The 144,179-nt window shown below is 37.7% G+C and overlaps 2 protein-coding genes and 1 long non-coding RNA gene across 3 annotated transcripts; 1 reads left to right on the forward strand and 2 right to left on the reverse strand.

Annotated features, from left to right (window-relative positions):
* Window positions 1-40,434: 40,434 nt before the first annotated feature.
* LOC145803157 (uncharacterized) lies at window positions 40,435-45,489 on the reverse strand. The gene is made up of 2 exons (XR_014345274.1): window positions 45,229-45,489; window positions 40,435-40,674 (listed from the first exon to the last, which is right to left on the reverse strand). It is a non-coding gene; the product is annotated as an uncharacterized LOC145803157 (long non-coding RNA).
* A 997-nt stretch (window positions 45,490-46,486) lies between these two features.
* Window positions 46,487-47,994, reverse strand: LOC145802419 (uncharacterized). Its single transcript, XM_082895131.1, has 5 exons — window positions 47,538-47,994; window positions 47,284-47,376; window positions 47,175-47,228; window positions 46,889-47,048; window positions 46,487-46,814 (listed from the first exon to the last, which is right to left on the reverse strand). Exons 1-5 carry the CDS (start codon window positions 47,992-47,994, stop codon window positions 46,487-46,489), a joined length of 1,092 nt encoding a protein of 363 aa, XP_082751257.1.
* Window positions 47,995-48,944: 950 nt separating this feature from the next.
* LOC114311851 (mraW methylase family protein) lies at window positions 48,945-87,496 on the forward strand. Its single transcript, XM_028258018.2, has 5 exons — window positions 48,945-49,557; window positions 77,213-77,464; window positions 77,911-77,979; window positions 85,746-85,938; window positions 86,782-87,496. The coding sequence occupies exons 1-5, from the start codon at window positions 49,114-49,116 to the stop codon at window positions 87,216-87,218; spliced, it is 1,395 nt and encodes a 464-aa protein (XP_028113819.2). The 5' UTR covers window positions 48,945-49,113; the 3' UTR covers window positions 87,219-87,496.
* Window positions 87,497-144,179: the final 56,683 nt, after the last annotated feature.

The following is a 144,179-nucleotide window of genomic DNA, read 5'->3' on the forward strand; positions in this document are numbered from 1 at the left end:
ACTACCTACGGGATCCTTTCCATGTAATAGAGCCTACTCGTGTAGTGCTGAGCGATGACTACACTTACGAGGAACGACCTATACAGATTGTAAACAGACGGATCAAGAAACTGAGAAACAAAGCGATCCCACTGGTGAAAGTCGACTGGCAAAACCACGGTGGCATGTATGCCACTTGGGAAAAGGAAGATGACATGGCCAAAAGATATCCTGAACTGTTTCCATTGAATCCTGTTTTCTTCCAGAACGAAGGTAACTCGAGTTTAGAGGACTAAACTCTTTATAAGGAGGGGAGACTGTAATAACCCTCACCACTGCTTACCGATAAACACTGATTACCGTTAAACTGAACTGATCATGACTGATAACTGAACTGATTAAAGTACTGAATTGAACTGACTGACTGAAAACTGGAATTGAATTGACTGAGTGTGTATGTTAATTTGTATTCTATTTGTTTGATTGATTATTTGATCTGTTCACATTTTATGTTTAAACTGCTAATTGAAGGCCTTATCGGTCGCCGAACCGGGAATTGATTGATGTTTTATGATCCTCATAATTAATGTGAATTTATGGTGTATCTACCTGAAAACTGATTAGGTATGACTAAAATAGATTAAATATTGATCAATTGCATAAGTTTGACTTAATTACCAAACTAGCCTTAGTGGCCACTCAATATATAACATCTTGGAGCCTCATTGTACTCACACGTACACATTCCATCAGCTCATCCCTTAGACTCAACCGACCAAGTAGAGAGAGAGAGAAAGAATTGAGTTGATCTTGGATTCATCTTGAAGAATTGCTTGGTAATTGAAGTATTGGTTTCATAAATGAGCTCCTAGTCTTGCATTGGAGACCTAAGGTAGAGTAATTACCCTCTTGTTTATCTTGTTCTTGTATGATTCATGTCAAAATTGAAGATTGAGCCATGGATTAGTTCTAGCATGTTGACATAGAGCATAATTCATGCATGCATGTTTGAATTGTTGAGTTGTGAGTTGATTTCATGGCAAAAAGGTACATGCATGTCCATAACTTTGTGATGGTCCATGTTTTCAACTTGTTTTTGGATCAATTGGCTCCTTAGAGCATCAAATTGAAGCTTTGAATTGATTTGAATTCATGCATGTTTGCATGTTCATATTGTGCATGATATTGGTTTGAAATTGGGTCTGAATTAAACACCCTTGGGCTCTGATTTCTCAAATTGAGCTTTGAACCATGTTATTCTATGTGTTTATAAAGGTTTTCCAGAAAAATGGGCCCAAGAGGATTGGTTTTGATGCATTTGAACCTGGTTTTGGCTTGGAGGTGCAATCTGGAATTCCCAGATTTTGCACTTCCGCTCGAGCGGGGAAATTGGCGCTCAAGCGTGGAATCCGAGCATCCAGTATTTTCTCTGCACTATTTTACAGTCCGCTCGAGCGGAGGATTGGGCGCTCGAGCGGAGGCATGTGTCTCACGATCGAGCGGTCATCGAGCGTCCGTCGAGCAGAGATTTCACCCATCCAGTACTTTTACAGTACTCTCGAGCGGGAAAGTTGACGCTCGAGCGTGTACCTTTGTTGCATGACCGCTCGAGCGGGTAAACCTGCGCTCGAGCGGGACTCTGTTTTTCTGAAACTTTTGAAATTTCTTTTTGAGAACATCTTTGCATTCTCATCCCATTCTAGGCATTCTTAGGCCTAGTTTAAGACATCTTACTGGGGATATAGATGTAGAACACACCGAGGCATTAGGGATTAAGTTATTATCTTTCCCAGCTGTGTAGCTTAGTGTGTTCAATCTGTTAACTGTGTATGGTTGGCGACTGGGGAGACACGCTCTAGCATACTGTAGCCCAGAACTCTGTGAGTAACGATTGTGTAAAGATATGTTCACAAATGATTATCTTCTGAACAACTAAACTGTACTGTTTTCTGAACTGATTTACTGTTAACTGAATGAATGTACGTCCTATATTCTGAACTGTATTGTGGCATCCTTAGCACCTACTGCTTACTGTTACTGTGACAGAATTCTCTGTCGGTTCCCTTGTTGGAACCACTACTGTTTACTGACTGATGGCCATCATTACTGTTCGGTCTTTTAAGACCTACTACTTACTGTACTGTTATGCTACTGGGTGTACCACATATGACTGTACTGACTGAACAACTGAAATACTGTTTAATCGAACTGTTTTCATACTGTAAGGACATTCATTCTTAACCTCTTTACGCATTATGTTATTCACTGGGCTTTAGCTCACTGCTCATATATATATGTAGGTGTACAGGCACCAGACTGCGGCTAGGAGCGTCAGGGTTACTCCAGTTTTGTCAAGCCAGCCTATATGCCTCACTGCGAGGTTCCGAGCCTATCGTGTTAAGGCTTAGGGGTGTTTTACAATTCCCCCTTCTGTACTGTCTTACTGTTTGTATAGATCGAATGTTTACTGTACTGTTATGCAGGGATTGAGTCCCCAATCTGAATGATTGTAAATAGTGTGTATACTGTTCTGTACTGTTTATGTATAAATGTATGAGAAGTCTTTTTGCATACAGACTGTCACAGCTCATTGGACATTGTTCATTTACTGTTTTGGCTTCCGCCAGGCCCTGTACTCTGTATTACTGTATTACTGTTCTGCAGGCCTTCGGTAATCTTGGATTACTGGCCGGTTACGGTGCTAAACCCATAGGGCCGGGTTTGGGTCGTGACAATAAGTAATTTACATATGATTTAAGAAAGGAGTAGTCCTACTGTAATTAGGCAATCTGTGCAGAATAAAAAAGGATAGAAAAGCAAAGCTACAAAGAGATTATTTCTAAAATATCTTTTTTTTCGGATACTACTCTCAGATCAAAAGCAAGAAGTTTGTCACTGACAACAGTTGTCAAGAAAAAAATTTCATAAAAACTGTACAAATATGAATGTGGGTAAACCTAATTGCAAAGCATGATCAAGAATCCAATCAGGCATAGAACAAAAGAATTAATTAATGCACCGACAAAGCAATCTTAATCCAAAAATGATCAAAGAGACACACACAAGATAATTCTTGAGTTCTGGAAATTTTCACTTTGAAAGTCTTCATAAAAATAAAAAAATAAAAAAACTAATTTAGTTATCTACCTAAAAAAATAAAAAAAACTAATTTAGTTATCTTTAGTTATCTATCTGATTAATTTAGTTATCTTTAGTTATCTATGGCTATTATTTGTGTCAGCACCAGCGAGAAGATTGTAGTGTTATGCATAATAGGCCAATACTTTCCCCCACTTTCATACATTGTGACGTATATATTGAGAATTTGAAAGGTATATTTGCAGCTTACATCACAAATTGAAAATAAATTCTTCAGAGGAACACAAAAAAATGGACACAATTTTTTTATTAAAAAAGAAAGAAAGAAATGAAAAGGGTTCAGAAACCTAGAATTATTTGGAACGTTTGGAAAAATAGTGAGCCTCTCATAACATATATAACAATAATAAATAAGATGAATACATAAAACATTCATGTTGCAAGTTCCAAATAAATGGCAATAAATAAAGCTTTATTGGATAGAATATGCTCTCTTATTTGTATGAAATCTCTACTTTCTCTAAGTTGTTCAACAAAACTCAGCTGCCAGACTGAAGGTTAGTCTGGAGAACGGTCAGAACTATGTGTGCGGCACCCCCATTCCCTAATGCTGAATTTTGTTAGGTCCCCTACATTAGCACACAAAACTAAAGAAGTGACAAACCTACTTTCATATGAAAGTTAATTTTTGTTGAAACTTATACAAAGATGAACAAAAAATCTCGCTTCTTACTTGCCAAATAAATAAATAAATAATAATCACTTCATAATACATCTCTAATCTAAGAAAAATGGGGGCAGGGGGAAATCAACCATAAAAATATTGAAGATTTACAGAAAAGGTAGTTAAAGACTAAATATACCAAGTACCTGCTTGTGTTTGACCAAAGTTGCCAAACCCAAAAGAACCTGTTGTCTGAGCAGGTTGAACAGACTGGAAAGGTGTTGAAAGTGAGGGCTGAAGAAGAGAAGAAATTAAATCCATATCGACAAAAGAATATAGAGGTCTCAAAAACTAAAACATGAAGAAATCAGATTCTTAAGAACAAATAACAATGAGATGCCTATAAATTATAATGTAACAATATCATACATGTTCAGGCAAGTGTCACTATACAGCTTAATGTAAGAAGTTTCCTTTGCATGGAGATTAACAATTTTCATCTATGAAGTACACGGTACAATTTAAATGTGAAGAAGCCCATTAAACTGAACAAAATATGTTAAGTTGAAAGTTATTACAAAACAGAAAGGCACAAAAGATGCAATTCAAACGAATTATACATACAAGTACTATGAAAGACCAATGCCTTTCAGGTTTAATTTTTCCCAGGAGTGTTTGTTTCCTGAGAAATTGTTGGGGAATTGGTTGCCAACATGGGGGAATGGTTTGTTGGGGATTGCTTGACAAATAACTCATAGTTGCAAGGTTTGTAGAAAAGGCTTGCCAACCAAGTCTCATTCTAGATCTGGCTAAACAGCACAAATAATAAAGAACAATGAAATTGAAGACTAACCAATCGAGGCTACATACAGTACCAAAATGAGAACTTTGAGTAATTATGAAACCTTAAAATACGTGCCTTCAACCTAGCTGCAACATTACCAGTGATCTATCAGTTTCGTGGCCCGGGGATGGACTAAAAAGAAAAGACCTCAGTTGATAATGGGTGATGGTTCAAAACATGGGATCAAGGGATTAGAGATTTTTCTATTGCTTGGCAAAAAATAAACTATATATTTATATATAATAAACTATGGTTCAAAATATATTTTGTGGTTAGCAAATCTGAACTATATAATAAACTATGGTTCACATATGATATGTCTTCTTTTGCATGTGCCTAACGAAGAACATCAGAGATTTGTCAAGCATGTTCATTTGTAAAGGGCATAGCATGTGTCCTTGTCATTAGAATGGAACTCAAAGATCCAAATTCTATCCTAATTTGCATGTGAAATGAATTTCTAGATAAATGCAAATTTATGTTTAATATATATGGAAATGAAAGCTTAATCAAGAATGATAATAAATTATGAGTATAAGGAGATCTGAATTATAAGTGACAAAATCTCAAATAACAAGTAAAGAATAATTAGAAATCAAAAGGACACTGATGGATGAAAAGGGATCAACTACTTGCATAACCCTACAAATTGAACAGAGCATTCTGAAAAATACAGATTGGCCAACTCAATTGATTCAACTTCTAAGGAAGCAATCAAGATTTTTGAAGTGCTCCTAAAACATGAAGACAACACTAAATAGGTTACCCTATCTTATATAATTAAAAAAAATAAAAAATTTCTGAGAAGGACTTACAATTCCAATAAGGTTCTCAAGGCAGAGCACAACAGAACTTTTAGCTGCAGTAGAGCAGACTGCTAATTTTTTACCCTATAACCATCAGCCGAAAGGCAAATATGATAACAGAGGGAAGCATAGACAAGCAGGGTTCTTCATGTATGAAAAAGGACATGGAATTTGACAACTTTGGAAAGAATAAGTAGTCTTATAACCTAATTAAATGTGGATAACAGATGCAAATTCAACAAAAAACTTAAGAACCGTGACAAAGTGATAATTGCATTTATAAGGTAAAATGTTCATCTTTTAGCATCCTTGGCCTCATCCATCAATCTCAATACTCCAGGTCTGGGCTCCACCTGCCCATTAACTCAAATCCATTTTCTTCACAATCACTCATCTAGAATTATCACCCACATAAATGAACTAACAAGTAATGATAAACAAAGAATACAAAAATTTGTACTTACAGTCCCAGATCTGATAATTTCTTTGTATCTTTTAGTCTTCCAATCCTACAGATAGACAACTCTAAAACAATCAATACAACCAACTAATTAATGATACAGATTATAAATCTTTTCAATCCCACGAAATTAGCACAAAGATCATGCACTAGTATAGAAACTCAAAAGGTATGGAACCTTTTCTTACAATCTGCTAGGTTGCTTAAAAATATACAATGGGGGAAAAACCATATGAACGATTTGCATCGTAAATGTCCCTTGATTTGCTCTCTAGAAACAAAAACTCAACTAAAGTTTAGGAAGGAAGGTTATTTGGATAAGTAATCTCCATTTATAAAATAAATAAATAAATAAATAAATAAAAATAAAAATAAATCATGGAAGCTTTCTTGTTTTCCAATTTCCTCAGTATTTTCTCGGCAGCCAAACGCATGCCTAATTCTCAGTATTTTTTCAGTATTTTCAATTTCCCCAGTTTTTATTTGCACATCTAAAAGGGGAACCAAATTGATAAATGGTTATATATAATATTTATATACATACATCCAATTTCCTCACTATATATTTATATATAATATTTATACATATATAATATTAATATACATCCACCCATACATATTTATTTATACATGCATCCTGTAGACTAAAAGTTTGTCATCCATAGTTATCCTGATCTATTTCATTTTAAGTGTCCAAGAGAGGAAGACCAACCTTCAGACAGCGCTGATCTTGCACAACCTGTTTAGCACGGGCTCTAACCTCATCTGGATCAATCAGTATGAGATCTAGAGAGAGACAGAGAGAGACGGTGGAGCTCGTTACCTCGCCGGTGCAGATGACGGTGGCGACGGAGCATCAAAATCGCTCTGAATCTTGAAATCGATCTGAATCTTCGAAAACACTCTGAACAGCCGATTGATATCGATCTGAATCTTCGAAATCGCTTTGAAATCACTCTGAACAGCCGATTGATCTTTCAAGAGACGAAGCTTCTTCGTAGAGTTATCTCCTCCATCTTCTTCGTCACTAAGAGAGAGAGAGAACGAGATATCTGTGTATAAGATAAGAGAGAGGTGTGCGTGTAAGAGAGAGAGGGCTCAGATTAAAAAATAAGGGTTTCAGAAAAGGGGCGCGTGTATCTACCGCATTTAGAGGCACTTTTAGACTCCTTTAAATAAAAAACGGTGTCGTTTTGGTTAAAAAAGTATGCGACGGTTATAAAACGCTGTTAAAAATTAGAAAAAGTGACGTTTAATTGAACGCCGCTAATTGAACGCCGCTAAATCCCTCATTTCCTATAGTGCTTACTGTGTGTGCTGTTTTTTGACCAAACTGCCAAACAGGTACTCAGCTGGAGAACACTGGCAGAATAGATTGCTCTCGAATGACCTGTAACAGAAAGAAAAAGACTCCGGCGATGGTTCGTCCAACCGGGGGCACTCCGACGATCAAGTCAGTTATCTTTTAAAGATAGCAAAAGTGCTTAATTCACTATTTAGAATACAAAAAGCGTTCCTTAGACCCACGAGGGTGCCTTACTTTTATAACCAACACTGACCTGATTCATGTAGAAGCCTAGCTTCAATGGACTCTGACTCAATGCCTATCCAGGACTCTCAAATAGATAAAGATAAATGCCCTAAGAGCTTTATCCTTATCCTAGCTGAAGTCCTCCCTCATTCTAAGACTTTTGTAACTTATCCGCTCATCTCAAATTCTGGTTTCTCTGCAGATAACCTTAGCCTAGCCGAGATTACCTCGGCGTCAAGTCAAGGACACGTGGCACCTCGGTGCCACCTTGGCTACGTGTTGCTATCCAAAAAATATGTCTCCACAACTGCCCCCTAGGTTTTATTACCTCGGCATCCTGAGGTGATGGAACCTATATCATTTGAACCTATAGCACGTCGGCTAAACTTTCTCTATCATTCACTGCCGAGATTATCACACATCGGCTTCCATATGATAAACACTTCTGTGTGTTCGCATCAACGTTTTAGAACCAAGAACCAAGTTTGTTCATTTTATCTAGCCGAGATCGTCCTCCTAGCCGAGATTGTCGCTTTATTAAATCAAGAACTCCAAGAGTTTTCACATGCGTATGAGCTATAACGCACTGTATTTCAACTGTTTTTGCCACGCGTCCTTTCCATATCGATCCGTACCTGACACACGCCATTAAGTCGCGCGTCACATTTGCGCGCACCACCTAACAGACACGTCGTCCAAGGCGCATTCATTGTGGTTTGCCGCCCTTTCATGTTTTTGACAAAATTCCTTCCCTCTCTCCTCGCCGTTTCACTTTTGCATCTTCGTTTTTGTTCAAACTTTCTCTCTCCATTTTCTCTCCCAAATCCTCAATTTTTTGTTCTTGAAGCTTTCTGCAACTACTTCACTCTTTTCCTCCGGCGAGGCTTTCGACGTTCTGCCACTCGTACCACCTGCGTTCAACTCCGACGTACCTCACATCGGCTCCATTTTCTTCGGTGAATTACTATTTCCCCCCTCTCTAGTTTTTCATACTCTGTTGCCTCTGTTTACTTGCTATGACGAACACATATATGTTCTTCAGTCTCTGTCTGTAATTTAAACCTTCATCACTCGCATGTTTGAGCACGTTCTGTCTTGCAATTTTTTGTGTTTGTCCAATTTAGTTCTTGATTCTTGACCTTTATGTACAAATTGCACACATACTCGCTCAACTTTGCCACTGTTCTTGGCCTTGCATACCTGCACTAACTTATTCAGTGTTCTTTGAATTCTTGCTCGTTTTCTTGAGTCTGAATCATGTTCCTACTTCTATTTTCTTGCTATTTTCTTCCAGATTCTTTCCTTCAATCCTTGTGTCCGTAGTCTTAGGTTTGGGACTTGTTCTAGTACTTACAAACTTTAGGAAAAATTGAAACAAATCCCCTTTAGATCCTCAAAAACCCCTGCCCCAGCATTCGTTTTAGGTTTTGCCAAGGTCCTTAAAACCCTAACAAACCACTTCCTTTCACAATCCAACACTTTCCCCTTAAGCCGACGTCATAGGTATGTGGAGGTGGAAGGTAGACACTTTAATTAAGCTAGAATATTTCAGGTAGGAGTTTGTCATCCCTGTTGATGTCCACCTCAGGTTGGTTGGGGAGGAGGACTCCATCATACCCAAGGACGACTCCATGCCCTTTCCAGTCGTAGCCTTCGTAGAGTGTGGACTTAGGCTTCCCCTCGATATTCTCTTCTGAGAAGTTCTTCACTATTACAAATTGAACCCAATGCAGCTAGCCATTAACTCTTACCGAGTTATCAATGGTATAATTGCCTTAGCCAAAAGAGAGAATGCTAGGATTACCCTTGCCGACATCCAATACTGCTACACCATGTGTGGCCTTAAGTCAGAAAAAGGCTATATTTACTACCTTAAGCCGAGGTCAACAGAATACAAACTCATTGCTGACCTCCCTGATTCCAACAAGGGTGCCGAGGACGATTATTTCATCGTCTCGGGCAACTGGGAGTTCCTTCCAAATGACGATCTCCACCTCTACCCTTTAAGCCGTACATTGTTTAGAGAGAGAGATGGTAAGAGCCAAGTGTTACTTTTACTTGCTTTCAAGTCTTTTTTACTTGGATATTTTTGTATGTTCTAACGTCTTTGGTTTTGTTTTGCAGTTCTTCCTCAGCCCCCAAAGGACTTTCACAAAAACTTCTTTCCCAGTAAAGATTTTAAGAAGTTGCTGGACTTGCCTGTTAATCAGTGCAAGGCTTCTTTGATGCTCAACTTTATCCCGACGTACAAATCTGTACTTCTCGATGTTCCAAGAAAAAGGAAAAGCAAGTCTCTTCCATCAGCAGCAACTCCTCAAGCCGAATCATCAAGGCTTGACCAAGGATCAACATCTGGTCCTATGGAACAACCATCAACCTTTGCTCCACAACTAATCCCACCTTCTCAATGCCAACACCGGCGTCGAGCTCCATTGTTCGCACCGGCAGGTAGGGCTCGAAGCCGAAGACGCCTAAGTGTCAAGGCGTCCTCTTACAATCCAGCCAACCCCCCAATAGCTCTACCAACAATCCGCCTTGGCACTAGAGTTACCGTTGCCATCTCTTCCGATGAAATGGGTCGCAAGAAGGCAGTTATTGATGATCTTCTGGTTGATATCCCAAACGTCATCGCCGTCTAATCTCCATTTTCCCAATCTCAACCCAAACCAAAACCAAAGAGGCTAAATAAAGCCCAACCCAAGGCAACAGTGACTCAGATTGACACTGAGGATACCTTGCCAATTTCAAAACTGACCGAGGGCGAGAAGACCTCCTCTGTCACCGAGAAGAGGCCCACTGAGGCCGAACTATCTGAATCCACTAAGTCAAAGAGGCCGAGGTCAGATTCTGCGGCCACCTCGATTTTTCTCAAATCTGATGCCCCCTGTGCCCCCTCAATCATAATTGAGGACAAGCCAGTCAGAGCTGGTGACAGCGCCGATGATATCGAAGTCGGTGTTGCCCGCTCTACTGCCTTACTCCTTCCTAAAGACCTTGACCGCAACGCCGAGGTCAATGAATATGAAAATTTCGTTATGATGTTGCAGCACTCCATAAAAGTAAGCCCCTAACACTTGGTATTTTTCATCCTCTGCTTTTCCATACTTAGAGAATTTTTTACTAACTTTTGTTTTATCCATTTCTTCTAAGCGATCCAGCACGCCCACTCCTTCGCGATGCAAGCTTTTGACATCAAGAAGGAGTTGGTCAACAAGACCAAGGAGGTTGTAAACTTGCTAAAAACCGTTAATAAGGCCAAGGCCAAGATGAAGACTTTGATGGATCAGGCCAAGGCAGCAAAACAAGCCCAAGAAGAGGCCGAGGAGACGGCGAGCACTGCTGAGGCCATTGCTGAGGTACATCAGGCCAAGGCAAAGACCATCGAGGTCATTGCTGCCTTAGCCACAAAGGACGCCGAGATCAAGGCGATAGATGAGAAAGAATGCACCGAGAGGGGAGCCGAGATCTGTGAGGACTACAAGAAGCAAGTGAAACAAGCATGCAACAAGGGTTTCACCCTTAGTTGGATGGCTGCCTTAAAGGAGTTGGCTGTCCCCGAGGACTCTCCTCTCAAGAATGCCAGCAATCTCGTCCTACCATTCTCTTCCTCTCCAAGCCAGTCTAAGGACGAAGCTGAGTCCGAGGATCAGGCTGAGGCCGAGAAGAAAAAAGAAACTGCTGGGGCCAAGTCCCTAACTCTGAATGAGCAAGTCTTGGACTTGACTAAAGATGAGGAGGATGTGGTCTCAAAAGATGTTACCCCTGAGAAGACAACATCTGACGCGCCTATCGTCGAGAAGAGCATCGACCAGACTCTTCAAGAGATCGATGTCGAGCTCGCGGCTGAGAAGGCTGCCGAGAAGAGGTCTCAGATGTCTTCTGAGCCCCACACCGATCCAGCTAATGAAGTCGAATAGTCTAATCTTGAAGCTTTTCCTCTCTACTTAAAACTTTTCTTTTTTGACCAATGTTTAGCTCTTCTTTGGCCGATGCGTCTTTTTGTAATCTAAACAATTTTTCTTCAATGTCAGGCCGAAGTGCCTTCTTTCCTTATCTGAATGCATTCTCTAATTTGTTCTTTCAATGTGATTATAAGTTTGTATATTTTCTTTTACTTGTCTTGTATGATTCCATACTTAGAATATTTTGCATCTCTTTCAAAGTACACCTTAACTGTGTAATCTCTTCAGGGTAAAATACCTCGGATATACTTATTTACTTGTGTATCTGGGCCTTGGCTTAACACTTGAAAACATTTTGTAGAAAATATTTTCACAAGTGTTTACCTTGGTACTTCACGTTTTGTTAACAAGACTTCGATCTTCCATGGTAATCTCGGCAAGTTCGTAGAACATAACCTTGTTTTAACTTGTAAATTTTCTTTAAAATTTCAACAAGTGTTAAACCAATGACCTCGGCTTAACTTCAACTTGTAAATTTTTCTTAAAATTTCAACGAGTGTTAAACCAACTTTAGCATGTAAATTCCAACTTCCAAGCATTATTTTCCAACTCTTTGCCCCCTAATGTGAACTTAAGTTTTCACTTTTGTTCACATTAAGTATGTACCTATGATCTTGTCGCCGAGATCTGATTCGAACAGAGACTGGCCGAGGTTGTCAACCTCGGTCTCTGTTGATCCAACTGATATGTATTTAGTGTCATTCAAAGTTTTTATTCTGTTGACACAGCAAATCTAGGTTAATTCAACTTAGTTCAACTTGATTATATGCAAGTGTAATTCAACTCTGCCATATTAGAAGTTTAAGTTAATCGTCATGTTTCAATCAGAAACATCGCCAATTTAGTTCAACTCTATTATATGCAAGTATAATTCAACTCTGCCATATAATAAGTGTAAGTTATTCGTCATGTTGCAATCAGAAACATCTCTAAATGACCGGTTAATCCTTTTACACAAGTTTTGAAATCAAAAAATCGAGCTAAATTTTATTAATTAGTTCAGCTAATAACAAAAAAACTTAAAAACAAAAGGAAATCTTAATGATAGAAAAAATTCAGGTTGCAAGTATTCCAAGGTCTTAGCAATTCTTTGCCTTCATTGTCTTCAAGCCGATATGCCCCATTGCCCAAGACCGAGATGATTCTCTAAGGTCCCTCCCAGTTTGGGCCAAGCTTGCCCTCTCCGGGATCCTTCTTGTTGCCGACAACCTTTCTCAGGATGAGGTCCCTAACTTGGAACTCCCGTGGGTTGACCTTTTTGTTGTAAGCCTTGGCAAGTTGCTGCTGGTATGCCCCCAACGGAATTGCTGCTTTCTCCCTTTTTTCTTCCAATAAGTCCAGATCTCGGGCTAAAAATGCATCATTAGTTCCATTCTCTACTCTCTGGGTTTTGATCGCTAGGATGCTGACCTCCAGTGGAATTACCGCCTCTGTGCCATAAGCCATGGCAAATGGGGATTCCCCAGTTGATCTTCTCGGCGTAGTCTAGTATGCCCAGAGTACACTGGGCAACTCATCCACCCACTTTCCCTTTGCTGCTTCTAGCCTCTTTTTGATCCCATCCAAGATAACTTTGTTGGATGTTTCTGCTTGTCCATTGCTTTGAGGGAAACTTGGAGTGGAATAGTAGTTCTTGATCTTGTATTTTGCACAAAAGCTCTTGATTAGCTTACTGTCAAACTGCGTTCCATTGTCTGCTATTATTGCTCTTGGGATCCCAAATTTGGTGATAATGTTCTTCCATATGAAGTTCTTTACGTCAATGTCCCGAATCTTTGCAAGGGGTTCAGCTTCAACCCACTTGGTGAAGTAATCTCTTGCTACTAGTAGAAACTTCCTTTGTCCAGTTGCTTGAGGCAGTTGTCCAACAAGATCCATGCCCCATTGAGCAAATGGCCAAGGGTTGGACACTGGGTTCAAATCTGCTGCTGGTTGGTGTATCAAAGGTGCAAACCTCTGACACTTCTCACATTTTCTGACATAGGCTTCAACATCTTTCTGCATATAGGGCCACTAGTACCCCTAAGTAATGGCCCTATGGGCAAGTGACCTGCCCCTAGTGTGGCTTCCATATACTCCTTCATATATCTCATACAAGAAGTCTTCAGCTTGTGAAAGATGTACACACCTTAAAAAGGGACCAGTAAAAGATCTTCTATAGAGATGCCCCTTTGCTGTCAGACTGAATCTTGCCGACTTCAGTCTGATCTTGTGTGTTTCTTTATGATCATCTGGCGGCTTTCCCTCTTTAAGGAATACTATTATTGCATCCATCCAGCTTGGTCCCATTTCCACATACATTGCTTCATGCTCTGTGTTTAGTGGTTTTGCACTAGAACCTGGCAAGTAGTCAACCATTATTGTCCTTGCCTCTCCTGGTTTCATTGCACTAGCCAGGTTGGCCAAGGCATCAGCATGGCTGTTATTATCTCGTCCGACTTGCTGTAGTTGGCAATTTTGAAACAATGTCATCAGTCTACCCACCTTCGTTACATAGGCCATCATCCTTTCATCTCGGGCTATAAATTTGACTGTTGCCTGGTTGACGATGTACTGGGAGTCACAGAAGACCATTACCTCGTTGGCTTCCATTACTGCTGCCAACTTTAATCCTGCGATTAGTGCTTCGTACTCTGCTTCGTTGTTTAAGGCCTTAAACCCCAAATGAATGGATTGTTCCAACATCTGCCCATCCGGTGATATTAGCACTACCCTTGCCCTCGTTCCTTGTCGGTTTGAACTTCTATTAACAAACAGGCAGAAGGAGTCGCCGACGTAAATACTGTAGGGCCTGAGTTTCTCTTTTTTCCTCTGTTCAGCTATCCCCAACTGGGTTTCTCCTTGTTCACTTGGGCATCGGTACCTCGGCTCAACGGAGCCCGGTTTATGATGGCGCCTGGTGTGAACTCGGCCACGAAGTCGACCAAACCTTGGCCTTTGATTGCTGTTCTGGGTTTGAATTCCAAGTCATATTGGCCTAACACCACTACCCATTTGGGTATCCTGCCTGTCAAATCCTCTTGCTATAACAGGGACTTCTGTCACGACCCAAACCCGTCCCTATGGGTTTAACACCGTAACCGGCCAGTAATCCGTGATTACCGAAGGCCTGCTTAACAGTAATGCCAGTAATACAGAGTAAATGGGCTGGCAGAAGCTAAAACAGTAAATAAAAGATGTCCAATGAGCTGTGACAACCTGAATGCAAAAAGACTTTTATGAACAAGTCACATTCGTAACCAAAACACATTTACATATCAGATATACGTACATACAGGTTAGGGATTCAATCCCTATGCCATAACTATACGGTAGGAGTCCATAACATCTATTACAAAACAGAAACAGAAGGGTGAATCCGAACACCCCAAAACAGCCGTAGCTTGAACAGACTTGGAACCTCGAGGCGAGGCACAAAGGTTGGCTTAACAAAACAAGAGCTAACCCGATGCTCCTAGCTCCGATCTGGTGCCTGGACACCTACATATATATATATAAACAGTGAGCTAAAGCCCAGTGAATAACAGTTATGTAAAGAGGTTAAGAATGAATGTCCTTTCAGTAATTAAACAGTCATATCAGTCACTTAGAAACCATAGTAGTTATATGTGGTGCATCCCATAGCAAAACAGTACAGTAGGTCTTAACAGACCGAACAGTCAGTTGATGGCCATTATAACAGTAACAGTAGTGGTTCCAAACATGGGAACCAACAGAGATCTCTGTGCCAGTAGCAGTAACAGTACAGTAACAGTAAATTGCTATGGATGCCACAAATATAGTTTACAAATAGGACAAACATTCATTCATTAAACAATAACGTTTCAGTAAGCAGAACAGTTGATCATTCAGAAAATAATCATAATTGAACATATCTTTACAACATGGTTACTCACAGAGCACTGGGCTATAAGCAACTAGTGGGCGTCCTCGGGTGCCAACCCTACACAATTACAAAACGAACACACACTAAGTTACACACTCGGGAATCAACAACTTAGTCCCTATCTTGACTCGGTGTGGTTCTACATCAATATCCTCATTAAGATGCCTTAAACATGGCCTAGGAATACCTAGGATGGAAAGAGGATGCAAAGATGCACTTTAAAACACTGGCCACGCTCGAGCGTGACTTTTACGCTCGAGCGGATATACAGACAAAGGAGCTCCGCTCGAGCGTAACTTCCTACACTCGAGCGGACTGCAAACTTCATGAAAAGTACTGGATGAATGCAATTCACGCTCGACGGACGCTCGACCCCCGCTCGAGCGTGAGACTCAGGTCCTTGCTCGAGCGTGAACTTTCTCACTCAAGCGGACTGTAAAACACGTGAACTTTTGGGCATATGCATTTCACGCTCGAGCGTGACTTTCCACGCTCGGGCGGAAGTGCATGTACTCAGAGTGCACGCTCGAGCGTGAAGTCCTATGCTCGAGCGTGGGTCCAAAATCTAGATTGAACCTCAAGTATGAAATTCAACTTTTAAAGCCTCAAATTTGATCCCCTTGGGCTAATTTTCTAGAAAACTCTTGGAAACTCATAATATAACATGTTTTTGAAGATCATTTGTAAAATCAAGCCCAAAGGTAAGCTAATTGAACACAAAAATTAAGTGTAAGCACGAAGAACATTGCAAGATCATACATGCATGAGTTCTCATGAACTCTAGTGTTTAAAAACAAGATCAAATGAAATGTTGAGCTCAAAATCATGATGAATTCATGGACCATAACAAAAATATGAACTTGCATGTGGAAATTCTCATGAAACAACTCCAAAATTCAAGAATATGCACATGCATGCAAGGATTAACTCTCAATTCAACATTTTAAACCAATTCTTGACTTAGATCACTAATTTACCATGAACCATGCCAGAAACAACTTAAATTCACAATTAAGAAGATGAATTCTCTACCTTATTCCTTGAATTCAAGATGTGGAAGCTCAAATATGCAAATTCCCTTCAATTCCTCTAAGTTTCAAGCCAATCTAGGTGAACTCAACTTCTTTCCTCTCACTCTCCTCTCACCCACGGTTTGGTCTTCAAAAGATGAGCAAATGATATGAAACTAAGCTCTAAACAATGTTTAACAAAGTGGCCCACTACAATGGCAAGAAGGTAATAAACTCAAACTATTGTAATTTAACATCATCTAATCTAATTTAATCATTCCAAATCAGATTTTAATTAAACCTACCATAAAATCACATAAATTCTAATTAGCATAAAACACTAATCAGTTTCTGATTCGGCCGCCGATAAGGCCTTCAATTTGCAGTTCAAAATTAAAACATGAACAGATTCATTCAGAAATCAAACAGATAGAAATGCATTTAAAACGATACACTCCTACAATCAATTTAAGATTTCATTCTAATCAGTTACTTATCATTCTCAGTTACAGTTTAGCCTTAATCAGAGGTGAGGGTTGTCACAACTTCAAAGAGTGTTCAGTTAACACCACAATCTTGTAGGCTTGAAAGTAGTGATTTAGCTTCTTAGAGGCCATTACTAAAGCCAGTGTCAACTTCTCCAAGGACAGGTATCTGGTCTCTACATCTGCTAGGGTTTTATTTACGTAGTAAACTACCTTCTATTCTCCCTTATCTTCCCTGATTATTACTGCACTTACTGCATGCTCTGAGACCGCCAAGTATAAGAATAGTTCTTTTCCAGGTACTGGATTTGAGAGAACTGGAGCTGTGGTCAAGTATTTTTTCAAGTCGGCCAAGGTGACTTTGCACTCCTCTGTCCATATGAAATCTGTGGCTTTCTTTACTAGACTGAAGAAAGGTTTGCATTTATCAGAACTTCTGCATATGAATCTGTTTAGGGCTGCAGCCTTTCCAGTCAACATTTACACTTCCTTTGCCGACGTTGGGCTCTCTAACTCCAGAATGGCCTTGATTTGATCCGGGCTTGCCTTAATGCCCTTTTTGGTGACCAAGTGTCCTAGGAATTTCCCTGACCCAACTCCAAATGCACACTTCGATGCATTGAGTCGGAGCTGAAATGTCCTTAGGATGTCAAAGACTATCTTTAGGTCAGCCAGATGATCTTCAGGTTCCTTGGTCTTTATGACCATGTCATCAATGTATACCTCCACAGTTTTGCCAATTAGATGTCTGAACATCTTAGTCACCAATCTTTGATAAGTTGCTCCTGTATATTACAACCCAAAAGGCATCACTTTGTAGTAATACAGCCCTTGTGGGTGATAAATGCAATCTTCTCCTCATCTGGGGGGTACATAGCTATCTGATGGTACCTCCTGTAAGCGTCCAGGAAGCTTATCCTTCCATGCCCTAAAGTGGCATCCACCAATTGGTCAATCTTGGGCAGTGGAAAACTGTCTTTGGGACAAGCCTTGTTCAGGCTGGTGAAGTCCACGTAGACCCTCCACTTTCCGTTCTTTTTCTTTTCAACCACCGTGTTTGATAACCATGTCGGGTAATTTACCTCTCGAATGGCTCTGGCCTCTAGAATTTTATCCATTTTCTCTTCTAGTGCCTCAACATGCATCAACGTCGGCCTTCTCGCTCGCTGGATGACAGGTTTAGCTGACCTGTCCACATTCAGTCTATGGAAAATGACCTCGGGGTCAATGCTAGGCATCTCGTATAGTGTCCAAGCAAACACCTCAAGGTTTGCTCTCAAGAATGCCTCTAGTTCATTTTCTTCCACCTCGGCCAAGCCTGAGTTGAGAAGGAAGAAGCGATCTTCATCCCCTTGCTGGACTAAGATCTTCTTCAGGGCTTCCTCACTTTTTTAGACTGGTTCTTTGCCGACGTCCTCAAAGACCTCCATGTCTTCACCTTCAATCTCTGATGCTTCTGCTTTTCATATGTTGCAGGTGGATTTCATTGCTGCTATGGAGCAATTCTTTGCCTACACTTGATCCTCTCTAACCTCCTCAATTCCATGCTCTGTTGGGAATCGCAACATCTGGTGCAATATTGAGGGAACAACCCCCATTGTATGCAGTCATGGCCTTCCCAAGATAGCATTGTAAGAGGAAGGAGTGTCAATTATTGTGAACTCAATTTTTACCTTTTTGGTGCCAGCCTGCATCTCCAAACTTATCGTCCCCAGGGGCCATGTCCGCATTCCATTGAACCTGACCATTGGATTGCTCCAGATCATCTTGATGAAGGCCAAGCTCCTTGTAACATCTGACATACATGATGTTATAAGAGCTGCCCTGGTCGATCCGAATTAGCTTTACCTGGCATTCTCCAATCTGGAGGGATATTACTAAGGTATCGTTGTGTGGATGCTGCACTATCTCCAGGTCATCTTCAGTAAAGGACACCACTAGTCCCTGACACTCGTCTGCCCTAGGTCTCTTCTGCCTAACCTGATACACACATTGCAGGTGTTTTACCTTCTGAGTTTCCCCCAGTATCTCGTTTGCATTCACCTTCGAGTGAATCACATTGATCACTCGAGGTCCGCCTGCCTGTGGTTGTGGCGCTAGCAGGGGTGGTGCTGCTGGTGCCTGAGGCAGTCTCGCTTGCTCTTCCCTTGTCTTGGCCTCATCTATCAAGTCTCTTAAATGACCCTGTCTTACCAGGTCTTCCAGATGTGCCTTTAGGGCCCTGCACCCTTGAGTTAGATGCCCATCCTCATTGTGGTAGACACAATGTTTCCCCAGACTTCTTCCCATAAATTCACCAAGAAGATTTTCTGGTGCTCTGTAATAGGGCTGATTTCGAATTCTTTCAAAGACTTTGTAGACCGGAATTCGAAATACGGTTGTGATTGCCTGTGCAGCCCTAAGTCCTATTTCTGGTTTATTGTATCCACCATTACCTCGGCCTCGCTTCGGCGAACCGTTTTTCTTTTCTTGTTTCGATGCCTTTGTCCCCGGCGTATCCACCTCGGCCCTGACATACTTTTCTATCCTGGCCATAAGTTCCTCCATACTTTTTGGCAATGTCTTTGCCAGTGATTTTCGCAGTAGGCAATCATCTTTCAAGCCGTTCTTAAAAGACACGATCGCCACTTCTTGGTTGCATCCTAGTATCCAGTTGAACACCTCATAATACCTTTTGGCATAGGCCCTGAGGCTTTCATCCTCACTAATTCTCAGAGCCATCAGGGCGTCCACCCTTAATGGCTGTAGTTTGTTTGTCACAAATCTAGCCATGAACATCTCGGCTAGGCCTTCCCAGCTTTTCACAATTCCTTTCGGCAACTTGTGAAACTAGTTTGATGCGATCTCCCCAAAGGATGAGGGGAGCACCTTGCAGAGCAACGGTTCGTTCCCGGTATATATCTGGAATTTGACGTGAAAGTTAGGGTCAGACTTACCGTCGTATATCTAGAATCTCGGCATATTAAACCTCTTCGAGGCTTTAAACTTGTCTAGTTCTACCGAGAATGTTGTTCTCGGCTTGACCGGTGAGGTTACCTCGGCATCTTGTCGCTTTCTCTAGAGGTAATTCCTCAGATCCTCCTTAGTCCGTCCAAGAGCTCGGCTATCAATGGATTTCAGCCTTTTTGGCACGCCACTCCCGGTGTCGTTATGAGTCCTCTTGGACCTTTCTCCGTTAGTTGCGTCGAAACAGAGTTCTTTCCCCTGAACATGCCGATGTTCTTTGGGGTTAGCCTCTTTGGTACGATGCGTCCTCCGAGAATCTCCCTTCATTGACTCTCCTCGCCTGACCTCCCTTGAAGGCCGGTGAGAGTGTTCCTTGGTCCTCGTGTGTTGGGGGACTACAGGGACTGTTTTCTGCCCTCCCTTCTGGGCATTATTCTTGGCCACTAGAATCAGCGTATCTTGTAACGGGAATGGTGGCTGCATGACGATGTTTTGCATCATGAAAAAGTTGACGACCAATTGCAGGTCCGCTAATTTGTTCGCCATTCCCTTCATCTCGCTGTCCCTCCGCAGGCATCTATCTTTTCATTCCTGGAGGTCGTCCTCGCTATAATACCCGCCTCGGTCTGACTTCTTTGGTATGTCGCCCACCTTGCCTATGTCTTTCTCCCTGGGATTCAGATCCCGAGTTTTTTCGTTACAGTTATCCTCCTCCGTGTTAGGGTCAATGTGCTTACCACTCCCAGTAGGGATGTCATCCCCAACCTTTTCTTTATGTCCGTCGTTAGCCATCTATTCTCCTTTCGTTCCCACAGACGGCGCCAAATTATGTGTGCTGTTTTTTGACCACACTGCCAAATAGGTACTCAGCTGGAGAACACTGACAAAATAGATTGTGCCCGAACGACCTGTAACAGAAAGGAAAAGACTTTGGCGGTGGTTCGTCCACCCAGGGGCACTCCGACGATCAAGTCAGTTATCTCTCAAAGATAGTAAAAGTGCTTAATTCACTATTCAGAATACAAAAAGCATACCTTAGACCCACGAGGGTGCCTTACTTTTATAACTAACACTGACCTGATTCCTGTAGAAGCCTAGCTTCAATGGACTCTGACTCAATGCCTATCCAGGACTCTCAAATAGATAAAGATAAATTCCCTAAGAGCTTTATCCTTATCCTGGCTGAAGTCCTCCCTCATTCTAAGACACTTGTAACTTATCCGCTCATCTCGGATTCTGATTTCTCCGCAGATAACCTCGGCCTAGCCAAGATTACCTCGGCGTCAAGTTAAGGACATATGGCACCTCGGCTGGCACTTTGGTGCCACCTTGGCCACGTGTTGCTATCCAAAAAATATGTCCCAACTTACAAAAATAATATTTAAGTAGACAAGTGGACTAAAAACAATCAAGCGGCAGATTTGTTATTTGGAAACAAACCTTTGCCTTCTATGCAAAACTAGTGTAAAATTTGTGCTATGTACAAGCAAGTAATAAAATATGATATATAATATTAAATATGTTAAAAATTAATTAAATATTATGATATTAATTTATATAGTTATTTAAATAATAGATTTGAGTAATTTTACTATATTTATATAGATATGTAAGACTAATTAATTTTTTTGAAATACACTCAATCCAAGAAACTCAATTGAAAAGGAAGAGCAAGGGCGAAATTCTATGAATATAAAAAAAAAAAAAAAAAAAGAAGAAGAAGAAAAAGTTTTTAAGATGAAGGTAGAAAGAGAAAATTAGATAAATCTTCCAAAAAAGAATAAACTCAACTAAAAATCAAAAGCGAGAGTAGATTCTGTAAATATAAGATAAAGATTAAAAAAATCAAGTCTCAATTTGAGGATGAACTATAAGAATATAGAAAGAGAAAATTAAATAAATTTTAAAAAAACGAGGTAGAGAGAAATTCAGTAAATATCAAATGAAGAATGAAAAAAAGAAATCAAGTTGAAATTTAAAAATAAAATAAGATAAACCTGAAAAAAAAATATAACTCTAATAATAGAAAAACAGCAGAAGAGGGTAGTAGTTTAACAATTGGATACGAGTGAATTGTCATTTATAGTTTTTTAAAATTTGTATAAAAAGAAAAATTAAAAAAAAAACTTCAAAAATAAAAACTGATGTGTAGTAAGTTAAAAATTAGATAAGAGTTAAAAACACTTATAGTTTTTCAAAAGTTAAATTTTGTGTAGTTAAAAAAATAAGCATTTATGATATCTTATTATACAAATTTTAACTCTGTTTTGTGTTTACTATTAATAATTTTTAACAATTTTTGTATTCTAAAGCTACTTAATTAAAATAATAAAAAAAAATGAACGGATAACCTTTTTATTTCTTAATTTTGTTTTGTGTCAATAACCTATAAATTTCAAAGGATTTGTATTCTGAAACTACTAAAAATATAAAAAATAAAAGTATCACTTTTCTTTTGAAAATCTTAGTGAGTTTCGTTTTAATTTTGTTTTGTATTAGTAACCTATAAATTTTAGTAATTTTTATATTCTGAAACTACTAAATAAAAAATAAAAAAATATCATTTTTCTTTTTAAAATCTTAGTTAATTTTATTTTTACTTTGTGTTAAGAGCCTACAAAATGGCCTTGAGAGTGCTATGCAGGAGTATAAATAAATAATCATAAAATAATTTTAAAATTAAATAATAATATAAAATTTATCTAAAATGATTTATAACCAATTAAATTTTATTCATTTTTATCAGAATTACATAGAAATGACTTGTATATTTATGTCAACGTAACCTTCACCAAATCATTAAAAATTGTCTTGATCTATACCTAACTTGTGAATCATTTGACTTATTTATTTATTAAATTGATAAATAAATATCTATAAGTATTTTTTTTATTTTTTAAATAAGAAATATGAACATATTTTATGCATATCTATTAAAAATTTTGAACTAAGGTAAAAAATTATATATTTATATTAATACTATGAAATACACAGTTACATATATTCATATATTAAAAAATTATCCACGATAGAGCCACCCTAAAATATATGTCATATTTTAGCTTTGATCTTACACTTAATCTAAAAAATTAACAATTAATTAGTAAAAATATTTGGTAATAATAAATTTAAACATAATGTATAATTATATAATAATTTATCGATTTGTGGCTAGTATGACTAATTTAGAGGTTCCAATATTGGATTAAACATTCAATGGGCCAATTTTTGGGCTCGTTTTGATGTTTCAAATCGTTGACATTTTAGAATTTGTTGAGTACATCATCCATACAAAAAATCAAGCCGATCAGATAACGAAAATCATGTGTTTGGATTAATTTTATTTTTTCACCGTTTATTTTTTCATACAAAAGTGATAAAAACAAATGGTTGTTGTTATCTGATCGACTTGATTTTTTACATGGATGATGTACTCGACGAATTCTAAAATATGAATGGTTCATATTATTAAAATGAGGTTTGAAAATGGGCTCACAAGGCCAACATCACCTCTCCAGTTCGATGGAAGACTGGAGAGAAGCCCAGGCCATGTTAAAAATTAATAATGTTTAAATTTTAAGTTAATGAATTAAATATTTTCCATATTTGTATGGGTATGGCTTCTGTCCAGTCCGGGATCGGACTGAACCATGCTGTTGGGCTCGTGGGGGCCACTACGGGTCCCGTTTTGATAAACTGAACCGTTCAAAGTGTAGAACTCGTCGGGTACTATATGGTTGGAAAAAATCACGTTGATCGGATATCGATAGCTATATGATCAAATCAGTTTCGTATTAAAAAAATTGGACGGTGAACAAATTAACGGTTGACAAAAAACTATTTTGATCACATAGCTATCGATATCCGATCAATGTGATTTTTCTAGGCATATAGTATTCGACGATTTCTACACATTGAACGATTTAGATTATCAAAACGGGACCCATGGTGAACTCCCACAGGCCCAACAGCACAATCCAGTTCGATCCCGGACTGGACAGAAGCCATACCCTATTTGTATATATGAATGAATCAAAATCATGCATTAGCGCAATCTTAGGGAAGCAAGAAAATAAATTTGGTATGGTAAACATAAATTAAATAATTTGAAATGATAATTTTGGTGGCATAATTTAAGGGTTTAATATAAAACTCTGTGAATTTAATTATGAACTAATTAAAATCCAACACATAATGACAATATTTTCATTATTAAAAAAAATTGAGTTGAGAGTTTGAATCTTAGAAAAACCCTATTAACGTTTATTATGTATGAAAATAATAAGATTTGATATTTACGTTGAGTAGTAATAGCAATGGTGAGAGGAAAAAAAAATGTTACGAAATTTTAATTATATAAATTATTTATGCTTGATGGTGAATAATTTAAAATATTTTAATAGAAAATATTTTATGATGAAATATTTTTGAGTATGTGAATTATTAATTTTTTTTAATTGAAAAACTCCTTTTTTGAGTGTGTGATTATTAATTATTTTTTCTTAATTGGAAAACTCCTTCATTTTTTGATGGTAGGAACAAAAAATACACATTTTGTTTGAAAAAAAGAAGTGTTAGTATGTGATTTATTAATTATTATTTTTAATTAAAAATCAAGAAATTTAAATTTAGCACTTACAATTGTTTTAGTTTTACTTACTAAAAATATAATTTTGCTTATATATGCTTCGTTTGGGAAGTTATGTTAGTTTTTTGGCTATTTTAGCTTGTGATAAAAAGTTCGCTTGGGTTAATTTTTTTGACTTTTATGAGAAAAAAATTAAAATGATTATGATTTGAATATAACATTTTGTCTTATTGACTTTAATCTATTTTATCTTTTTGTCACTAATTTAACCATAAAGCCAATCCAACTCACATCCCATAATATATAAATATATAGACAGATAGATTAGACTGCATGGTCTTCCTCTTCTATTATATAGATTAATTGAGAATGGCTTTCCTCTAGTCCTTCACCGGGCTGGAGAGTAATGTTGAATCTATGAGGGCCTATTACGAGTTCCGTTTCGAAAATTCGAATCGTTCAATGTGTAGAACTCGTCGAGTATTATATTCCCGTAAAAAATTACGTTGATTGGATATCGATAACTATATGATCAAATCAGTTTTGTATGAAAAAAAAAATGGACGGTGAAAAATAAACGGCTGACAAAAATCTGATTTGATCACATAGTTATCGATATCCGATTAACATAATTTTTTATAAACATATAATATTTAACGAGTTCTACACATAGTTCGATGAAAGATTAGAAGGAAGTCATTCCCTTATTAATTACTCATGTGAATGGTAAAATTTGATGTTTTCACGACAAAATATGTTACAAATTTAAGATAAGGAGGGTCTTTGATTGCAACATAATAAACAATAAATTAAATCTTCTTGTTAACAGCCAGTACAGTAGCATTTGGCTACATTCATTTCATAAATATGAATTCAGGCCTCTGAATTGAAGGGTGTCGATTTACCTGTACAATCAGAATTCCACTAGCGTGTATCTATTTTATATTTTATTTTTATAAGTTATATGGTATTGATTATACTGTGGTTATGAGCTATAATGATGTTAAAATTATGAAAAAATTAATGTCATGACTCATTACGACTATAGGTAATATTAATCATAAATAATCAAAAAACAAGCTATGGTCATGACCCATTGATTTAGTGATCTAGCTCAGTAGGTAGCAAATTTTTATCATTAGAACTTCAATCATTAAAATCTAAAGGGGTTTTGTCTGGTGTCCAACGTTTGGCTCGAAAAATGAAAGTTGGATTAATAGTTCGGTAGGACTGATAATTTCTCACATTTGAGATAATTCAATCCCATAAAGGAGGGATGATGGGAGAGAATGGAGGAGATGGGGGGTTAGTGCGAGACAGAAAGAGCTGGATTGAGCAGAACTACGAATTTGGTTTTTAAATAATGAAAATGACCCAAGTGTATAACATATATCTCCTTCATTTTTTTTATTTTTTTTTTCATGCAACGATATAAAACAAATAAAATAATAATAATAATATATTTTTATTTTTTAGTGAACAACTTTCACATTTCTTTACAATTTTTTTAGTTTTTATATACACTTATATTTGTGAAGAAACATGAAAGAAGTTCATCAATTTTTTTTTTTAAATGGAAATATATTATTATTATTATTATTATTATTATTTATGGAGATGTATTTTCTGAATACCAACACGTGGCATGATGACACCGACGTGTCAACCGAGGTGCCACGTATCGTGGTAGTTATGCCGAGGTTATCTTTGGCGAGGCCGATGTGATCTCCGAAGATATCGGAATCCGAGATAAGCGGATAAATGGATAAGGGGCAAGAGTCCTAGAGTAAAGAGAAGACTTTGCTAAGGATAAGGATAAAACTCTTAGGGAGTTTATCTTTATCTCTTGAAGAGTCCAAAGTCAGTATTGAATTGGAGTCCATAGAAGTCAAGCTTCTAGTAGGACTTGGATTGAGTAAACTACAAAAGAGAGGCACCCCCGTGGGTCTAAGGTACGCAGTTTTATGCTTAAGCTTGTGAGTTTAGCACTTGATTATCTTTGAGAGATATACTGACTTGATCGTCAGAGTGCCCCCGGGTGGAAGAGCCACCGCCGGAGCCTTTTCTTTCTGTTGCAGGTTTGCTAAAGCCATCTATTTTGCCGGTGCTCTCCAGCTGATTACTAGACGGGCAGTGTGGTCAGATTTTCACCCACACAATTTGGCGCCGTCTGTGGGAAACTTAGAAGAATAGATGGCCAGTAACGGACAGAGGGAAAACATTAGGGGCGACACTCCTGCTGGGAGTGGCAGACCAATTGACCTTGATGTTGAAGGAGACAACCACAGTACAGAAAATCATGACCAAGGCCACGGAGAAAAAGATGTCGGCCAGGAGGGTGACGCTTCGAAGAAGACAGACCAAAGTAAGTATTATAATGAAAATAACCTTCAGGTATGGAGGGATAGGTGCCTACGGAGAGATGAAGAGGTAAAAAACTTGGCAAACAAGTTGGCAGACCTACAGTCAGTGGTCAACTTCATGATGCAAAACAATGTTATGCAGCCACCATACCCGCTGCAAGATACGCCGATGCCAACAATTAATACCCAGAAGGGAGGAAGGAAAGCAATCCTCGAAGCCCCTCAGCACACCAGGAGTGGAAGGCACTCTTATCGACCTTCCAGGGAAGTCGGACGAGAGGAGCCGAGGCAAGAAGAGTCCCGAAGGACACATCACATGAAGGATCCAGGGCCCAAAGAACATCGGCATGTTCAAGGGCAAGCACTCTGCTTTGACACAACCCATGGAAAAAGATCGAAACGGGCCCACCACGAGGCCGAAAGTAGTGTGCCAAAAAGATTGAAGTCCAGAGATAGCCGAGCTCCAGGTAGGAGTAAAGAAGACTTGAGGGATTACCTCAAAAGGAGGCAGCAGAATGTTGAAGTCGAGGTGACTTCCCCAGTTAAGCCGAGGACGCCATTCTCGGTGGAACTCGACAAATTTGAAGCGCTAAAGAGATTCAGTATGCCGAGGTTCCAAATTTATGATGATAAGTCAGATCCCAACTTTCATGTTGGACTATACCTGAATTCAATGGCATTATATAGTGGGAACGAGCCGTTGCTCTGCAAAGTATTCCCCTCATCCTTTGGGGAAATTGCATCCGATTGGTTCCATAAACTACTGAAGGGAAGCGTAAAGACGTGGGAAGGCCTGGCCGAGATGTTTGTGGCTAGGTTTGTGACGAACAAACTACAGCCCTTGAGGGTCGACGCCCTGATGGCTTTAAGAATCACCAAGGAAGAAGGCCTTAAGGCCTACGCGAAGAGGTACTACGAGGTGTTCAATCGAATACCCGAATGCAACCAAGAAGTGGCGGTCGTGTCTTTCAAGAACGGCCTGAAAGATGACTGCCCACTACGGAAGTCTTTGGCAAAAACATTACCAAAAAGCATGGAGGAACTCATGGCAAGAATCGAAAAGTACGCCAGAGCTGAGAAAGATACGTCGGGAAACAAAGAGATGAAGCAGGAGAAGGGAAACGGCTCGCCGAAGCGAGGCCGAGGTAACAACGGGCCGACCAAACAAGAAACAGAATTGAAGGGTAAACAGGCAGTGACGACGGTGTTCCGAATCCCTATCCATAAAATCCTGGATCAAATACGAAATCAACCATATTTCAGGGCACCGGCAAGAGCACCAGGGAAATTTATGGGAAGAAACGTTGGTAGGCGCTGTGCTTACCACAATGAAGAAGGACACCCAACTCAGGGTTGCAGAGCCTTAAAAGCACACTTAGAAGACCTAGTAAGGCAAGGCCATCTGAGGGACCTTGTTGATGAGGGCAGGACAAGAGAAGAACAGGCAAGATTGCCTCAAGCACCTGCAGCTCCGCCTCTCCCAGCACAACAACCACAGGCCGAAGGACCACGGGTGGTTAATGTCATTCACTCAAAAGTGAACAAAAACGACATTCGTGGAGAAACCCAAAGAGTAAAACACCTGCAGCACGTGAACCAGGTCGGACACAAAAGACCTCGGCCTGAAGAATGCCAAGGACCGATGATAACCTTCACTGAAGCCGACCTAGAGATAGTCCAGCATCCGCATAATGATGCCTTGGTAGTATCCCTCCAGGTTGGGGATTGCCAAGTAAAACGCATCCTAATAGATCAAGGCAGCTCTTGTGACATCATGTACGTTAGATGTTACAAGGAGCTGGGCCTTCATTCTGACGACCTGGAACAATCCAGCAACCCTATGGTCGGCTTCAATGGAACGCCGACATGGCCACTGGGCGCAGCAAGCGTTGAAGTACAAGCTGGTACTAAGAAGATCAAAACAGAATTTATGGTGATTGACACACCCTCGCCATATAACATCATCTTGGGAAGACCATGGTTGCATGCAATGGGGGCAGTTCCCTCAACATTGCATCAACTACTACGGTTCCCAACAGAGCAAGGGATTGAAGAAGTCAGAGGAGATCAACTGCAGGCAAAAAGTTGCTCCATGGCAGCAATGAAGTCTACTTGCAGCATTCGAGAGCCAAAAGAGGCAGAGATTGAAGACGAGGACATGGAGGTCCTAGATGATGTCTGCAAGGAGCCAATCGAAAAGAGTGAAAAGACACTAAAGAAAATCCTTGTCCAGAAGGGCGACGAAGAACGCTTATTTCTTCTCGGCTCAAGCTTAGCCGAAGAAGAGGAAAGAGAACTGGAAGATTTTTTGAGAGCCAACATTGAGGTGTTCGCCTGGACACCTTACGAAATGCCTGGCATTGGCCCCGAGGTCACTTGCCACAGACTGAATGTCGACAGGTCGGCAAAACCTGTGATTCAACGAGCCAGAAGACCGACGTTGATGCACGTCAAAGCAGTAGAAGAAGAGGTAGACAGACTTCTGGAGGCCAGGGCCATCTGTGAAGTTCACTACCCGACATAGCTGCCCAACACAGTAGTAGTGAAGAAGAAGAACGGCAAATGGAGGGTCTGTGTAGACTTTACCAGCCTCAACAAAGCCTGCCCTAAAGACAGCTTTTCTCTGCCCAAGATTGACCAGCTAGTAGATGCAACTTCAGGGCATGAAAGGATGAGTTTTTTTTATGCATACAGGGGGTACCATCAGATTGCCATGTACCCTCCAGACGAGGAGAAGACCGCGTTCATCACCCCTAAAGGCCTGTACTGTTACAAGGTAATGCCTTTCAGGTAGAAAAACGCAGGAGCAACTTACCAAAGGTTAGTAACAAAGATGTTCAAGTACCTGATTGGCAAAACGGTAGAAGTCTACATCGATGACATGGTCGTGAAGACCAAGGAATCTAAGGGTCATCTTGTCGACCTAAAAGAGGTCTTTGATATACTCAAAACATACCGGCTCCGACTCAACGCATCAAAGTGCGTGTTTGGAGTTGGATCAGGTAAGTTTTTAGGGTATCTAGTAACAAGAAAGGGCATTGAGGCCAGCCCAGACCAAATCAAGGCCATCATAGAGCTGAAGAGCCCGACGTCGGCAAAACAGGTTCAGATTCTTACTAGAAAGGCCGCAGCCCTAAACAGATTCATCAGTAGAAGCTCAGATAAGTGCAGACCCTTCTTCAACTTGGTGGAAAAAGCCACAGACTTTCTGTGGACAGAAGAATGCGAAGCCGCTTTGACCGACCTGAAGAAGTACTTGACCACAACTCCGGTTCTTTCCAATCCAGAACCAGGGGAAGAACTGTTTTTGTACTTGTCAATTTCAGAACACGCAGTCAGTGCAATACTAATCCGAGAAGAAAAAGGGGAGCAAAAGGCTGTTTACTATGTAAGCAAAACCTTGGCCGACGCAGAAACTAGGTATCTACCACTGGAGAAATTAATGCTAGCCTTAGTAATGGCTTCAAAGAAGTTGAACCATTACTTTCAGGAGCATAAAATTGTGGTCCTAACAGAGCACCCATTGAAGTCCTTAATGCAACAAGGAGACTTAACATGAAGGATAGCAAGATGGGCAGTAGCCCTGGGCCAGTATGACCTGGAGTTTAGGCCGAGAACAGCAATAAAAGGCCAGGTTTTGGCCGACTTCGTGGCAGAATTCACGCCTGACACCATCGAACATTGGGCTCCGTTGAGCCAAGATGAGCATTGTCCCAGCAAGCAAGGAGAATCCCAGCCTAGGGCAAAAGAGCAAAGGAAGGAAAAACTCAGACCCTGCAGCATCTACATCGGTGACTCATTCAGACTGTTCGTCGATGGAAGTTCGAACCAACAAGGAGCGGGGGTAGGAGTACTGCTGATATCTCCAGATGGAGAAATAATAGAACATTCCATCCGTTTGGGGTTCAAGGCCTCAAACAATGAAGCGGAATACGAAGCATTAATTGCAGGGCTAAAACTGGCAGCAGCAGCAGAAGCAGATGAGGTAATTGTTTTTTGTGATTCACAACTTATTGTTAACCAGTCAACAGGAGAATTTGCAGCCAGAGACGAGAGGATGTCGGCATATGCAAAAGAGGTCATCAGATTGGTAGCCCTATTTCAGAACTGCCGACTACTCCAAGTTAGCCAAGATGACAACACCCACGCCGACGCGTTGGCTAACCTGGCAAGTTCAATGCAGACTGGAAAAACAAGAACAATTATGATCGACTATATGTCGGGCCCGAGCATAGAACCAGAGAGCACAGAGCAGCAAGTAATGTGTGTGGACATGGGGCCAAGCTGGATGGATGCAATTGTTGCATTCCTGAAAGAAGAAGAGCTTATCTCCTCCCTCTGCTACCACTCTACAAACCGCATCAACATCTCGGGCTGACCAAGGGTCAACCACTGATCCAGCCGATCAACCATCAACTTCTGCCCCATACTTAATCCCAATACCAGAAAGAAAACGTCGGCGACGTCTTGTCAAAACTGCTGAGATGAGTCGCCCGAAGCCTGTTGCTGTAGATCTCTTAGCCGACCTTCCTGCCGACGTTGATGTTGTTCCGTCTCAATCCATGCCCCCACCAAAGCCAAAAAGAACAAAAAGGGCTCAGCCAAAGGCCAAAGTGACTCAGGTTGAATCTGAGGACACTTTGCCTATTTCCAAACTGGCTGAGAGTAAGAAGACTTCTTCTGCTCCTGCAAAAAGGTCTGCTGAAACCCCACACTCTGAGTCCACACAGTCAAAGAAGCCAAGGTCGGCCTCAGCTACTACCTCGGGGTCCAAGAAACCGGATGTCCCTTGGGCTCCCAAAATTACTTTGGAAGACAGGCCAATTATGTCCAGTGAAAGTGCCGATGACATAAATGTCGGTGTTGCCCTTAGCACGGCGTTGTTTCACCCCTTTAGGATTAATTAAGCCCATAATGATAAATTAGGATTTTTTCCCCACTCTCAACGAACATGCCCAGCTCCTTCTCAATTAACCGAAACACTCTCAACGAACATGCCCAGCTCCTTCTCAATTAACCGAAACACCCGCAACTCATCCTATTCAAACTCCTAAAATCCAAACCCCAAACCCTTATCATGCTTTTTGTAAAATTTCTTAACAAACTTGTTTTTAAAAATTACCACATGTACATCTATACCGAGGTATTGAAAAGGAGCAAAGAAATTCGTACCTCTTGAAGCGAAGATGAGATAACCCAAAAATCACCAGTGACGAAACGATGATTCGCTCAGATTAAACGGAAGCCCTCACCAAGCTTTACGTTTTACTCCAAAGTACTATGGTAGTGAAATCAATGGATTAAGGGGTATGAGCGGGTTTTAAGCAAGAACTAAAGAGAGAGAGAGAGTGTGTGTGTGTGTGAAGAAATTAGGTTTAGAAATATTTTAGAGAGAGGGAGAATATGAAAAAGTGACAAAAAAAACCCTCCTCCCCGATCTGATATACGCACAGACTGCTCGACTGACCAAAACACCGCTCGAGCGTCAAACACAAATAAGTGAGATTGTTCGAGCAACCAAAACATTGTTCAAGTGTACAATGACCCCCTCCTAGAAGTTTTGTAGATTGCAAAATACTATTCGAGCACAGGAAAGACCGTTCAAGTGAACCTGAAGAAAACATACATGATTTGCTTTGAATACCAACATGTTCCCAATACAACCTACCACTCCAAACTCAACAATAACAAGACAAGAAGGAGCATAGACAATGATAAAGAGTATCAGATCCCGGATCCACGAACATGAAAGGATTGGGTCTAACCCAAGCCATTATAATTTTTTATTTTATTATTTTAGCTAATTGTCAAACATGGTGCAAAGTATACTTCATGAGTCTGATAATTTTTCTTAGATTTTTTTGAGGTAATTCACAAATATATCCCGTGAAATTTATTTAAAATACGTATTCTCTTACATGGTTCTAGAAATTACACATTGCCCCTTAAAGTTTCTAATTTCATAACAAATAACTCATTTTATTAATAAATCATCAAGTCAATTAACAATTTTTGATGATGTCAATAATTTATTTTAATTAGTGATTCAAATAATTTTATTATTTTATAGGAGAACAGTTCAAAATTTTTGTATTTTCAATTAATTCTGTTAAATAAAATATTCTGATAAGAAATATTTATAATTTTTTAAACTACAAAAACTAGTCTATATTTTTAATAAACCTAAAAAAATGTATTTATAATTTTTTTTATATTTTTATATTTTTTTAATTGATAAAAGAACAATTACAATCAATACCTCCACAAATAGCGACAACTACTGGACCAAATGCTTTATTGATAATTTTCCCTAGTTAAAGTGGATGGGCTAGTGGTTATCCTGCAAAATATTGTTTAATGTGCTAAAAATATAAATTTTTGTAATTAAATTTTAAATTTTATAATTCGTTTTCAAAATAGATCTATTCCGTTATAGTTAGTGTATATATATATATATATATATTAACCTCTAATTAAATATCAAAATAAAAATGAGTGTGAAAATTATTTAAAATATGAAATTTATTATAAATTAATAGTTATACATGTAAAAAAATATTATATAAAATTAATTTATGTTATATATAAAAAGCATTATATAAATTAATATTATATATTATATAAAGATTAAAATATTTTTCAATCAATCAATTCTTAAAATTGCTCAAACCATAATTAACAATTCACCTACCCCCACCAATCTACGATTGTATTTATAATGAGTGGTGCTATTAGCACCAACAAGAATTAATTTGGACCCTCTATTTCTTTGAACCCCCATTTATAATTTTTGGAACCCTAAAAATTTCTTTACACCCCTCAAATAATACCAAAATTATCCTTAAACATTACACCCAATTGAATGGACACCCCCACACCCAAAAAAAAAAAAAAAAAAAAAAAAAAAAAAAAAAAAAACATCTGCTTCAAAAAAACCCCTAACAAAACCTCATCCTTTTCAAATCCACGAACAAGAAGAAGAAGTGTAACTCTGACTCTGGTATGCTCTGCCTGTCTCTGTCTCTATCTCTGTCTCTATCTCTGTCTCTCTCTCTCTCTCTCTCTCTCTCTCTCTCGCTCCCTCCCTCTCATCCTATTGTGGCCAGAATAAAAATATGGTTTGTAATCCCTAAGGAATCTAATAAAGATTAGGTTTGATTTGCAAGATGAAGGGTCATCAAGGATAAAAAGACGAAGTAAGAGAGGAAAAGAAAATAGAGAAATCCGATTGTGGCCAGAATAAAAATATGGTTTGTAACCCCTAAGGAATCTAATAAAGATTAGGTTTGATTTGCAAGATGAAGGTCATCAAGGACAAAAAGACGAAGTAAGAGAGGAAAAAAAAATAGAGAAATGTAGGTTTCTTGCCCAACTATTATGTCAACCTATTTATCTAGACCTCAATTTTTGTGTATCCAGGTTTCTTGCCCCAACTCTTATTTAAATATCTATACTCTTATCAAATTTTGTACCATTTTGTGCAGTTTACATATGAACTATCAATATTTGTATTCTGTATTTTCTGAATTTTGTTGTGTAACATAAGCATTAATCATTAAAATTCATTGAAAAATATTATATATAATATATATGTATTGATATTCTAGTAAGTGAAATGATATCCGTAACAATAACGCATTATTTTACATGACAAATTAGGTGTCAATGCTTTACATCTAGGATCAATTATTACAAAATTAAGATATAGAAAATAAATGAGGGATAATCATTTGAGATGGTTTGACAAAATGCAATAGAGATCAAACAATGCGCCTGTTAAAAATTCAGGTTTGAGAGTGCCAAAAGACAAAGGGGTAGGTTGAGAAGGACATAGGTTGAGTTGGTTCCAAAAAAAATTATTAACTTAAACTTGACTGAAGATATGGTTTTTAAAAGAAAAAATTAGAGAAAAATTATACAATAAGTAAACCCTAAATAATTGGGTGTCAAGTCAGACATGTTGTGAATTTCATTCCATTGTACATGTTTGAGGAACATTAATTTTAGATTTAGCATACAACTATAACATATATAAGGAGCCCAATAAGAATGGTACGCTATTTTATTCTCTTTCATTTCTCTCTTCTCACTCTCTGCCTCTCATCTCTGCTCCTTATTACATGAGAATCTAACAAGAAATTGGAACTAAGGCTTCTTGAGTTAAGATTTATGTGAAATTCATTTGAAATTGCACTGACAGCTTCTGTTTTTTATGTTTATGAGCTTGGGATATTCTGTTTTTTTTTAAGTCAGGGATGACACATAGTTGAGTAACGTGATTTGGAAAACTTGAATTTTAGAGACCAAAAGAAGAAAAAGAATCATATGACCTAACTTGCTTTTGATCATATACACAGCTACATAGCACTGTATGACCACAAACAAGCTAACTTTCTTTTCATATACAACGTGTCTGTTGTTGCATATAATCATATTATTTCTTTTCATTTTTTCCTTCCCTAATAACTATGTTTTCATTTTTTTTTTAATTACTATACTTGTCTTACGTTGTAAACTATTGTGTCTTCCAAATGATGTAGCTAACTTATGGACATTAACAATACAACTCGAAAGCGGCAAACGACATCTTTGAGGCGTAACACAACCCAAGTACCTCAAAATGTCAGTCGGAAACGCCGTGCTCGTAATATTCAAGTTGACGAATTTGATGGTGCTGAACCCATTGTCAATGATATTGGTGGTAATGAAGAGCAAACAAACATTCCTGCCGTTGACCACCACACGGACATTCCTGATGTTGACCATCCCACAGACATGCCTGGTTCAAGTGAAGAGCTTGCTACATCTTTTCCCGGGGGACCAATTGATCCTTCAATTCTGAAAAATTTTAGTTGTCATGTAGCAGCCAAAATTTGGAATAATGAGGTATAACTTACAAACTGTTGTCTTATTTTAATCATTTCAATAAAAAAAAATCGAGAGATACATGACACCGTTGTGATATGCAATGATGCAAGAATGAGATTTGTTGAGATGCTTGAACCATGGCTCTAAGGTTGTCGATTGGTCTTTAACATCGGAAGCAGTTGACAACTCTAAATTTGTGGACATTATTAAACATTCGGGATTGCATTCTTTAACTAGTTGCTTATACAAATTTGTGAACAAGTTAGTTGTATCTGCCTTTGTTGAAAGATGGCAACCTGAGACTAATAGTTTCCACATGCCATTTGGTGAGATGTCCGTGTCATTAGATGGTGTAAGTACCATATTAGGAATTCCTGTGACTAGTACATCTGTTTTAACTAATACGTTATCACGGGATGAAGCTGCAAAGGTGTTGGTTAAGTCATTGGGAGTGTTAGAAGATGATGCAGTTGTTGAGTTGAAGGGAGCACGAGGCCAATTAGTGCGATTGGAATGGTTACATGAAAAATTCCAGTTAGTTTTAGATGCGGATTTAGATGATTTTATTCATTAGGCAGCAAGGGCATATTTATTATTCTTGCTAGGTTGTACCTTGTTCATTGACAAGACTACAAATCGTGTTCCTGTTGTGTATCTCCAGCTGCTCGAGAATTTGAATTTAGTTCATTTGTATGCTTGGGGTGCAGCTGCATTAGATTTTTTGTATCAACAATTGGGTATGGAAACAAAGTCTACTGTTAGACAAATAGCGAGATACATGACATTATTGGAGGCTTGGATCTACGGACATTTTATATGTGCTAGAACACATCCAAATTTAAATTATACAGAAAACCAGCCTCGATCTTATCGTTGAATTCCTTGCACACAATCTGGTTCATCGGTTGTCGTGTTAAAGTCATTGTGAGAGGAGCTTGATAGATTGGAGGCTCATGAGGTAAAAAAGTAATGTGTAATTCCTTTGTGTCATTGATCTTTTATAGAGAACTTATGATTTTGTGTATTGTTTGTTGGTTATTTTTTATCCATATATTGGTAAACGTGAGAACGATCGATTTGCTGAAGTTGCTTACTACACTGGATTGCTAAAATGCATGGATATTGTTGAACCCTATTATCCAGATAGGTTTTTGAGACAGTTTAGAAGGGTGTAAAATATTCACCCGCCTCCACTTGCTCCACTTTCACGAGGATCTACCGTTGGCAAGTATTGTCTTTTGTACAAATATGTGGATCAGATTACAGAGTGGACAACAGTGAGCCAGTTTTACATCCATGGGATTGCACGCCCAATTATATGGATTGGTATTGTCGCATTTTCCATGTCACTATTCAAAATCCGGCACATCGATCTACATACGACCCTCGTTCTGAGGCATCAATAGCTAACAATGACTCACAACGCATTGCAAAAGCCTTGACTATAGCACGTCCAATAATGTATTTGGATTACGTTGAAGTCATTAGTGCTCTGGAGTCTCTGTACAATGCATTCAAACAAGTGACGCAATTATTGGAGGGCTAACACATAGATGAAGAACAACACTCCCTACCAGAACATCACTCTCCACCAGAACAACACTCCCCATCGAAACAACAACAATCCGTTGGAGAAAATTTGGTTTATTGCCATCACCTTCGTCCTCGCCCTTGCTAAACTGACACTGGACACAATTGAAAATTCATGATCATTTGTAGGATGCTGTGGATGTTTTGTTATTACAATGAATGTTTATGTGTGTTTTCGTATTAGTATGGATGATTATGAACCATCCTTTTGACTTAGTAATATTATGGATGATTTTGTCATGGTTGCTTTGATATACGACAGAAGGTATGTTTGCATCATGGTTTTCAGTTAGTAATTTCATTAATGCTTTTGAGTTATATATGTCATGTTTGATTGTTATGATTGCTTCAAATTTGTTGTTGTGTTTTATCATTATATATACATCATCATTGAGTTTAAGAAATTTTCATGTTCGGGCCTGTACTCCCGAACTTTACTTAGTTGTTCAGGAACACGTTACCGAACACATAAGTAATGTTCGAGCCTGTACTCCCGAACATAAAAAAATGCAAACTTTTGGGAGCTTTAAGAATTTTGATTGTTGAAAGTGTTAAGAAGTCTCCATGTTCGAACCTGCACTCCCGAACATTACTTAGTTGTTTGGGAACACGTTATCGAACAAATAAGTAACGTCCAGACCTATATTCCCGAACAAAAAAAAATGCAAACTTCTGGGAGCTTTAAGAATTTTGACTGTTGAAAGTTTTAAGAAGTTTCTATGTTCAGGCCTGTACTCTCGAACATTACTTAATTGTTTGGGAACATGTTACCGAACAAACAAGTAATGTCCGGGGCCCGTATTCCCCAATATAAAAAAATGCAAACTTCTGGGAGCTTTAAGAATTTTGACTGTTGAAAGTGTTAAGAAGTCTCCATGTGTCGGGCTTGTACTCTCGAACATTAATTAGTTGTTCAGGAGCACGTTACCGAACAAATAAGTAATGTTCGGGCCCATATTCCTGAACATGAAAAAATGCAAACTTCTGGGAGCCTTAACAATTTTAACTGTTGAAAGTGATAACAAATTTCTATTTGGTCAAAGTTTAATATTTTTTATTAAGAAAGATAAGTAACACCAACCAGTTTCATAAATAAATAAAATTGGAATTCTTCAGATAATACAAAACATGTTATAAACATGCACATCTACTTCGCTAGAACTTCATATGTCTATATCTAACTTTATTGTCTCAGTTGTCACTACACTTGATCCTACGAGTGAAGTGAGATGCTACACTTGGGCATTGTAAGCTGTCTCCTATCCTGCTGCAGCAGGTAAATGGTAACGTCGCCAATTCGTTGCTATAGATGGCACTGGGTGACCATGCACCAAGAAGACCTACAAATATGAAATAATGGTAAATTACAATTTACTATTGTTTTGCTAATAACGAAAACAAATTTGTTTCAATAATGAGCCTCATAATGAGTACCTGAATGAAATGGTTGTTGTTGATGAACTCGATACATATCTCCTTGCGAGATGCAATCGGCATTGGGATTGTTCTAAGAGGAAGAAAAGTGAGGCATTGTTGAGAAGATAAGTGAAATAACGCAACATTGTAAAAAGATGATATCAGATGACCCATGTCAGACATTGTCATCCAATGACTATATCCAACATTTGATTCAAAATACGCTAAAGTATTAGTTAACTCATCAACTCTTTCTTGGCCCCCAAAAAAATGCTTGTAGTGATCTATATGGGCATGTAATTCTTGTAGTAAATCTTTCCTCACTTGCAACCATCCATCTTCCCCAAGTCCCATCAATCTAGCAATGGATCGGAATCCACAATTATCATCAAAATCAACATTCTTTACGAGTTGAATATATGGCCTCAGACTTGAAGAAAATTCACCTACAGAAGACAAATTGGTTTTTTTTGTTGATCTATGTGGGTATACCTACACACGTACAATCCATTGCCAAAGTTACTTAATACATGTTGTTATACAGGTATAAACATAATTAATCGGTTTGCAAACTCACGCCTTTGGTTGCTGTATTGATTTTAATTTCGTTGGACACGTATTTTTCTTCAAACATATACTTGGTGAATAGCTGTCCTGTGCAGATGAAACAAATTCAAAGGCAGAGGGCTCAAAACGAGTAGAAGTATCAATCTTCAAGGATGGTCAACCCTGTGGGTTAAGCTTCACTTCAGGTTCAATCAAGAATGTACTCTCAGGTGTATGTATCTCCATCAACTTTTTTAACATTGGAACCTGCATAGTTCGATTTACCTCTTCGTAATGTCGAGCAAACATATCCAACTCTGACTTGTAATCCGAAAATGAATTTAATTTTTTAGGAGTATTAAGCATGTCAATCTTGGACCAATGTGGATCTACAGAAGTTAGAGGAATTGGTCGGTTTTCTCTCATATAATCTGTTATTTCATGCGCACATGGTAATCCATGTGTATGCCGAACAACACAAGCACATGTAACAATGTCAATACCAACAAAAGATGCTCGTTTGGACTCTGCTAATATCATTTCCAATGCTGCAATAGACACGTTCCCACGAAGATCTTTAAATTGAGCAGGCTATAAATTATGTTACACAGCTGCCTTGCTCTTCTCAAACGATGATTTGATGTTAGTGTGTTGCAACTCAAGCAAATTGTGTATCCTTGACCAATTTGACTGAAAACTCCCTTGACTTGATCCAAGATATCTCTTGAGCTTTGCATGTGAACTCTCTACCCTATATATGTAAACCATTACAATGGTAAAACAGGAAAATATACATTTTTTTTCTGAAAATAATTGAATTTATGTGTTCGTTGTTGAATTCCCTAAGTGCATACATGTATCTGTACATGCAGCGACAAATCTCTCCTTATATGTATCAAACCAAGAAGACATGACATATTGAAGTGCCTCTGCATAAAAGGCAAACTCATTTTGTAGCAATACGAGTCGTTGCATGTACACTTCTTCAGAAGATGACATAACCAACATATTCCAACTTGTTATAAACATATCCCATTCTCCTTATTCTCAAACAATTTTTGGCATTTGGCCAACACATTTTTATTAATATGCTATCTACATAACAAACTTGTAGCCTGTGGAAATATCGTTGCAATAGCATTCATTAGGCTCAATTCTCTATCTAAAACAATAACATTGGAAAGACTATTATCATGACCCGAACCCGCCCCTATAGGTTAGAATCATAATCGGCTAGTAATCGTTAGACTACCTACGGCCTCAGATAGAAAATAGATTTTTAAATAATCATATGGGGCCAAAAGCGGAAGTAGACTTAAAAATTTTGTCCAATGAGCTGTGCTTACATGATAAAGCGAAACATTTCATAAACAATCCATAATAATCACATATAAAAATAGAGTTAATATCTTATACATTCAGGAACTTCAGGACATGCAGTCAGCCAAACAAAACAAACTTATATGCATGGATGATCCAACGTATTCACCGATAAAGCAAAAGTGTAAACACATGAACAAAAATAAAGTCTCGTGCGTGAGTCGTGCGTAAGACGTGCGGGCTGACTTCATAAAACTTGACTTCCTCTCATATCTTTCATTGAGGTTGGGTTTGGACATCCCTTTGCTCACCTACACACATGTAAATGAGAGTGAGCGATAGCCTAGTGAATAATATCAAAATGAAGAAGTTACATGAATGAAATTCGTAACAGACATATCTAACGGCCTTAGGCCCATTCACGTTTTTATCTAATATATCAAACGGCCTCAGGCCCAATTTGCTCTTATCAAACGGCCTCAGACCCAATTTGTTTATGTCAAACAGCCTTTGGTTCAACCATTCATGTCAGACGGCCTTTGGCCCAATCATTCATGTCAGACGGCCTTTAGCCCAATCATTCATATCAGACTATCATTCATGTCAGACGGCCTTTGGCCCAATCATTCATGTCAGACGTATTTATGTGTGTTTCATACTCATGATCATGATCGTATTTGTATTCACTTAGTCTTAAGCAAAAGATTGACATTTAGAATACTCATTCTTAATTCAAGCATACAAATCCATAAGGCATGTACAGAAGTAACGTTTGGGAAAACAACATACTTGAACATATCTTTACTAAGATATTACTCACAGTGTTCTGCCGGTGGATTCGTCCTTATGCTCGACCCTACACAATTCATAACACATATTGGGTCACAAACAATTAAATCTGTTCTTTAATCTATTTATTTCTCTTAGGCTTCTTTCTTTGCCTGTTAGGTCATTTACAAAGCTCAATGTATTCCTAAGAGCGCTTAGAAATGAAAGAGAACGAAAAACAAAACACAAAACCATTTTTCATAATTTCAGGAACAAGGCTCTCTGCTCGAGCGCAGATTTGGCCGCTCGAGCGGACCCTTTTAGTCTGCAAAAGTACTGGTTACTACATTTCTACGCTCGAGCGTGACTCTTTCCACTCAAGCGGATATTAATGTCTGCAAAAGTTCTGGAAGCCAACATTTCACGCTAAAATGAGTTGAAATTGGTAAATTTCAAAGAAATGCATGTTGATAATGCAAGTTGTTTTAAATAATGTGTTTTGCCTCTTAAAAAGAGATAGGATTGATCGGTAATAGGTCGGGTTGTCTAATATTCTGTTGTAATATTGTTAAGAATTGAGAAAATCTTGTTTTTGAAAAACTTGTGTTTAATTTCGAGGACGAAATTCTTTAAGGGGGGGAGGTTATCGCGATCCCGGTTGTCCCTTTGCTGTTCTGTTGTATTCCGGACTCGATTCCGTGAGGCTGGTAGTTGTATCTATCTTGTGTCGTCCCTTAATTCTGCTTGATTGAGTTTTAGGATGTTTTGGGTAGGGTTGTTACAGGTTGGTTAGGCCTTGGTTTCAATTCCTTGTTGCCCAGTTTTTAGGCGTTCCGCTTGAGCGGGTCTTCTTGCGCTCGAGCGGGGATTGCACAACCCCAGTATTTTCGTGTCCCTGCAAAACTTCTGCAGGTGTGATTTTTACGCTCGAGCGGGTTTCTCTACGCTCGAGCGGGTTTCTCTACGCTCGAGCGGGTAGTACCTTTGGGTGTAAGTTCTGGGAGCAAGAAATCTACGCTCGAGCGGACTGGTTTTCACGCTCAAGCGGGTTTACTTTATTCTTGTGTCTTAGCGCTCGAGCGGGTCTTTTTGCGCTCGAGCGGACCTAGTTTTTGTTCTTGACGCTCGAGCGTTGTGTTTTCCGCTCGAGCGGGGATGTCGTATATCAGTTGGCTGTGAGGTAGTTTTAAATCACTTTTTCTCATCCTTTATCTCTCTTACTTTTTCGAAAAGGCCATTTGAGAGTCTCTCTCTCTAAAACCTTGCCTTCTCTCTAGATATTGACCTAGCTAGGGTGTTTTCCTCACCTTTGGCCTTTACAAAAGGGTTGTTGATCGTCGAGGGCTATCTTTTGATCTGGGAAACTCGTGGTTTGGAGCAACTTCGTTTTCACCATCTTCTTCGTTGGGTCTCATATTTTGAGGTAGGGATTCTTACTCACTCTTATGGGTTTTAACCTAGATTTTGAGCCTATTGTTTAAATGGTTGATTTTGGGACTTAGGGTTTCAAAATGTGTTAAAGAGGGTTTTATGATTTTGGGCTCATAATATGTATTTTGGGTTTCAAAATGATGATATTGTTGTTGGTTGGTGATATTGGAACCTTTGGGTTAATATCGAGAGTTGGGGGTAAAAGCCCTAATTTGTTGTTTAAAATTAATTGGTATAATTAATTTGAGAAAAGTGTGGACTTATGGAATTGAGTTGGAAATAATAAAATTGGCTCATTATGTTGTGAAATGATGGAGTTGGATTTATAAATCGCTCACTTTTGAAAACATTGATATTTTATCTGTTGGAGCTTTTATTATCTGTTTAGAAATAATTGCTTGGGCTACCGGTGGAGGGTAGTTTTGATAGTTGTAGACAATGCATGATGATTAGGCAAACTAAAACTAATCAATTGGATATGTCATAGAATATGAGGGTTGATAGAATACATTAACGTTATGTATTGATTGATTGTGTATATGACCTTTGTGTATATATGCATTGTATGTGTGGGAGGAGATAGGGGATGTACTCCACGGTTTAGGGGAAGATAGGGGATGGACCTCTAAACCGGATGTTGTTTGGGAGGAGATAGGGGATGGACTCCACTGATACAGCTCATATGCTTGTTAGATAATGTGTTGATATAGCTCATATGCTTATCCTTGGAAGTGTTGATACAGCTCATATGCTTGTCATTGGAAGTGTTGATATAGCTAATATGCATATCTGTTGAAATGTGGGTACAGCTTGTATGCTTACCTGTTGAGATGTTGAGATGTTGATACAACTAGTATGTTTATCTATTGTGATAATGGGAAATGTTTAATATGAGTCACTGTCTCATATAAGTGGTTGGCCAGGTTCTGAGCCATTGATGTAAATTGTGAAATTGATAAGAAATGGAAACTGAAATGAAACATGAACGTAGTGGTCATGAGATGGAAATGGGTTATGAATTGGTTTACGAAAATTGAACATTTATCAATTGCTAATGTCTTAGTTATTGCTCATGCTGTGCTTAGCATATCTCTACTGGGCGTTGGCTCACCCTTTATGGGACATTATTTTCAGGTACAGGTAGTATGCCACCTCCAAGGACGTAGCTTGGATGATAATGAGAGTTGAAGACTCTTTCTTTTGTTTATTTTGATGTATTACATGTAAATTCCAGCCAAAGGCTTAATATGTATTGAGTTAGTACTCTTCTTTTTGTAACCAAGTGTTAACTTGGAAAGCTGTAAGCCCATAGGGCATTTGCTTTTGTTGTTAACATATAATACAGTTGTAAGAATTACTCTGATAAATAGAAATGGTTGATTTCTTTTGTATCAATGCATGTCTGAAATGTTGGGTTTTATGTTTTTTTTTTAGGGCGTTACAAGCGACGCTTTCCCCGCTCGAGCGGACATGCCGAATTCTGGAATTTCCAGAATTGCATTTGAAGCTCAAACTTAGTATTCAAAGGGTCTAAAACTCATGTTCTTGATACAAAATCATGGAAATCTTTATACAATATGAGGCCAAAAGAAAATTGAGTCTAATTTGTCCAAAATCACAATTAAATTCCCAAATTATTTTCACATTTTTTTTGACAACCCATACCAACTTCATATCTTAAAACTCATGCAAATTAATTTCCATATCATTTTGAAATATACATGCATGTGAAATATAGGCTTCACTTTCAACTTAAATAGTACAATTGATAATTAACTTCATGAAATTTAACATTATCATGCTTACATGTGCCAAATAGCCTTCAATTCATTATAAAATGCATGTTTGTACTCAAATATGGAAACTCATGACAATCCTTCACATGCATGTACATACAAACTTTAAGTTTATCAAATTCAACTCAATTTACGTTCTTCATATCAAACCCAATTCCAAACTCACAAATTCTAAAATATGAATTAAACTTTCAAAATATAATCTCAAAACTTGGGTTCATACATGACTTGTCTAGAAACATACAAACTCTTAATTAATCAAGAAAATATGATCAAGTTTAGATCATTTACATCAAAACTCCTTTAATTTAAAATTGAACTCGTTTGTTCATGAACTCATAATTTTCCAAAACTTAGTTCTCATTTCATCAAAATATGTAATCAATTATTATAAATCCATGATGCATGTACAATTAGAGGATTAAAACTTGTAGAATTTGTCTATGCACGTAGAAATTAGACTCAAACTCATGCAAGATATTCCAAAATCAAATTCAAAATAATTAATTCCCAATTTAACTTCCATAAATTTGAACCTAACTCTATTTCTTCATCATCTTGCTAATTTCATTTTAATTGCATGGAATTGAATCTACTTACTTCTTTCATTTCAACTTCTAGATAATTTATCTACAAGATTTGAGCTTTGATTCCTCATCTAGAGCTCTTGATTGATGAGTTTCTTATGCATGCAATTTCCAAAATTAAATTAAAATGATGAAACTTAACATAATTTTCCATAATTATGTATGTAACTCATTTCTTGCTCAAACCCAAATTTCTCTCTAATTTCATGAACATGATTCCAAATCCTTCTCAATCTCAAGCATAAAAAGAAGATCCTACATAAATCAAGCTTGAATTTCATACCTCAAATTTTAATTTCAGTAATTAGATTTGATTTCCCCTTTAAATCTTCTTCTTCTCTAGCTTCCTTAATCTTCTTCAAAATTCCCAGCAAGAATCTAAGGAATTGAACTCTCTTTCACTCACGGTTCTCTCTCTCTCTCACGGTTCTGTCAACAATATGAAGCACAAGAATGCTCTCACCAAATAATAAATAGATTTTCCTATTCTCTCTCCTCATGCACACATATAAAACTTGAAGGTTATCAACACTTACACACACATGTTCACTTCTTAACATTGCACAAGCACGCGTGCACACACTTTAAGCTTCTAGCACAACAATAATACACACACTCTCAGACTTCTCTGCACACACACATACACACTTCTCGGCACATACACCCACATATATTCTCAAAATCTAAATCATTCTACAATTTAATTTATGGTTAAGAATAATTTAATTAAATAACACTTATTCTTAATAAATCTTGATTAACACATAATTAAATTAATTACTGCTAATCATAAATTCCACATGATTTAATTTATCTAATTTGGCTTCCTTTAGAGCCCAATTAATTATATTTAAAATTATCAATCTGAATCAGATTTTTTTTAATCAAACCCCCCAAAACTCCAAATATTAAATTAAACTTATTGTCATCATTAATTTCGATTTCCCAAACCATTTAGGCCTTCAATTTCTAATCAGACTCCAAATTTCCATCAATAAATTACATATTCAAATTGGACACCTCATAAATAAATTTAATTCGTAGTAATCACAATTGTCAATCCTCATAATTTAACTAACTTAATTAACTCCAATTCGGACCTAATTAATTGAATCTCAATTTTACTAAACTGAATCGAATATTTAATTAACTCCCAAATGGATCCATAATTAAAATTAAATTGATTCAACTTCTTAGTTTCGCTTCCTTAAGCCATTTGGACCCTTAAAATAAATCTTCAATAGAATCATATACGAATCAGATTCCACAATTCTCACAAATCCCAAATTAAATTAGGATAACGACTAATTAAAATCCCAAATCTCCTTAATTAACCAAATATAAAATATTATACGTGACGGGGTCATCATAATTATTCTCATCCATCAAACTACGCAAAATACCAAGTGCCCATGCATAATTATCCTCCCTCTCATACTGGAGGTGTGCAAAACCCACAGAGAAAGTCTTTTTAGTGGATGTTACTCCTACAATCTCTAAAAGTGGCAAACGATATCGATTGGTCTTATATGTACAATCCATTAGTAACACACGTGGGAATGGGCACATGGTAATCCATGTGTACGCCGAACAATACAACCACATGTAACAATGTCAATGCCAACAAAATATGTTCGTTTGGACTCTACTAATATCATTTCCAATGCTGCAATAGACACGTTCCCACGAAGATCTTTCAATTGAGCAGGCTTGAAATTATGTTGCACAACTGTCTTGCTCTTCTCAAACGATGATTTGATGTCAGTGTGTTGCAACTCAAGCAAATTGTGTATCCTTGACCAATTTGACTGAAAACTCCCTTGATTTGATCCAAGATATCTCTTTAGCTTTGCATGTGAACTCTCTACTCTATATATATAAACCATTACAATGGTAAAACAGGGAAATATACATTTTTTTTTTCTGAAAATAATTGAATTTACCTGTTCGTTGTTGAATTCCCCAAGTGCATACATGTATATGTCCATGTAGCTACAAATCTCTCCTTATATGTATCCAACCAAGAAGATGTGACATATTGAAGTGCCTCTGCATAAAAGGCGAACTCATTTTGTAGCAATACGAGTCGTTGCATGTACACTTCTTCAGAAGATGACATAACCAACATATTCCAACTTGTTATAAACATATCCCATTTCTCCTTATTCTCAAACAATTTTTTGCATTTGGCCAACACATTTTTATTAATATGTTATCTACATAACAAACTTGTAGCTTGTGGAAATATTGTTGCAATAGCATTTATTAGACTCAATTCTCTGTCTAAAACAATAACATTGGGAAGATTATTCTCATCCATCAAACTAATGCAAAATACCAAGTGCCCATGCATAATTATCCTCCCTCTCACACTGGAGGTATGCAAAACCCACAGAGAAAGTCTTTTCAGTGGATGTTACTCCTACAATCTCTAAAAGTGGCAAACGATAACAATTGGTTTTATATGTACAATCCATTAGTAACACGTGGGAATGCACGCAGCAAATCCAAACTAACTGGATGTGCAAAGAACAAATCGGTAACAGTCTCAGTATCTTTACAGTTCCTATGCCATTTTATGTATTTGTTCACCGCTAACTGACCCAATAGTAGTTGCATTTTCAGATCTCCTAATCTTCTCAACAACTTTATGCCGTTGACGTGCATTGTAGATTGTTTTCATTGTGGAAACATTTTCACTATTGCGTTGTTTAAGTATGACTAATAGCTCATTTGGTCGTACCATACTCTTCGACATATCAACCAATAAAGAAGTTTCCTCATATGATAACCTTCCAGCATAAGAATGACCTTCAAGACAAATCGCGACAGGATGATTATGCACACCATATATCACGATCAATGCCCAATCATCGTTTGTATCTAATTTTTTAGCTTTTAACATAAAAGGACAGTCACATTTTTTAGTACCGGTAAGCTTCAATTTTTTTTTCCTTAAGTCTAGTGTTTTTCCTAATGTCCCTATAACATCCACTCCTCTCACAAGCAAGAGTTGATCTTGGTTTCTTACGATGAGTACCACCCGCATTTGATTTCTTCACAACAATAACCAAACCATTTTTCCTCCCAACATCATGTGCCCACTGAATTAATTCATCTCGAGACTTGAATATCTAAAATTGTAAAAATAAAGTAATGATTTTGTTACCAATATATACAAAAAGAAATAAATTAATGCACATTAACAATATATATGTGAAAAATATTCATATATAGTTTTCAATATGTTCATATATTACCTCGTGAGTCACAAATTCATTACTATGATCTGTTATGAATTCTTAGCCAACTTTGCTGCTTTTATTTGACTCGACATCATCTTAAAATAAATAACAATAGAAATTAAATTCAAAATTTGATCGGTAAAATAAATCCGAACCTATGAATAATGTTTGGTTACATGCTTCCGAACAAATAATAAATGTTTGGTTATCGATTCCCGAACAAATAAACAATGTTCGAGCCTGTGCTCCCGAATTTCGGTCAAAGATTCAGGAGTTTAGTCTCGAAAAAATAACGAACAGATTTTATAATTTTTGTCATTTTTTTCAAGAAACTTACCTTTACAAACCCAATCTCCTCGGAGTTAAGAACAACATCAAAGTTATGAATCTCCTTTGAACTTTTATTGTCGTACTCCTCTTGTTTTATGGAATTATAGTTATCCCGAAAAATCAAATGGTTGCCACCGTTAACACCGGAATATTGTTGCCAAAGGGTTTTCAAGATTTTGAGAATAGGTAAGTTTTGAAGGTGAGATTTGGGAAAGATGAATGAGTGGTGATGGAGGTAGGTGTTCACATAAACCTTAATTCATGATATTGTGAGTGTGTAAATTTAATTATAAGATGGGTGTTTCAAAAGTAATGATGCCAATTTTAATAATTTTATTTAAAATTATTATTATAATAATAAAAAAAATTTAAAAATTGGAAGGTCCAACATCTAATATAGCATACTCATTTATAATTTTACACTACACCGCGCACACGCCGAGTCCCGAGCATCCAAATCTTCAAACTCAAAGCTTAGGAATTGAGGTGCGATTACTGGTGTCATAAATTTGGGCCCTTATCTAGGGTTTGCACGCTACAAAAATCGGCGGCCTCTGTGGTCAATCTTGAAATACAAATACATACACACACACATGCGCGTTCGAATAACACCGACCATGGGAGCTGCAGTAACAGCAAGAAAGCTCCTATTACAGTACCCACTCATCAATCTCGTATCATCATCATCATCATCATCATCGTCATTATGTAAACCACTATTACTACAATCACCATTTTCACGTCTCCACTCTCTTCTCGATGCTACCAATTTATCAGCTACTACTGGCAATAATCGCAATAAAAAGAACAAAGTAAAGCAAAAGATGAAGGAAAAAGCAGCAGCAACAGCAGCAGAGGCGGTGGTGAAAAGGCGAACGCGATCGGGAAAAGAGTTTGACGAGAAGACTTTTATGCGTTACGGGGACAGTGCCACCCATATCCCGGTGATGCTGGGGGAAGTCTTGGACGTCTTCGCCTCCGTCCCCCTCTTGTCCTTCGTCGATTGTACCGTTGGCGCCGCCGGACACTCCTCCGCTGTCAGTACTACTGCTACTTCTATTTACTTTCTTTCACTTCATTTTCTATTTACTTTCCTTATTGATTCACTATTAGTCACTCACTCAGTCCCTCAGTCAATTTATTTGGAGTTGGGTGTCTGCTATGCATGAACCCTATAAGTACCAATGAGTGTAACTGATGTATTAAGAGATGATGTGCCGTCATTTTAGAAGTTTTGGGTATTTGTAATTTGTATAATAAATAGGGTCAATAATAATGTCATAATACTAGTTGATATACTAATTGGTACATGTAGCACAGTGATTCTTGATTTCTGCCAAAACCAACCATTCTTTTGTGTGTACAGAATTTGGGTATTTGTGCTCAAACTAAATTGTCGTGGGGGCCATATGATACTTCTCACTAATTTAGGGGCCTATTTGTATAGGGGTTAAAACGATACCTCTCAATAGTTTAAGGGGTCTTCGTGTAAATAATCCATTATAAATCATTTCAATAAGCACAATCAAATATAAAGAAGTCATTTTTTAAAATGTTATCAAATAGGACAAAAAACAAGAATGGTCTGACAAAAGGAGAAAAACAAGAATATATATATATATATATATATATATATGTAACACTGATAGAAAAAGAGTAGCAACCAAGAACTCGCAAAATAAAAACCCATAGCAATGTTAAAACTGGTGCAAAATTAAACCCGCCCCAACAAGGCAGCAATTGCCAACAACTTCAATACAGAGAAACAAAAAATGAGAGAAAAGAAAGCAAGACTTGTGTAGGTACACTAGTCGTTAGAATTTTTGAGTAAGAGAGGAGTTCAAAGTAATAGAGAAGTCTATGTACAAAGCTAACCTTGAGTATTTTTATTAAGGAGTTGGACTAATTGACTATTTTTTAATATTTTATTAAAAAAAAAAGAAATTAAAAATGGGTCTTTTATATATTGGAGATAGCTCGACATAAATACAGTGTTATTAAAGGCACGCCTAGGCATGTGTCTAGGCCCAAGTCCCATCCAGGCCCAAAATTTGTGCCTTGTAATGTTCCAAGCCAAGTGACTTCGATAAGGTGCGCCTAGGTGTGCGCTTAGGCATGTGCCTAGGCCCAAGTCCCATCCAGGCCCAAGGTTTGCGCTTTGTAGTGTTCCAAGCCAATCAACTTTGATAAGGTGCGCGATTGGTCCAAGGTGTAGTAAGGCCCAAGGCTTGTGTCTTGAGGGCTTTTTTTTATAAACTATGATTGCAGCACAACTCATTTCCCCTAAGCATGACTCATCTCACGATTTGTATATACAAATAAGCAAAACAGTTGTATGATCATGCATTATTGATCACAAAAATCAAATACATAAATCGGAAGAAAACGTTTCTTGAATAAAAGATCCTTAACAATCACATAGCGATTATCCAAATTCAAAGAAAAACTAAAATCACAATACTTTAATACAAGTTACTTGATTAGGATTTTATCTCAATTCTCAAGAAGAAGATTAGTTGCCCATGAAGAAGGTGAAGAACGCCCTAGGTATGGAGAACTCCATCCTTGGAACCTTGGATTGTCTCTCTTGCCTCTTGTGCCTCTTTTTGATATCTCTCGAATAAGACCCTATTTTAAGAAGGCTAAGTCATCCCTTTATATTCCCATGACTAGGGGTGTGCATAATACCGTCGAAACCGCCGAAACCGCCAAAACCGCACCGAACCGCACCGCCAAGGCAAATTCGTTATTATTTGTCAATCGAACCGCCGGTTTTTGGTAAGAAAAATGGCAAATTCTAGTGACACTTTTATCAATCCGCCGGTTTCTATTTTTCTTCCAAACCGCACCGACCCGCACCGCTATTAAATCATGTTTTATAGGATTCTAAAAATTCTTTTTTACTTAAGTTTGCTTGTTGTTCTATACCTTAGAATATAGTATTACATTACTGCTCGAGGGAAATTTTATTTATTGTATTTGATCATTGCAGCTTCCACAGATGCTTGTAATGAACTGATGGCATAATCGTTGATATTATCATGTTGTTGCTACACTTGCTGCATCAGAAAAAAGCTTCGCAAGATGTTTAACATCACGATATCTCTCGTCTTTTTTTTACTCTTTGATTTAAGTTTTGTAATTTGAATTATATTTTTTATAAACCGCCAATCCGCCCGAACCGCCAAGGCAAATCCGCCATTATTTGCCAACCGAACCGCCGGTTTTTGATAAGGAAAATGGCAAATTCTAGTGACACTTTTATCAATCCGCCACCCGCCATACGGTTTCTATTTTTCTCTCAAACCGCACCGACCCGCACCGCGCACACCCCTACCCATGACTATTAGGGTTGGAATGGGCTGAAAAGTAGTATCAAAATATAGTTTTCATCACAAAGGCCCGTATAACGTGCACAATACACAAACTTATTAAAATCATTAAATAATAATTGATATTAGATTTAACTACTGTAGTTTAAGGAACCTCAATGTAGGTATTTTGGCACTTATCACTATGGAAGTCTGTTTGGTATTATTTTGGTTTTTGTATTTTTAAAAACAAAACTGATGAAAATTTTAAAAATGTTCATCATTTCATATGATTTTCATTTAGGGATAGAGGGTTAGTATTTGAGAGGTACAATACAACAACTAGGTAGAAGTGCTAATCAGTTGCTTCAATCGTTGAGGAGAGATGATTTGTGATGAAGGTTTGGGTGGGTGGTGGTGGTGGGATGGGAGAAGGTGAAGGAGGAGTGGTGGGAGAGCATTTGCAATTTTTCAAATTAAATGGAAAAATTTGTATTTTTAATAAACTTTAAGAGTGTAATTTTAATTTTAAACTAAAGTTATTATAAAGTAGATTTTACGTTGAGCCTGTAGAATAAATATCCTAACCAATTTTGCAAGAAAAAAAAAAATGATAATAATGTCTCATAATATACATGTTAAGAGAGCTTGAAAGTATTATATATTTTTTTGTGGTCAACCAAAGAACTTAATTTAAATGTAGATCTACTTTGTTTTTGACGTTCAGACTTTTATGTAATGAACATTTCACTAATCATATAATGTACTTTAGTTTATATTGTAATTAAAACTTCATTATTGAATTAATTCAGTAGTTCCAATGTTCACTTCAATTCATAACTAAGCATAACAGTGTAACCAACAAAAACATGAAAGAAACAAGAAAGCTTACCATCACTCTCTTTTTCGTCATTAACTTTGATCTTGAGAAGTCATAATCATAGTCATCACTATTTACAAGCCTTGGCTTCTCGACAACTTCATTTGCAGGAGTAATAGCTTCTCCGTTTGGCATCCATGTTGTGGTAATTGTATTACACCATGCCCAAAAATTACAGCCTTTATTCTCACGACATACGTAATGTAGTTTTCCATTTGATGTCTTTTCAAAATCTTACCACTTTTATTGTTACCTGTCTCCCACATCCACATATTCTTGTATCGAATCTAAGGTCAAGTGTTTCCCCACCGCCCATGTTGGTTAAAGAAGACACCAAGGTTTGTTCTTCCTTTTTTCCAACTTTTGACAATTCTTTTTATCACACCACTTTTGAGGGAAAAGCTTGTTTCCATGCATCATGAGCACATAAGACACATTTTGTTAGTTTGTGTGAAAAATGTAACATGGTGGCACTTCAGTCAAAACCATATGACAAAAAATTAGCTATTTTTGGAAGACATGTTAGTAATATACCCCTAGACCATACCACTAGGGGTAAAATAGATTTTGTCCATTTATTTATCTATGAATATTGTCCATTTCCTTCCCAACCACAAGCAAACCTCTGTATAATTTAAGAAAGATATAGAAAAAGTAGCAAAAATCACCACCATCCCCACAAAAAGGAAGAGATGACTAAAAAAAGGGGGATGAGAATTGCATTGTGCATATCAAACTATGGTATAGTGGATGTATAACTTACAGGCCTAGTCCTTCTCTGGGGTGTACAAGTTTCGCTCCCTCAGAACAATCAATTACAGTTTTGTTAGTAAAAATTATGCTAGGTCTGGATCGACAACAACGAAGCAATAATCTTAAACTAAACAATTAAATAGGAGCAATCAAACAACTGTGTTATTGATTTGAATGCCTCAAAAGAATGAGGACTTTTTTGGATCAACTGATGGTAACAAAGTAAACAAGTAAAACAGACTTTTTTTTTTTTTATGTCAACTAATGGTAACAAAGTAGATTAGACAAACAAAAGTAATTCCAGATTGAAATCACCATAGTTCACCTAATTACAAAGTACAAACTACAAGAAACTACTCGTAAGTTATAGCTTGAACTACTTCTAAGTCTAAAAACTAAGTTGTTGTACTGTTGTTGATGTTCTCCTTTGCAAACCTTCTGGCGTTTATAGTTCTTTCCCACACGCCCATGATTTCATCAATCTGCAATTGTTGCTGTGTAACTGTTGTAACTGCTCTCTCACTTCCAAGCCTTCAAATCACGCCAGACCTTCACTTCTATCTGTCAAACTGTCTTCCTTTCAAGTTGCCATGTGTCTACAAGTCTTTCTAATCTTCCCTCGATAGAGAAAGACTCCCACCTTGTTCATGCTTCCTTTTGGAGGCCACCCACTAAGTCTATGATCTCTATCAGTAATTGTTCTACCATCCAAGTTTACCTACATGCAATAATCAACTTCTAGTCAATGTCTCTTGCCTTCTGATGCTAACAACACACTCTAAACTTGGCCACGTGTCCTCAATTGACTGGACCACCTGTCGATAGGATCTGGCAAAAATAAGTGCAAACAAGTCCAGAACAATAGCTAGAAATTACTAGCCCATGTTATTCCTATATGTACCCTAAGCTTCCATACAAATCTTAATCAGAGAAATTGGTCTTAGTTAGGTTGTTTATGTTAGCAAAACTATGAACTTATGAAAATTTGGACACTACATAATACTACAACTATACTTCAATTAAGGTTTGAGCAATGAAATTACATAAGTTAGATGGGAAAAACTAGACTAGATACTTCATAGCATCTTCCGCTTTTCATCAAGGATGCATGGGTGTGCTTTCCAAAAGCTCTGCTCAATTATATTACAGTGTTCCATGACAACTCGCTTCCACAATTTCCTGCGAGGACCATTATTGTACGTTATTGCCTCATCTCCCCTGCATACAAAATGAAATTCTCAACTCTATAGAGTTGTAAAGTAGTTAACGGAGATTGCCAAGCTAGGAGGTTCTATTCACTTGGTCCCATTTCAAAGCTTGGTTAGTTTCGGCCAAAAACATTTTCCTTTCTTTGGTTGCAATCTTGAAACTAATGTGTTGTGGTGATGTTGGTGTGGCGGTAATGGCGCTAGTGGGGTGGTGGTACACTGGTCGTTCAGTGGTGGTGTTTTTTGAGATTGTCTGGAAAACATTTTCCACCTTTGAGAAGTAGCTAAATAAGCTTGTTTTCCATTGATCATGACCTTGTGGCCTAGTGGCAGGGAGGTAGCACTTTGGTGCTTGCAAAGGCGAGGTAAGGAGTTGAACCCCCCCTATAAGCCAATCTAGCAACTGACTTTTGCCCTGATAGAAAAAAAAAAGTTTTGCTTTGAGTTAAGCTCAGTTCAGCCTTGAACTAACTTTTTGGATTTTGCAAAGCATTTGGATTAGTTTGATGCATAGAAGTTTTGCTTTTTTGCTTTGTACATGAGTGACACCCTTTGTGCCTCTTTTTGAATACAATACACTTTTTACACATAAAATTAAAAAAAAAAAAAAAATTCAAATCTATCAAGTGAGCAGGTGGGAAACATTGACCTTGGCATTAGATTGATAATGTACAACATTCAAATCTATCAAATGAGAAAATAATAAAAACCTTATTCAAAAAGACGGAGAGAGAGAGAGAGAGAGAGAGAGAGAGAGAGAGAGCTTGTCCCAGAAAACAGATGGTCTTTGATAGAACATGACTGGTAATGTTTGGTAGTCGATATTGAAAAATTTAAAAATCTCCAAGATGTTTATTTGTGATTATGTATTAATTTTAACCAGCAAATAACAATCCCAATCAAACAATCAAAGACAAATCAACACAATGATTCAACGTGAAAAAACAACAATTAGAGCGTCTCCAATTGTGATAAAAAATCACGGGCAAAAGCCACAAAACAATCTACTAACAAAAAAGAATTACACAATTGTACTCTCAATTACCTAGTGAATGCACGCCCAAATTGAACAGATCCCTCTATGCTCTTCCACCACCGTCTTCATCTCAAAATTGTCTTGTCCAACGTTGAATCCACAACGCCAATGTCGAAACCAGGATGATGAGCCACTCCAGAATTGACCAAAGCTTCAGGTTCGAATTTCACGGAATCCATCGAAGAACAACGCTCGAGCGGATTGACTAAAATGTGTGTTTTAGAACGAGGGTCTACGCTCGAGCAAGCTGTTTGTGCGTAAAAATACAACTCCCAGCACTCTTGCAGGCGAGTAAAACTTCTAAAAGGATTGCATCTCCGCTTGAGCGCATAATTGGCTGCTCGAGCGGTCAAACAACTTCGACTGTAATTTTGATTTTTGCTTCGGGGGTGCTGCCCCTTGACCTCGCCTAGGCGCTGCCTCGGCCTCACCATGGGGCGCTACCCCTTGGACCCTCGCGAGCTGACCGGGGCAGCTCGATCACCAACATAGTCAGCGAAGTGGCAAACAAAATAGGATTAAGATCAGGCACAATTTGGGTTGGATTCGCATCTAAAAACTTATAGCCTCACTTACAACTGAAAGGAGTTTTGTCAAACGAGATTGCCAAGAACAAAAACCTAATAGATACCAAATTGCTAGACAAGCAAATTATTTTTCTCTTGTGTTTGAGTATCTTGTGGATTAGGAAGAAAAATCCATGGTTAAGTTAACTTCATTTTTCATGCCATTTGTTCACTGGTTCTGCACCAGTACGGACGAAGCTACAACTTACATGAATGCTTCTAATATCATGTATAATATAAGTGGCATGACACGATATCAAGGTGATCTAGATTTTTAGGAGATTCATACTAAATTACAATCTATCTTATTCTTCTTTATTTGTACATACCTTCCATTTCATCCAACAAATTGGAGGAATATCTGTTTGTCTTTTTGGACAAATTAACATTCTGGCTAATTTTACTTTCGACCTCTTATGTTTCAACATGCAACATTTACCTTTCATGTAGAGCATGGATCAAAGGAAAGTATGACTTGTTCACCCAAAAAAGGATCAAAGGAAAGTCCTCCTTTTTTCATTACATGTAACCATTATGCATGGAAAGTTGAATATTTTATTTTTTTGGGGTAATAAAAACTATGGTCATGGAGTCGTATTGGCACAAAATGAAATTGTTGCATAAAACCACTGTCTAATTGGGAATTATTTTAGGTTTTATTTATTTATTTATTTATTTTTTGAGAACTTTTTTTTTTTTATAATTATTATTATTATTTAAGAACATATAAAGTAATTGTATTAAAATAAAAGCAAACAACAAATAAATCAAGAAAAGAAAATCAATAAGACCCTATAGGGTCAAACCTAACAAGAATTACAAACAACAAAAACAACAAAAAAACAAAGCTGCTAAAAAATAGCTATGATCTAGGGAAAATTACCGATCTACTCAAGATGTGGTTTGGAAAAGCAAGATTTGCATCGAATTAAGCATGATTTGCATGAAACTTGCTGTCGTTGTCAACGTCGTTCCTATCACTGTTTCCCAACTCTGCCACCACCGACGCCAAACTTTGGACCAATCTCTTTTTAAAAAATTTAAATCTAAATGTAATATTGTATGTGGGGGTTCGAGAAAGTCGTCGAAAAACTCGAAGGCTCATTGGAAAACTTGAAGATCGTCGAAAAACTCAAGAATTCTCTAGAAATAAAAAGTGAGGCTTAGATTCTTCAATGATGGCCATATAAGAACTCAAGAGATGGAGATAATGGAGGATAAAAGATTGGGTGAAGAAGAAAGCAAAGATGTTAGAGAGAGAATAATGGCATAGCTCCCATGGATCTCCCACTTCACCTTCTGAAGAACTAAGAATTATGAAGAGTTCTCTAAGTGAATTCTCATTCTATTTTGAAAGCTATGGGTGAGTGCTTTATATAGGTAACTCCTTAACGAACGCTTCTCCCAAGTCACACCTAACCACTGATTCCTAATCATCTTAAAGGGTCAGGGGTAGCCAAGAGGACACCTTGTTGCAGAAGGGTAGGGGTAGTTCAAGAGAATGCCATGCCGCAGAGAATGCCATGCCGCAAATATTGCCAAGTCTCATGGACCCCCAGGTCATGCCACCTAGACCTAAGTATAGGCTAGTTTAATTGAAGAGTGAATTTATCTTTTCTAGATTGTGTCTGAATCTGTTCGAAGCCAAATGCTTCGGATCTCTAGGTTTTCTTAGAACCCTTTCGAGTTCGAGCTCAATAAATCTCTAGGTTTGTGGATTCGAGCCCTTTTGAGATAGAGATGGGTCTCCTTCGAGGGTTTCATTTCTTCTAAAAGCAATGGTTAATTCTCTTGGATGCCCATATGCTCCAGGTCTCCTTGGATAAGGCTTGTTGGGCTTTTCTTAGAGATATAATCTTGTTGGGCATCTCTGGCCCGGTTGGTTGACTTTCTTTTGGACCCATTCTGATGAGATTTGCTTGGGTTCATTTGGCGATAAATTCTCCAGGCCCATTGGTTTTGGACTTTTTGACTGGACTCCGATTGGGCCCACTTGATTCCGAGCCTCAAGTTATCCCCTCTTATAAATCTTAATCTTTTGAATTAGGAAAACGATGAAAGCCATAATGAATCCCTTATACAGACAAGTTAAGATCTTCTTGAGTGATTTTTTGTATAACTGTTGTATCTTCAACTTTTTACTATTGTACCTTCAATTTTTATAAAATTAAATCTCAACCATTCTAAAAATCACACAAAGTCTCCATTAGAGGAGAATTAGAAGAATGGAGGCTAATTGAAGAATCTAGAGCTTCTTAGAAGCTCAAGAAAATATGAGAATATTGTAGAGAATTCAAAAAAGTGTATACAAAGTTTTAAAATAGATTCTGGAGAGTTTTTGTAAGCTTATAAAAGGCTGCATGAAACTTCTACATGCCATATTTAGTAAGTGTTCTAGAATACTCCCAAAGTTGCCTATAAAATCATTCTTAACAAGTGTTCTAGAATACTCCCAAGGTTACCTACAAAAAGAGTGAGGGCTCATTTACTTCACATTCAACTTGGGTGTAAAGTTCTTGATGTAGCTGTTATAGTGCATATTTTGTACTCTTAATTTATACTTTATTTTATATTATATTATATTATATTTTATCTTATTATATTTATTTTTATGTTTATATGTATTCCAAATAGAGAGTTGAGTAGATCACTTATATAATTGTATGTATATCAATAATAAAAAAAAAAGGTCAATCCTATAATCATAACATATTCAATTTGCTACGTTTGTCAACAAAAAAGTAGACGACAATTGTGTTTTTAAAAATAGACTATTGATTTTTTTGGTGACAAATGTAATAAATTGAATAAGTTACGATTATCAAATCGACTTAATTTTTTATTTTATTTTTATGATTAATATACACTAAAAGTCCAACAAAATAAATGATTCGAATCATCGAAATATGATCCGTGATAAGCTCCATGAATCTGAACAGTGCCCTCCAAACCGGATTAAGGACAGGAGAGAATCCACCTCCTAAAATTAACTACTCTATTTTTTTATTAAATCTCAAATGAGATGAGATGAGTGTAATTTATTTTATTTTTTTTACCTTGCCCTAATTTGTTTGAAATTGTCACCGTCGTCTATCTGTGGAATCATCCTCGAGCGGTGTGAGTTGTCTTGTCAGTTGACAAAGACAGTGTCTAGGATTTCAATTATATAGGCCATATTTGCTGTATTTCTTGCTCTAGGGGAGTGATTTGTGTCAACTTACTCTCATAGGAGTAGTTTAAAATTCAAATGGTTATATTTTGGCTTCTATCATTAACTTTTTGAATTTGTGAGTTTTGGAATTATGTATAAGGGTGTAAGGGTATAAGTGAAACCCTAAATTTCACCAAATTCACCCGCCGTCGCAGCTCTCTCTCTCAGACATTTGGTTGCCAGGGCGAACTTCTAGATTCATACATATCTCTGTTTTTTAGATTCATACATATCTGTTATTATTAGATTCATTAGAGTTAAATTGCTCATTTTGAGTTATTAGATTTCCTTTCTCATTTAGTTGATGTTTTGTGTCATCATTTTGTTTTTCTTTAATTAAGAGGATCACTTTGTTTATGGTCGTTGTTTTTGATCTCTTCATATATCTGTGCTGAAGAATTAATTAACTCGTTTTGGCATGAGAAGTTTAATTTTCAGAAGTTTTTATGAGTGAAAAAGTTCTTGATCATTATGAAGCTTTTAACTCGTAATCCGAAGGGTTTATCAACATAGGTTGTTAGGTTTTAATATAAGAGTATTGAACAGAAATGTTTGCAACTTTAAATAAAAGGTTGTGGCGTATATAAAATTTTTAGTTTATTGGCCTGTCATTGATTCTTTGTAGACTACGACTACAGTCCGCACTTATGTATGGAATGTTGAATTGTCTTCTTTACATGCAGCAACTGCTTTCCCAAAATTGAACAGGGCAGTTGCTTAGTTCTTTTGTTTGTATTCATGAAAATTTTTGTTAGACCTCGAATATTTGATGTCATTGAATACATGTAAATACTTTTTCGTGTAATTTTATGGATGATTGCCTCCTGTGTAGTCTGTCTTTCTATGCACATGATTTTACCAGGCATTGCTTCTTTGGATTTTGTATTTAATGCACAGTGTACACTCCGTGTGGGTGGGAATCTTTTGTTACCTGGTGAAGGTACCTATTGTAGTTGCTATTTTTAGACTAGCTATGTTATTGGATTGTCCTCTTTTCTCGGTTATGTGTATGTGATTACATGTCAGTTTGGATTTCGAGTTTTTAATAATTTTGATGATAGTGGCATGTTTGTATGTTGTATAATTTGATGATAGAGAGTAGAAATGTTGTAGAAAAGTAGTTATTTGTGTTTGTTCTTTATACTGTTTATACTTCTTAAGCAGTATGCATGAGCTTGTGGTGTTCTGCTTGCATAAGTCCCTTCTGTCTTCATTTGCTTGCATGTAGTGCCTTTTGTATATGCTTTGTTAACAAGGCAAAATACATGCCATTTCTGCTCTAGTGTTATTGTAATGGTGTTGACTTTCGAGGGCCCTTGCAATTCAAAAATCATGTTTTTCCATGTGAAGCTGTGTTATAGAATGAAAAAATGAAAAATTTGCTTTATTAATCTTATTATTGGAATTGTTTTAGTTTTCAAATATCACTTAGATTACTTTTTGAGTAAAATAATTTCAGAGTTAAACTCAACTGAAGATAGATTAATAAAGCAAATTTTAGAACTATTTTAATAAGACAGATTAATTGTTTTACTTAAAAAGTAATCTAAGTGATATTTGAAAACTAAAACAATTCCAATAACAAGATTAATAAAGCAAATTTTTCATTTTTTTATTCTATGACATAGTTTCACATGGAAAAACATGATTTTTGAATTGCAATGGCACTCAAAAGTCAACACCATTACAATAACACAACAACAGAAATGACATGTATTTTGCCTTGTTAACAAAGCATATACGGAAGGCACTACGTGCAAGCAAATGAAGACAGAAGGGACTTATGCAAGCAGAACACCACAAGCTCATGCATACTGCTTAAGAAGTGATAAACAGTAAAGAACAAATACAAGTAGCTACTTTTCTACGACATTTCTACTCTTTATCATCACATTATACAACATACTAACATGCCACTATCATCAAAATTATTAAAAACTCGAAATCCAAACTGACATGTAATCACACACATAATCGAGAAAAGAGGACAATCGAATAGCATAGCTACTCTAAAAATAGCAACTACAACAGGTACCTTCACCAGGTAACATGAGGTTCCCACCCACATGGAGTGTACACTCTGCATTAAATACAAAATCCAAAGATGCAATGACTGGTAAAATCATGTGGATAGAAAGACAGACTACACAGGAGGCAATCATCCATAAAATTACATGAAAAAGTATTTGCATGTATTCAATGACATCAAATATTCTAGGAGATTATGGAGGCCTAAAGAAAATTTTCATGAATACAGACAAAAGAACTAAGCAGCTGCCCTGTTCAATTTTGGGAAAGCAACTGCTGCATGTAAAGAAGAGAATTCAATATTCCATGCATTCTTGGAGTGCGGACTGTAGTCATAGTAAACAAAGAATCAATGACAGGGCCAATAAACTAAAGATTTTATTTACACCATAGCCTTCTATTTAAAGTTGCAAATATTTTTGTTCAACACTTTCATATTAAAACCTAACAACGTATGTTGATAAATCCTTCGGATTACCAGTTAAAAGCTTCATAACGATCAAGACCTTTTTCACTCATAAAAACTTCTAAAAATTAAAGTTCTCATACCAAAATGAGTTAATTAATTCTTCAGCACAGATATATGAAGAGATCAAAAACAACAACCATAAGCAAAGTGATCCTCTTAATTAAAGAAAACAAAATGACTACACAAAACATCAATTAAATGAGAAAGGAAATCTAATAACTCAAAAGGAGCAATTTAACTCTTATGAATCTAATAATAATAGGTATGTATGAATCTAGAAAATAGAGATATACCTCTTCTAAAGAAGTTCGCCATGGCAGCCAAATGTCTGAGAGAGAGCTGCTACATTGGGTGAATTTGGTGAAATTTAGGGTTTCTCTTATACCCTTATACCCTTATATATAATGGTATTTTGAATTTGTCTTTATTATAGATTCCTTCCTCACATTCTGGAAATTACATTGATCCCCTTATCAGTGTTTGTCTTTCAATGGGAGTATTAGAAAAATTAAATTTACGGTATTACCCTTGCATATTTATGCTAAAAGACATGAACACCCTTACTATATTTATCGTCTCTTTTCCTTATCTACACCTTAAAATCTCTCATGGTGACTAAATTTAGTTGGACATTGTATTATTTATCATTAATCCACTAGTTTGAAGAATCTCACATTTCATGTCCCTTTCTAATGCATTTTTACACATTCGACAGTACCTTGGTTTTGTTTGAAATCTGACCATTGATATGATGCAGCTATAGCATATAACTCTTATTACACATGCCAATACATTGGGCATTCAACTCCGAATCAATGGTAGAAGAAAAATTAGCCCTAATTCTTAGTCTCTGAAGAACACTTTGTTGCTGCATGCTTTCATCATCCAGTCAGGCAGGCAGCTCCAAAAATTCTTCTTCATGTTGTCTTCTTCTTTTTCTCTTCTTATGTTTCTGTCTCATTCTCTTCTCTTCTCTTTTTCTTGTCTATGTTGTTGTCTTCTCTACTTCTCTTCTCTATGTTGCCATCTTTTTCTTCACATGGCTATAATGTCGTTGCCTTCTTCTTCTTCCATCTTCTTATGCTTATTCTTCGGTCTCCTTTTCTTTCTCATCATTCTTTAGACTGATCTATATTTTCCCCCCTCTTCTTATTCTTCTTCTGCCCTCTCTTTTTATTCACGTTTTATGTTAAATTTTGAATATTGTTTGTTTGTCTGTTAAAATAGTATTATTTGTTGGTATTTATATTTTTAAATGTTTAACATTTCATTTTGCTTATGTTGAACTCTAAATTATTTGCTTATATATTAAATTATATATTTGTTTACATACAAGGTGCGCCTTACTTCAATGAAGCTTGCGCCTTAGGCCCCAGGAGACCTTGTCGTCTCGGTGCGCCTATCGCCTTTAATAACACTGCATAAAGCAATATTTGATAAAGCTCGATTACAAAACTACTACTAAATTTTGTCATGTAGTTAATTTGAGGGGGTTGAACCCTTGGGTGCCAACCCTATAATATTAAATTATCTTACTAATTGCTATATAATATGGACTTTTTTTTCCTTCAATTTTTTGGGGGAGTATTATGGGACTTAAGGATTGGCTTGATTTGGCTTGGTTTGGTTTTTGGGGTTGCATTCACCTCCTTATGCCCCTCTTGGATCCATCATTGCATTCATGAAAAGCGTGAAGTGCTGCTGTGGGGGACTCACCAACTATGAATAGATCTTACTTATGGGTAAGAGTAGGAACATCTATTAGTTTGTATTGTGTGTGTACTTGTTGCAGAAGGCAAAACATCCCCTTCCAAAACATTCCCCTTGCCTGGGTGTTGGTTTCTTGTGGGTCCCGCTCTATTTACATAATGTTCAAAAAAAAAAAAAAAAAAAAAAAAAACAGTGAGCTTGAGACTGATTTTAATCGGGTTTTATGGTTGAAGTTGCGAAACAAGTATAGGGGACGAGTAGGGCTTGTATAGGGTAATAAATGGGTAAGAGTTTAAGCATGAAAATATGAGATTTTGACATTGCTTTGGGCGCTGTTAAAGTTTAGAAAATACGAGAGGGGAAGAGGGAGAGGAAGAAGATAGGTCTAGGAATCACTCGAATAAGATAGGTGTAGGAATTACTCCTAGAATCCCTTAGGCATCACACCTAGGGTTTGATTGCATCTCATAATTCATAAGAAAAGCTTAAAAGCTCTAAAAATTTTGTAAATATCAATTCTATTGAATTAGAAGCATTACATGAGTTTATATAGACTTGGAGACTTCTTTTTTTCAATTAGGACTCCAAAATAGGAAACCACTAATATTTTGACCTCCAAAACCTATTTAAGACCAAATAAGAAACTAATTAAATAACTTGACCCACAAGACAACCCATGGGCGACCCCTGCAGTCTATGTCAATAGATATGAAAATTATCAAAATACCCCTAACTTAAAAACTCTAAAAAAACATAAAAAAATTATAAAATAAGATTGTAATAACACAAAAAACATAATTATATAAGGTTCCTATCAATTTCTCTTTGGAATCATGCCAATGTCCAAATATCATTGCTTCTTTGAATTTAGCCGTGCTTGCTTGTTTGTTTAGTTGACTAATTGAACAGCAACTACAAAGACAAATATCCAAACAGGTGTGGTACAAGAGAACCAAACAGCATGGGAATCCAACAAGATATACATCTGAGATAAACAAAACCTTGCACAACCCGCAAGGGAAGGAACTAAAGAGAGAGAGAACCACTGAAGTAAAAACCAACACAAAACGAACTCCCTTTGCACAGCCCACAAAAGGTAGGCAGCAGAGATCAACAAAGAAAGATGTGCAGCAGAGACAACAGAATGGCATTGATAAAAATATATGCTCACTTCACTCAATCCTCAATATATATGCCCTCACTGCACTCAACCCTCAATAGACTTGGCCATGTAACTGCTTCAGACAAGACACACAACATATATTGGGCTAATATCACTTGACCCTCAAATGGTGACAAACATTTCCTTACTATTTCCTGCAAAAATGAGAGAGAGAAGCAGTTGTATGATAAAGAATGTATCCTCAATACACTCAGCCCTCAATATCTGACCTCTCGTCATTCAACCAACTAGCACAGACAGAGTTGTCCCTTTGTACAGAGGATTGTACTGGGGCTTTGATTTTTTAATCTTCAACAGCTCCCAGGTTTGGGCTGTTGGCCATCTCCAACCATTATCATTCCTAATATCTTTAGCAAAAGGTGACATCCCTGCATCGTAGATGATCATCTCCCCAAACCTAGGAAATAAGGTGTAAGATATCTGAATGAATAAGTATATTCAATTGTGTATCATACGAAGAGTACATCATCTTATATAGAACTCTAATCCCTAAGACTAGAAAGGAAATACGATATTTACATAATCACAATCATTCTAAATTCCTAAAATAGAAGATATACAATATATGAAATATATTCTCACACCTCCACTCAAACTCAATGTGTTTTAGCAGAAAACATTGAGATTTTGTCAAGAAGATACTGAAACCGAGTAGTGGTGTGAGTTTTGGTAAAAAAGTTAGCAAGTTATAGAGCTGAAGTGACAAAAAGAAGCGAGATAGAGTCAGACTGTAGATCCTGACAAATGAAGTGACAATCAATCTTAATGTGCTTCGTCCGCTTATGAAAGACAGGGTTGTGGCAATCTGAATAGCACTTTGGTTGTCACAGTAGAGAGAGGTTGGAAAGGACTGAGGGAGTCCAATAAGAGATAACGAAGCCAAACAATTTCAGTAATAGCATGAGCCATAGCATGGTACTCGGCTTTGTCAGTAGAACGACAACAACAGTTTGTTTCTTGCTTTTCCAAGAAAACAGGGAATTGTCAAGAAACATATAGAAACCATAAGTGGATTTGTAATAATTAACATCACCAACCCAATCAGTAGTAGCATAAGCCACAAAGTCTAAGAAAGAAGTAGAAGATAACAATAATACTGAAAGTTAGTATTGTGAAGATAGCGGAGAATCCAAATCAAAGCAGCCCAATGTGTAGAGTGAGGATAAAAAACGAACTGGCTAACCACATGAACAACATAGGCAAGATCATTATGAGTAACCGTCAGATAGACTAATTAACACATAAGCTCTCGGTATAAAATAGGATCATCCAGAGGGACACAATCAGTAGTGTTGAGTTTTGCATTAAGCTCAATGGAGGTATAAAAAATCTTACTGTCAGTAAGACCGGCATGGTGAATAACTTTATTGGCATACTTGGCCTGAGATAGAAAGTAGTTATTGGGAGAAGAAGCAGACCTTAATGCCAAGAAAATGCCGCAATGGGCCTAGATCCTTCATTTCGAAGGTGCGGAAGAGATGTTGCTTGACTTTAAAAATAATAGAAGAGTCAGAGCTAGTGATGATCATATCATCCACATGCAGTAATAGGGTAACAAAACCAGCAGAGGTGTAGAAGAGAAACAAAGCAGTGTCCTGAGCACAAGGATGAAACCCAAGCTCAACAATAGCTGTTTAAAGTTATTATACCAAGTACGAGGAGATTGCTTCAAACCATACAAAGCACGCAGAAGACGACAAACCTGTCTAAAGGAATGGTGAAGGTCAGGGGAGGATGCATGTAAACTTTCTCAGTGAGATCAAACTAAAAAAGAGGCTAATGACGAACAACAACAGAGATCAAAGTAAGGACAGTATTCATCTTGGCAACTGGGGCAAAGGTCTCCTCATAATCAACACCATACTCTTGTGAGAAACCTTTAGCAACCAAGTGTGCTTTGTAGCTCGAATGAGTCTTGACTTTATAGTCTCATTTGCAACCAACCTTGCTAGCAGGCAAATGAACCAATTTCTAAATAGTAGTCTTATGCAATGTAGACAACTCATCCTCCCTCCATAGCTCGAATCTAATTAGGATCCTAATAGGCTTCTTTGTAAGACCGGGGTTCTGAAAAAGAGTGAGTAGCATACAAAAATGTGTAGCATAAAGGAGAAAAACATGTTTTAGCAAAATCAAGTTTGACTATTTGTTTACAGATGTGAAGGAGATACTTGCGGTTGGCAAGATTAGAGTTTTTAGAAGCAGGAGGATTAGTAGCAAGGGCAAAGACAATCTGTGAAGGGAGAGTCTTGCGATGAGAATAGACAACAACGGGAGAGGAGGAGGAGCTGGAGGGGAAGGGGGAGTAGGAGGAGAGAGAGAACATACTCAGGGGGGTCAGTAGAGAGTACTCAGCAAGAGGGGTGGTAGGAGGAGAAAAAGGAATAATGATGCAGACAACGCTGGATTTTGAAAACAGCGGTGATTTGATGGCCTAAGAGTGAGTAATTTAGGATTTTAAAGGTTAAATTGAAGGCTAATAGGTAAGGGAAGGGATTAGGATTGATTTGGGGGTGATTGGATAGGGTTTTGAGCTTGTAAAGTAAACTTTTAGAGGGCTGTGAATAGTAATCCAAGAATAGTAAATTGAAACTGAAAAGAAAAAGAAAGAAGAGAAGAAGATAGTTCTAGGTATCACACCTAGATTCCTTAAGTATTATACCTGGGGTTAGGGTTGCATCACACAAACCCAAAAGAGGTTTCAAAGCTCGCAAAATTCTATTAAATATCAACTCTATTGCATTAGAAGCATTACATGATTTTATATATACTTTAGAGACTTCCTAAACCAACTTGAACAAAAAAAAAAAAAACTACTATAATATCTTAGACTTTCAAAACTAATTTAAGACAAAATAAAAAACATAAGTAAAAACCAATTAAATAACTTGAACCATAAGACAACCCATGGGCGACCCACACAACCCATCTTTAGAAATTTTGCAAATTACCAAAATACCCTTTGCTTAAAATTGTAGAAAACATAAATATAATTATGAAATAATTCTATAATAATACTAGAAATATAATTATAGAAGATTTCTATCATTTTCTCTATGAAATCATGCCAATGCCCAAATATCATCGCTTATTTAAATTTAGCCTTCCTGGAGCTTCTTATACTCTGCATCGTTCTCCGTTAGTTGGAAAAAACTCGACCTTGAGTTTTGAAGTGTTGGAATATAAGAATCCACAAGTTTTGAAATTTCATCCAGGACTTCACATTAAAATCTTCAAGTTGGCAACATTGTTTCTTCCTCATTGGAGGTAACAATGAAAGCAATATGATATTTTTAGCTCTAAAGCTAAATTTTTTTGGAATAACAAAATCAATTGAAGTAGAAGGTGAACCCTTGAATTGATCAAAGTGTTGAATTGCCCCATCATCCATGCCATTCTCTTTTGGCTTTGCAATATGTTGCTTACAATTTATTTGAATGCTATTGCTTGCATCAACAACCAGGGATTCAATGTTCCCAACCTTTACCTCAACCAAAATGTCGTCATGCAATTCAATTTTGCAATCCTCTTGTGACTCTTCTATGTGCTGGACATTAGTTATGGGTAGAGGCTCATTAGATGAGTTTGTTGGCACCACATCAAAAAATTCAAGTAACACATTAGTGACCTTTAAAGGCATATTTTGCTCGGAATCAACCTTTGCTTGCTTTAATTTTTCATCCTCTATAGCTTGTATGGTATCCAAATCTTCAATTTGATCTCTAGCCTCTTCTTGAACAATTTGAGAATTCACTTCTAGCGTTTTTATCTCATGAATGGGAGCCTTTTTATCCTTCATAATTTGGTCTTCTTTTTGTTTTGGGCAATATCTGATTGTTTTCTCTCACTTTTGACTTAAGTTGTGCATCTTTGACAACAATTTTTGGTTTTAGTGCTACTTGTGATGCATGTCTCACACAACTTTGTAGTAGTTGTAGCAATCCTCCTTTCGTAGTAGGCTTCAAAGCTGAAGATTTCTTCGTAAATTTTATGAAAAAATCAAATTGCATAGCTGTTTCGATAGCATTTTCGAGATCTTTCAAGAATGCACGAGATATCTCTTCTTTAATTCTAGATCTTTAGCCACTTTTGAAACGAGCAAGTCATCCATTGACTTTCTACCACTCCAGATTCGATAAATAATTCCTTGTATCTTCTTGCATAATCAATCACACGCATGTCATCAAGAGCATGCAATTGATCAAGAAAATCATCTTGAAGATCCCTTAGATGAATTTTTTCTCTATGAAGCGCTTTTCCCTCTTCCCAAGTCAATCCACTTGTATTGGATTTCCCACAATGTGAAAACATCACGGCAGAACCTTAAGCTCTGACACCAAACTGATGCAGGACAACACTGAATTTTGAAAAGAAAGGTGATTTGATGCCCTAAACAGTGAGTAATTTAGGGTTTTAAGGGTTGAATTGAAGGTTAATAGGTAGGGGAAGGGATAAGGATTGATTTGGTGGTGATTGGATAGGGTTTGAGGTTGTAAAGTGCTCTTTTGGAGGGCTGTGAACAGTAATCCGAGAACAGTACATTGAAACATAAAACAAAAAGAAAGAAGAGAGGAAGATAGGTCTAGGTATCATACGGAGATTCCATATGCATCACAACTAGGGTTAGGGTTGCGTCACACAAACCCCAACAAGGCTTCAAAGCTCTCAAAATTCTATTAAGTATCAACTCCATTGAATTAGAAGCATTACATGACTTTACATAGACTTCCTAAACCAACTCGAACCAAAAAAGAAAACTACTATAGTATCTTGGATTTCCAAAATTAATTTAAGATCAAATAAGAAATATAAATAAAAATTAATTAAATAACTTGAACCATAAGACAACTCATGGGCGACCCACACAACCCATATTCAGAAATTTTGCAAATTACCAAAATACCTAAGTTTAAAATCGTAGAAAAATATAATTATAAAATAATCCTGTAATAATACTAGAAACATAATTATAGAAGATTTGTATCAGTTTCTCTATGAATTCATGTCAATGTCCAAATGTCATCACATCTTTAAATGTAGCCTTTCTTGAGCTCTTTATACTCTGCATCAAATAAGCTTATGGGGAATAGTAGAGATGTACTCATTAAGAGGGATCTCAGGGAAATGGATTAATGTGAACCAAATTCTCTTTGGATACCAGAGCAATGATAGGAGGGAGGAAGAGGAACGTAAGATAGTCGTTTGAAAAAAGGCAACATAATGAGAGACATAAAGGTGACAAGAAACAAGGTCGTAACAGCAATAGCCTTTATGAGTAAGACTGTAACCCAAAAAGACATACAAGATAAACTGGGCACTAAGTTTGGTCCTATCTTTATGAGGAAGAAGGATGAAACAAGTAGACCCAAAAATACGAAGGAGAGAATAATTGGAAAGTTGAGAATGGAGCCTCATAAGGAGATCAACCAGAAAAAAGAGGAGTGAGCATATTGGTTGAGAAGAAAGACAACAATAAGAACGGCTTCACCCTAAAATAGAGTTGGAGCAGAGGCAGAGAGAAGAGACTTAGTTGTCTTAAGGAGATGACGGTGTTTACGCTCAACTCAACCATTTTGGGCGGGTGTATTAGTATAGGACGTTTGGTGAATGGTTACCCAATTTGGCGAAATATTTACAGAACTTTGTTTTAAAATATTCCCCACCCAAGTCAGATCGTTACATTTTAATAGTAGACCTAATCTGTATAGTGACCATAGACTAAAAAGTACAGTATATCTGGTAGCTATGAAGCATAGATATAGACATGTGACACGATATAGGGCACACAAATTTTTAAAAAATGGGAGACACGACGTGCTGGGGACACGTTCAATATATATAATTAAATTTATTTATTATATATCATAAATTTATAAAAAATTAGTTCCTATAATAAAATTAATAAGAACATATCATTAAAATTAACAAAACAAATTTGTTCTTATAAACTAATCAACAAAAAAAAGAAAAGAAAAGAAAAGAATATAAATAAATAAGAGTGACAGACAGAGAGAGAAGACAAAAAAAAAAAAAAAACTTGAAGAACAAAAATAAAAAATAAAATAAAAGAGAGAGAGGGGGGTTAAATCAGCATAAAAAGAAAAAAAAGAAAAGAGAAGTTGAAGAGTGACAGAACAAACGAAAGAGAGCGAAGAAGAAGATCGAAGAAGAAGAAGATCGAACGAAGAAGAAGAAGAAGATCGAAGACGATTGAACGAAGAAGAAGAGAATCGAGCAACATACCTTCGATAACAGCAAGAGCAGCAACCAGCGAGCAATAGAGACCAGCAAGCACCGACTAGTGATGAGCCTTTCTCTCAGTCTTTCCTCCTTTCTGTTCGACATCTAGGTTAGCAATTGATTTCATTGGTTTAATTTTTGTTTTTTTAACAAATTGATCCCCACTTTTTCACTCCTGGTGTCTTGAACGTGTCCGCTTGCAAAAAAATAAAAAAGGGGACACTTTTTGCAGCGTGTTGGACACGTGTCCACCGCATGTCCGACATTGATACGCGGCCCTCGGAGAGGTGTCCGTGCTTTATAGTCTGATAGAAATTAGATTTATGAGCCATAAAAATAAACCCAAGTATAGCAGGTGCAATCATCGACAAAAGAAACATAGTAAGCAGAACCTCCTTTAGTGAGAACATGAAAGGGTCTCCAAACATCAGTATGTACAAGAGAAAATGGGGTAACGGAAATAGAAATACTTTTATTAAATGGTAATGCTGTCATTTTGGCAAGTTTACACCCTCGACATTTGGTAATTTGACTGAAGAGAAATTTTACCTAATAATCCTAACTAAGCTAATGATCGTAAACTGTCAATAGACAAATGGCCTAATCTAGAGTGCTACAAATAAAAAAGACTCGACTGAGAATCTAACTGAAAAGAGGAAAAGTAGCTGGAGAGGTGGACAGAGGGAGATACAAGCTTTCTACCATATAGAGTTCCCCAACTCTACAACCGATCCCAATCTGCTTCTTGGACTGCCAATCTTGCACACAACAGATAAAAGAAGATCTGGATTCGTGGCCCGATCAACGCTAACATCATAATCAGTAGCATCAAGCTGACTGATAGAGAGTAAACTAACAAATAACTGAGGAGCATAAAGGATATATGGTATAGTGATAGTAGACATAGTAAAGGGTAGAATAGACCCAACAGATAAGACAAACATACCAGCCTCATTGGTAGCATTAATAGTAATAGGAAAGGGATGGGAAATACAGCTATGAAGTTTGGAGAGATGTGGAGTCATATGATATGATGAGAAGCACTAGAGTCAAAGATCCAAACTGAAGGAGAAATACCTGAAGAAGAACCAAGGAAACCTGAATCAAGAGAGTTGAAAGCAGAGGCAGATGGGGATGGCTGAGAGGTTGACGAGATATGCTGAAGTTGAGCAATCTAAGCACTCAAGGAAGCCCAGTTAGAATCTCGAGCCGAAGCAAACGCAGTATAAGCGGCGGGAGGCTGAAAGGTACTCTGAGTAGGAGCTTGAAATTGTGAATGAGGCTGCTGAGAAGACGTACGTCCCTTGTTAGGACAATTGTACTTCCAATGGCCCATTTGATGGCAGAAAGTACTCATCTGAAACCAGGGGCCCTTTCTTGGGCTTCGCAATGGTCTGAAGTTGATGAGGAGGTGGGGGTCGATAGTAGTGGAGGTTGAACAGGAGACATAAAGACAGATGGAGACAAAGTCTAATTGGCCATCTTAAGATAGGTTTTCTCGGAGAGGAGCTCACGAACAATAGTATCCACAGAGGAAAGAGGAGATTGGTGAAGGATGCCATCACGGATAGCCTCATACTAAGGGGAGAGAGCTGTTAAGAACTACACTAAACGGCCCTGCTCCCAAAACTCAACATTAAGCATCTAGAACCTTGAGCCTAGGTGGTTCCATGAGAGCTAACTGATTCTAGAGCTTAGTAGCAAGAATCATGGAAGGGACTCACGTTTCTGAGGATGAAGCGCGATTTTGCCCTTCCAAGGAAGGATAGCATAAGAATCGCGCTTCTAATGCGAGAGAATTGCGATTAGGGTTGAGACTAGGGCTTCGATCGCCTTCGTCCCTCTCTTCTCTCACTGTCGATCTCGATCGTCTGCGTCTCTCAGGGCTTCGATCGTCTTTGTCACTCTCTGCTCTCACTGTCAATCTCGACTGTCTTTGTCTCTCTCTCCTCTCAGTCTCGATCTCCTCTTCGTCTCTGTTTGTTTCGTCTCTGTTTGGTTCTCTCTTCGTCGTCTCCCTCTCTTCGTCTCTGTTTTACTTCTCCCTCTCGATCCATTCTCTGTTCTCCCTCTTTCCCTCTCCGTTTTTATATTTGTTTTATATAATATAAATATAATTTATCATATATAATATAATTTATAAATTATAATTTTTATCATATATAATATAATTTGTCATAAACAATATAATTTTTCTGTCTAAAATTAAAAATTATTTATTAGAATTTATTATTTTTTAATTTTTTAACATATAATAAATAAAATAAATCATCTAACTGTTTAAAAGAGATCTGTTTAAATCATATGTAATAAAAATAATCTTAAAAAATTTCTAAAACAAAACATCTAATTTTTATTTATTATTTATTTTAACATAATTTAATATTCCTTATTTATTATAATAAATAAAATATAATTAATAAAAATAATACATAAGCGCTCCTAATTTACGACTCCTCTAAGTGGCCACATTCCCCCGCTTCCGCTCCTGCTTCGTGCAACTAAGTTCTAGAGACCTGCCATCTCAATATAGAAGTCTTGAAAAGATTGACCCCACTAATGAGCATCCTGAATAACTTTTTCCAACTCATACTGTTTGGCAAAGTTGGACTGTTGATAAACACTCAGTAAATAATCTCACACCTCCTTGGCAATTCTGTATTTGGAAAACATCATCCCAATATGGTCATCTACAGAATTATGAAACCAGGTCGGAACTTGGGGATTATTACAATCTTAAGTGTCACAAGAAGTTAGATATCTTTTTGTTTTCAGATTTGATAGACGAGGAACAAAACCAGAAACGTAGCCCCATTTATTCTGACCAAGAAGAAAATTCTTCATAACGTTAGCTCAATAAGCGTAATTGGCACCAGTGAGTTTGCATATGATGGCTTGGATTTTGGTGTCCGACATTGTAACAAACCAAAGACTAATAGGTTGAAGTATAATAATCAAATAACAGATGGGTCAAACTATAAATAAGAGCTTTTACCAAATAACCAGCAATGAGAGAGAACCACGGAGACACACACACAGAGGAGGTCCACAAGCTTTTGGTCACTAGACCTAATTGAACCAGACAATCCACCTAGATGGGCAACTGAACAAGCCCAGATGGGTCAGACGAGCAAGGAGAGTTAAGCAACTCGATGGATTGTGATGAATAGCTGCGACGATCAGATGGGTTAACTTCCAACGAACCAGATGCACAATCTCGAATCAGAGGGTTGAATGACCAGACGGCAACCTTAGATGGGATGAACCAAAGAAAGAGAAAAGTCGAGCGAGAGAACAGTTCAACCAAGTTGATGTTGTGACCTAGGAGAGCGATCAAGAATGATGAACCAGAAATCAGAGGGTAGGGTTCTTAAATTGGCTTTGATATCATGTAAGATATCTGAATGAATGAGTATATTCAATTGTGTATAATACAAAGAGTACATCATCTTATATAGAACTCCCTAAGACTAAAAAGGAAATACAATATTTACACAATCACAATCATTCTAAATTCCTAAAATAGAAGATGTACAATATATTCAACATATTCTCACATAAGGGTCCCAGATGATGCCAATTATCATACCACAAGAAGGTATTCTTACCATTGCCAACAACCTGTTTGAAGTTGGGAAACAAATGGTTCCTAAGAACCATACTTTTTTTCAAAAAAGAATAAACACAGGATTCAAAGGTATACTTTTCTGTTTAGTCTATTTTTTTTATTTCTAGTTCTGAAGCAGGAATTCCGATTTTCCTCATCAACCTACTTGGAATAATAAAAGTTTATTCTTTCTTCTCTGTTTATATAAAAGAGCAGATACAAGGTCTTTAGTCAAAATTAATGAATCATTGAAACTAACTGACAAAGTTTAAAACATTTTGGTAATTTAATTTTCTGAATTATTATTTCGGTGAATCACTATATATACTTCTATATATCTCCCGCTTTCAACTCAATCTATAAAAGTTTTTAATTGGGATATTAACTATGGAAAATGTGTCAAATTTAAGTGCAGCAGTTTCCTGTAGACCCAAGAAGGGTCACTAGGCATTTTAATATTCCAAAAACATTTACCCTTCAACAAGCAAGACTTAACCCATTGGCACCACATAGATTGATCCCCCCCAAGATAAAAAGCCTGACATGCTTAGAAACAACAGCTCTGTTCCAAATTTCCATAGATTTGAAACCCAAACCATCCTCATTTTTAGGGAGTTACATATTGACCCAGGCTTCCTTAGCCCCAGATTTCTTAAGATTAGTGCCAGACGAAAAGAAACCTCTTGGCAAACTTTCCACCTCTTTGATAATTCGATTACCTTTTTGGGGATAACAAAGAGTGAAGACCAGTACACTTGCATAGAGAAAAAGCATGGCTCTAATCATCTCAGCCCTCCCAACATAGGACAAATATATATATATATATATTTTATTTGTGTTACTGGTTATTGCTGAACTACCTACCAAATAAAAGGTTATTGCTGAACTATTGCTCTTATTAATTTTGAACTATTTTTTCCCTCTATACTCTTGAATTGCTGGTTACGTTTTTCGCTATAATTCTGAAATACTGTTGAATTACTTGAATTTTTTGTTTATATTGAGTTATCTTTTATTATTATTATATTTTTTTAATGACAATGTGCTCCTCACTTTGGTGAATCCCTTGCCTCACCTCGTGTCTAGGCTTCAAGGGACCTTGGTGTACCTTTTGCCTTGAGTAACATCTAATTCAACACTACATTACCTTTGAAATTGATTCAATTTTGGCATTCAAAGCTTTGTGTAATCGTCCTTTGTTCTGTATAGGTGCATAAATTCCATATATCTGATGTATGCTTTGGCTGAAATAAAATGCATCAAAGCACACCCTAATGTCTGGGGTTTGCTGCTTGATGGTTCGTTTAGCACATCCAAAATAAATACTAAATTGAATTCTAATTCTGTAGAACAGAGGTAAGTTTAGGTGTCGATCCACATGGACGATTGTGATATTAAACTAATTTAATTGCTACGTTCCTAGATTAATTTTGACAAAAAGATTGATGGATGTTAAATTGAAACGAGAATTAAAATAACAATTCAAAATTAAATTAACAATAAATATTAAGGTTGAAAATATGATTTGGGAAAAATCGTAGGGTAATGAATCCGCTGCTAGTTATATAAATAGGGTTTAAAACCAAGAATCGATTATGATAGAATTTGAACCACCCAATGTTTCACAATTACAAGTTTGAAACATTGATTAAGAGTAATGTCGCGTTCAATGTACAGGCACGAATCATCTCAAGCAGTACGAGCCGTTCGCTCTAAACTACGGTAGCAACACGACTCGTCTCTCGTAGCATGACTCGTCTCATGCTTTCAACACGAACACAATGAAAACGAATGTATGGAAAGCATTCAATAATCACAAAATGTAAAATACTTAAAGAGATGAAAAGAAATATTATTAAAAGCTTCTAAAACATCCATACACTTGTTTAAACTATTACACAAATCAAACTCAAGGAATATCCCTATTTACTTGGCTAGGGTTTCATCAAAACCCTAGAAAGAGAAGCCTAGCTATTCATGGAGTGGAAAGATGAAGAAGAGGTTGAAGCGACCATAGAAGCATCACCTTGAAGTCCCAAGTCTTCTACAGTCTTGTTTTGGCCTCTTTGGATGAAAGCCGCATGTGCGGTAATACTTGTCCGCATGTGCGGTGTACATTTGTTGCTCAAAACTCCGCTTTTTGGCTCGTTTTTCACTTTTGGCGTGTCCAACCTGATTCAGATAAGATATTTGTAAAATATACCAAGTTATATAAAGATGAGGGTCAATAAATCTCAATTACTGGCCTCAATAGTGTACAGTAAGCCTCAATCACTTCCCATCTATTTCTTTTCATTTTTATGAGTTACTCGGCCATTTTTTCCCCCGTCTTTTGCAGTTACTTTCTATTAATTTTAATTGAACTCTCACAGAATAGGTCTTATTTGTCTAGTTTTAAACTACTCTTACAGAATGGGTCTTATTTATCTACTCTTTTTGTTTGTTTGCTTGCTTGTTAGTAAATCTTTGTAATTCTTGTTTTAATAACAGATAATTCAGGCCCATACTGAAATGCAGCTCTATATTGGGCTGGATGTTGATCCTGATGCACTTCAGAAGGCTCAAGCTCAGATCAATACAATATTGCATGGGGATTCTAGTGATTCGACTTCAAAATTGAAAGGACACACCTTTTTGAAGAATTATAGACACATCAAGTATGTGCTGCGTGAGGTTGATGAGAAACTATTAACCCCCGGAGTTAATGGGATCTTAATGGACCTAGGAATGTCTTCCATGCAGGTTTTGTTTTCTAATACCTGTCAGATGTGAAAATTTACGAGTTGGTGCCATGTCTAGCTGTTGGCCTTCATGACAAAGATGCCTTTGCTTGTTCTTTCTCTTTTCTTGTGTTTTATCTATTTAAATGTTTCATCTCTCTCGGGGAGGTGAGGGAAGGGAACGAGTTACCGATATGTGTTGTTGTATTCCCATATGTTTACTGTATTTGGGGTGGATGCAGGTCTTTCAAAACGTTATCAACTTGTTTTATTATTAACTTTATTACTAACTTGTTCTCAACCGTCTAGTTGCTAAAATAAAAAATGTTAAATTTTGTCATTTTCGTTTAATTCACTTATTGTCTGGGTATAACACAGTTGAGTTGTGGTTTTCTTTTTGCAGTCCAGATGTTCCATGCACATTGAAATGTATGGTTCTCTTTTGATATTTCCCCTGTTTTTGTGCAGGTGAATAATGCTCAAAGGGGGTTCTGTGTACGTAGTAATGGACCACTTGATATGCGAATGAATCCTCGGGTAAGAACTGTAATATACTTTGTATATTTTATATTTGTATCTACATAATTTTCTAGGTTATTTTCTTTGAGCAAATAGACGACCAAACTGTATATATGTATATATTTTAACATGCAACAAAAAGAAATTGTATTAGAGACTATGAAGCATGGATACTCCAAAAAGGCTGCATACGAGTATCGGATACGGATACGCATCCGATATGCGGGGATACAAATCGGATACGGCCAGAAAGTATCCCAATTTAAATATGTATATATATATATTTTTTTAAAATTTCGGATACGGCTTGGATATGTGGGAGATACGTTCCTGGTACTTTTTGTCACATCCCAAATCCAGGCATGACCGGATGTGGGCCACAGGGACTAAGCCCAAGGCACATGTAAGCCTAAACACAAACCCAATATCGCAAAGAATAAATGTAACGATAGTCTAGAAATAAATAAATCAAAACCCAATCCAGTGACAAGTTACAAGTATAAACGGCAAAACTAACTCTAATCAATATCATCCAAACAACGGGATATAAATCGCCCACATAACAGAATAATTCTAAATGAATCTCAATAAAAAAACATGCATAAACTTGAGATAACAATCTGAAAAATAAATATAAAAAAAAAAAGAATGTTCTAGAGGTCTATAATTGAGTCCCCGTTACGCCATGAGTCTACTTTAAGTTCTATCACCTGGTAATGATAACCAACTAAGTCAGCTGATAGCTCAGTGAGTAAAAGTATGGATAGTAAAAACAGTTTTGAAAACAGGGTTCAATTCCAAAATAAGATATATATTACAAAAACTAGATTGACATATAGTTTTGATAAAGATAATCTGTTTCAAAAAGAAGGTTCCACAGTTCAACAGTTAAAAATACTCATGTCTCTAAAAAACATAACGAATGACATTCTCCATTTAAAACAGATTACAACACGATCATAAATAATTTTCTGGATACAAAGAATAACAAGTAACACGCTACAAAGTTCTCAAGGCAATAAGTCCGTTGAATCCAATATCGAACCAAGAGTCATCATCGGGGTAGCAACCCGACCTTTTCTCTAAGATGATCCGATTGAAGGTCACCTAGCCTAGTCCAGGTCTTTTCCTTACAATTGTTGAGCACTAGAGTCATCAAAGCCCAACTCGGATCTGTTCCTTAGTAGCCAGAGTCACCACACATAGTGGAATAATTTCTCTGAACTTTTATATACAGATGGTCCTAATAATCAATGCAATTTAGTTTCGCAAAACATGATAGTTCACCATTATAAACATGAGACTATTTCAAACAGTTTACTGTATGCCAAGTTTACATATGTTTCAAAAATAATTTAATTCCATTGATGCTATAATAATTTAAGTAAAACAATTTAGTTCTGAAACAACAATTTAATTTTCTAGCAGTTCAGTGTAGGAGAACGTTTATAAAAATATGTAGCATGCAACTACTCAACTCAACACAGTATTATATAATCCTTAAACCGAATAGGAAAGTTCAATTAGTGCCTTGAACAAGTACGAAAACTAATAAGAAATTAAGTAACTCCGATTCAAACTAAATCAAACTATTACGGCTCAACCCAACTCACCCTTATTATTAAATAATATCTAAGCTCATGTTCTTCAAGGTCTAAAATTACCCAAGACATGGGTTTAGATCGAAACTTAATTAAAAGTAACTTTAAGATAAAACAGAATTTTAAACAGGTTTTCTCAATCCATTCGCTAAATTTGAAAATTAAAAACCCACTCCACGCTATTAGAAAAATTCCAAAACTCTCCAGCTATCAACTAATATATCCTAAGTTTCAAACTCAATTAGTTTTAGTTGATTTGCTTATCAAAATAATTATTTATAATTAATTATATCCAAATAGGTCACTTTCTGTGGCATTTTCAAGAAATTAATGGTTCTCTTAATATACCTGAGCAATCAACGCAAGGCCAAAAATGTAAGAAACTAGATTCGTAACTGGTTCTAATGACGCTGATTTGAAATTTTTTAGATTTATACCCAAAGAGAATGACACTTCCGAAGTTACTATTTTGTACTAATTTCCTGGACAGATGTGAACGCATCAGTTTATATGAATTTTGACTCCCAAAAATTATAAAATAATTCTGGCATGAAATTCAATATTTAATTAAGCTACTGTAAAATTTTAGTTCAAAATTCATCCATTTGATATGGTTTCTTGATTTTTAAAGTTTGTGTTTGTGTGCAGAATTTTTAGACTACAATTTACATCCACTACGTTGCACTCTCACAATCCAACCCATTACCACCCAAACACACCTTCAGCCCTTCACTTTGCCAAAGACACATCCAAGCCTCCAAATAACCTCTGCACGCATGCCATACACTGTACATGGGCACATTATTTTTGTTTCTCTCACGGTACTTTAAGAACAACCAAAACAGTGACAAACGGCACAACACAATAAAGAAAGAAGGAAAAAAAAATTTCGAAGAAGAGACAAAACAATTAAAAGATTAGTCTACCATGAAGAATTTACTATAGATTCCAATGAACCCCAGTGACAACCCAACGCAACTTCTCTTTCTCTTAATCTCACGGCTAATGCAACATACATTATACTAGGGTTTTGTTTTTCTTTATATATGTAAGGGTAAATTACACTCAACTCCCCTGAGGTTTCTTACAATTATAGGGACCTCCCTTATAGTTTCAATAATTACAGAAACCTCCCTTATTTTTTCTGACATTGTCACGATTCTCCCCTCCCGTTAATTTAAGCCAAACGATGTTAACTTGGTTGTGCAAATGACCATAATACCCTTTACACTTGATTCCCTTTAATTGTAATTTAACTATATATTAAATTATCATTTTATTTCTCACAATTTTTTTTTATTTTTTTTTATTTATTTTTTTTATGTATTTCCTTGACTTTGTATTTTTTTTTTTCACTATAAGTTTTGAACTTTTATAAGTTTAAAAAAAAATAAAATTAACTATTAATGAAATTACGAAAGAGTATCCATGTTTCTTATTTGAATTTATTTTGAGATTTAATTTAATAAAAATAATTTAAATGAAAGAAAAAAAGATGGAGATATAGATTTTAGATGTAATAAATAAAAAATTATTTGAGTATTTTATTATTTTCAAATAATTTATTTCTTCAAGTAAAATTCTATTTTAATTAGATGTAAGACATGATAAATTTAAATAGTTTATTATTCTCAAATAATTTCTTTATCTTTCATTTCTTATCATCTAATTTTAATTTATTGTAACGTGATTAGATATTTTTTCACTTTTTTATTTATTTTTTAAAATTTTATTATTAAGGTGAGAAATATTGACTTATTTTTTTAATGATAATTAAAATTTAAGAATAATATAGGATTATGAAAAGATAAAATGATAATTTTTTTTTAAATATATTTATGAGGTAACATTTGGTAATTTTTATAAGTCAATTTTTTTTAAATATAAATATAAATATGAAATATTATTATGCTTATTTTTCTTAAAAAAAATTTAATATACAAATATGTTTACAAAACAAAAGAAAAATTCATGTTTCGTAAGTTTCTATAGTATTAGGTGATGCTAGTTAACATTGATGAAAGAAAAAAAATGATGATGGTGTTGCTATTTGCTGCAATGACACTATGAAAAAATAAATAGAAAGAAAAATGAAAGAAATAAAATAAAGAAAATGGAAAGAGGTATAATTTCTTCAAATATGTATTTTTCATATGGAAAAAAAAAAAATCAAATATCTATATGTATTTTTAAATTTTTATTCAAACTATAATTTCTCAAAATAATTATTTATAAAATTTGTCTTTTTAAAAAATAAAATATCTTTTATACTTTGTTTTGTAATTTTCAAATAAATGATTGAATTTAATCTAGTATAAGGTTTAATGGTGATTAATTTATAAGCTCTCTCCTTTTTTTTTTTTTTTTAGGTAAGGTAATGTTTTTGGTTATTCTACTAGATATGTGCTTGTCTCAACAATCGAGAATTTTTTTAAATATTGTATAGAATTTAATAATTTTGTTTACTAACATTATTAAAATAATGTATGGATCTTTATTATTTTTTTGTAAAACCTTAGGGGAAGTGAGTAAAATTTACTATTCGAATATATAAGGGCAATCATGGAATATTTTACTCATAGTATTTACTCATAGTATATGACGTTCATATTCTGTTAAATAAATTAATAGAAAATTAACAGTGAGGGAATCTTAATAATAGTTTCAAAAGTAAGGGTGGTTTCTATAATTATTGAAACTACATGGGAGATCCTTGTAATTGTCAGAAACCTCAGGGGAGGTGAGTGTAATTTACCCTATATATAATTAACAACCCCCTCTTATTTATTATTATTATTGTTATTATTAGCATTTAAAATTGTGGACTTCCATAACAAATTTATTTGTAGTTTAAAATTAATTAAATTACCATCCAATAGTATTTAATTTGCACTTTAAGATTCACAAGCAAAATAGTTGAGATTGTAAAATTATTATTATTTAATTATTTATTTTATTTTCATATTTGGGTTCTCACACTCTTGGGATACAGTGGGGGCAGAAAATGTAATTTTGAAAACTTTATGCGGGTCAAACCATAAATAAAAGAAAATCAGATCCTCAAATTGACATATAAACATGAACCAAAATTACCAAAAACCAGCGGGAAGAAAATCTGTAAGCTCAAATTGACAAATTGAAGCTGGTTCCTTCTATCTCAATCGACAAATCGAAGAAGTATTGAAGCTGGTTCTTTCCATCTCACTCTCATTTTCTCTGTCTCTCTCACTCTTCTCTGTCTCTTGTTCTCTCGCTCTCGTTGTTCTGTCTATCTGTCTCACTCTCTAATGTTTTTTCTCACTCGTTCTCGTTCTTTTTCATTCTTTTTCCCCTACATTGTTTTAATGTTAGTATTTCTTTATCAAGTTTTTAATTTTAGGAACATGAGTTCTTTGGGAAGTTATGGTTCAACAAGTGGAGGTAGTACACCAATTGAAGACTCTTAGTTTAATAAAATTCTCTCTAGTTTTTAAAATTTGCTTTTGGTGTTAGCATGTATTTTAGTTTTGGATGTTTTATGAATGTTTGAAAACCCCTAGCTTAATAGGAATTCCTTTATTTCTTTATTAATTTGCTTTAGGTTTTATTTTCATGCATATTACATTATTAAAATTATAAAAAATAATTTTTTTACCTAACGTATCCCCGTCGTACCTATATCCTCCGACCTTTTCAGATTTTGATGTATCTTCGTATCCATATCATAACATAGTTGTATCCCGTATCCATATCCATGCTTCCTAGATTAGAGAACTTGCGGAGGGGCTCAATCCTTGAACAACCAAAGAAAAAGAAAGAAAAAGTAAACAAGAAAAAAGTACAAAAATAGACCTAGATCCCAACTAAAAGCCATGAAACATCCACAAGTAACAAATAAAAATTCAAACAAGCGTAAACTTTGCAAAACAAACTTTTTCATCATTTGCCATTGATTTCCACTTCCCTCATCCATTCTTTTCCAATAACAACATAATCAATATTTGGATAATTTTCCTTATACTCCCTCTTGAAATTTTTGTAAAGACAAAATAAGAACCAACAAATTTCTTTTTCTCATGTTGCCCCCTTAAAGCCTCACTCTGTTTTGAATCGTAATTAATTGAGCATTGCAATGTTTTAATTTCTTTCTAATTCCTAGATGATTTGCCCCTACCCTCCTTCCATTTTTAAATCAATTTGTTCACTTTAGGAAAAGCTTGCCATCTAATATTTTGTTACTAACTTGTGTGCACCTTTTGATGGGGATCATAAATGCATTGGATAAAGATTTAGGGATTTATTTTGGCATTGTATTATTTTTAATGAATTTTCTTATTTGATTAGGTTTTATTGTTTTGTTAGGATTTGATGGACTTTAATTTGATTAGAGTTTCCTAGGATGCCTATATATATGGCTTTATGTAATAGTTTTTGAGATTCGACTATTATATAATTTGAATGATTTGAATAATTGATATTGAGATTTGTTTTGCGATTGTGATACCCAATTTATTCTTCTCCAGTCTTCTTGTTGCTACATCAATTTTGGTATTGGAGCCCAACTTTGATCTATCATTTTGTTTAATCGGCTTGGTTACCTTGGAATGACTTTGTTGATATAACCCCCCAAAAAAAAAAAAACTTCAGAGGTGGCTGTAAGGAAGGGGAAGGGCTGGGGTTGGCTATGAGAGGTGGGTGTTGAGGGTGCGGAAGGGTTGTGGAGTGGTGGGGAAGGGGGTGGTGCGGTGGATGAGTGTGGTAGGGATGCTTGATAGTGAAAAATATAGAGATAGGTTTGAAGGGACGAAAGGGATGAGGGCAATATAATAAATTTCTTGTAGCATAAGGGTAGTAGTAGGGTCATTTTAATTTTTTGGTTAACATTGTAAGTAGATAAAACTCTGAGAGAATGTGTAATATGTATATTTCCAAATAAGGGGGAAATTTGTATTTTAGTAAAATCTTGGAGGATGTATTTATAATTTACCGCCTTTTTAAATTGCGAATTAAAGGATGCTTTATGCCCCTCTCTCGCTCTAATAATTTTATATTTTCAACAAAATATTAAGAAAAAATGACTTTATAGAATTAGTGGTTAAAACAGAAGTGATGAAAGAAATGCAACGTGCAAATGTTGTATACAGTCCAACAACTATGATACCATGAGCAAGATATGAAACTATGTTAGATGGACTCGGGGCACTGGTGCGAGTGTGGGTGTGTATCTAAAGGTTGAACCTATCAAAATTTAAGGGTATGCACACCTGGCAAATAATGGTCATATTTTTTAATTTTAATCTATTATGTGAGATAAAGTTGTATTATATGTAATATACAGTGTCAAAAAGGCAATTTTACTTAAAAAATGTCCAATGGAAAGTATTGGACACTTATCTCATACCTTTGTCCAAAAGTCACGTGTCTAACACAGATATTTGATTTGTTTTGAAGAGTCCATGTAAAATAGATATGTAGTGCTACTATTGAAGAAGGAAGATGTGGACAGTGATGCAAGAGAAAACAAAATAAAGAAAGTGATTATGTCTCATCTAAAGAACCTTGTATATATCTTAGGAAAGTGAATTGTTAAATTCTCTTGTTTGGCTCACACTCTTAGTGTTGTAAAACTTTTTTAGTCAATGGTTATAGACCTTATCTGGTTGTGTGAAGTCATGTTATCCTTTGACTCTCTTATCATTTTTATTGTTGCTGCAGAAGACATGTTGTATCTTGAGCTTCACATGCTTTTAAAAAAAAAAAAAAAGTACTAATTCAAGAGTTGTATACTTATGTGTGATTGGTGCAGTTGTTCAAATAATTTGGGTAAGATATGCCTTCAATCTATGCCAAGGGCAATCTCAACGGTATTCGGGACATTTACGATGAGGCCTTTTGAGTGCTAAAAATGCATATGTATGCACATGTGATTAATGCAATAGTTAATGAACAGTCATTCCCTTTTCTTTCCTATGTTTACTATTGCTGACTCAGAAACTTGTCCAATCATCAGTTGCTAAATCGCTGTAACAGTTGCTTTGCTATTTTTAATTATTTTTCATTTTGTTTTTCAAATTTTCTCTCTTTATTTTTCCCCTGTAGCATACTGTTTCAATGTGATATTAGTATGCCATTTTTTCTCAACTTCTAGCAGCAGAATCTCCATACATTTATCTCAATTAGCTGATTGGAACAGGAATATGACAGGCAAGTCTTAAAGCAGAAGACATACTAAATTCTTGGCCAGATGTTGACGTGGGGAGAATCCTGCGGGAGTATGGGGAGGAAAGCAATTGGCACTCCCTTCAGGATCAAATTGTTAAGGCCCGTCAAAAGGGTGGATTGCATTCTACTGCCGATCTAGTAGATCTTATTCGGAATTCGACTTCCAGGAGGAAAGGTGGGCTTTTGTCTTTTATTTTTATCTTTTTGACTATGTAGTTTTTTTCTGCCTTTACCTATCCATATATTCCTCCTAATATGTAGATTCTTATCGTAGACACGTCATGCTTGCTGCTGCTCATGATGCCATTTTGGGGTCATTTGACAATAGGCTAAATTAGTCAAAAAGTCAAAAATTCACAAAAAAAGTTAAAAAGCCATACAAAATGTCAATTTCATTTCTATTCTCTATTTTTTTGCACATTTTTCCGGAAAAAGCCAAAAGCCATTCTCAAACACAAGTTTTTTTCACCTCATATTTTGGCTTGTTTTTGTGAAGATGGAAATAAGTAGCTTTTTGGTGTATTTCCTTGCTTTTTGGCTTATTCACAAAATCATTTGGGAAGTGCTAAATAAACAGCATTTTTGTTTTCTTAAAAATTATTATTATATGTTGTTACATCACTAGTAAAATTGTAAATTTACCATATTACTCATGCATTATTAAGGCGTTTTTGTCAAAAGCCGTACAAACGAGAGTATTTTGGTGATTTCACTTGCTGGCTTATTTCTCACTTCCCATATGGATTTTTTGTGAAATAAGCTGGTTTTTGGCTTTTTTGGAAATAAGCCAAAAGCTTGCCTTTTTCTTTGTCCGTGAAAAAGTCACTAAAAAAGGCCACTTCCCAAATCAACCCTCTGTATTCTTGATTGTCTCCATGCATGGGATGGGAATAAGATGTCATCCAGTACGTCATTATTTGTCTAGACATCCTAGGGCTGTGCTGCTAGCACAAATTTGTTATCTACCACATCCAAGATTGATGAATAAATTATGTTATATTTGAATTGCATTCAACAGGAGGGAGGCAAGGCTGGATAAAGACAGCAACACGAGTGTTTCAAGCTCTGAGGATAGCTGTTAATGATGAACTAAACACATTAAAAGAAACGCTTTATACTTGTTTTGATTGCCTTGCACCTGGGGGTAGGCTTGCTGTAATCTCTTTTCACAGTTTGGAGGATAGGATTGTGAAACAAACATTTCTCAACATTATTAACAGTGACAGAGGTGATGAAAACAAAGAAGTGAAATGCACCAGGGATTTGAGAGAAATCAATGATGATGATGATGATGATGATGACCACGACGGCGATGAAGAAGCATGGATTAGACAGCAGATACGAGGATCAAATGGAATAATCCTCACAAAGAGACCCATATCACCATCTGAAGAGGAAGAGAGATTCAACTGCCGGAGTAGGAGTGCTAAACTAAGGGTGATTCAGAAAGTCTGAAGAACAGTTCAAAATTTTTGGTGCAGCCTCCAATTAGCTAAGTGAATTACACTCTTGTAATTTCCCCGAGTCTGAATAACCCTTTGGCTATTCATCCTGATCTGTCCTCATCCTCATTCTCACAGGTATTACTTGGAAGACATCATTACAAATAAGAGCTTGTTGAAACTCGTACCTTAAATCCAACGTCCACTTTTTTGTTGATATGTAATTGACTTCAAACTCTTCTCCCTAACCGCTGGAATTATTAATGGATATAAAATCAATTATGTTCTTCATCTTCGACTTCTTGAAATAATAAATGATATTGAAACATGAATTTCGGAAGCTCTGTAATTTGATGTGGTCAGTTTTCTTCATTGAAAATGATATAAAGTCAACTTTCTATATTCAATGATGTGTAAAAGAGATTATTAATTGATGATTAGAGAAAATATGAGAGAGAGAGAGAGAGAGAGAGAGAGAGAGAGAGAGAGAGAGAGAGAGAGAGTTAATATTCTAATAGATTATTACATCATTGGATTTAAAAAAGTGCCTTTTAACTTTAGGCTAGAGTAGCACTATTCTTTGTTTATTAATTTTGCCCAATTATTTTGGGTAGGTTTTTGAATTGGAAATTGTATTTGCTGTAGGTAAATATTCTTGCAGAATGATAGACATAATGATAGACATAAAGCAAAGGATGGGGAATTTTTGTACTTAAAACACGGGATAGTTTTGCTTTTTATTTGGGACCAGAACACATTTGTCTGTATAAATGAATATGCTTTTGCAGTGGAATATCTATTGTGGTGAACTTGTTTTCTAGTACTTTGTTTCGTCTCTCCTTTTCAGTCTTTTGTTTTTTTTTTTTTTTGATTGTTTTGGTATACAATGTTATACTCATTAGAAGTGTATCCCGAGAATTACGGGCAATTCACTCAAATGTATGTAGATTGCTTTTTGACGTGGCAAATAGGACTGTGGGAAGAGAGGCGGCGGTTAGCTCCTGCGAAGTTTGTTTGTGGGTACGAGGAGTAGTGGGAAAAAATATTAATGCTAAGGTGTTTGAACAGAAGGGTTAGTAGAGGTAAGAGAATTTGTAGGATAAAAGATTTGGAGTGTTTTTATAAAAAATGGAAGGAGGAATGAGTAGCCAGTATTGGACTCCCCTTGCGCACCGGAGGTAAAGGGACACCGGCGGCCAGTGGATATAAGCGGAGTTACCGTAGTCGTGCACCTTTTAAGGCGGTGTATGTTCGCCGACGGTAGGTTCAGAATATTCTTTGATATATTAAGAAGACTAAGAGGGAGTAAGGAAGTTGTAGCTGTACGATGAACAATTAAGGGATGTTAAATTTGATAATAAAGGCGTGGTGAAATGGTTAATGTTATTGAGTTGGGTAATAAGATAGATTGTGGTTAAGGGTATACAATTAATTGAGAATGTTCAATTGGGGCAAGATGCTAAAGACGAAGTTGTGGTCCACCATGTCTTGTTTTTCGTCATAAATGACAAGATATTTATTGGAGTTGGCGAGGGTAATCTTGAGACTTGGATTGTTGATCCTGACCAGTCCGACTGGTTTCAAATGCTAAAGAAAATGAGATTCAAGCTCGTTGGTGGTAAGGACAGAGAGTACGTTCATCACGGGATACAAGTTGTGGACCGGTTTTTCACAGTTGATATTTGGACAGACTACAAAGATACACTGTTGGGAAATGTTGGACAAGGATCAACATTACTAGTGTCATCACCACCTCTGCATATATCAATCTTAGACAAACTCAGACGATCTCTGCGTTCATGAATAATTGAACCGCTTTTCCCAAAACCTCCTAACAACAAATCTCTTCGTCTATCCGGTAAACCCATAGACTTAGTTCGTGTCAGAATTGGAATGGCCTTCGTTGGGGCACAATGCCAAATATCAACATTATCGTTAGTATATTTTTAAGATAACACAACAATTGATGGTGCCCTCATCTGTGCATCTTCTGGCATGTCACTTGTAGAACACTTCAAATACCCCTTCATTTTACAATACTTAATCCCCCTTTTAATATTCGAATTTTCAAGTCGATACTTCACCATCCATGTCATCTGTTTGTCGTTAATTGAACAATAACCATTCCCATAATATATTAACTCGTATTGACAATCCACAGGGAAAAGAAACCACGCCTGCAGACTGTCATTACCATCTAACCTCCTGTCATACACATTTACTCTGACCAATCCACTGGCATTGGGTGCGCAAATGGGGGAATATTTTATCTACCTTAATACTCTTTTGTTTGTATCTCAACCTCAACTGAGAAAATAAATTAGGCAAAGCAAGTTCAATACAACTGAAATCACTTGCTGAAACACTTTCAACAACACTAGTTTTTATATCGTCCACCTCCATTCAAAACCGGAACATTACAAATAAAAATACATAAATTATAATCCTAAACCATCTTAAAGTATGTTTGACTCCTTAACGTAATTTTGCATTCTTTTCCACTAACAGTAGCAGCCACTAAATATATGGCACCCTTCTGAATACTTCTAGCATTTCCCAACAGCGTATCTTTGTAATCCGTCCAAACATCAACTAGGAAGAATCAGTCCACAACTTCTATTCCGTGACGAACGTACTCTTTGTCCTTGCTACCAACGAGCTTGAATCTCATTTTCTTTAGCATTCGAAACTGGTCAGACTGGTCAGGATTAACAATCCAGGTCTCAGGATTACTCTCGCCAACTCCAATAAATATCTTGTCAGGTGTGGGGACGGAATCTGACGGACTATTATCACTTATGACGAAAAACAAAACGTGGTGGACCACAGCTTCGTCTTTAGCATCTTGCCCTAATTGAACATTCTCAATTAATTTTATACCCTTAACCACGATCTTGTCTGATTGACAGTCACATCTTTTATTACCTAACTCAATACCATTAAGCAATCTCGCCATACCTTTATTATCAAATTTAACGTCCCTTAATTGTTCATCGTATAGTTGCAACTTCCTTACTCCCTCTTGGTCTTCTTAATATATTGAGGAATATTCTGAACGTACCGTCGACGAACATACACCGCCTTAAAAGGTGCACGACCATGGTAACTCCGCTTATATCCACTGGCCGCCGGTGTCCTTTACCTTTGGTACGCAAGGGGAGTCCGATATTGGCTGCTCATTCCTCCTTTCATTTTTTATAAAACACTCAAAATCTTTTATCCTACAAATTTTGCAGATTCTCTTACCTCTGCTAACCCTTATGTTTAGACACCTTAGCTTTGATATTTTTTCCCTCTACTCCTCGTATCCACGAACAAACTTTGCCAGAGCTGACTACCGCCTCTCTTGCCACAGTTCTATTTGCCATGTCAAAAAATGATCTACACACATTTGAGTGAACTGCCTGTAATTCTCGGGATACGCTTCTAAGGAGTACACTATTGTATACCAAAATAATCAACAAAAACAAAAGACTAAAAACGAGGGACGAAACAAGGTACCGGAAAATAATTTCACCACAATAGCTATCCCACTGCAAAAGCATATTCCTCTATTCCATCAAATGTGTTATAGTACCAAATAAATGGCAAAACTGTCCCGTGATTAAGTACGAAGATTCTCTCCATTCAAAATAATTTAAATATATTTATTTTCCCGCCTTTGCTTTATATCTATCATTCTGCAAGAATATTTATTTTACAACCATGCAAACCGCTAGAAAAGTGACACGTGTATAGCACTGGTTGGCAAATGAATCAAAATTACTCACACCACTCACACCTGGGCCTGGGTGTGACTTCTTTTTAACCCCATCCATACACGTATCCATAAGTACAAAAATGGACGGCCCAGATCAGCGGTAGAGGGGGTGCTGGTAATATTAATACAACGCCCCCCAGTCACGCCACTCACACTATTCACACCGGGTTTTTTTGACTAATAGGGAGGCCTTGTACTACGCACAAATGTGCATATGCCCAATAATGCTTTTGATTCGAAAATTTATTCTATTTTATTTTATTTTTGATGCATTTGTCATCTTAGTTAACATATTTAGGGGGCTGATAATATCACAATCCTTGATTTAAAAAATAATAAATAAATAAAAATTGACCTCGCCTGCTATGGAGCCTTTAGGTAAATATAGTTTTTTCTTTTAGGGTTTTTAACATGAGGTCCTATATGTAAAACTTATATACTATGGTCCCAATCATATTTTGTTATGGGGGCTGCTATTAACTTTAAAATAATTTCTTAGGACCTTCAATTGCTTTGAACTCCTATAAAACCCTCCAATTTTTCACTCTTTACTTTCATTCACTGTAGTTTGAGGCATTGTTCCAAAATTGGAAGCCATTTATCAAGTTCAAAGCATCGTCGCCCTTCCAAGCTTGAGATTTTTCTTTGAATCTCTTTGTGGGAATTTTTTTTTCCTGGTATAAATGGAGTTAGTTTTAGGGTTTCAAAAAGTGTTTTCGTTGTTTTTTAACGTAAGTTTTGAATATTTCTTCTGAAAAAATGGTTTGCCAAAGAATTGTTGATGTAATTGATAAAAGAGCAAACTGGTTCTGTTTGGATATTTCCTGCCGAGCGAAATATTTTTTTTTGGATACCTTCTACTGAACATATTAAACTGTTTCGGTACTATGTAGTAGAACAAAATGGACTATTTCAGTGTTGTATAGTGCCTGTTATAGTGCCTAATACATTGTGTGTGTCTCATCTTTATAGAGTTTATGGATGTTAGGACACTTTCGCGTTTGAGCAAAAGCATCCGTAATGCACAACCTGAACATGATGTTAGTGATGATGAACATGAGGCAAATGAAATGCAGGACGATCACACATAGATGCCTAATTATAATGACCTTGAGGACATTGCTGATAATGAACATCTACAAATTTGTATTAAATCAATAATTAACAAATGCACATAAATAATCTATAAAGCAAATAATTGTTTTGTTTTTTTAAAAGTTATTTACTAAAGGAGTACATTATCTTATGGGTGACAAATTCATTAGTATAAATGTGACGACCCTAACATGCATATCATTATGTGAAATTTGAATGTTTAAATGTGTGATATGTGTTGAATTTGTATTTATCTATTTGAATAATGAAATATCTGTAAGAATGTCTGTTTCGAATCAGAAATTGAAAGTTTAGATGACTTCAGAAATCGAAATTGTTAACTTTAATTAGTTTCACTCAATATTTAGAACTTCTTGGAAAGTTCAATTAAAATTTGACTTGGATTAAGATAATTAGAAACAATCAATTAGATATAAGTTAGATTAATAAATCTTAAACTTGTTTAATTAGCCTAATCTAATTTTACTTATATATATAAGTTATGAGAGAGAGAGAGAGAGAGAGAGAGAGAGAGAGAGAGAGAGAGAGTTTGAACTCATTCTTGAGTATTTTGCTGGAGAAGTTTACAGAGTGAGAGAGTTCAAGTTCTAGAGAGAGAACGACTTGAATTTGTAGAATTGAAAGGAAAATCTTAAGATTTTGCAAGAATTCATCAAGTTAAAGACTATAGGTATGAAATTGAAGCCTAATTCATATAGATAATCCATCCATCTAATGTATTCATGAAGTATTTGAGATCAATTGCATGTAATTTGAAAGAATTAGCTTAAAGATGATGACAAATGAATTAGACATACATGCATGCATAATTATGTAATGTTTCTTCAAGTTGAGCATGATTTTGTTACTTATGTTGAATTTGGGAGTTGAGTTACACATGCATCATTGATTTCTAAAGTTTTGAAGGTTTTACTTAATGAATTTATGAGTCAAGTTCATAATTTGAAAAACAAGAACAAAAGAGTCTGAAAATCTTGCATGCATGGAATTTTTAATTTCAAATTTGTTAAATTGATGAAGTTTTGAGAAATAGAATTATGAATGATCATGTATATGAGTTTTCTATAGAGTTTTCTTGATTTTGAGCAAGTCATGCTAGACCCTTGAGTTTGAATTTGCTTTTGGACCATTTTTCATTAAGTTTTGAAAACCCAGAATTCGGCCTCATCGTTCGAGCGATGAAGTTACCGCTCGAGTGCACATTGTGAGCATTCAATATTTTTGTAGAGCTTTGCTAATAGCATGAGCGACCAAGAGTCCGCTCAAGCTAACTCAGTTTTTCCTTGCATTCCGCTCAAGCGATCAAGTCTTCGCTCGAGCCTACATTGAGACCATCTTGTACTTTCGCAGACAATGCAGATTGCTCGAGCGATCAATGGTCCGCTCGAGTAAACATCCTATTTTTAGCAAATTTTGAAGAATACTCCCATGTGCATATTTTGACTCTCATATTCTTTCGAGCATCCTTAGACATTGTTTAAGCTTCATTAAGAAAATAATGAGTTAGAAACTGTGATAACCCAAACCATATTATGTTTAATTATGCATGTGATTATGTGTATGATATGAATTTGCATGTTTAAGTGTGTGAACTGTGTATTTTGGAGTTATATCTATTGAATGTAGGAATATCTGTTGTAGTTACAACTTTGAACTAAAATTGAAAGCCTTAAGGTGCTAGAAACCAAAACCGACTTTATATCTGTGTTTAGCATGATTTTTAGAGCCTACTATGAAATTTTATAAAATTACGATTCGTAATGATTTAATTAAGTTAATTAGCCTAAGTTGTATATACGTATATAGCTATCTTGAGATCATCTCATTTGCTAGAGAGAGAGGAAGAGGAGAAGCTAGGGATTTAGAAGAGATTCAAGGGGCGATTTGAGCTAAGGTATGGAAATTTATTTAGAATCTTTGTAAATAACTCATCTTTTGCTTGAAATCAAGAGGAATTTGAAGATTCAACACTTATATGAGTTAGGGTTTTGGGATGTGTAATTGTTTGAACTAAATTCCAGAAATGAAACCTTAATCTCTTCAACCTTGTTTGATTTGAGTTCAATCTTGTGAATGATTCATGAAAGAAGCTCTAGATTGTTCATACAACAAAGATTTGTTGAAAGATCATCCATGTTTATATGTATTTTGAGCTTGATTATGTAATTCATGAATGTATGAAAAAGATGAGACCTTGATTTTGTCATTGAAGCAAGATTGATGTGTTTAAGTTTTAATTACACTTGAATCATGTTAGTATATCATGTTTTTGAGTTAGTTTTGCATGAATTTGGGCTTGAAAAGGAGTATGGAAGATTACACTTTGTGTCATTTTCGGACTAGGCTGAGTTACCCAGAACTGCACGTGCGTCCAGGAGTCTCGTACCTATGAAACACAAGTTGAATTAGGAGCTCGATTTTTGCTTTAATTGCATGTGCGGCTGCAGGTGCGACACCTTCTGTATGTGTGGTGGGGGGCTTCCGCACGTACGGAAAACATGGGAAAAATCTGTCTTTTTTTTTTTGTTAACTTCTCCAACCCTCTAAATTTGTTTATGAGCATGTTTTGACCCTTTGCAATGCCTAAAGATGAATAGAAAACGAATGAATCGTAAAACGAATAAATAAAGGGAAAGGCTAAGAATTGAATGTGTTATGTTGTGTAGGTCACCTATCAGAAGGACTGCCGCATGGCCAATATCACTGTGAGTAATAGTATTGTAAAGATATGTTCTCAATTACTTAGTTTGATCCGTGAACGGTGATTTATTCCCCTATTGTGTTTGATCGAAAATGAATGGGTTTTATGAACGTTATATGACATAGCAATGTGGACCTAAGGTCGCTTCGTTATATTATGATATGTTTGGGCCTGAGGTTGTTCTGTACTATGTGTAGGCCCGAGGCCGTTCTGTTAATGATGTGATAACATATGATTGGACCTGAGGTCATTATAAACAACTATTAATATGTGGGCCTGAGGCCGTTGTTTTATATGATGGGCCTAAGGCCGTTCTACACTATGTTGGCCCGAGGCCATTTCGTAATGTAATTATGAATATTGTGGAAAACTTATGCTCATTCCTTTAAACCTCTTTACTATATTATTACTCATTGAGCTTCGCTCACTCTATATTATGTATATATATGTAGGTGGTTAGTAGCATGGAGCCCAACCTTAGAGTTTGCTTCATGAGTTATTTTGTGAACTTGTTGGTCGAGTTTCCAAGATGAAGCTTTTGTCTTTGACTCACATTCTGATATGACTTTTGTTTGATTTTTCTATAATGATCTTGGGATATGTAAACCATATGTATGGAGCTTATTGTACATAAGTTTTATATGGGTACGTGAATGTGTGAATGTGCTATGAGATAAGCAAAGTATGTTCCTTTTTGATCATATTGGCATAGCTTAATGGACTTCTTCATTTGTGATATGCTTCCGCTTATGGCCCCATTAATTATAATTATTCTGTATGTTTGTATGAGGCCGTAGGTAATCAAGTGATTACTGGCCGGTTATGGTCTAAACCTCTAGGGGCGGGTTTGGGTCATGATAGAAACCCACCTAAGGATTTGGATTAAAGAGAATGTATTTGTTTGAATGGTGCGTTTCAATGTGTGTTTGTTATGTGTTTTTGTGTAGGTTGGACACTCGAAGTCTAGCATTATTCAAGCCCACAATGAGTAATATCTATATAAAGATATGTTTGAAATGTGTTTTGAAAATTGTTACATGAATAGTATTATGAATGTTATTTTATATGAATGAATGATGATCCTTTTTGTTAAATGTATTTGTGGCATCTATTAGTGAGGCCCTGCCTAGGGGATATAATACCATGGCTCTTCGATTATTGGATTTATAGAGATCTCTGATGTTAGACCCAAGTGGTCCCTTTGTTAGGCCTTGATGGCCCTTTGTTAGATCTTTATGGTCTTTTCGATAAACCTTGATGGTCCCTTTGCTTAGACCATGATGGTCCCTTTGAATTAGGCTTTTTGTCCCCCTTGTTACTCTATTGGATGTTACCACATATAATGCTTTGATAATGGATTTTGTTATGGCAAATGCTTTGTTTGAATTCGTTATATGATTCATTTTGGATTAGAAGACATGTTTTAAATATGTTGGACTTCATTCATTAACCTCTTTATTTTGGTATTACTCATTGGGGTTTAGCTCACCCCCTTCCCTTATATATATGTAGGTAAGCATTTGGATGGTCAAGCTTAGAGTTGCTTCCGGGGGTCCGCCTTTTTGTCAAGCCAATTGTGGAATGCCTCCATGTTGAGGCATTTGCTTGTTCTCAAGAGGGGTCAAGTTTTTGTTAATCTTTTTGTTTAGTTTTTGTTTTGTAAGATTGTTTGTATGTATAAATGTTGAAGTTTAAACTTATTGTAAATATTATGGGTTATGGATGAGATGTTTATATATATTGAAGTTCGTCATGTAAGCATAACTTAATGGACTTGTTTTATTATCGTTGAATGCTTCTGCTAAGCCCCATTTATTAATAAATGATTTGCCTTTATGTTTGAGGCCGTAGGTAATCTATGATTACTAGCCTGTCATGATTTCTAGGGACGGGTTTAGGTCGTGACAATAAATGACAAAATTAGAACAAGCCTTGCCACATTGAAGCATCACTCTAAAAAATCATACATTAATGATCATTTTTTTTGGGGTAAATTAGTTACAAAATAAAATAATGAAATATAAATGTTTACAAGGGCCATGTCCTAGGTTACTACAATGCCATACAATTTGCAATGCCACCCCCTTCAATTAGATGCTAACAAAACAAAAACAAAGATCCTAACGTAATTTGTTGCCAATGTATTTTAGCCTCTAGTTGCTTCTACCATTAAGAATGCAGAAAAAGAAACTATGAGCTATACATTGGGGATACATTGGCAATACCATAAAGAATACTAACAAAGAAACCAAAATTACTCTTTTAAACATAGTCCATCCAAACAAGAATGTGAGAAACTATAATCATTTATTTTCTTTTCTCTCCTAAGTGAGAAATTCTAATAATTTCTTTTTCTCATGTCTTAATCCAAACAGAGTATTAAGGTTAGCATGTGGTTATTTTATAAACAATTAGTAATTAAATTTTTAGTTGCAAATAGTATAATTATGATTATATATATATATATATATATAATTTTATGCCACATCAGTGCCATGTCACACATCACATCAACCTGGCTAGTCACTCGGGGACACTTTGGAGGATGTGTAGGATCTCTTGGAGGGTATCTGACGCACTTGACAGTTCGCCCTCTCGTCTTATTCACAAAATGTGCAGTGTGAGGTTCAACATCTAGCAAATCTGTAGAAAATCTACTAATCAAACAAAATGCCAAATAAGGATCACATTACTAGATTTAGAGTTGCAACCTAATCTTTTTGGAAAAGCTAAGACCCTAACTCCTGCTAATCTAGGCTATTGCCTGTGACAACTAGATAGTTCGATTTCGGAGTTTAGGTATGAGAGGGGAAGGTCATGAATTGAGCCTACTAAATCTTAATATGAGATTCATTGCTAAGATATCTCCATATTCCGATTATTAATGCTAACCTTATTACGTGGAACATACAAGTATAGACCAAATCACTTACTTTGGAATATTTAAATCTCCTACATTTTGAAACGGGTTTTGAAAATGATAACCTCAAGCAAAAGGAAGATAACTCATATGCAAAGATATTGAAACAATTCTAAGTTACGCGTTACGCAAAATGACCTCCAAACAATAGGCAAACATAGAGGTATCTCAAGTAAGCACAAAGTCTCATGGTAACATGTTGGATGTATTTAAAAGAAAGAATGCACAAAACGGTATGCAAAGATAGAAAAGAAGCTCACCAGTACTCCTCAGCATCAAGCCAAGTGCAAAAAGGGTTAGAAAACATGTATGATCCTATATGTGAGAATTTAAAATACGGGATGTGAAGAAAAGAAAAGACTTATCTAGTACTCATCAGCATCAAGCCAAGTGCAAAAAAAGGGTTATAGAATATGCATGATCCTAGATGCAAATATCTAAAAAAATGCAACGATACTCATAAAATGAATCCTATAAGGTCAGTTGCCACTAGAATGTCATGTGAATAATCTCAAGCGTAGGAATACGAACAATCCACATAGTATCAACATCTAATAAAATATAATGAACTAGACCCCAATGCATGAACTAGCCAATGATCATAAGTAAGAAAAGAAAATTTAAAAAAAGAATGAAAGAAAAGAAAGATATATGAGAGAGAGAAAAGAAAGAAATACACAAGACAACTAATAATAATAAGAATCGTAAGTAATAAAGGGGTGATAGAGAGAGAGAGAGAGAGAGAGAGAGAGAGAGAGAGAGAGAGAGAGAGAGTCAAAAGCATAATGCAAGAAAGAGAAGCAAATAAGAGAAAATGACTAAAGAACAAAGAATAGACAAAGGAAAAAAAGGTGTGAATTAGTGGCATGAATCTATCCCAAAATCCATGGAAAGAGGCATGAAGCAAAGCAAAAGGCCTTAATCCATGAAATATAACCAAATAGGATAAATCTAAGCCAAAGCTTAGGAAACAAAAGGGAACAAATGAAGAAAATGATAGAAATCTATGCCTCTATGAAAAACACCCAAATCCATAGGGTAAAAGGGTAGATTCCAACCATTTTCAAAGGGAAGAACTCAAAAGAAGCTAATCTATCAAAGATAAAGACAACAAAATATTCAAAGAAAATGGAAAAATCTCCTTTTCCGATTCATGAAGATGAGCATAAATGCTCAAATCCATATAATTGTAACACTTTGTACTTCTTCGACTAGTGGGGTTGCTCTTTACACTTATTATTATGCTTGGATCCTCTTCGATTCATTTTAAAGTATTGATTAGGGTGGGTATCATAAGGGTAAAGTAGGATTGAACCAAAAACATTGATTCGGATAATTGTTCCATGAGCAATCTTCGCTCTTTTACCTTTTTCTCTCTCCACACTTTGAATTTGGATACGAGCATAGAACCATTGGAAATCTTGTTTCTAGAGCTTTGATTTGGATACAAGAACAACCTAAAATGAAGTCCGGACGAGAGAGTTATGCTCGTTTGAAATTTGAGTACTTATATTGGAAGCAAGTTCGCTAGAGTAAACTTTTGACCGATCGAGTGGTCTGTGCAGAATTCTGCGATTTTGGGAGCTTAATTTCATTGCTCGAGCCAAGCTTTCACCGCTTGAGCGGTTTATTTGAAGTTAGGCACTTTAAAGTCATTTTTTGGCCCAAACTTATCACTATTTCTTCCTCTCTTCTCTCCCTCTCCTCCAAACTTGAAACCCTAGACCTCCAAACCTTGATTTCATCTATTTTTCACCAAGAATCCACCATAGATCTTGCATTAAAGATGAAGAACAAGTGAAGACCAATTGGATTTTGGATTTTTTGAAGGAATCTTCTTGATCTAACTTCTCTACTTTTATCTTTGAAGTAGGATTACTTTTAATCTTGTATTTCTTTATTTTGAGAATGCTTATTGGTGCTATTATGACATTGATGCTATAATTTAAAGTTTGAGTTTACAAAATTGGGGTTTGTTTCAAAAATGGAATTTTCTCTACATTTTGTTAAGATTTCTATTAATGGCTATGGATTATGAAGATTTTAGTTGGGAAATAACATTTAACATGATTTAGGGGTAAAAGCCCCAAATTGATGAAAACCTAGTTGTAAAATCTGGAAAAAAGATGAAATTGATTTTCAATTCTGTAAAATTGATGAATGGAATGATGATATTTTGAATATGTAATGATTGAGACTTGTGAAATTGGAGCTTCTTGAGATTTTTCTTGAATTATGATTATTGTCCCTCATTAATCCATTAAATTACTAGAGTGGTGTATATTACCCTTTACCTAAAGAATGTATGAATACTTGGAAATCTTAGAAATGTTGTTTAAGGGGGTGGTAAACAACATGTGAGTCTGGGTAGGGAGTCAATTTTTGGAAAGAGTGGTATGTTGTTGGTACCAAGTTTAGGTGCCCAATTGCCCTGTCTTGAGCTTATTGTCGAACGAATATGGAAAAATATTTTTTTGGGTGTCCACTGATCCTGTCGTATTGTAGTCAATAAAAGTGAAAAAATAGATGATTAAGCCCATTCCTTACCGTATTAATAGTCATCAAATGTGGGGATATGTTGGATATATATATATATACATGTGTATGTATTGGAACTTTCTTTAGGGACTTCACGGCATATTTACTCCTCGGTGTTGAAATGTGATTTTTCATGAAAGTGATAATATCTAAGTTTTGTTGCTTAAACCTTTAACATGAGTTGAACAAGAAAATGTTTTGCTTGTGATAATGCCATATGGATTTTTGAATAATTAGATACTTTGTTGAAAGTACTTTTGCGGGGCATCTAGCTCGTTTCTATCTAATAATTTTAGGAATCAGTGATGTGCAACCATCCCTATGAGAAGGAGGTGGACTCTTTTGTATTGTTGGGGCATGAAGGCTCATGGATGTGTTATGTGGAAGCTCCGGGCATATGTGTTTTGGGACCGTGTGTCTATTTTGTTGTAACAAGGCCTTGCCTTGATGTTTGTACGCCATCAAGGCATTGTTATTTTTATTCTCTAGTTTCTCAAACTATGTAAATGTTGTTATTACTAAGAAAAGAATACAAAAATTTGAAATATTTGATATGTAGTTCATTGGAAAATAGGACTTTTGTGATTAATGTTATTGTTTGGTTTGGAAAGATTTCGAATTAATCTTGTTATAAGAAATGTTTTAATGTAATCAATTTGGGGGCGTTAGAAATTGGTATTAGAGCTAACCAGGTTTGAATACTTTGAGCTTGCGGGATGTGGCTTTTGCCACAATGGGTTTATCATGCTAGAAAGGGACGTTAGTTTACCTTGTATGCTTATATGGGTATAAGGTTAAGCTTTTAGGATACAACTTGCGCCTATTGCATTCATTGAAATCCTTTCAGAAAGGCACCTGATAATGCTTTTTTCCACTTGGAAGTTTTTGAGCGCCATGGGACGAGTTGATATCTTAGAAGAGTGATCCGTATGAGATCTATGTGACTATGCGCTTACATGGTTTGCCTTATGTGGTGTAGATATATGTATAGGTGTATGTTTAACTCGTGTGCGATGTGTGGGAAACTTGTGCAGAGTATTAAATTGTGAGTTAATTTTGTCTCAATCGTGAGGATGTCTCTCCCAAGAAAAAGGGATAGGATAGACTACAAGGGCCAGACTGATGGGTCAAGATGATTTAGAATTTACATTGGATCATAAGCTAAATGATTTTGTAGAATTGTGTGTGTAAGTGTGACCTTCAAATGGTGGAGACTATGATGCACAATAAATGGTTTGTCATTATGAGAAGTAGTTATTTCTGAAGTCTTATATCAAATTATGGAAGTGAGCTATATAAAGGATTTTAGAGGTAGAGCAAGTTAGAAATTAGAGTAGTTGTGGTAGTACAATGTTGAGGCTTTAATGATAAGTGGGGTGACTTAAAAGTAAAATGTCTTAGAGTGATAATGTCAAAATAAGTAAAGCTAGTTCTAAATTTCTTTGGGATGGACTAAGTTAATTGTAGTTGGATTACTCTAATTGTTCGATTGACTATTTATGAGAATTGTGTTGGGTCTTAGGCTAATTATCTTGGTATGTATTTAGAAATAGGTGTGGTCTTAACATTAAAGAAATTGTAGAGTGTAGTAAGAGATGCATTTTTCAGAGAGTTTATCTAGTTTAGAATCTTGTAACAAGTTCTAGGTGAACGAAGTAAGTAAATAATTTTGGGATGAGAATGAATTTAATTTTAGTTGCACTGTGTTATTAAATTTCTAGTGATGGAAAATAGTGGCCTATGAAATTGTGTTATGAGTATTGAAAGTAAGGATATGTAGGCTAGTTTTGAATGCCTTTGGGACTAGTAGGGTCAATTATTTTGGAGTTGTTGTTGATGTACCTGAGTGTAGTAGATGGGTGCTTACCAAGATGATAAGTAATTGTGTTAACAAATTAGTGTCCTTAGAGAAACTGTTTTTAGATGAAATTGTGAGAATGTTATGATTAAATAGAGATTGTGACTAGTTGTTTTAGGATAGTTGATGTGACTGTAGTTTGAACATGTAAATTTGTGATTGATCCACCAAGAAGAATTAATGTTAATTTTTTAAGTTACCCTTAGCCAAAAGTTACAAACTGTGAAGACCAGTGATATACATGAGTATTTTGAGTTAGTTCAGTGTGTGTAATGACAATGTGGTTCAAGAAAGTAAAATAAAGGTTTATTTTGTATCCCTTATCCTTTGACCATAAGTTGTCTTGTATCCTTGATGTGAAATTTGTGATTCCCTTGTGTTGGTCCTTCGTTTCCCTATAAGGGTGGTGAGAATTTTGTTGTTGATATATTATTCTAGTATTGTCAGTGAGTTTAAGTTGGGTGTACTTGAGCTTAAGTGAAATTAAGAAGTGTTTAGTTTTACTTGATAGATGTCGATTTCTTATTTTAATTTTATTCCATCATGTTTCGTGGTGAAATTATTTTAGAAGAAGTTATTCAGCAGATCCCTTGTCGGGGAATAAATTGGTACGAAGTACTTTTGTTAATTTATTAGTCATGAAAATTATTTTGGAATGATCGTTGTTGATAGAGAAAATCTCTTAGAGTGAATAAATGGCATTATAGCTTGTGGTAGTATCTTTAGAGTTTGAGTACGAGTGAGCTAACTAGAGACTTCGGAGGAAATTTCAAAATAACTATAACTATGAGTATTTGTTGGTGTAACATTTCGCTTTGAGTTGCGAAGGCTTTTGTGGCAGGTTTGATATGGTAGTTGGTGTCGTTGTTTTGTGACATGAGCAGTTGCGAGAATTAGATTTTGTTTTCATTTTGATAAGTTGTAGTGAATAACTTCCGGAGTTAAATTATTTTTCAAGAGTGGAGCGACTTTAGTATGATTGGATTGAAGTACTGAAAATATGATTTGGTTAGAATTTTGTATTAGAGGCGTAGTATTATTTTGGTGAGAGATATATATTGAATTTCGTTTGTAGATATTTTATTGTAATATGAGATTAATTTATTTATTAACAATTTAAATATTTGTTATTGAATTCAAGTTGATTTTGTGGGACATCATAATATTAGTGTGGTATGGAGTCGTGTTATAGCTTCAGAATTAGTATTATGGTTTTGAGTCCAAGGAATGTAGTGTGTTGTGCGAGTATAGGTAGATGATGCAAGTGTAGAAGGTTTCCTTAGGTAGTGTATTAATTATTGTTGTATCATTAGGAGAGGTTGACAGGGAATCACCTCAGAACTTATCTAAATTCTAGAAATGAGGTGTGTGAATGGAAATTGATTCTTTGGTGAGTGTGTGTCAGTCAAGGGAGTGACAAGTCGTGCAAATTGCTTGGTAATTGTTTGTAGTTGGTCGCTTGATCCACAAGATGGGGTAGTTGCAAAAAATTATTTTTGTGAAGTTGAAATTTGTAATGGTAGTTGTGGGAGAATACGACTTCCCAAGATTATTAGCAAAACTTATCTGTTTGTTTTATTTAACCTTAATGCTATTATATTGAATTGTTCTTGCCTGTATGATTGTGATAGAGTTGTGACATCGCTGTGCTAGTGATGGGATCATTGGTTAGATGATGTTTGGGAGTCACCGATTGAAATATGTTTGAGAACAGAGTTTTCTTATTGGGTATGACCTTATTTTTGCCAGAATTGAGAATTTATTGTTATGAATAAACTAGTGAGTAAAGGAGAAATAGTCATTAAGAGGGCGTATCGAATCTTATAATGTGTATAACCCTTAATTATTTCAAAAATATATAAAGATTTCTTTTGAAACCCTTGACTTTTACAATTCACTTGTATGTACCTAAAATAATTTTTTTTTTTTGGTTTTTTTTATAAAACTTTCTACCAAGAATAATCTATTTTAATTGAAAAAGTCATAAAATATTTTTCGGTGTTTTGGTTCTCAAGTATTTCAAAAACGCAATTGAGTAATGTGTAGGCGTAGAATACTAGTTGTGTTATAAGAACGTAGTTCTTGGTGCTTTGATTTTGTTGGGTTGTGTTTCATCGAAGGCCATGATTGGCAGATGGAACTCTTATTAGAACCTTTTCTTTCTCATAAGAGGAGGTTGAGGACTTATGAAGTGGTGTGAGGTAATCGTTTGAAAATCTAGTTGCCGAGTGATCGGTAGTTGTTTCTTTGGGTGTGAATGTGATGTGAGAGCTTATCTTTCTAAGATTTTAGGTCATTAGATAACAAAGAGTTATTCCCTTAAGTTTGAGTCTATTTGAGACACGAGTACTATAGGGTATGTTAGTGACACCTCTTGCTTGACTTTTGTTTCATAGGATCGATGGGTTCTCGTTGTTCGTAGAGGTAATTCTTGAGAATGAGTTGAAAGGGAGACATACCACTTTCGAATTGTTGTTTACATCATTTGGGGTTTTGTTAGAATACTAGTGTTAGACTGAAATATGAAAATTTCTTTTAGATTTCAAATTAGATTTTGGAGTGGCAATTGTAAATTTATTAGGAGTTATTCTACCCCTTGGTGAAATTGGGTTCAGACTCAACACCCAATTCAGAAAGTAAAATGGAAACATTCTCAAATTGCTAAAACAGTGTGTGTCATCCACCACGTCTGGAACAAAGATTTGTGCAATCAGCAGGTGGTCCATCCCTGATCATAGCAATAATCATAATATCCCCCCGAGTTTATTAGTCACATGCTAGTTTCAAAATCTATCACAGATTCAGCCAGTATCAGACCCAAAACTTCTCCAATGCTTCTTTGTTGCATGATCAATCCATAGCTCAAGAGAAACCATAAGGAGGGAAGTGCATGCCTATGAGACTATCTGCCATAATGCCCAATTCTGGCTCCAAATCATCTGCCACCATAGAGTTTTGGGATTTTGGTTGGGATCGAGGTGCATATATCATGAATAAATCAGTGCCCTAGGGAATAAGCACCTCGGGTTTGGGTAGATGGGAATGTGTGATGTACATGTTGGGGTTAAAGGTGGGTGGTAGTGTATGGATAAGGTTGAGATGGTGTCATGACCCAAATCTACCCCTAAAAGTTTGGTTCATAACTGGCCAGTAATCACATGATTACCTACGGCCTCATACAGAAAACAAAAGTTTTTAATAATGGGTCCTTAAGCGGAAGCAAATATTGATCAGGATAAACTCCCATATACATATCATGATTTCCAAACATAACTTGTATATATAGGAGTCAACAACATTAAATTTACATATTCATAAACCCATTTAACAAGACCAAACAAAAGACTCAACATAAAACATAACACCAAAAAGACAAAAGCTCCATCTTGGAGGCTTGACCTTATAGGTCTTCATAAGCGATTTCCTGAGGCTGACTCTAAAGTTGAACTTCATGTTGATCACCTACATTCATATACAATAGGGGTGAGCAAAGCTCAATGAGTAATAATAATGTAAAGGAATAATAGGTGAGTTAAAACCACAAAAAGCGTTTAACGTAAAACAATAGTTTTTCTCAAAATTTAAACGAACAAGAGCTTTCTTCATATTTGAATTTGATAATCGGTCTCGGGTCCAATTCTACAAAATGGCCTCGGGCCAATCACATTACAGAACGGCCTTAGGCTCAACATATTGTAGAACAGCCTCAGGCCCCACATATAGCAGAACGGCCTCAGGCCCACATATAACAAAACGGCCTCGGGCCCACATATAACAGAATGGCCTCAGGTCCACATATCACATTTATTATTATTCATTCTATACCATTCATGCTAGCACTCCATAGCATTCGTAAAGCATTAATCGAGACTCATTAATCTCACAATACAATTTCAGAAATATGTATACATGTATAACATTCCTATTGTTTCAAAATAATAATTAAGGACATATCTTTACAAACTTATTACTCATAGTGATATTGGTCATGTAGTGATCCTTCTGGAAGGTGACTTACAAAACATAACACATATACAAATTCGGTAAACAATTCATTCATTTCTTAGCCTTTTTCTTTATTTAATCATTTTACGGTTCGTTCATTTTCTGTCCAGCTTTAGACATTGAGGAGGGTCAAAACATGCTCATAAATAGGTTCAGAGGGTCGAGGAGGTTAATAGAAATTGACAAATTTTCTCACTGTTTTCCGCACGTGCGGAAGCCCCTCACTGCACGTGTGGCCCACAAAAGTAGAATTCTCGGTTCTGTTTTATTCTGGGTTTCGCACGTGCAGCTGTGAGCTCTGCACGTGTGGTTCTGGGTTTTCCTGAGCAGTCTAAAAATTGATGAAGTTCCAAGTTTCCAAACTCATTTTCAAGGCTCAATTCATGCAAAACCACTTCAAAAACACGATCTACTATCATTATACAAGTGTAGTTTCAACTCAAACACATCAATCTTGCTTAAAGTTTAAAATCAAGATCTCATCTTTTCCATAGTTTCAAGAATCTTATGTTAAAGCTCAAATTACATATTATACATGGATGATCCTTACACAAATCTTGTTATATGAAAACCCTAGAGCTCATTTCATGAAGTATTCAATTGAACTCAAATCAAACAAAGTTAAAGAGATCAAGGCTCAATTTCTTCAATTTAGCTCAAACAAACTCTCAACTCAAAACCCTAACTCATTTAGGTTTTGAATCTTCAAATTAATTCTTGATTTTAAACACAAGATGAGTTAATCCAAGAGTTCTAGTTGAGTTTTACATACCTTAAACCAATTCTTGAGTTTTCCCCTTGAATCTCTCCCAAATCTTTAGCTTCTCTTCTCAATTCCTGGACTCTCTTCTTTTTTTCTCTCTAACTCTCTAGCAAGAGTCGTTTATAATAGATGATCTCTAGGCTTAAATGAAAACTCACTATATATATAACTTAGGCTAATACAACTTAGGTTAGCTTAATCTAATGTTTATGCTAATTAAACCAAGTTAATTCATTTCGAATAGCATGTTTGCCAAATTTCACAGTAGGCTCTAAAAATAGTGTGAAAAAATAGTGTGAAACACAAATATAAAGTCAGTTTTGGTTTCTGACGCCTTTAAGGCTTTCAATTGTCAGTTCAAGGTTGTCATTTCAATAGGTTTGCCTTTGAACAACAGATATAAATTCAAAATCATATAAATCACACAATTAAACATGCAATTTCACACCAAACACATATCCACAAATCTAATTAAATAATTAAGGCATAATACGAAGTAGGGTTATCACAGTCTTCCTCCCTTTAGGAAGTTTGGTCCTCCAAACTTGTGTTACCCGTATGTAAAAGAAGTCACACATCTCTGTCCCGTTACATTTCTCTTTTCTCTTAAGTAACTTCTTTACCCTTCGATGTTCTCATCACAATCATCCAATGCACTTTCATCGAATGGTTATTAACCCAAATTGTGATTCGTCCCAGTTCATATTGTTATAAAAAATGATTCAGTAACATATAATAGATCTCGAAGTCAACCTCATAACATGAAGCCACAAAACATGTTAATCATAGCGTACCACTCTCACCCATCACACTACTCCAATACTTTTATTTGGTTAACCGCATATCTTTTAATAATTCACAAATTTCCACATAACCCACATGTCTCTGAATGGTAGAGGTTTGATCAAAGACGAGATTCATGATCTCATTTAACTTTAAATAAATCAAAATACTTCTCCATTTACATCTATATGAAATCTTTTACCTAAATAAGTGGTGATACAACATTGTTACAACATGAATAATAAATTCAACTTTTGGTCCACCAATTCCTTTGCAACAATAATCTAAACATTTGTTCTTATACGAGTCATAAACCGTCAATAGCACATTAAATAGGGTGGGGATTTACTCCATGGGTTCCACAAGAAAGGAAAACTAGTTAAGTTCGGAGGGCGAGCTCAATTCGTTTAGACATATAATTGACGTTTTGTTTTGGCAGGTAGAAAAGCTATTCATACATAACATTGCGTCCTAATAATCCATATCTAAGACACTAAGTCACAATCAAAGCATCACATTCCCAAATGATGTAAAAGTCTCTTGGCTGACGAAGAAACACTCATTATGCATTAGTGATCGAATTGGGTTCTGAACCTGTCAAGATAAAAACATTCTGCTCATAATTAGTTTAGGTTCTCGAAATAGATGTCATAGTTATTGAAATGTTCTCATTCTAATTATCTTTAACAACCTTAGATTAAGTTTCAACTGCCTATACAAATGAAGTCTAAATTAGTCAAATATAAGATTACTAATTCCAACTCAATACTTCTTGCATCTCTTCTACCACAAAATTTCCATTCGTTGATTCCTTGTTGGCTAGCATTACATTGGCATGGTCAATTTACGAGGTTCATCATTTCTGTACTCTTTCAAATTCTCTTGTGCGCACATAAACATATATCTATGTGAACATATTTTAATCATTTATCGGTTATAATTCCAACTTGATGTTCATGATTTTTTTTCCCCCAAATAAATCGAACTATTATTGCTATTATTATCTTATATGAGATCTTCAGCATAAATTTGGTATTCAATGCAACACTAATATCAATCACAGTTTTAGCCCTTTTAATTCCATTGACAATAATAAGCTTGACATTCATTCCTATGCAATTTATAACCATATTTCCAAAGGAAGGTCATTGGTGTAGCTCAACTTTTCGTGCTCCCTTTCAGAAGACGAATAAGCCCTACAATATCGGACTCCTACGGTTTTGAATCTGATCTCATAAGTGCAATGTGAAATAGATAAACACCAAAGAGTCCCAATCCGACAAATCTTTTTGGAAAATCGATTTTGAATAAAAAATGCCAAAAATGGTCTGAGTTGTCAAATACAGAGTCGTCACCTAAATATTTTTGAGAAATTTAAGAAACCCATGACTCGTGCCAAAGGCCACGTGTCCGTCATCATCAAGATTGTCTCAGTTCAGGAACTTAGGTACGAGAGGGGAAGGTCATGAATTGAGCACCCCCGCTCGCCCGATTAAATATCGGACTCTACTAATCATGATATGAATCTTATGTACATTATATTCTCTTGCCCTTTTATAAGGCTAGCATTACTATGTGATGTGCACACACACAAGTATAGACTAACTTGCAAGAATTGAAATATTTCGATTCATGTTTGTTTGCAAAATCATTTCGAATATGTACCACTTGAAAAAGTGATCGCATATAAACATTACTCAAATTATTCAAATTCAAGCAATTAGCCTTCATCCACAAGCATTCAAGCAATTTATCAAATAAGCATTAGCCTTATGGCAAGCATGCTAGACATGGAAACAACCACATTCATGCATATGCTAAAGTGAGTAAAGGCTCACCTGAGCCAAAAACAATGATAGAGTTCAGAATAATGCATGATGTTAACTTATGCAATATGACTAATGCGACACATGCGATATGCAATTATAAATAGGCTCGGCTACTTAACATGGCATATGAAGCAATTAAATAACATGCAGTCTAAGCATGTATTCAAAGAAATATTAAACTAACAATGCAGTTACAATGATATACTGAGCCTCGGTGCATGCAATACAAGTGGATGCAAGGCATGAGAGATGCTAAACAAAACATGATGCCCTAAACTAACTAACATAAGCTAGTAAATAAAAGGGAGAAAGACGTGGATTGAAAGACATACACATTATTACAACATTGCGCCCTCACATAGGAGGGTTCGAATGAATCAACTAGCTAACTAGCTAGCTAATTAAAAACTAAGTTAATTATTACAAAACAAATTAAATTAGCTAAACTACTTAACAAATTATTACAAACTGAATGAACTAATTAATTAACTAGCTAATTAATTAATTACAATTACAAATCAAAATGAACTAATGAATACAACATGAAAGAAGCGCTAAGCTAGCTATTCTAATTATTCCGCCTTAGGAAACGAGGAATGCTCATGCATGCACAATTTCCACCCGAAAAAGCCACTGTTTCTGCTGCTGAATGCCTCTGTTGCACAGTAGAACACATGCACTGATTTGCACCTCCAGACCAACTCTGTTCTGCTTTAAAAAAATATTGCTTGATTTTGCATTGGGCCTACCGTCCACTGATGATGGCTTACCGACCACTACTAATAGAACTTCCCTGCTGCAACAGAGAGCAAAGAGAGCAGAGACAGTGTATTCTCAAGGGTTTGTTTGCATAATTTACCCCTCCTTATCATTTGAACAGCTCAAAGGAGTAGTAAACTTGGTTCACAAACCACCAATGGATGCAATTTCATTGCATGATGGCTTATGAACTAAGTGTGCAAATTCAATGAATGCAATAAAACAAGACTCTCAAAACCACCTCCCTATAATGAAAGATCAAGGGAAGTAGTTGACAATGAATCTTGAACCATTTTCATCACTAATGAATATGAAATGACTCAAGGCTCAAGGGTTCAATTAATGTCCGATTAAACCCGAACAAGTTATTATCTTGTACTCTTTTTAACCTTAATTTTATTACTTTGTTTTAGTTTACCAACCATTCTTTGATCAATTGAGTTCAAAAAGTGAATTTAAGTCCTCTAATGGAAAGAGGGCTCAAACCAAGAGTTGCTTTGGGCATGAAAGAGACATCATGCCATTGGTAATGAACCCCTAAAGGGATTAAACTATTAAGCATGACATCTCAATCTCATGCTTAAACAAACAAGTAGTTTGAAACCACTTTCTAAGCAAAATAAAAGCCAAGAAAGGGGGGAGGTTGCAGAGGTGATTAAGAGTGATCACAAGTATGGAAAGCCATAAATAAATGCAATCAACTCAAATAAGATGGTGTCTAAGGCCTAAAACACCAAACTCATGAAGACAATTACACTACAAGCATGCAAAACAAAGCTCAAATGCAACAAGCACTTAAAAACAGTGCTAAAATAGGCCTAATACAGTCCTAAAACATGCTAGAATTAAGACAAAAATAGCTAGATTAATAAGCTTAAACATGGATCATGCTAGACTAGTAAGCAAGACACAAGGAGGGGAGGCTAACCCCTCCAATTTAGGACTTCAAAACATGATTTTAGCCACTAAAATAACTCTAAAAATGAGGGTTTAAAAGCTCAAAAAAAGATAGTGCAAAGGTGAGAAACACAACGGTAAAGGCCTTGAAAGCATGGTGTAAAGAATGTTGAACCACCTCTCAACCTTTATTGGCCTTAAAATCCAAGTTTCAGCCAAAAAATATAGAGTTTTTACAGCGCAAAAACAGTTGAAAAACAGTAAGAAAAATAGTGAATAAAACAAGTAAATAGACAAAATTTTATACCTCTTGAAGAGGAGATCCCTTCCAAGCAATAAAACAAGGGAAACACACCCTCAAGAGCTCAAACAAGGCTTAAAGATACCTCAACTCATAGATGGAGAGGTTTGGTTAAGAGTGTATAGACAAAGGTGAAGGATATGTAGGCAAAGGTTAAGAAATTAACAAGAGAGTGTGTGAGAGAGAGAGAGAGAGAGCAAAAATTTTGCTCCAAAATTTTTCTAACCTCTAAACATGAGAGGGAGGTCCTCTATATATAGAGAAACATGCATTTTCCTCAAAAACATCCAACCATACACGTGGGAGCAGATGCATGCATCTGTTTGGCACAGCTGTCAGAAAATATCTGCAAAAGCCATTGGTGGTCGACAACTAGAAGTGATGGCCGGTAGGCCACCAGAGGTTGCAGGCTTGAAGATCCAAGGTTTTGGTCCAAAAACAAGGCAATAGGGGTGTAGGGTTTGAAAGGCTCAAAGCTATGGCATTCTGTTGAGGACTTCAAGCACTTGACAAGCATATGCACTCATCATTGGATGTGCAAACAATGACATCCAAGTAGTAAGGGCTATCAAAAATAGGTTGTCTATAGTTGCCCCTCTTTGACAGAACTCGGTGTCATGAAATGACGTGAGTGACTGTCAAAGCCCGAAGACGACCCATTTTGACAAGGTCGTAAGACTTGGACAAACAATCAAGACAGAAATAAATGATTGTGCTCGTAGGCTGCCTACGTATTCCTTTTGCCAGGAATCAAACCAGCGTAGTTCTGGGGCAAGATGCAAATGATATGCATGAAGAAAACTTTGAAAGCTGGACTCACACGCTTCGCAAAGCCGGCTATTTTGAAAACTCATGATCATGCAAGATGATGCAATAAGCAAGGTAACGAGATAACAACATATGAACAAGCAGCTTCAAGCTTAAAACCAACATAGGTTCCATGCAAAAAGATCTATAAAACACAATCTAACCATGCCAAAACGCGAGCCGAGGAAAAAAAACACAGCTTAGGGTTGCATCTCCGGCATTTTAAGAAACTGAGAAACGAAAACCGCTTGGGGTCGCATTTCACACATCTTGGGATAAAAAACTGCTCAAGGTCGCATTTCACGCGTCGTGAGAAATAGGGGAAAGCCGCTTGGGCTCGCACTTCTTGCGTCCCGAGATATGAGAAAAATCACTCGGGCTCGTAGTTCACGCGTCCTGAGATAAAGCACACCTAGGGCCACGCTTCACGTATCCTGAGATATAAGAAAAGCTGCTCCGTCTCGCACTTTATGTGTCCTGAGATATATGAGAAACTGCTCGGGCTTGTGATTCACACGTCCCGAGATAAAACACACCCAGGGTTGCGCTTCATGCGTCCTGAGATACAAGAAAAATTTCTCGAATTCGCACTTCACGTGTTTTGAGATAAAACATGCCCAGGGTTGCGCTTCACGCGTGCTGAGATACAAGAAAAATCGCTCGGGCTCGTGTTTCACGTGTCCCGAGATAAAACACGCCTAGGGCCATGCTTCACGCATCTTGAGAAACCAGAGAAACTGCTTGGGCATGTGTTTCATGCGTCCCAAGATAAAACACGCCTAGGGCCGCGCATCACGCTTCATGAGAAACCCAAAAAACCGTTCAGACTCACGCTTCACTCATCCTAAGATGAAATGCACCTAAGGCCGCTTACCGAGATAAAACACAAGAGGTATGTGATAGATGCACAAAATGAATAAATGCGATAGATGCACAAAATGATTTTGTGCGATAGATGCACGAAATGAACGAGTCAATACAGTGACAACACATATTCCATGCAAGATGGTCAACCGACGTATGATTTTAATTGAAGGCATATTCTATGCAAGAAATGAAAGCATATTCTGTACAAAAATTGACAGCATGTTCTATGCATGAATCATGAATGATGCAAGACATGCGTGCAACATACATATATGTGAAAGTGCATATTCTATGCGACAGAAGAGCATAAATATGTAATTCAACAAGACAACTAAAACCAATATTTGGTGACGACCTCCGATTTACCTCTCGGAGATGTTGCAACATGTTCACAAAGGATACACCTCGTTCATGTTGGCCAGTGAGGAACATCGTGCGCCAAAACACAGTTGTGAGCTCCCTTAGAAACAATCTGGTCCCAAAAGTAAACCTTTCCTACACTTCTTAGGAAACAAAGACATAAAACAACATTAGGACACAGAAGAAGGCCACCGGCCACCTGCCGGCCATGAAAACACCTTGCCGGCCACTCGTGGTAGTTCGGGGCATTTTGGTCTTTCCGTGCGTGGGTCTTTAAGTATAGACCAAGACTCATTTCCACACACCCACACTTCCAAAAACCCTCTCCCTCTCTCTCTAGGTGCTTCTTCTCTCTAGATTTGTGCTTTTTACGTGTTTTCCAACTCCGCACGCAAACTTTTTTTGTAAAACACTCTTGATTTTCAACATTTTGAACCTATCAGATTTTGATTTCGACACTTTTTCTTGGATTTTTACCACTTTAGGCTTATTCCCCTCGAGTTTCTCTCGGGTTTCGTAAACTTTTTCAAGCTTTGACTTTTTCTCCCATTTTCTCTCTCCTAGGGTTGACTTTTTTCACTTTTCACCTACTTTTCACCCATTTTCTAGATGGCAGATAAGATTCCACATGATGGGGCTCCTCCAGAGGTTCAGCCTGCATTTTCACTCGTTGTCGAGGTAGAGAGGCCGGTAGTTGCCAAAGCTGAAGAGGCGATTGAGGGCAATGAGGCCGACCTCGAGGCGGAGTTTGATCCAGAGCCGTTACCATTGAGAGTGCGGCTATAGACGTGCCTGAACATCCCGGGAAAATCCCGTTTTGTTCATTGGGCTTACTACAGTTCGGACTCAATGTCACGGTTCTTAATCTGATCTCGCAAAGTGCAATACGAGATTGATAAATCACCAAAGAGTCCAAATCCGGCAAATCGTTTTGAAAAACTAATTTTTAGAAAGAAGTGCCAAACATGGACTGCTTTGCCAGATACAGAGTCACCACCTAAATATTTTATTTTGGGAAAATTTAGAAAACCCTGACTCGCGCTTAAGGCCACGTGTCCGTCATCACCAAAGTTGCCTCAGCTCGGGAACTTGGGTACGATTGGGGAAGGTCATGCAATGAGCACCCCCGCTCGCCCGATCACAGATCGGCCACTACTAAACATGATATCTTGTTTTTGAAAATATATGTGCTCTTATTCCGATTATTAACCTAGAATTACTATGTGATGCGCACAACATAGAAGTATAGAGTAGACCGTTTAATTTGGAACAAAGCATCGCATATCCGTTTGTTTTGAAAATGATTTGAAGTTTGTTACTCGCAAGTAGGCTAAAACACGGATTTCAATGAATCGTTCCAATTCAAGTAATCCAACCTTCACCCACAGGCATTCAGGCAGTTATATCACATAAGCAATTAGCCTCATGGCAAGCATGTTATCATGGCAATCACTGACACACATGTAAGGATGCTAAAGCTTAAACACTCACCGAGTACTCCAAGCCAAAACAGAAACTAGTTAGTAATTAATGCATGACCCTAGTTCATGTCAAGATGGCTAATGCAACACATGCGAAATGCAACTAAGATAGGCTCGGCTATTCTAAGATGGCATATGAGGTGCTACCGATAACATGTATTCAACTCGGAATGGAATTACAATGCAGTTAGTATGATGCACCGAGCCCGGTGCATGCAAGACGGATGAATGGATGCAAACATGCGAGCATAAGGATACTAATTAAAACATGTCCTAAGACTAACCATCATAAGCTGGTAAATAAAAGAGAGAAAGACGTGGGGTTGGAAGACATGCATCACACACACGCACACTTATTACAAAAGTTGGCCCTCTCGATAGAGGGTCCGAATAAATAATACAACACCAACTAGCTAATCTAAGCTAATCTAATTAAGCTAGTTATTACACAACCAAAATGCATAATAAATTACAGCTAATTCTTACACAACTCTAATTAATTAAGAAACTAACTAAGTAAGCAATTAAACCAGCATGCAAACTACATGAATGTGGACTGCCTCAGCTCTGCCTTGAATGATAAGGGATGCATGCATGCTCGAGTCGCCTTGTCGGGAGGTCCATCGCGATGCCTCGGCTTGCCTTTGTTTGCAATTGATTTCAGAAATTTGCACAAAGCTCCAGAGAGATGAAACTCCACCCCGGGGGACTGTGGGAAGGCTGCCGACCAGCTTATGGGCATGGGAGACCAATGGCCGACCACCTTTTGTAGTGGAAACCAAAAAAAGTGGTTGGCCTACCAGTAAATCTGGTCGACCGACCAATTTCTTCTCCTGGATTCTATTTTTCTGCAACATAGGGAAAGAGAGAGGCACGACAAGGTATTTGCAACATATGTGTACGTGACCACCCTCCCCGTCATTGCATAAGCTCTAGGGAGTGTAGTGCTCGACCCTCGGGCCACCAATCACGCATTTTGATGCATGATGGCCGAGGAGCCGAATTGCACGACTCAATGTGAAATGAATGCACACACAAGCACCTAAAGCCAAAAACTCCGTCATGGGTAGTTAAGAGTGTCGGCGACCGAGAATCGAGGCACGTTTCATCACTTTGAGTACGGGACATCCCTTATTTCCCGTGTTTGGGCTAACTCCTATTCCAAACACAATACAACACATAACATGGCATGCACTAATGCAACTCTAGCATGCAATCCTAAATGCAATGCAACTAAGTCATGCAAACATGCAAGGGATAACATGCAAACATGCAACTAGCATACATAATGCTATGAACTAACAATGGCATACTCAATGCACATGACATTTAGCATACACAATGCACATAGAAACTAACATACACAATGAGATGAACAAGGCATGCACAATGCAATGATTAATCATGCGACAACATGGCATGCTCAATGCTATGGACTACAATGACATACTCAATGCAAAAATGGACTTAAACCAAAATGAATGGGCCTCAGCCACACCCAAATCAGTGGCCAAAAATGATGAAAATAAGACTCGAAAACTCATGCTAGCATACACAATGCAAGGACCTAAGCCCAAGGGCACAAAATGCAAGTCTCCAAAAGCATTGAAGGGATGAAATATGGCATACAATGACACATGTTCCAGCTTTGAAATGACATACAAAACGGCTCCGAATCATGCAAACAACTCACACAACGCATGTTGAATGGCTCAAGCATTGAAACTAGTGAAGTGCATTACATTCTAGGCATGCAAAGCGATGCTAAAATGATGAAACCAACCCCAAACAGACCCTATGCAGGCCCAAAATAGTAGCAAAATGGGTTGGGATGATGGTTTGAAAGGCACAAACGTGAAGCTCATGCAATGGCTCGCAAATAGGGCATAAATGTACAACTCTAAAGAGCACTTAAAGCATGGAAAATATGGAAGTGTATGTAGACGTCCCCGAATGCCCCGGGAGGACGAACCCCCGTTCTGTTCGTATTGGGTTCACTATAGTTCGGACTCTCGAATTGTCACGGTTCTTAATCTGAACCAAAGAGTCCAAATCCGGCAAATCGTTTTGAGAAAACAGATTTTTAGAAAAGAAGTACCAAACATGGACTGCTTTGCCAGATACAGAGTCGCCACCTAAATATTTTTTATGGAGGAATTTAGAAAACCCTGACTCGGTGCCAAAGGCCACATGTCTGTCATCACCAAAGTTGCCTCGGCACGGGAGCTTGGGTACGATTGGGGAAGGTCAGCTATGAGCACCCCCTCTCGCCCGATCCGAAGATCGGCCTCTACTAACCGTGATATCCGTTTTTGAAAACGTTATGTGTTCTTATTCTGGTTATTAGCCTAGAATTACTATGTTATGCGCATAGCAAACAAGTATAGACCAAATCGCCTAATTTGGAACAAAACATTGCATATCCGTTTGTTTGGAAAACAGTTTGAAATTTGCTACTCGCAAGTAGGCTAAAGCACGGATTTCAACAAGTTGTTCCAACTCAAACAACCCAACCTTCACCCACAGGCATTCAAGCAGTTTATATCACATAAGCATCTAGCCACATGGTAAGCATGCTGTCATGTTGACATTCACACTCATGCGAGATGCTAAAGCATAAAGAGCTCACCTAGTACTCTGTGCCAAAACAAGAACATGTTAGCAATCATGCATGATCCAAGTCTGTGTTTAAATGCCTAATGCAACGCATACAGAATGTCACTAGAGTAGGCTTGGCTAGTCTATAAATGACATGTGAAAATGCACAAGTAGCACGTATTCAAGTTAGATTTGAAATACTTATGCAGTTAGCATGATGCGCCGAGCCTGGTACATGCAAGACTAATGAATGATGCACGCATGCATAGCATAAGGTATGCTAAAGTAAACATGTCCTAATACTAACCATCAAAAGCAGGTAAGTAAAAGGGAGAAAGAAGTGGGGGTTGGAAGACATGCACACACGCACCCACACTTATTACAAATTTGCCCTCGCTCGGAGGGACCGAAAGAATAATACAAGTTAATTAACCTACAAGCTAATTAAATATTACAGACCAATTAATTAATCAACAAACTAACTAATCTAATTTAAGCAATAACAGCCTCAGGAAGAGGATCCAATGCGATGCGTGCTCGATTCCGCTCGGATGTCACTGCTATGCACAAACTGCCTCTGCTTTGACTGTTCTGCTTCTCTGAAGACTGCACAAGTCCCAGGGTTGCTTCTCTGAGTGCTGTGGAGCACCACCGGCTGAGGGAATTGGTCACCGGCCATGGAGAATGGTCACCGGCCACAAACTAATCCATCGGCTGCATATGGATGGCCGGTCGGTACTTCAGATGGCCGGCCGGCCAAATCTTCCTGCAGAATCTGTTTGACAGCAGTAGAGGACAGACCTCGGCATGGAAATGCATTTCAAGCAATGTATACACCAACGACACTCCTTATCATATGTATGACTCAAAGGAGGATGGGCCTCGATTCTCGGACCACCAATCGCGCATTTCCATGCATGATGGCCCAAAGAATCAAGTGTGCATTTCGATTTCAAATGAAATGCAATGCACATAAACACACCAAGGGGCTTTCAACCTCTATCATGGCTTGATCAAGAGGTGAAGCATGCATGCCAATGCAATGCAATCCTAAGCATGTGAGCCTAAGTGTGCAATATGGGCATGCAAGCAAGTAATGCAAAGATGCAACTAACCAAGCATGCAAAGTGCAACAACAACATGCACACATGCAAGGTGCAATATGGACAACATGTTAGATACAAAGCATGCCAAATGCAACAACACAAAAGTGTGCAACAATGTGTCATGAGCCAAGTGTCTACACATATAAGCATGCATGCAAACATGGCTTAAAACTTTAAACATCAAAAGTAACTCTCAAGCACACTTAAGAGGATGCAATCATGGACAAATGGCATTCACCTTAAGCTTTGAAATTGCATAGAAAAGAGGTGCTAAACAACTAATCAAAGCAAGCAAAGCATGTAATTGGTCTAAGGACCTAAAGCATGATCATATGACACATGAAGCAAATGACCAAAATAGATCAAAACAGTCCTAAATTATGTTAAGGCAAGTTCTAAAAACCACCTAGATGGCATCTAAATGATCTACACATGGAGGCATGCACAAATGCATAAACATGGAGCATACAACACAACCTCTTAAAGCATCAAAGGAGCATTAAATGCAAGCACGCAAGCATATTATAAGGACTGAAATAACATGGTAAGTGGTTCCAAACCACTGAAACACTGCAAGTAATGCATGCTACACACTCACACACCCAAGGCTAACAAGCCAAAATGCAAGGTGGCTATACTAAGTATGTGATGGTCGACCAAAACAACCAAAAACAGAGCTTAAGCATGCTAAAACAAACACAAAAGCTTCACAAAGCTTGGCCAAAATCATGCTAGAACAAGGATCAAAACCAAAAGCATGTTAAGACCTAAACATGGCATTACAAGGCATGTATGCTAAGCAAGCATGGTGTACCAAAACCAACTAAAAACAGAGCTATATCATGACATAATAAGCATAAATATCAGTCAAGGCATGGCCAACATGAACCTAAACATGATGCTCCCTCAAGAGGCAAAAATAGCCCTTTTCAAGGACAACAAGGAGAGGGGGTGGCCCTCTCCTTCCTAGGACCTCAAGGCACCATCCTCATCACTGAAATCCCTCAAGATTTCAGTGGTGAGGAGGCCCAAACACAATGGTCCCGGAGCTCAACCAAAATGGCACAAAATGGAGCCTTTCAAGACTTGAGAGGGGTCAAACCACCCCAAAGCTTAAAGCAACCTTAACCAACTATTTAGAGCACTAAAAATTAGAACTTTTATATGTTATACACAAAGCTCAAAAATAGATGCAAGGTAGGCAAATATGCAATGCAAAAATGGGGAATAAAGGGACAAGTTTCTTACCCCAGTAGACCCTCTTCACCAATGGTGAACCAGCTGGTTCTTCAAGCTCAAACCAGCTCCACAACTCCAAAACAACCCTCAAGGGCCTCAGCTCCAAGAAAAGGTGTGATAGTGGGTGTTTGTGTGCAAAACTAAGACAAAAACACTCACAAAACAAAGAGAGAGAGAGAGAGAGATATAGAGATGGAGGACGTATGAACCCTAACCCTAAAACTCAAAACCTCTGAAAATGTTGTCTAAGTTGTCTAACCCTTAAAAGAAGGAGAGGAGGCCTCCTCTTATAGAGCTTCAATCTTGTAAGCTTACAAGACAAGCTAGCTAAGACGGAAATCCCTCCATACACGTGTATGGAGGGGAGCCAAGTGCATGCCAGCTGCATGAGAATATCTGCAAAAGCAGATGCACAGTAGTCGGCTGGCCAAAAGTGAAATTGACCAAAAAAAGATAGCTGGCCGGCCATCTATAGTGTCGGCCAGCCAAACATTTGGCCGGTGGCAACAAAACTCAGCCGGTGGCCTCAAGCCATGGTCGGTGGAGTGTGGGGATGGCCCACAAGCCATTCCCTGCCCCTCCAAGGCAAAGCACAAGTGTTTGGTACAAAACCAGACACAAAACAGTCGAGTCGAGAGATCTTGAGGCAAGGCGCGTATCCGAGACCTCCGGGAACTCAAGACGAACACAAACATGGATGATCACCGAGTGTTCAAGCGGTGACGTCCAAATCTTGAGGACGGTCAAAAATGGGGTTTCTACAGTGTAGCACCCTTATAAGCTCTGAAATATCATGCCCAATGATGCTAAAACATGTAAATAGCTCAAGTTAAGCATGCAAGGGACCTCCAAACTCAAAGCTAGTCAACGCTATTACATAATAAGTATGCATGGTTAGCATTTTTTGACCAAGAGGCCTCAAGACCGAGCTAAGGCAGCCCAAAATATGAACAAAATCTGTAATGACCCCAAAATGCGTATAGGAAGTCATCCTTATTTAATTCGGGGTTAATGTGTTTTAATTTAACTATATCTATTGGAATTGAAGAACTATCTATTGAGTTATGATTTTAAAACTGGAATTGACGACCTTTACTGTAACGATCGGGAATTTTTTTTCCCTCCGCTTGAGGGGGGGAGTTGACGCTCGAACGAAATTTTGGGGTTTCTAGTAATTTTGTAGGCGGACTGAAATTCTCGGAGTGGTGATTTACCGCTCGAGCGTAGAAGTGGTCGCTTGAGCGGACGGCTTTGTTGGTCTCCGCGCTCGAGCGCAAGGTTGGGCGCTCGAGCGGGTTGCCTGGTTAAGTTTGAACTTCTGAGGCACGTGGGCTCATTTTTGACATTATTATTAGTGTATTTGGAATGTTCTTATCTTATTCTGGGGTATTGATTGAGGTGGTGGTATGATGGTAAAGTACGATTGGACCAAAGAATATAATTCGGATAGTTATTCTACGATCAGCCATCACTCATTTTCCCATTTCTTTTTCCACACTTTGAATATGGATGTGAGGTTAGAACCATTGGAAAGCTTATTTCCGGGGCTTCAATTTGGACATAAGAACGACCTAAAACGGAGTCCAGATGGGAGAATTAGACCTGTTCAAAGTTTTGAAATCTGTGTTGGAAACAGGTACGCTCGAGCGGGAAGATAGACGCTCGAGCGGGTTTTGCGAGTCAATAGCTTAAAAACGGGATTTTTTAGATCATTTCTCACTTTTCCTTTTCCTCTTCTTTCCTCTATCCTAGGACCGAGAAACCCTAGGTCCTTGATCTTTAATACCTTCCATTTCCCTTAGTTTTGATCAAGATGGATCAAGATCATCCATCAAGAAGTGAAGAAGCTTGAAGATTATTATGTTCTACCGATTGGAATTTCCAGATCTCGGAGGATTCTTCTCAATCTTTGCTCCTTTGCTTGATTCTTGAGGTAGTGGTCCTTGTTCTCTTTCAATATTTGTATTCATGGATGGATTTGTGGTATTTTGAGTATATAAATATAGTTTTGAGCATATTATGTCCAACTTGAGAATTGGGGTTTAGGGTTTAAAATGTTGGGGATGCAATTGCTGGGTTAAGGTGATGGATTATGAACTATAGACTTGTAATCAATGAGAAAATTGGAACAAGAAGTAATGGTTTGGGAAGTTTGGATTTTTCTTGAAACCCTTGATTTTCTTGAAACCCTAGGTTGATTAATGATGATAACCAATGATTTGGCCCAAATTGAAAGTAGAATAATGAAATTGAAGTATTGAATTATATGTGTTCAAATTTAATTGGAATTTGGAAATGTTTGAAAATTATGTTTAAAATTTGCGAAATAACTTTGTTATGGACATTGAAATTCATGCTATAATGTGAAGGGAAAATTGGGGAAATAATCTATTAATGATATGAATGATATGAAATCGGTTTTGGAATGTTGAAATGGGATTCAAGGATTTATTTTGAATTATGTTAAATTACAAATGGTGTTGATGAACTAAATGTTGATTTTTGTTAAAATTATGTTGTGTTGAATAATGTTGAATTGAATGGTGTTGTACTATGATGAATTGTGTTTGAATTATTATGGATTGTGTAGGGTTAGCTACAGGGGCGGACCAAGCATCTGAACACTGTGAGTAATAGTACGGAAATGTACATTTCATTTACCATTGATAATTATTGTCACTAATGCTCTGTTCCTCGTAAGTGATACATGAACATTTATGACGATTGGAAGTCAATGTGAACGTCGAAAGATTGGCATACATCGGTATGACTTTAAAATCATTATGTCCTGTCAATAGTTAATAAATGGAACTATGGTATTCCGATATCTCTGGAATCATTCAATCGGTAAAATGTGTTTACCTTTCGTTAATATTTATCAAGAACGTTCTGTTAAACTTAAGTTAACTGCATTAACTCAGGTGAATGATGCAAGGGTTACCAGTAATACTCTGTTAGTTGCAGGTCAACCATATTAACATATATGAATGATTAAATAAAGGTGTATGTTACTGATTAATAGCTCAAGTGAACCATGCCATTTCTTAATGAATAAAGAGACTTTGTGTTCATCTTCGAAGAATCAGAATAATTGGAAAGTTATGTAAATCCATATAAACTCAAAGTTATTCAGAATCTACGACATGAATGCAAAAGTTTAACATCATTATGTGACCCACATGAGAATGTGAATTATTTTATTTTGTTAAGTGCACGATAATGACATGATATAACAAGAAATGCTCTATTACGTTATGAATTAATGAATGATTATCCATATATGTAAAAGTATTCATGGCATCCTGTAGACGCGCCCTCGGGCCTCATGCTACAGTTCGGACTCAATTGGTGTCACGGTCCCGTATCTAATCTCGCAGAGTGCAATGCAAGACCGATGAATCACCAAAGAGTCCAGATCTGGCAAATCGTTTTTGAAAATAGATTTTTTTTGAAAGAAGTGCCAAACATGGACTGCTTTGCCAGATACAGAGTCGCCACCTAAATATTTTTTATGGGAATTTAGGAAACCCTGACTCGGTGCCAAAGGCCACGTGTCCGTCATCACCAAAGTTGCCTCGGCTCAGGAGCTTGGGTACGATTGGGGAAGGTCAGCTATGAGCACCCCCTCTCGCCCGATTCGAAGATCAGCCTCTACTAACCGTGATATCCGTTTTTGAAAACGTTATGTGTTCTTATTCCGGTTATTAGCCTAGGATTACTATGTTATGCGCACAGTAAACAAGTATATACCAAATCGCCTAAATTGGAACAAAACATTTCATGCTTGTTTTGAAAATGGCTTGCTACTCGTAAGTAGGCTAAATTGCAGGTTTTGCCACCCTCAAGTGGGCTTTAAAAAAAGATATTTTTGCCACTATCTAGTGGGCTTAAAACTCACAGTTTTAATGCATTATTCCAATTTAGGTAATTCGACCTCCACCCACAGGCACTCAAGTAGTTATGTCACATAAGCAGCTAGCCTCATGGTAATCAAGCTATTATGGTAACACTCACACGCATGCGGTATGCTAAAGCGTAAATGCTTACCTAGTACTCTGAGCCAAAACAAAAGCTAGTTAGTAATCAATGCATGATCCTAGCTCATGTTAAGATGGCTAATGCAACACATACAAGATGCAACTACAATAGGCTCGGCTATTCTAAGATGGCATGTGATGATGCTACAACTAACATGTATTCAATTTTGGAATTGAAATACAAATGCAGTTAGCATGATGCGCCGAGCTCGGTGCATGTAAGACAAATGTATGGATGCACGCATGCTATCATATTGTATGCTAATTGAAACATGCCCTAGGCTAACCATCGAAAGCTAGTAAATAAAAGGGAAGAAAGACGTGGGGTTGGGAGACATACACACACTCACGCACGCTTATTATACAATTGCTCTCGCTCGGGGGGTCCGAATAAATATTACAGTCCGAATAAATAAAATCAAATTAACTATTACAAAACTTCTAATTAATTAACAAATTAAATGCAGAAAGAAGGTGGCCACAGCCTCGCCTCAGGATGCGTGAATGATGCATGCTTGACTCGTCTTCCCCGGAAACTCGCTGCTATAGCACTACTGCCTCTGTTAACACTGCTTTGCTCCTCTGAGGATTGCCAAAGTCCAAGGGTATGCTCTTTGGATGCTGGGGGATACCACCGACCAAGTAGAAACACCACTGGCCGAAGGGGATGATCACCGGCCACTGAATAAGTTATCGGCCACAAATTCCTGGCCGGTCGGCACTGTATTTAGCCGACCGGCTAAAACTTCCTGCAGAACCTGCAGTTGACAACAGTAGAGGGGAAGCAGTGTATGGCATGAAATTTTTAGGCAAATGTATGCATGGACACACTCCCTGTCATGTAATGGACTTAAGGGAGCATGGTCCTCGACCCTCGGGCCATCAATTATGCATTTTGATGCATGATGGCCTAAGAGGCCAAGTTAGCAACTTAATGTAAATGCATGCAAACAAAACACATGAATGCCAACACCCTATCATGTTGAGGTCAAGGGGGTCGGCGACCGAGGATCGAGGCGCGTTACGTCACTTTGAGTACGAATGCATCTCAATTCTCATGTTTGGTTTGACACCCCAAACCAAACAATGCAATATATGTATGCAAATGTGGCTCAACTATGCAACATGAGGTTAAGTTACAAGGTATGCCAAATGCAAGGTAACCTAAACATGCAAATGTAATGTACTAAGCATGCGAGATGCAATGCAATGCAACCTAAAATGTAATGTAAACATGGCACAATGCAAGCATGCAACTAAAGGTAACGAGTCAAGCATGCAACCATATACAAGAGTGGACTTAGGCTGAAATAGGAGGCCCCAGCCACACTCCAAAACAGTGGCCAAAGATGCCAAAATGATGGACAACAAGCATACCAAACAAGAAAATCAAAGGGGCCTAAAGCTAAGGCATGGAGGGCTATTCTCAAGAGCACCCAAAGGTGAGGTACATGGATACCAAACACTCATGTTAGACTCTAAAATGCATGCAAAAGATGGCACCAAAACATGCTAGGAAATGGATACAGAAGAGGAAGCATTCAAGGCCATTAAAGAGAGTATCCTACTACAACCACCCCAACCCCTCATGGCATGCACTTTTCAATACAAATAAGAGTTTCAATATGTAAAATGAGCCCCCAAAATCCACTGGTATGGCAGCCTAAGTGACTTAAACAAAATGCATGCACCAAAGCTCATTTCTAGGCATAAAAGGACACATCCTCAAAACATGAAAGAGGTGATGAATGCAAGCATACAAGCATGGTTTGAGGACTGAAATGACATATAAAATGACTCCAAATTACTGAAATAGACTCAACAAAACATGCTTATGCCTCACACACTTAAAGCTCATAATGTCAAGATGCAAGGAGGTCATATCAAACATGGCAAACATGATTAAATCAGTACCCCACAGACCTTAAACATGGCAAAATATGACCAAGGACTTCACAAAGCAAGGCCAAAATATGAGAGCATGGTGGTCTAATGGTATGATGCACTTTTAGACAAAATGGGGGAATACAAAGCAAGTATTTTATGCATGCAAGGGGCAACAAACCAACATGGGACAGAGGTGTAATATGACCAAAAAAACACCCAAAAACCTCTGAAATGGAGCCAAAGACAACCAGGCATGTAAGCTACCTTTATAAGCCTTAAACATAAGCAAAAGAGACACAAGGGGAGAGGGGTGTCCCTCCCCTATGCAAGACCTCAAACCCCCTTCTTCACCACTAAAAATCCACTGGATTTCAGTGGTGAGAAGGCTAATACACCAAAGAAATCAAAACTTAATAAATGAAGCACAAAAAGGGGCCAAACAAGACCTAAGAGGGGGAGGTCGACCCCTAATGCCAAAACAACCTTAATGAGATATCTTAAGCATGCAAATACAAGACTTTTTTCAGTTATACACAAAGTCTAAAACAATGAGCAAGATAGGCAAAAGTCTAGTGCAAGATTGGGGAATCTAAAGTAAAAGAGTTACCCTTGAAGAACCCTTGATGAACAGCAAGTGCAGCCTTCTTCTTTTGATCAAAACCAGTCCAAAACCTCAAGAACAAACCCTCAAAGCCTCCCAAATTCAAAGTAAGGTGTAATGCTATGTGTTTTAGTGCAAAACTAAGAACAAACACAGACTTTAGGCCCTCAAACACACATAAAATGAAGAGAGAGAGGGAGATATAGAGAGAGAGGGTTATATATATCAGATATATATGTGTATAGCTCTGGTTTTTTGCTGAACCCAAATAAAGGAGAAGGGAGGTCTCTTATATAGGCAAGGTAATTGGCCAAAGCTTCTAAGGGAAGCTACTCAAAAGGGTCAAGGCCTACAAGGGAAACCAAGCTAAGGGTGCAAGGCTTCCTGAGGAAGCTAGGACAGCTGGCAAGCTTCTTGAGGAAGCTTTCTCAAGAAGCTTTGACCAAAAGGGTACAAAAAGGGAAAAACAGCCACATGTATGCCCTGGGGCAGGTTTGGTGCATTCCAGCTGGCACAGCTGGCATGCACCATGCCTAAAAAAGGTAAAAAAGTGCTACCGGCTAGAAAAGGATGTCACCGGCCAAACATATGGCCGGCCGGCCATACTGAGTGCCGACCGGGCAATGGTATAATTCACCAATGGCCGGTAGCCTCAAAACATGGCCGGTGGCCTCAAACCAAGGCCGGTGGGTGTCAGGGGTAGCTAACAATCTACTTCCTACCCTCGGAAGCAAAAACACAAGTGTTTGGTGCAAAACCAAACACATAACAGTCAAGTTGAGAGATCCTGAGGCAAGGCGCGTAGCCGAGACCTCCGGGAACTCAAAACGAAACACAAACATGAGTAATCACCGAGTGTTCGAGCGGTGACGTCCAAGTCTTGAGGACGGTCAAAAATGGGGTGTTTACACATCCTTAGCACAAGGCCCTTACCCGAGGGTAATAATACCGTGGTCTTATGGCCCTTGCCCGGGGGTAATAATACCGTGGTTCAAGTATGTTACGAGATATCTCTTGCCATCGACGGTCTTGTACAGATGGTACCACCGACGGTGTTGTACGGGTGGGTTATGTTTTTCCATCGATGGTCTTGTACGGATGGTACCACCGACGGTCTTGTACGGGTGGGTTATGATCAAGCATGAACTCTGATTTCTGTTTCTGATTCAAGCATAATTAAGAATATGTATGAATATGTTTCTATTTATCCATTCTGTTTATGCTATGTTATAACAGGATATGAATTGATCGGTCTTTAAGACCTAATGATTTCTGGTATGGAACAAAGTGCTACACGGAACTAAGTGCTACGACGTGAGTCACCTCTAGAATCCGTGTGAGACACCTCTTGGGTTCATACAAGTATGTTCAAGGGCTACATGCCAACATGCGTAAAGCTTAATGTTAATACGTTCAAGGGCTTAACGCCATTCTGATAAGGGCTGTAATGCCATTCTGATAAGGGCTTAATGCCATTCTGTTAAAGGGCTCAATGCCACTCTGTTCAAGGGCTTAAAGCCATTTTAGTTAAAAAGGGGCCTAAGGCCATTCTGACATTAGTACAGAATCAGATTAACTACCTGTCTTTCATATTATATACGCTCTGCTTTGCATTATAATTCAAGTTAAACATTGAATTATTCAAGTACTATTATTCACTGAGGTTATCTCACTCTGTATTTTGTCTGATTCCGTAGGTCATACGTTTGGAGGTGTAGACGTCCCCGAACGCCCCGGGAGGACGAGTCCCGTTCTGTTCGTTTTGGGCTCGCTACAGTTCAGGACTCTCAAATTGTCACGGTTCTTAATCTGAACCAAAGAGTCCAAATCCGGCAAATCGTTTTGGAAAACAGATTTGTAGAAAAGAAGTGCCAAACATGGACTGCTTTGCCAGATACAGAGTCGCCACTTAAATATTTTATTTTGAAAAATTTAGGAAACCCTGACTCAGTGCCAAAGGCCACGTATCCGTCATCACCAAAGTTGCCTCGGCTCGGGAACTTGGGTACGATTGGGGAAGGTCAGCTATGAGCACCCCCTCTCGACCGATCAAAGATCGGCCTTTACTAACCGGGATATCTTGTTTTGAAAGCATTATGAGTTCCTATTCCGATTATTGCTTAGAATTACTATGTTATGTGCACAACAAACAAGTATAGACCAAATGCCTAAATTGGAACAAAACATTGCATGTTTGTTTTGAAAATGGTTTGCTACTCGCTAGTAGGCTAAAATGCAAGTTTTGCCACCCTCAAGTGGGCTTTAGAAAAGATGGTTTTGCCACTATCTAATGGGCTTAAAACTCACAGTTTTAATACATTATTCTAATTTAGGTAATTCAACCTCCACCCACAAGCATTCAAGCAGTTATATCACATAAGCAAGTAGCCTCATGGTAAGCATGCTGGTATGGCAACACTCACACGCATGCAAGGATGCTAAAACATAAATGCTCACCGAGTACTCCAAGCCAAAACAGAAACTAGTTAGTAATCATATGCGTGATCCTAGTTCATGTTAAGATGGCTAATGCAACACATGCAAGATGCAGCTACAATAGGCTCGGCTAATCTATGGATGACATATGATGATGCTACAACTAACACGTATTCAACTTGGAATTGAAATACAATGCAGTTAGAATGATGCGCCGAGCCCAGTGCATGCAAGACAAATGTATGGATGCACGCATGCAGAGCATAAGGTATGCTAAATCAAATATGACCTAATACTAACCATCAAAAGCAGATAAGTAAAAGGGAGAAAGAAGTGGGGCTTGGAAGACATGCACACACGCACCCACAGTTATTACAAGTTAGCCCTCACTCGGAGGGACCGAAAGAATAATACAATTTAACTAACTGACAAGCTAATTAAATATTACAGACCACCTAATTAATTAAGCAAATTAATTAATCTAATTTAAGCAATAAACAGCCTCGGGAAGAGGGTCCAATGTGATGCATGCTCGATTCCGCTCGGATGTCACTGCCATGCACAAGCTGCCTCTACTTTGATTGTTCTGCTTCTCTGAAGACTGTACAAGTCCTAGGGTTGCTTCTCTGAGTGCTGTGGAGCACCACCGGCCGTGAGGAATAGTCACCGGCCATGGGGAATGGTCATCGGCCATAAATTAATCCATCGGCCACTTATGGATGGCCGGTCGGCACTACAGATGGCCGGTCGGCCAAATCTTCCTGCAGAATCTATTTTTGACAGTAGCAGAGGGCAAAACATAGCATGGTAATGCATTTCACGCAAATGTGTGCATGGCCACTCTCCCAATCATGTTATGGACTCAAGGGAGCGTGGTCCTCGACCCTCGGGCCATCAATTATGCACGATGGCCTAATAAGCCATGTTTGTAACTTAATGTAAAAATGCATGTAACAAAGAGGAGATGAATGCCAACACCCTATCATGTTGGGGTCAAGGGGCTTGGCGACCGAGGGTTGAGACGTGTTTTGTCACTTGAAGTGCAAACACTCCTCAGCCCTCAAGTTTCGCTTGACACCCCAAACCAAACAATGCAATGCATGTATACAAATTTGGCTCAAAGATGCAACATGAATAATGCAATGCGAAGGGGCAAACCTCAGCCCACCCCAAAATAGTGACAAAAGATGCCTAAAATGATGAACAAATACTCATGTAAGCATAAACACCAATAGGCCCAAGATTAAGGCATAACCAAGGGGTATTCTACTACCACTACCCCAAGCCAACATGGCATGAGCTATACAACCAAAAACAGAGTTTGGATGCATTGAAATAAGTCCTAAAACCCTTTGATATGGCAGCCCCGAAGGCTTAAACACTTAGGCATGCACAATGCTCATTTCAAGGCATAAAAGGATGCATCTTCAAAGCATGAAAGAGGTGATGAATGCAAGCATACAAGCATGGTTTGGGGACTGAAATGATATGGCAAATGACTCTAACTCATTGAAATAGGCCAACTAGGGCATGTTTATGACTCACACACTTTGGGCTCACAAGCTAAAATGCATAGCAACCACATCAAACATGTCAAGCATGACCAAATCAGTAACCAACAGACCTTAAGCATGGAAAAATAATGCTAAAACCTTCTTAGGACCAAGCCAAAAACATGCTCAAATGATATGCTACAACATGATACACTTTAAGCCAAATGATGGGATTTCAAAGCAAGTGTATTATACATGCAAAAGGCCAGAAAAAAAAAAACATGAGGCAGAGACAATACATGCTAAATGAGCACCAAATAAGCTCTGAAATAAAGCCAAACAAGACTAGGCATGCATGCTACCATATTGAGCCAAATATGCAAACAAAAGAGAGACCAAGGGAGAGGGGTGTCCCTCCCCCAAGCAAAACTTCAAAACCTCTTCTTCACCACTGAAAATCCACTGGATTTCAGTGGTGAGAAAGCCAATACATAAGAGTAACCAAAGCCTAACAAAAGAGCACAAAAATAGGCCAAAAGAGGCCTAAGAAGGGGAGGTCGGCCCCAAACAACCAAATGACCTTAATGAAAGATCTCAAGCATGAAAATACAAGACTTTTTTCAGTTATACACAAAGTCTAAAACAGCAAGCAAGGTACGCAAAAACCTAGTGCAAGATTGGGGAATCTAAAGTAAGAATGTTACCCTTGAAGAACCCTTGAGGAACAGCAAGATCAGCCACCTTCCTATGATCAAAACCAGTCCAAAAACTCAAGAACAAACCCTCTAAGCCTCTCAAGGTCGAAGTGTGGTGTAATGGTGTGTGTTTTAGTGCAAAACTAAGGTCAAAACACACTTTTAGGCCACAAAACACACACAAAAGAGGAGAGAGAGGGAAATATATATAGAGAGAGTGATGTATATCATAATATATGTATAAGCTCTGGTTTTTTTCGTTCAACCCCCAACAATGGAGGAGGGGTGCTCTATATATAGACAAAACAAAGGTTTGAAGCTTCTCAAAGAAGCTAAACATAAAAAGGGGTCAAAGGGGGCAAGGCTTCCTGAGGAAGCTAGGACAGCTGGCAAGCTTCTTGAGGAAGCTTTGACAAAGGTCAAAGCTTCCTCAAGAAGCTTTGACCAAAAGGGTTCAAAAAGGGAAAAACAGCCACATGTATGCCCCGGGGCAGGTTTGGTGCATTCCAGCTGGCACAGCTGGCATGCACCATGCCTGAAAAAGGTAAAAAGGTGCTACCAGCCAGAAAAGGAGGTCACCGGCCAAACAGATGGCCGGCCGGCCATACTGAGTGCCGACTGGCCAATGGTATAATTCACCAATGGCCGGTAGCCTCAAAACATGGCCGGTGGCCTCAAACCAAGGCCGGTGGGTGTCAGGGGTAGCTAACTAGCTACTTTCTACCCTCAGAAGCAAAAACACAAGTGTTTGGTGCAAAACCAAACATAGAATAGTCGAGTTGAGAGATCCCGAGGCAAGGCGCGTAGCCGAGACCTCCGGGAACTGAAAACGAAACACAAACATGAGTAATCACCGAGTGTTCGAGCGGTGACGTCCAAGTCTTGAGGACGGTCAAAAATGGAGTGTCTACAGGAGGTCAGCCACAACTCTTAATGCTCGTCTCCCTTTGTCAGCCTCTGTGTGTCCAAGCATTTGGGTGAAGCCTACCCGTTTTGTGAAGTTTTGGCTTACATTCTGACTGTCTATATATGTTAAATTCTAATGTTTTTTTTTTGTTATACGCCCAAACAAGGGGCGGGGTTGTATATGTGTATGTAAACATTATTATCTGTCTATTTGTGATCCTGGCATGATAGTGGTCGCTCAATGGATGTAGTTCTTTTCTTGCATGTTATTATATAAAATTTATGCTTCCGCTCAGGCCCCATATGGTATATATAACAGGTTAAGTGTCTATTTCTGAAGTGGTCATGCCCAAACTTCTAGGGGCGAGTTTCGGTTGTAACAAAATCAGTTTGAAGTATGGCCCAAATATGCTAGAATAGAGGGCCAAAACAACATGCATTGTGAGCTAGTGAACATGAGTTACACTACAAGCATATGAAGCATGTGAAGGACTACCAAACCAAGCAAAAACAAAGTCATGGCATGCCAAATGATGGCCAAAAACCCACTGAAACAAGACCAATACATGCAAGAATGACATGCTCCTTTGATAAGCCATGAAAGGGATTACTCTACACATGCAAGAAGCAAGCAAAAGGGGACTAAACCAGCCATGGTCAGAGCCTAGGCAGGTCCTAGAAGTCACCAAAAAGTGCCTGAACTAGGCCTCCAAATGATATAAACATATGCTCCTTTGGTAGGCCAAAAATACTAGTAAACAAGACAACAAGAGAGAGAGTCACCCCTCTCTGATTTAGGCCCTCAAAGCCACATTCTCACAACTGAAAATCCACTAGATTTCAGTAGTAGGAAGGCTAGGCAAAGACTAGCCCGAATGCCTTCTGGCATGGCACAAAACAAGGCTAAATAGAGCACGCAAGAGGGTAGATGACCGTCAACACCAAAAGAGCCTTAAACAAACATGAAAATCACTTAAATATGAACCTTTTTTTAGTTGACAACAAAGCACAAATAAGAATGCAAATGAGGCTAAGAGAAGGATCAAAATAATGCTTAAAAGAGGGAAAATTGATTACCCTTGAAACTCAGCAAAACCAGCAAACTTTGGGACCAAAAACCAGCTCTTTAACCTCTGAAAACAACCTCCAAGAACCTCAAATCAATGGTGGAAGTGTATGGCTATGAGGTGTAGTGTAAAAGGGTCAAGAACAATGCACCTTATGTGCCAAAATATAGAGATATAGAGAGATATGCATTGTTTTGCCTTAGAGAAATTCTGAACCTGGTTCAAGGAGGGGGAGGGCCTCTCTTATAGACAAACAAGGCCAAAGCTTCTTTAAGAAGCTAAAAAACAAGGCTCAAGATCCTCCATACATGTGTATGGAGGATATAGTCTGTGCTTTCCAGCTGGCACAGCTGGCACCCACTCAAACAAACAAAACAGGAGGGAGTTGGCCGACGATACAAGGTGGTCTGCCGACCCGGGTAGGTGGTCTTCCACACAAAAAAGTAGTCGGTGGTTCCATTTGGTGGTCTCCACTTTGAAAGCAAGCTAGTAGTGTGGTGGAGACCAGCAAATGTGGCCAAAAGACCAAGAAAACCAGTTGGCGGGGAGAAAGTGTCTCCAAGGAGAAAAGGTGGTCTCCCACCCTTGTACTACCTCCCAAATAAGGAAAACAAGGTTCATGCCAAAAATGAACCAACACGGATGTAAAACGAGAGTTTGGGAGGCAAAGCGTGCGGCCGGGGGCCTCGAAAACTGGCTGTTAAGCACAGAAAGTGGCGTACGACCACAAAAGTGGTCTCCCGGACCACAGTGTCCCTCTAGACAGAGGAAACAAGGTGTGTTCCAAAAATCGTGCCAAACAGAGAATGTTAAGCGGTCTCGAACCGAGGCACACGACCGACGGCTTCGAAAATCGGAAACGAGTTTCCAAACGGGAACAGTGGCCTACGACCATGAAAAGTAGTCTACGACCACTGAGAGATGGCCTACAAGACCTCTCCTTCCCTCCGGGAAGAGAAAACAAGACTTAGTTCGCAGACCGAGTCAAAGTACAAAAGTCCTGAGGTCCAGAGGTGAGGCTCTCAGCCAAGAACTCCGAAACCTCGAAACGAGCACAACATGCGCAATCACCGGTCGCTCAATCGATGACGTCTGAGTCTTAAGGTCGGTCAAAAATGGGGTGTCTACAGTTGCCCCTCTTTGACAGAACTCGAAAGTCATAAGTGACGGGAGTGAATGTCATAGCCCAGAGACGACCCATTTTTGATAGGGCTGAAGACTTAGACAAACAGGCGAGATAATCAAAGAGAAGTGCCTGCAGGCAGAGGCAAAATGCAAAGCGTAGGCATAAAGTCGAGTATAACTTGTGATCATGCAAAGAAAGCTGTAATGCAACAAATATACACAATAAATGCAACAATTTAAGCAAGCGAATACAGACTAAACTACATCACATGCAGAACGGATGTAAGAGAATTGTATAATTCTCACTACGTCTCACATGGAGTACATACAATACCGTCCGGTTCATCTGGTCGCGCCAGCTTTAAATGAACCATACATACAATATTGTGCCTGTAAAAGAAAGAAACTCAACAGGTACAATATCGTTAGAAACATGCATAGCAATGCAAGTAAAAAGTGCGTAACCACGCAAGCGGAGGGATGCATGACAATGCAACCTAAGTGTGATGCATAACAATGCGGAAGGGATGCAAAACAATGTAATGCACTAACAAGTGCAGATAAGGTGCGCAAGATTGCGCGAATGTTGCAGTGCACAAAACAATGCGATGCGCAAAATAGCGCGAATGATATGCAATGCACAAGACAGTGCGATGCGCAAGATAGCGCGATGTGCAAAATAGCGCGAATGATATGCAATATTAGAAAACAATGTAATAAAATACAATGTAATGGAACAATGCAAATGATATGCAATGTATGTGAGATGATCAAACCACAAGCAGTACAAAACCACACAAATATCATAAAGGGATGGAGATGCAAAATCAAACTACTTTTAACACAGAAAAGGCAGTGGGCACGAGCCGAACGACGCCTAACACAAGCTAAGTGCCTACATCCTAGTACTGGCCACAACTCAGCATGGATGCTTACATATAACAGAACCGTGTTTCATCGTGAAAGGGGTGCGAGCACATGCAAAACTATGTGTTTCACAGAGAGACCACAAAGTACAAGTAATTGGGGGGCATGATATAAGTGGGGAATGATCTGCTGAGGAAAGATCGTGATCCTAAATGCTGAATGTAACAAACTAAAATACGATGAAATGGATGCAATGGATGAATTGAATAAAGCGCGCGGCCAAACCACATTTTGCCTAGAAAAGGCATGGACACAAACAAACCACGTCTAACACGGAAATGGCACCGTCACCCTCAAACCACAATTCCCTCAGTGGAATAGGCGTGTACACATAATCACATAACCATGCCTTAACGCGAAAAGTATGGGCACATGCCAGACTAAGCTTAACATGGAAAGGTGCAAGTGATATAATGGATATGCAGTAAATGCATGAAATATATTCTACGTACAATGCAATGGGCATACTAGATGATGTAGTAGTTAGGAAGTGAAGGTACCTTACAGGGGCAATTGGCAACGACCTACCTCATGCTGCTGGGGACCTTCCCCTTCTTCTCGGTTGAATCGCAGGTACTATTTTTCTCCCTAACTATGGTCGCAGCTTTCCCTATTCTCCAACTGGGTGACAGACTAGGTTGGTTCAGTATCCAGTATTGAGGCGCATACACATGCTATCTCAATCTATGGGGCTACCATACAGATTTCAAGCCGAGGATATTCCCCTGGGTATTTAAACCAGACTTTAGTCTCAGAAATCCCGAACTTTTGCATTCTAGGCATGAGCCATTTGAACTCTAGTTTCCACCGTCTCAGTTGGTCTCCTAGGAACTCACCGCAAACACAGGCAGGTGGCTATACCAAATCACCAGAAGTCGTTCGGGCACGACAAACACGAAAGGAATTGAACCTTTAGAGGATTTAAGGTCTCCTAGACTGGAGAGTGCACAAGACAGTGCGATGCAGAGGGAATGCACAAAACAATGCTATATAGGTGCACAAGATAGTGCGATACAGGGTGGATGCACAAGACAGTGCGATGCAAGTCTGTGCACAAGACAGTGCTAAGACAAAGGATGCGCAAGACAGCGTGAGCAATGCAATGCACTAAAAAGTGCAGGTAAGATGTGCAAGAAAGCGTGAACAATGCAATGCACTAACAAGTGTAGGTAAGGTGCGCAAGAAAGTGCGAACACGTTCAATGCAAAAGATACAAGAATTTTTTTTATGCAAGATGAGAGCATGTAATGAAATGCACAGGATAGTGCGATGCGCAAGAAAACGCGAGTGTAAACTGCGCAAGACAGTGCGATGCGCAAGAAAACATGAGTGACAAATTGGACAAAACAGTGCGATGCGCAAGAAAGCGCGAGTGACAAACTGCACAAAACAGTGCGATGCGCAAGAAAGTGCGAGTGATAAACTGCACAAAACAGTGCGATGCGCAAGAAAGTGCGAGTGACAAACTGCACAAAATAGTGCGATGTGCAAGAAAGTGCGAGTGATAAATTGCACAAAATAGTACGATGCACAAGAAAGCGCGAGTGATAAATTGCACAAAACAGTGCGATGCGCAAGAAAGCCCGAGTGATAAACTGCACAAAACAGTGCGATGCGCAAGAAAGCGCGAGTGAAATGCATGCATAATGCAGGTAAGGTGCACAAAATAGTGCGATGCGCAAAATAGCGCGATAAAATGCATGCACAATGCAAGACTTGGCACACAGCATACGATATAGCATTCCATTCATTTGGCACACTGCTCACAACACAACACTTTGTTTGTTTGGCACGTGGCTTACAACACAATATTCTGTTCATTTGGCATGCAACTCGAAACAGAGCACTCTATTTATCTGGGCACACAGCTCTTTTGGGCACATAACTCATTCGGGCACATAGCTCATTTCGGGCACGCAACTCATTTTGGGTACATAGCTCATTTCGGGCATGCATCACATTTCAGGCACGCAGCACATTTCGGGGCACACAGCACATTTCGAGCGCACAACAGATCTCAGGCGCACAACTCATCTTGGGGGCACACAGCTCATTTTTTGGGCACACGGCTCATTTCGGGCACACAGCTCATTTCAGGCACACGGCTCATTTTTCGAGCACACAGCTCATTTCGGGCACACGGCTCGTTTGGGGCACACGACTTATTCTGAACACACAGTTCATCTCGGGCACACAACACATTTTGGGGCACACAGCACATTTGGGGCATATAGCACATTTCGGGCACACAGCAGATCTTGAGCACACAGCTCATCTTCGGGCACACAACTTATTCTTCGGGCACACAGCTCATTTTTCGGGCACACGGCTCATTTCAGGCACACAGGTCATTTCGGGCACACGGCTCATTTTTTGAGCACACAGCTCATTTGGGCACACGGCTCGTTTGGAGCACACGGCTTATTCTGAACACAGTTCATTTCGGGCACACAACACATTTTTCGGGCACACGGCTCATTCTTTAGGCACGCAGCTCACTTTTTGGGCACACGGTTCATTCTTTGGGCACGCAGCTCACTTTCCGGGCACACAGCTCTTTCTTTGGGCACGCAACTCACTTTCCGGGCACACAACTCATTCTTTGGGCACGCAGCTCACTTTCCGGGCACACAGCTCATTCTTTGGGCAGGCAGATCACTTTCCGGGCACACAGCTCATTTTTGGGTACACAACTCATAACATAGCACACTATTCAATCCGAACACGTAGTTTATAATACAATATTTGGTCTTATTGGCACACAACACATAACGTAGCACACTGTTCAATTCTGAACACGCAGTTCATAACATAGTATTTTGCTAATTTACACACGGCTCACAACACTGCTCAATCTGAACACACGGTCCATAACACAACATTCTTTTAATTTGCACACGACTTACAACACTGCTCAATCATAACGCAACATTCTTTTAACTTGCACACGGCTTATAACACTGCTCATTCTGAACACACAGCTCAAAAGACAGCATTCTTTTAATTTGCACACGGCTTACAACACAGCTCAATCTAAACACACGGTCCATAACACAGCATTCTGTTTTGATCGGCACACAGCTCATAACACAATACACTTTTGCATTTTGAACACACAACTCAACCTTTTGAATTTTTGAACACGCAGCTCATACTTTTGTCGTGAACAAGCAGCTCACATTTTTGAAATTTGAACACACAGCTCAAACTTTGGTGGTGAACACGCAGCTCACATTTTTGAATTTCGAACACGCAGCTCAAACTTTTGTGGTGAACACGCAGCTTAAACTTTTTGGTGAACACGCAGCCTACATCTTTTTGAAATTTTGAACACGTAGCTCAAATGTTTTGGTGAACACGCAGCCCACATCTTTTTGAAATTTTGAACACACAGCTCAAAAATTTTGGTGAACATGCATCCCACATATTTTTGAAATTTTGAACACGCAGCTCAAAAATTTGAAGTGAACACGCAGCTCACGAATTTTTGAAGTGAACACGCAGTTTACGAATTTTGTAATTTTTGAACACGCAGCTCAAACTGTTGATTCTGAACACATAGCTCATTCATTTGATTCTGAACACGTAGCTCGTACATTTTCATCTGCACGCAGACCATGCATTTGATGCTGAACACGCAGCTCATAACACAGTATTCTATTCATTTTGAACACACAGGATGTAAAGAGGGAACTTGCAGAAGTCAAAACACACTCAGATGCTCTGAATTTTCCTTAATTTCCTTTGCTTCGCAATCTAGAACCCATAGCTTCAGATAGGTCCTGGTTCCATTGTTCTGACATGACCTGGGTTGGACCCGGCGGTTTATGAAAGAACGAATTCTTGTTTTGCACAAATGTGGAGAATGACACAACACCCTGAGCACAAAATGATTTATTTTTGAAATTAAAATGAGAAAGAGGTTCTCAACCGGGTATTGAGCCTATGAACACAGTGCACCACGACTCAAAAAAAGGAAAAGAAAAGGGCAAACAACCTAAACACGTCGAGACACACTCGAAACGACTCAAAAATGAGAATCGAGACAAACAAAACAAAAGACACAACACTCAGACGTGTTACAAAGGCGAGAGACCTCTAAGTTCGCGAGGAACTAGTTTCTTTGGGTATTATTTTCCACCCTTTCTCATTTGTGATTCTCACATCACTCAGCCCTCAGGCTCGATTTTTTTTCTCTCAAAACCCTTTTCTCGCTTTTCCTCTCAGCGCATATCTCTTTATTCTTTAATCTCTCATTTTTCATCCCTACCTAGGGTGGTTGATGGGTAAACAGGAAGTTGCGGGCTCTTGCCCTTAGCATTCTGCTAGACTCTCTTCTTCTGCTCACAACAGTGAACTTCCCTGCAGAGGGGTTGAGCTACAACTGGGTGTGTAGCAAATCTGCAGCTGACATCGGTTGACGATGTTCTACCGGGGAGTTTGGACATGACCAAATGTGTCTAGATGGGGGAGTAGAATATCTTGATCCATTCCAATTCATGCTTCGCACTTGGCCTGATACCTCATTGCTTGGAGGATGTTAAGAGCTTTCAGCCCTTTGTTGTTAGCTTCAGTTATGCCCTTTTCTGGCAGGTAGAGTGCCCTTTCTGGAGAGTAGAGTGCCATTTTCTGGCAAGTATGTTGACAACGGGGAAAAGACAGAACACTTGATTCAACTGTGCCCCTAGTTCACTGTTTTGACCATTTTTTGTTTTGGTTTCTACTAAAACAATTTTGACCAATATGAGAGTTAGATTAAAATACTTGTTCAACTTTTGATTTGAAATCATGCAAGTTAGGCTATGAGCACTAAAAATTTTCCTTTTTGGGTCCAAGAAATGGTCTAGTTTTGGAAAAATAGAATAATTTTCGAGAGAATTTAGTCAACCTCAGTAAAAATTCTCAAAAATTATTTTTGCAAACGGCCACTGCTCGACCAACATGGAACTTACTCTTGAGATGCACAACCTCAGATCTGAAGGAAAATTGCCTCTTGTCTAAATGGCACTGCACAGCAACAGAAAGTTGCCCCTTGTTTGAATAGCACCTCAGTGCATTGCATGGCAACAAAAAGTTGCCCCTTGTCTGAAAGGCACCGCAGCGCATTGTATGGCAACGGAAAGTTGCCCCTTGTCTGAATGGCACCGCAACGCATTGTAATCAGTCCTCAAAATGATGATCACAACCGAATTCTCGGATTCAGAGAAGACAAAGATGATCAGAACCATTATATGGACATAGTTGATTTGGAAGTGTTTATGGCTGGACTTCAGAATGAAGTTGCCTACGTATCTTAAACATGGGAATCAAGCCTTACGTAGTTCCGGTAAGGTACACTCGGGTATTAACCTCTCCTTTTGCGCTCTAACTTTTGCCAAGGCCGCCCTTTCGGGTTTTCAACCTTGCAAGCTTTGTTTTTCTTTCTTTTCATCATTTTTTTCTTTTCTTTTCATTCTTTGTATATATTTTTTTTCTTTTCTGTTTTTCTTGCTCTAACTTTTGCCTGGGTCGCCCTTCCGGGTTTTTGGCCCAGCGAGCCTCTCAAGGGTAAAAGTGTAGCTTTGTCCATGTCAAATGGTTTTGAGATCTTGAAGTCATCTGAATCCAGGAGAATGGCTGATGTTCACTTGATGATGTAGGAGTCCATCCAATGGGGGCTGAATTTGCCCCTAGTGTTGTGGATAGGAACTCAGTTGTCCTTCAACACAAACTTTCTTCTTTCCTCCCTTCTGGGATTTGGCATTCTTTCCAGTCTTCATTGATTTGCAGAATGATCCATCTTCGGCTCTTCAAGCACGTTTGATATTTTTTGCCCCTAGTTCGAGGGGTGCTTTTGATCTAGCTTTGTAAGCTTCTTTTGACGACGTCTGACCTTATTGATATGACTTTCTTGCCCTTAGTTCGAGGGTTGCTTCGAATCTGGCCACACAGGCCTCACATTGTGGTTGACCGTTGAACATTCTGAACCCAAGTTCAAGGTTTTGAGAGCAAAAAGGGTTGAATCTCGAGGCTGAGAGCGATCCTAGGCTGCATAATCTCAAGAGTGATTCCACACAGGTCTTCGTAGGACGGCGCAAAACATTTTTTGAAATCTTTTAAGAAAACGACTAATCGCTTGCGCGGAAGACAATGTAGAAACAATCTGGATGAAGCCAGGATCCTTCTCAGTACTCACACCAACAAGCGTGATTTCATTGATCAAAGGCTTAGCATGCCTCTCTTTCTCTCAATTGATCAAATTTTGCAAAACCCGAGGAATTCCTCCCTCTTTGTTTTCACCACAGTGTTTGAAAAAAAGTTTTGAAAAAAAACTTAGGTCAATGCAATGATTTCAAGGCACAGAAGAGTAGGTGAAATGGACTGCCATTTCATTCAAGACTTCCGGCACAACTGGTGCAAGGCAGAAGCAAACACAAGAGTGTGAAAATCATTGCTATTTCATTTAGATCTTCTGGTGTAACTGGCTCCAAGGCAGAAACAGACTCAAAAGAGTGTAAAAGACAAACACAATACAAGAGAGTGACATCCGAGGTAACACCCCCGGAATCACTCGACTTCTGTGCAACAAGACTGACTCGATACAACAAGACAGACCCGACTAGCATAGTACAAAAAGACTAACTATATACAAGATAACAAAATTGATTGAATACCCAAGTCAGAAAGTACAAAAACTAGCATTCGCAAATGCTCAAAATAGTGCGTGCCATACGCCACATCTGAAGTAAACTGAACGCTGCCCGCAAGTGGTTCATCCCTGATCACATCAAATTATCCTCCAGATTCACTGATCCAGTGACGATAGACTTTGCTGAGCTAGGTGGGAGGACGATCCCAATGTCAAACAAATCCTGTACTTCATGGTGAGGACAGAAGTAGTTGTTGGTGGTGTGACCGGTCTGTTAATGGTACGCACAGTACTGGGTAGCGTCATGACTAGTTGAAAGACGACTAGGGAGAGGCCGAGGCTCGAGGGGTTTGAGATGCCCCTTTTTAGCAATGATTTGAAGAGCCTTTGACAAAGGCATGTAGAGGGCATGGAAGACCCTGCGACCTCGGGGTAGATACTTCGAGTTTTGTACATTTTTACTGGATGCACTAGCAAAAGGATCGATAGGTGCAGGTTTGGCTTGCTGATCTTTCCCAGGTGCAGAATTAGGGTTAAAAGGAGCGGTTCTGGTACGACGGTCCTTCTCCTGTTTCCCCTTGGCTCGAACTGCTGTCGTTCTGAGTGGGGAAAGTATCATCCACAATCTTTGCGGCGACTGCAAGCACTTGCTGTCGGTTCAATCCTCCGGCTTTCAGAGTCTCAACAGCCTACAGAAGTTGTTCATAGGGATCAGTGTCTACCTCCACCTTGTTCTTACCACTAGCCTCAGCTTGGTTGAAGGTTTGGGTTGCTACATCGGAGCGGAGCCTAGTTGTTGTCGACCTGTCATTACCGGAACTTGGGATGGCTTCAGGTTGGCTGAGTTCAATTACAATTCGCCGTAATAGCGGGGGTTCTTCTGGCATGAAGTTTCCAGCATACGATGTGGTCGGTGGCGGGACCGACATTCCGTAGGCTAGGTCAGCCACAGATCTCTGAAGATCGCCGATCATTCCCATCAGCTCAAAAGTGGTGGGCTCACGGGTTTGAAATAATTGAGGTTCCCAGATTGGATGTGCAGTAGGTGACCTAGGCGGGTGTGGCATGTCAACATCGGTCTCACCCTGTATGGTGATTCCCTGGTTTAGTGTCGTTGCCATGACCACAATTCCTTATGAATTTTGTGTCATCACGGTTCGCTGATTTTGAACAAAGGTGATGTGGCTGGTGACTGTCGGATCAGATGAAACAATGAGCCTTGACTGGCCTTTCTCTGCCTTGCCTCAGCGAAGGAAAATACTGGCTGCTCTGAATTGAATCTCCCTGAACCCCCCCTTGAAAGAGAAAACAGGCAGCGTCTCAGCCCAATTTCACCAGAACAGATATAAGTATAACTGAATAACTGTATTTGATCACTGATCACTGTTCTCTAAATTATTGCCCCAAAACTGAATCTGATACCCGCAGATATAACTAATTCTCAAATACCGATGCCCGCAGGCTTGATACCCAGACTTGCAAAGTGATATATGCATTCCTGTAGAGGCACACTCTAAAAGCACATAGCAAGTAAATGAGAGCCAAAAACACCCCTATGGAGGGGTAGGGTTTCCCTGTCCTATTTTGTCAGGAGCTAGGGTTTCACTACGCACACAACGGTCTCAAACAACCTATAATTGGGTAAGCAACCTGTTCTAGTTTGGGATGGTCACTATGGATTCCGAATATGCACTAGGTCGAATGGTCTAAGGTAAAAATTGGGGTTTGTGTTCCCATCATGGCAGAGCCTGTAACCGGTCAGCCTTATGGCACGCTTCTCAAAGCGACCCTCTGACAGATCGTTCAGGAATAGCAGATGGCAAACATGGTGTCCTAGGTGCACCAATGCACATGCAATGCAAAGAAACACAGAAGTGTAGAAAAACAAGATATCATGAGTTCGAGTCAAGTTCTCTAAATCCCCAGCAGAGTCGCCAGAAACTGTAGACGCGCTCGAACGTCCTGGAAAAATCCTGTTTTGTTCATTGGACTCACTACTGTTCGGACTCAATGCCACGGTTCTTAATCTGATCTCGCAAAGTGAAATACGAGATTGATAAATCACCAAAGAGTCCAAATCTGGCAAATCATTTGAAAAAATGATTTTTAGAAAGAAGTGCCAAACATGGACTGCTTTGCCAGATATAGAGTCGACACCTAAATATTTTATTTTGGGGGAATTTAGGAAACCCTGACTCGCGCTTAAGGCCACGTGTCCGTCATCACCAAAGTTGCCTCAGCTCAGGAACTTGGGGTACGATTGGGGAAGGTCATGCAATGAGCACCCCCACTCACCCGATCAAAGATTGGCCACTACTAAACATGATATCTTGTTTTTGAAAACATATGTGCTCTGTAATAACCCGACCCTCGTACATGTTCCTTGTTATATTTTCGGATTCTATTTTGTGATTTCAGATGCTTACTGTGGAATCCTATGGGAAATTTAAATTAAGTAAGTAAACCATATGATTAAGGATGTCT

Source organism: Camellia sinensis, chromosome 11, assembly GCF_055761805.1.
Source record: "Camellia sinensis isolate YWXY chromosome 11, ASM5576180v1, whole genome shotgun sequence".
Taxonomy (NCBI): domain Eukaryota; kingdom Viridiplantae; phylum Streptophyta; class Magnoliopsida; order Ericales; family Theaceae; genus Camellia; species Camellia sinensis.

Coding starts and splice junctions, on each gene's coding strand:
- LOC145802419 (XM_082895131.1), bottom strand. CDS start 47,994: ATGCGGGTGGTACTCATCGTAAGAAACCAAGATCAACTCTTGCTTGTG. Junction 47,049..47,174: donor AATATTTCCACAAGCTACAA/GTTTGTTATGTA, acceptor CATCTTCTGAAG/AAGTGTACATGCAACGACTC. Junction 46,815..46,888: donor GGGAATTCAACAACGAACAG/GTAAATTCAATT, acceptor TTATATATATAG/AGTAGAGAGTTCACATGCAA.
- LOC114311851 (XM_028258018.2), top strand. CDS start 49,114: ATGCGCGTTCGAATAACACCGACCATGGGAGCTGCAGTAACAGCAAGA. Junction 49,558..77,212: donor CCGCCGGACACTCCTCCGCT/GTCAGTACTACT, acceptor TTTTAATAACAG/ATAATTCAGGCCCATACTGA. Junction 77,980..85,745: donor ATATGCGAATGAATCCTCGG/GTAAGAACTGTA, acceptor GGAATATGACAG/GCAAGTCTTAAAGCAGAAGA.